Here is a 122,226-nt window from a genome sequence, read left to right on the forward strand (position 1 = left end):
AAAAATCTTCAAAAATGCATCATGCCCAAGTGTTTAAAATCTGACTGATGATGACGTCCAACTGTCTTGTTGCTGCTGTGTAACTCACAAAGGGCTTAGCTACCCAAGGCAAATTGTCTTTGAAGATGTGCTACTTCCTCCTGAGTGCCACAGTTTAATGAAACTTCAAAGCAGTTTCAGTGCTTCCCAGGATAGGCAGCATTGAATAACAGATGGCTGAGTCTGCTGCTCTCAGATTCTCTTTTTGCTAGTTTATTCAGTGGAATAGAATAGTTTCATACCACAGTTGTCTTGTTACTTCACAGCTGTTTCATGTTATCTAAAGAAAGACTCTTGTTACTTTCATAGCAGGAGTGAACACCTTTTTAATGTTTGTTTTGAGGGAATCTTTGCTTTTATATTATACACCTTTGTTTTGGTTTCTCTTCCTCTTCTGACTTCTCCACTCCATTTACCTTTTGACATGGAAGCTGGCTAGGCCTGGTTCTGGTTTTGGCTGGTCTGGAGCCAATAGTGCTGTTGACCTAACCACAAGGTTTCTGGGATGGCTGGAACACATGAGCAGATGACAAAAATAACATTCTCATCCCTCTTTCCCCCAGGACCATCTATAATGTTGAGTATGCTGGGATTATGTTTCCTAGATTACCATCAGGTGTCTTGTATGCTATGTATTGGAAGGAGCAGCAGAAAGTCAACAGACCTGGCCCAGCCCATCAAGGGAAAGTAGGAGTGAAAGTGAGATATGCATTTCATCTCTTGTGACCTTCCTTTCATCTCCTTGAACCTTGCAAACCAGTCTAGGTGCCAGAATAAATAATAGAAATGAATAGTAATATTAATAAAGTTGATGGGTTTCCAGCTTGTTTTTATTGGAGACATTAAAATATAATGGGAGTTGGCCTTTTTTCATTCATGCATAATTTTGTGTGCACTGCTACTTCATAGGGGTATGGGACATCTGGTTTATTATTCTGCTGCATGGTGAAAACGGAAATGTGTGTGCATAGCAATATGGTGGTGTTTCACTTGGTATTGCAACACGTCTGCAATGTTTGGGACAAGATTTTAAAAATTAATTTTAACATTAGAATATACCAGAGCAAATACACCACAACTTGGCAGCTCTTATCCATGACAAATATTAAATATTTTAATATTTAAGCTTTATATAGAATTTCCTGAGAAACAATGCATATGCATGTTCAACCCATTTTGACTGAATAAGTCAAAATGAGTTGAAAAATGCCCTGACAAAATAAAAACACAAAGAAAAAAGACATGAAGCATTCAGGGGGAAGGGTTATTAACTGGGTTTTTTTGCATGCACATAAGTGTGAAGAATTGCAAATTTTAAAATAATTTTGCTACAGACTAAGCATTCCTCCTTTGTAAACCTAAATTACATGCATAATAGTTTTGAAATGGCACTGCTTGATGAATTGTACTCTTCTGGAGACACATCAGAAGACTTCTTGTTCTTTAATATGGTTTCTACCTCTGACTAAAACAAGTATGTCTACATTGAGTTGGAGATTTCATATCTTCATTCCTTAGAAAATATTAAGTGCTTTTTAAGAAAAAAAGTGAATTAAAAATATTTTGAAATAGCTAACTGCATACACTTAGACCATAAGAATTGTCTCCATTCTAACCAAAGAACATGGATTCACATAGGACTTTTTTCCTCATGGGATTTTTTCCACATGGGATTTTTTTCCTCATAGGGAAACCAGGAATCCCCTGCATTTAAAGGGAATGTCATGTTCATTATGAATATGAGCTATGACATTTCCCCTTTATGACTTGTGACATTACTATTTTCAAAATGATGTAAGGTAGTTTGCTCCTATGCACAAGAACCCATTTACTTTTTTTAAGGCTTAAAAAAAATTTAAAGGCTTTAAAAAATTTTTCCTACTATGTCACTTTGTACCATGTGGATCAGCTGAGAAAGGAAAAATGAGGAAAAGGGGAAATTTTTTTGAGCAGCAAGGGGATCTGTCACGATTTGGCCCTGTTTCAGCTCAATCCTGTCATGTCTGGCCATAATGTGGGATTCTCTATGGTTTGTTATCTCTTGCCTGCTTCTTAGTTTTGCTTTTAGGCATGGGCTAGTCAGCTAGTTCTGTGGCTACTGACTTCTACACTTCAAAGAGTTGGGGGGTATGGGTTGTTTTGCTTTACCTCTGCCTTCACATGAGAATGGAGGGGTGCTGCTGCCCCTTGGAAACTGGCACCAAAGGGTAGTGTCAAGTGACATGAAGGGAGGGGTGGACTGAGCGTATAAAGGAAGCAGTTTTGGCACTTAATCCTTAGTTCTGTCAGTGGAAGTCTAAATGCTTAATCCTGATGCTGTTTTCAATAAAGGAAACTGTTTGAACATGAAGTCGAGGTTGTTAAGAGGATCATGAACATCTAGAGAAACACATTTTGGGCTAACAGATACTGTTGCAGTGAGTCAACTAAATTTTTTTAAAGGCTGGGCTTCCTTCTAACTTGAGCTTTGAGGGTTAACTTCCATCCACCATCAACTTCAAGATGCATTTAAACACACAGTGGTAATATTTTGTTTTTTGTAGAGTTTAACCAATTTCCTTTCAGAAACCTGAAGGTGGTTCAAATCCCTAAAACTAATGGAAAGAAGCCTGAATATGTCTGGGGATTTGCTTTGTTCAGCTCTGCAGCAGTTTCCACTGCTGAACAGACAAGCCAATTGTTTCTCTGCACAGTGGTTGTCTGTTTGGCAGTGAGAACTACTCCAAAGGAAAATGAAAGCAAATCTTCTGGCTGAGAACCCATTTCCCTGTTGCAATGCACAGGCCTATTCTGTGGATCCTGTCTTTCCATGCAATAGAAAATACAAGGCAAAGTTTCATGGATTAGAAAGCCAAATTTATGCATATATATCTTACTATTACATTTTGTGAACACTGTCTATTACATTTTCACATTTTCTGAACACTGACCTTTCAAAATCTCATAGTCCCTATATATTTTTTTACTCATCTTATGCTGAGTTTTGACTGGCTGGGATCACCCTGGAACTGCAGTTTGCATATGTAGAAATCTGTGAAAGATTGGGATGTGCCCCTTATATCAGCTGAATGTACAACTCATGCAGATTTCTGCAGATGGTGGCTACAGGGGTGCTCCGCCCACAGGGACATGTGGTCTCACATGTTCCCGAACACATGCTATCTGATCACATGGGGGGCACCAGCCTGGTCCTTGTGCCCAGCCTCTCCTGCGGCCTGGCAGCTTCCTCCATGCCGGGGCTGAAAAGGGCTGCTGGTTTTCCTCAGAGAGAAATGGGGGGACGCGACAGGAATAGGAGGGCAGCGGGCCCAGAGCTCACAAAACTGGTAGCAGTGGCATTCCTCTCAGCTGTGAGGCAAGGCTGAGGCCACCACTTCTCGGCTGCTGAAGGCCTTTCTTGAGCAGTCCCACCTCCCAAGGCTGCCAGCCAGGCGGGGGTGCACCAAGCTGGGCCCTTGCATGGTGGGATCAGGAAGGCGGCAACCCCCTCCCCTGTCTCCCTCTACTCAGGCCTGGGGTGCAGGAGGGTGCAGCCTTTTGTGCGCACTGAGCAGGTGGCTGCCAGCTCTGCCTGCAGGACACGGGAGAGCCACATGCCACCTCTGCCCTCCTCAACTACTTCTGGGTCTTCCAGGCGGTCCCCCTCCCCCTGCACAACATTGCAGTCCTGCTGCCCTTTCCCTCACTGCTTCGGGCAGGCTGGCAGTTTCCCACCTGCTGCTTTGTTGCTAGGAGCCCCAACGCCAAACCCTCTTTCACCTATGCTTGGGTCCAATGTGCCTCCTGGGCCTCAGGCACACAGGCTACTTGAAGTAAGTTGGTGAGTGCAGGTGTGGTGCCTAGGCTCTGTCTGCTGCTCCCAAAGTTTTACCTTGTTTCTGCACTTGGGGCAGAGCCAGGACACGCACCTTGCTCTCCCTGCGCTGCAACCGGGCTGGGAATGCGAAGCCTCCACCGACTCTCCACCCCAGCTCTCTCCTGCCTTAGGGGCAACCACGAGTTTAGCCAAGTACTCGAAAGCACCCACAGGCTTTACATTGTGGATTACTTCAAGTAACCCCCAGCTATCATTTCAGATGATACACTCAAGCCTCAGTGCCTCCCCCTCCCCAAATTCAGTTCTTAATATGGGGAAATCTGTTTCTTTTTTTGAGCATACCAGCACCACCATGACCATGAGCATGAGACAGCTGATAACTACCAAGATGTAATCAAATGTACAATAATGTAGATGTGTAACAAGAAAGAAAGGATTTCTTATTTTATCTCCATGGTACGCTCCCTTTATCATTAGTTATCTCATATATAAAAGCAATTGAGAATATGTCTCTTCTGTTCTATTATGCTAACCCACACACACACACACACACAAACACATTTCCAACAAATCAAAGCCAGCTCTCCAGATTAAAGTTCACCACTCTCAACCACTAAACCACTTCTCTTAACCGCTAAAGTCCACCATTCTTAACCACTAAAGGAATCAGTGTAAGTTAGGAGTAAGTTGGCTACTCTTTTCATCTTGGAAAATTGTAAATGATTCAACCAGAATAGCAGCCCAATTGGCCATGTACTAAAAAGCAATTCCACTAATCAGCCCGGATTGTGGTGCTAGAAACCCAACTTGCTTTTTCTAAGATTAAATGAAGCCAAATGAAGCCTGATATATGGCATAATAATATATATAATCATTTTATGCCTTTTTCAATCAATCATAATTTTCAAAAGATATTTCTTCCAATTCAAGAGGCATATACCAACTTGCCAGTCTACTGATGAAAATAACAGAATTAGGAGAGCAGTTCATTGTTAAAATGGACCAATTCTGAACTATTTTCAGTAACAAAGTGACTACAGTAATTTCTACGTCATAGTTTTTTTAGACCAATGACTCCACCACATGAAAATTAGTTAGCAAAATTTCATGCAAAACCTCGAAACATTAAATTATAATAGAAGAAGAAGAAGAAGAAGAAGAAGAAGAGGAAGAAGAGGAAGAAGAGGAAGAAGAGGAAGAAGAAGAGGAGGAGGAGTTTGGATTTATATCCCCCCTTTCTCTCCTGTAGGAGATTCAAAGGGGCTTACAATCTCCTTGCCCTTCCCCCCTCACAACAAACACCCTGTGAGGTAGGTGGGGCTGAGAGAGCTCCGAAAAGCTGTGACTAGCCCAAGGTCACCCAGCTAGCGTGTGTGGGAGTGTACAGGCTAATCTGAATTCCTCAGATAAGCCTCCACAACTCAAGCGGCAGAGCTGGGAATCAAACCCGGTTCCTCCAGATCAGAGTGCACCTGCTCTTAGCCACTGCTCTTAGCCACTACGCCACTGCTGACAAATGCTGACAATTGTATCTGTTGATCTTGATCATTTTACTGAGCTAGACTTGCAGCCCAAATGAAATGGGTTATCACTGCATTCATCACATAAATAACAATATGTTAGTCTAAATGTACTCATTACACACAAAATTTGATAAAGATCTCAATTGGCACAACCATTCAAGGGAACCACTTATGAGGGTGCATAAGGAGAAAGGTGAGTAACGGTTGTCTCAATGTAGGCAACTAAGCAACTAAGCAAGGCAGGTCAAAAGACTGAACCTGCCATAGAAAAAGGAGCTGTCATCCAAATGAAGATAAAAGCAGCTCAAATAAGTATAGTGGCCATGTGTGGATTGCTCAAAGCTTGCACTGGCATGTCTATACACAAGAAAGACACTGAGTACACTGAGCTTTTGTTTCTTTGTTTCTTCCATGACAAAAGAAACAAGTGACTTTACATCAGGAAAATTACAAGGAGAGTGACAATCATTATACTTTAGCATGTTAAAACAGAATAATGCTGTTTAGCAGTAAGACACAACCTTATGAATGAATAATTGAGTAACTATTAAAGTTCTCTTTAAAATCTGTAAATTTGATATAAATTATCAATGGAATAATAACCACTAATGTAAAAATGAATATACATATCCACTATTCAGTAGGTATTGCAACACAAAAGGAAAGAGAAAATTAGTAAATATTGAGAATTAACAGGGAGATCTTCTGCCTTGGGTGTAGATCCAAAGTTCAACTGGTACCCTTTGGAATTTTTGCAATTCAGTGAAACTATTGATTTAACGAAACTTTTGGTGGACCTTTTTTTCTATTTCTTCTTTTTTCTTCTTTTTCCTTTTTTTTGTTAGCCATCTTATGGCTTGGCAATTGTAGGTTTTCCAGGCTGTGTAGCTGTGTTCTGGTAGTGTTTGCTCCTAACATTTCACCTGCGTCCTTAGCCCATATCCCCAGAGGCATGTCATAGCAAGAAGCGTCCCTTTCTGTGGTACTGTGCAGAGCAACTGCGTGGTAGGGTGCATGGATTGTCCATTTCACAGGTAGGAAGGAGGTGCATTTACATGAGTCCAGGTGGAGTTCAGTTGCAGTTGCATATCATGGCTGGTTTGTTTCTAAAATTGCCTGTCCTGACAGGTTGCTTTTTTTTGCCCTGCTAGCTTTGGATTTTTAAGTTGTGCTTGTTTTAAAGAACTTTTTTGTATAAATTATTAGCGCTATGGGTTTGGATTTTATTGAGTATTTTTTCTATATTGTTTAAAAATACTGCTCTGCAGCCTTATTGCTTTGTAATCTCATGTTCATACCTCCCCCCTCCCTCCATTGAGATGCCGGCAAAGGAACCTGTCTTTGAAATATTGGTGAGCTTAAGTGTTTCCATGTGCATAGGCAAGATATGAAATACATGTTTTACATAATGAACAGTGCATATTTAGAAGTAAAAAATCTGGAGTTTGCCTTTTTCTTTTAAGAAAATCCGTGGGGTGGGGGCAAACCAACACTACTGGCTCCGCTTCTTTTGCACATGGTCCTTTAAGAACCCAGGGAGCTGGCCTCGATCTGAACGCATCACCACCCTGCCTCTGCTGCCTGTCTGGGATAGCCTCCTTGCCCCAGTTCTGCCTTACCCAAGCCAGGACTGTGCGTGTCAACCAGCCTCATGGACAGTGGGATTCGCACTCTGTACAGTTCCGTTGTGGAATGGAAAGGGTTACATTATACTAAAAAAACAAGACATCACCATGTAACAATGTGAATTGAAAAGGGAAAGAGGGATTCCATTTGACCACCTCAAAAGGCTATGCTGTGGATCATTGGACCTGCATGGAAATCTGTGTGGGTTGCGGACTGTGATGAGAAGGACAATTGCCACAGCAACGCGTACATACATATATATAAAGTTGGAAAGGCACATATATATCAACTGCCCACATGACCATTATTTCCCAAACTCTCCAGAATGTTTTTGCATTGTTAGACTTTAAGAAGACTTCATTCTGTAGGATAAAAGTACTTAATGTGATTAATGACAATCACTTTTCCCAGCCTCTCAGCTGTACAAACAACTTGAGTACACATTCACTATATTTTTACGTACTTCCCTTGCGGTCCATGAACAAACACCAGAAGCTTGACCTTGATTAAGTTGTGAATTTAAATTCCACATCTCATAGAGTTGTAGTGATCTAATTCATGAATGGGATATATTGAATCAACTCCCTGTTAAAAGTCCCCATGACAAAGCACACAAATGCTAATGTGGATGGACACTGTCCATAAGGATTCCTTAATACAAGCATCATTGAAATGAATGCAAACTGCACTAGAACAAGCCCATTCATTACTGCGTGGGTTATACAGGACAGCTTGGTTCATAACCTATTTATTTTGGTCCATTTTTCATCTGGATAATATTATTGTTAAGAATCCAAATCTTTCCACTTCACAGTCACAATGAAGTCTTTAAAAATAATTATTGCAAGATCATTATATTTGTATGTCTACAATTTGCACCTTTCATCTTAAAACTTCACATCAAAAAGTGCAATAGAGATATTTTAAATGAAAGCTGGGAACTAATACAGTGTTGCAATAAGTCATTCCAGTGTTATAATGTTATAAAAATATAATATTATTATGCTATATTCATCTAGTTATATCTTTTTTTAAGTCCTTCGGCATATAAGGAGAAATGATAGCAATGTGTCTAAATATGCCATGTTGTCAAAATGAGGAGGAGGGTATTGTGCAACCAATATTCAAGTGAAGTATATATTTGCACAATTATGGCTAGCAGTCAGAATAAACTGAATATTTTCACAATTTATACAAAGAGTAATCTATCAACTAGTTTCCACATAATTGTGCAAATTTATATTTCACAAATCTTTCATGTGGCAGCACTGTAACCACATGTTGACTGAGTAGCTGAAACAGCAGTGGAAATCCACAGGAATATTATTTTGTGTGGAAAACCCTTAATGCAATTACTCTTCAGGAACCTGTAGTACTAAATTATATTAATTTAATATTGATTTACAGTGGAACCTCGGTTTTTGTTGGTAATCAGTCCGAAAAGAATCGATGAAAACCGAAACCGATGAAAACCGAGGCAAACTTTTCCATAGGAATCAATGTAAATCCAATTGATCCGTTCTAGACACTCCAAAAAAATACCAAAATTTTGGTGAATAGACATAGTGTTTAATGCTGAAAACAGTAACAAACAATAACACTAGGACCAGCTTCAGAGCCAGTGGACCAATGTCGCTCCAGAAAGCTGTCCAAAGAGGTCTGTTTCTGATGTCTCTTTAAGATTTGTCTGAAATGGGGCAAGACATAGTCATTAAACAAGTTGCAGACACGGCCTGCAACAGCTTTTTCCAGGTGATTTTTCTCCACAAACACTTGCACCTTACTGCAAATCGATGAAAACCGAGGCAAATCGATGAAAACCGAGACAAATTTTTCACTGAAAAAATCGATGAAACCGATGAAAACTGAAGGCAATGAAAACCGAGGTTCCACTGTATCTATTTAAAACAGTTGTTAGTTGCCTTTTTTACAGAGCTCAAGGTTGTTTACAGCATAAATAACATTCATAAAACAAGAGTTCATAAAATTACATAAAACAACATTTAAAAATCACAGAATAGGATCAAATGCAGCTGCCTCTCAAAGATTGAAAGTGGGGAAGATGCATTCTTGAGGTGCGCCTTACATTTTATATTTTGACTACCATAGTGTCTCCTGTTGAAACCCTGAGAATATCAGGGGTTTTTTCCACAGAAAAAAAAATCTAGTCTTGATTGGCATGGACTTAAATTTGAAACAACAAGGATGTTGGCAGAGATCCTTGCATACAGTAGCCTATAAATCTATGATGCCATGACAACTATTTTCCACAGAAACTTGATGGAGCAGGTACTGCTTGAGTTCTGTGAGGCATTCATTTGCCCATGCCATTGATCTTCAGAGTTTTAATTAAATTCCCAAGAGTTCTTAATGACAGTTTGGATACATGGAACATGGAGGAATAATGAATGCAAAATAAAAAATAAAATCTGAACAAGAAGAAAACAAAGTTGCCAGTTGTACTATGAATGAAAGTCCCAGTAGAAAGCTGAAACCCAGCAGAGAGGTTACCATAATATTAAATAACGATTTGAACTGGCTACCTTTCTTCACCAGCACCGCCTGTTTCTCTGATCATCAGAAAAGAAAGCAATAAATAATTCATGATGTTTCTGCAGAGCAAACATTTTGGGGAAGTTTAAAAGGTGAGGCACCTTAAATCAACATCATAAAGGGATGCTGGTGTTTATTTTGCATTTAAGAGATTCCTGTTTTTTTCTTTCCCCCCTCTTTCTTATGTTAAGCTTTCTCCCTCCCTCTCCCTCTCTCCTAATTTTTCATCTTCTTTCAGACATGAAAATAATTTATGCTGTACTGTTGTGCATTACGACAGCCCTTTTATTCTGGACGAAATTGTTTAGGGGGACATTATACTATGATGTTGATTCTATGGACTAGTCTAGAGCAAGGGAATCAGCTGTTCCCCAGTATATAAATTACTTACTCACTGGAATAAATTTTAGATTAGCAAGAGGTGTTAAAATAGTGTAAGATGAATGTGCTAAGTTTTCATCATATGAATTCACATCTTCAATGCACTAAAACAGTGGAAAATACATCCCTTAACTAACCTCTAAATTCTCTCACCAAAACCTCAGCTCACTGTTGGCACTTTATATTCAATTTGTTTTTACATTCTATGGAACAGGGCAGGTTATCTCTGTGGAGCATCTGTTCTCTCATCACTTTAACATCTGTTCTCTCATCATCTCTATTCCAGAGCCTCCAATGCAGACTCCTCACACTTGGACAACACAGCAAATGGGGATAAGAATGCTAAATGGATCATTCTATCTATGGAATATTCAAGTGGACCTGGAATGCCACCCTAGTGCTGGTTTCCCTTGAGAGATTTGAGAATGGGTGACATGTGGAGAGGGGGAACATGACTGACATAGCAAGCCAGAAATAGTGTCGATTCCTCCCCCCCACACACACACACACAGAGAGAGTCCTAGAAGTCCCTAAACTCTATGGTAAAGTCCATAGATATTGAGTTGATAAATGTAGCACCCATAAGTAATGTTCCCATATCCCTGATGTCATCCCTGTTTTCTCCCACTGAGAGGATGGGCACACCTGGCAGAGAAGGAGGTTACCTTCCTTTGTAGTCAGCCTGGTGAGCCAGGATGGGTCACCTGATTTAGGCAATAATTGGCTGAACTGCAGTGTGCTTGGGAACTGTGCCTGCCTGCTCACAGAATAGCAGGTAAGAGAGAGTTTAGAAGCTCGACAGACCCACAAAGTAGGTGCCCCTAAGTACATTTCACTGTTTCCCATGTTGACAGTCAGCACCCAAACACAAAAAAAACCCCACACATCTTTTTTCACAATGCCCCCAAATCCCAGATTCGGGTTTACTGTTTGAGAAATCATGAAAACTATCAGGAAGTGATTTTCATTTATATTTTTGGTTTGAGAATTTGAGGATGCACATTCCTAAAGCTTGTACCCTTTACTCGTAACAAAGTGCACATACTAATTGAAAGTCCTGAAATGTATTCGCTCAGAGTCAGGCATAGAAAAAGGTAAAAAAGATAAACTGCTGGCAATCAGTTCCACATGTACTAGATAGAATTATGACAAGTGAGCACTCATACAATACAATTGTTCATAACTTTTGTTGTGTGAATGGTAATGAAAATCACGTTCCATACTATACAACTGGAATAGTAGGCAGATTGAGTATCTTTCCATTAATCTAGTTTTCAAATTGACAACAACCATGCTAGGAGATATGATAGGCTTAACAAGCCAAGGAGATGACAAGTAAAATCTCTGCCCTAGTCTTCCTCACCGCTACTCATTAAGGCATTTGAGCTAGGGTGAGTTTATAGCACTTTTCAATTCAATGGGGCTGGGGGATTTCTCTCACAGTGCCACCCTAAGCAGAGATACACCAGTGGCTTAGCCAATGGGGGAGCACAGAGAGTGGCTGCTTCCCTTGAGCACATTTTTGTGAAGTGGTGCCCAAGCCCCAAGCCCCTGGGGTCAGGTTCTTCTTCTCCAGGCTCTGGTTGGCCTGTGCTGCTTAGTTTCCAAGTCTGATGAGATTCAGACTTGTCTGGGTTGTTAGGGTTGCAGGGCTGGCTTTAGGTTGATTTCACCTGATCAGGCCCCATGCTTAGAGGGGCCCCACCACTAGCCAGCAGTTTGTTTTTTTCCCCTCAGCAATAAGTCCTGCCCCACATGACTCTGGAAACTTCCCAGCTCCCTCACCCAACTGCAAAGACCAGAGAATATGCCAGCAGTGCAGGAAAAGGGACGGGTCTGTGGGGACTGGGGAATGGAAAAGTCAGTCAGCTGTCCCCACAAGAAGTCAACCAGGACAGCACCAACTTCACACCACCCCTTGCAGGATAGATGGAGAGGTCCTGGCAAAAACAGGGTGAACAGCTGTAGCTTGTGAATAATCTTGCCTTAAATGTAGAGGGTTACTTTGCCATGAGCTCCTATTGCATCACACGGAACGCCATGCCTTAGCTTCTCCTCCTAGACATATGCACATGTGTAGGAGCACACAGGCAGAGGCCAGGCTTTGTCATGGACATTTTAAAATGGGATGAGGGGAAAATATAAAATGTGCTTTGGACCACATGCACAGTGTTTCTACTCTCGCCACTGAACAGATGTCATTCTTAGAGGCGAGCTTCTGTCTATTACGTTTTAATGGCTTCTTGCTTCGGACAAAGTCCCTGAGGAGGGCCTCAGGAAGCAACTTTTCCTTTTCACTGGGTGTCACTCTGCAAGAGCTGCAAGAGAAGGGTGTGTGTGATATGCAGCATTCCTGCAAGATGCGAAGACAGCACACACATGCCTTGGCAATTTGCTTCTCCCCTTCTTGGCACACAACTGATTCCATTGACCAGGTGGAACTGTTGAGTTGAAAGCACTTCACTCATCAGAAGAGGGCACGGGGTAGTTCCCTCAGTGACAAGGTGTGAAGGTAACATCATTACTTCCCCCCCAGCACCCATTTCCTCTATTCTCTCCTCCTTCCCCCAGCTGTTTGGTTGTTTTGTCTCGCTTTCTGTCTGCGTGTCTGTCCTGGACGGGTTGAGTTATTCAGGAACAGTTGATAGTGAAATTTCCAAGCAGCTCTCCATCCCAGGTAGGAACAATACAATAATGTGCATCATTTCACTTACACCAAGACTGTGGTGTTATCCACTCAAAGATAGACTTGTGTAGTATACCCTACTCATTGCTACTGCAGCTGCTGATACAGCACAACAGCCATGGAGTTTCCACATGGCAGATTTCCCTGCAGTTCCCTCATGCGACTCTTCATGTAGTGGCTCTCCCCTTCCAAAATCACTAGGGCTTTTCTAGTTTTGTTTTTATTGTCAGCAAATGAACATCATTACAACAATCTGTATATTATGTTCTCTGAATCCTCAATGTTCATTTGTAAAAGTAAGTCTGTAACCCCTTCTGTTGAGGGACCTTTCTCTTTATATCTCCTTAATGAAAAGAACCACAGACTAACTTTTTAAAATGAAAGCTATGAATTCAGTGAACATAATACACAGATTGTTATGCTATTACAAAATAATGTTCACTTGCAGATTGTGGGGGGATGGCCACCATGGGAACAAGGCAGGGAAAATGGACATTGTGTTGATAGGACCAGGAAAATCATAAAAATTCACAGCAAAGTAGATTTGGGAAAGATCAGATAAATGGTAGGGAAAACCTGACGTGTATTATTATTATTATTATTATTATTATTATTATTATTATTATTATTATTATTATTATTATTATTATTATTATTATCATTATCATTATCATTATCATTATCATTATCATTATCATTATCATTATCATTATTATTATTATTATTATTATTATTATTATTATTATTATTATTATTATTATTATTATTATTATTATTATTATTATTTATTGGGTTTTAGACCACCCTCCCCCGAAGGGCTCAGGGCGGTGTACAGTATATAGATAGAGCACAATCAAATTAAAATACAATAAATATGAATTAAGATGGCTCTAATAAAAATAAACCCTATCCATTAACATGCAGCTTATAAAATTAATATTAATGTTAACTTAAGATGGCGCCTGCTGTCAATTCCCTCTAAAAACATACATCAGAAGAGAAGGGCGGTAGGGGCCACATGATGTTATAACAGCAAGAAAAGGGAGGGTGGGAGGCGCCCCTATCAACGGCTGGTCTCCCCAAAGGCCCGGTGGAACAATTCGGTCTTGCAGGCCCTGCGGAATTCAACAAGGTCCCGCAGGGCCCGGACAGTTGGTGGAAGAGCGTTCCACCAGGCAGGGACCAGAGCTGTAAAGGCTCTGGCCCGGGTGGAGGCCAGCCGTATCATGGAGGGGCCAGGGATCACCAGTAAATTGGCCTCTGCCGAGCGCAGAGACCGATTCGGGACATATGGGGTAAGACGGTCCCGCAGGTACGGAGGTCCCAGGCCGCGCAAGCCCTTAAAGGTTAACACCAACACCTTGAAAATGATTCGGTATTCAATGGGTAGCCAGTACACAAATCTAACAATAATGATATGGGGAAGGAGGGGTGATGGCTTCCCAGTAGCATCAAACCTGTATGAAAAAGGTCTATGAAATCAGAGTGAACTTTTCAAAACCACAACAGCTTTTATTTTGAACACGTACTAGAGAAAGCTGATTATACTTTGCTTTTATTCAGAACTTCTTCCCACAATGTAATGTAATGACTAACTGTGCTAATAATGGGTAAGAAAATTATTTTGAGCCAGGTGGGCAAGCGGCCTCTTGGCATGCCAGTGGCGGCAGGTGGTGGCAGGTGGTAGATGATGGGATGCTTATAGAATCCTTAATAGTGCTGCTGGAAAGATGTTGAACACCTGACTACAACAACTAATTACCATTTATTTTTCTGGCTAATTTTCTATCTTGATAGATAGTGGAGATCCTGGCATGGAGTACCATCCTAAGAACACTTTTCTGGGAGTACGTCCCATTGAATAGAATATAATTCTGCATGGACCTATCTAAGATTCTTCTCATATGTGTGGGCATGTGTGCAGTCAAATTACAGCTGGCTTATGGTGACCTTGAAGAGACATTCCAAGGTGGTTTGAGATTGTTCACCTCTGCATGGGCCGAGAGACTTCTGAGAGAACTGTGACTGGCCCAAGGTCACCCAGCAGGCTTCATATGTAGGATGAGGAATTGAACCTGGCCGGTCTTAACCTCTGCACCATACTGATTCTGTATTCATCTCATAGTCCCTTAAAAAAGCTTTCTTGATTCAAACACCTAATTGTTACTTCCAAAACACATGCACACTTTCTATTGAGATTCATCTACCAAAGATGAACTGTCCCACACAGTCTTGAACATTTTATGTACAGTTTATGTCCATTTGAAATTGAGAGGGCTTACTTCTATGTAATGAATTTCAACACAGGGGTGCCTGGAACAGTTTTGCTTTTGGTTGATTAACTTGATGTTACCATGCAAATTAATATGCATGGACAAGTTTGAGTAGAAACTGAGGTGCTGTGAATAAAAAAAGGGGGGAAAAATCAATGACAGATGATAGTTTGTCTGCTGCCCATACCCATTTATTTGTAACAACAAACTGTGTGCAGCAAACATCACACATGAATGAGAGATTCTTTCCACTTTTGTAAACTGAAAAGTTCTGCTCAGGAAATTGTGACAGATTGGCAGAAGGAGCTTAGACTGCCTCTACCTTCCTTGTACTGAAGAAAGATGTAAAGGTCACTAAACAATCTGAGCCACCAAGTCCAGTTTATGAAGAGCTGCTGACAGAAATAGGAGGACAGTTAATTTTTAAATGTCCATTTTACGACTGCTTATTTGATGAAAATGCCAGCACTTCACCAGATTGTTAGGACAAGAACACATCTGTAAAAAAGAAAAACACACATTTAGTCAATATATAGATGTAAGCCAAGAGATCATATTAGGTCAACAGTCAAAGAACGAAATTGAAAAAATGTTACTTTCAGTATGGAAAGAGAAGGTCTGCAACTTTGGGTATTGCTTGAACCTGTGTTTTTTAGAGTGTTTTATTGTGAATAGCAACATTTGGGAAGTTTTAAAATGTGAAGGATAGTTATGGAGGCGACATTTTATTTGGAACTGATATTTCATGGGGCATTAGCCATTTGATGTAATTGGTGCTATAAAAAGGCAATACAAATAAAGGATGTAATATGTAAATGCATAATCTTTGAAGAATAGACTCCCCATAACCAAAATAGAAGTGCTATGTTAAATTGTGCTAGCACTTTAATCCTAAACAGAATTACTCCAGTTTAACCCCATTGATTTTAATGGGCTTGGACTAGAGTAAGCACTGAAAGTTACTTAAAACCATCCATCTCAAACTTCATCCTCCAATCTGAAAATAATAGATGGCTCAAACATAAGAGCCTTGCCCAATATCAACATTTTCAGATGCAACCAAGATTGTACCTGTTCCTTCTTAACTTTTCACACAAAACTAGGAATACTGCAATGGAAAAATAGTTGTTCCAAACAGAAATCACTGAGAATACACCTCTTTTTAAACATCATTTTAAAAAATGATATTGATGTCCAGAATGCAATTGGGATTCAGTCATTCGTGTCCTACAACTTTTAAGTTGCTCAGTGGCAAATTTAAATAAGCTTCATATTCAGTTATCTCAGGAGTCTGAAACTGCTAGTTAAGTTTGAAGTCCTCTCAAATTATGCCCAAGAAACTCTTGGAAGGATTTCACTTTCAAATATGATTTGACTAGAAAGGTTCCTTGAAGGAATTGTAAAAACTATAATCTGCTTTCCTGGTTTTCAATGTACTCCTGGGTCAACTGCACATTGGCTGAATCCCCACTGAAAATTAAATACAGATAAAATACAGATTCAAAAGAATCAGAACCTTTTCATCCTGGTTTCATCAATGTTTCTCCCTCCCCATTTATTATCTGCATCCAATTTAGGGCTTCTGGACTAGAGTTGAAATATGAGGGAGGGGTATTTGCCTACAGGGCCCCCACAGACACAAACCCAAACACATATGGAAGGCTGGCTGCTCGGGAACACCGTTTTAGGGTTTTACTGGCACAGACTGAAAGTGGGCTTCTCTCGTAGCATCAAGTCCTGAAGGGATATTTTTCAGCACCCTGTATTTAGGGAAGGCAGATTCAGCAAATAAAATGCCTTGAAATCAGACCTCCTCCACGAGAAATGTGCGTGGGATGGAGGAGTGATAAGAGGACAACTCAAGAGGGCAGAATAACCCCCAAATGGTAAGCCACAAAGGGCTGGAAACTTTGGAAGCTGCCCGTGCGGTGCTCTGGGCAAGAGAGGGATAGCACCATGGCGAGATGCGATTTCAGGGCAAATAAGATGTGGGATTGAGCCAGACACAACCAATCCCAGGAGCGTTGCATGCTGGCACTGCAGATCAACTAGCAGGGGGAAAGGAAAGGAAGGAGGGAAAGGAGGAGAGAGGAGAGGCAGATGGGAGGGCAGCGGCAGCAGCTGACACGCTTGAGCTTTCTGCTCCGGGTAGGAAAAAAGATTGCTTCTTTGGGTGGGTAAGGAAGGACAAATAAGGCAGAGACGTTTCGAGTTAAACATTTTAAAGTGGACCTCACCCGCTGCGCTGTGATTGGATGGGAGGCTCTGCGTCACTCCCTGCGGTGGGAAAAACAAACAGTTTCAAATCCCCTCGGGGCGTTTTCCAAAAAGATGCACTTACAAGCAGGTTCTGGAAAAGCATGTGATTGGGGGGGGGGAGCACACATCAAAACCAGGATGAAGACGTGTTTGGAACCTTTGCGGTGGGACTGCCGTGAGTATCACGTTTTATATTGTCGGTGGGGAGACTGCCATTATTCTAAATGTAATCTATTTTCCTCTGATGTTTCACATTTATCATAGCAGATCCTACAAGATTGTCCAGAAACCCTACAGGTACACAAATACTGAGGAACATAAATCTGTATCATTAAGCATAATCTAGTGCATCTCAATTTCATGCTTTTCCTGTACAGAATATTTAACACATTTTGCAAACATTTAGAAAAGAACCGGGGGGGGGGGGGGTTGTCCACATAGCACAGAAAAATGAGGCATTTCAGGCAAAATGCTTTTTTAAAAAACAAATTACATCGTCTCTTCAAAGCTACAGAGGCTCAAGATCCAAAGCCTTGCTGATTTGGATGTCTTGTCTACGTAGCATCAAATATACCCCACCAAGATAAGTCTGCTTGGAGGATCAACTTCCCATATAATTGGCAAAATAGGTACAATATTAAATCCATATGGATTCAATCACTCCTATGTATCCAAAAGGCACAGTGTAAGGGTCATGCAGAGATGTGCTACAATTTTTTTTAAATCACAAATAGGGAAGCATTTGTGCAAATACTCATACCACATTAATATAAGAGACAGTGGGTCAATCTCTTAGTAAACTGCAGTGATTGATTGTTTGGCTGCCTGATACCATTCTATCTCTCATGAATTCATGAACTGGGATTTATATGCACCTAGCATTTGTGTGTGTATTTTATATATTAGTAATACTAACATTAAACTAGTTTGCATTATGTTATGTTTTCAGCCTACCTAAAATGTTAATAGTTTGATAGTCTTAATTCATTTTATGTACAAGCCTGTAAGACTGCAAGACCTTCTTATGGTGTTCAAATTTATAGAGTAACATCCATATAAAATGCACTTTGATACAAATGCAAACATTGAGAACATAAATGTAATACCCCATGTACTGCACCATAAACTATACAGCCTTACCATTTTAGTTTATATACTTCTCATCCCTCACAGCAGAATTTTCAATCTAACTGTAATAAACCATCTTTCCAGCCCTCCTGTTCAGTTTCACCACTTCCCAAAGCTCTTAGTCTATAAATGATCATGCTCAAGTAATCTGAAGCAAAATGAAGTAGAAGACTCTACTAAAGAGAAAAACTCTTTACCTAGTGGTCCCTTTTGCCAGTACATTTGTTCATCTGACAACAATTTCATGTGGCCTACATCCCAAAGGTACTGCCTTTTAAAACATTTTATAGATTATTTTAGTTAGTGGAAGAGCCAGTGTGGTGTAGTGGTTAAGAGAACGTGGATTGTAATCTGGAGAACTGAATTTGATTCCCCACTCCTCCACCTGAGTGACTGAAGCTTATCTGGTGAATCAGATGTGTTTCTGCACTCCTACATTCCTGCTAGTCACAGTTCTTCAGAACTCTCTCAGCCCCACCTACCTCACAAAGTGTCTGTTGTGGGGAGAGGAAGGAAAAGGAGATTGTAAGCCATCTTGAGTCTCCTTACAGGAGAGAAAGATGGGATATAAATCCAAACTCCCCCCGCTCCTCCTCTTCCTCCTCCTCCTCCTCCTCCTCTTCTTCCTATAAAAGAATCTGAATACACAAAATCCCAAACTATGCCCTTTTCTGCATCCACAGTTTATCGTAGATTTTCCCAGTGGTCAGACCATGAGTCTTGGAAACCTTTTCTGTGAAATCATTCCACACACCTACATTCTCCACAACATTTTCTCCCTTGTCTCTTCAGTTGAATTTATTCCACATGTTATTGATGAAAAACATATTATTCCCAATGGTTGTCAGATGTCATCCATGATGCAGAAGAACAACCCTCCCTTCAGTCATTTTCTCCTCCCTCTCCTCCTCCATTTTCTAAAGGATTTTTTCCCTCTATCATCTTAGCAATGTAATGCAAGGGCACTGATACAAGCCAGGTCAATTGTATCAGTTCTGTCAGTTTCATCCCAAATGGACAATATCACATTACATTACATCGCTTATATATTAGAGATTTAAGAAAACTTTTGAAAATAGGGAAGGAGAAAATGGCTGAAGGGGAGATTGGGTTACTACACAAGGATGTGGATAAGAGCCAGGTATTTGATGGATAAATAAAAGGCAAAGGGGAGGAGGGTTAGGGTTCCAGGGCTGTTTTGGTCTTTGAGCAAAGATGTATTTGAGCGACACCTGGCAGCAACCACCGTGTGAGTTGATACCATGCGATTTGCATGACTGACTTAGGCCTCACTGTTTGGTATTACTCAACAGCAGTTACCCTATTAAAGCCAGTGTGTTGTGCTGCTTCGATCTTTGGACTAAATTCTAAGAGAAAAGGGTCAAATCCTCATCTTGATGTGGAAAATCACTAGGTGATTTGGGACCAGTCATGTACATTTTGCCTAATTACCTTACAGGGTTCTTGTAAGGACAAAAAGGAGCAGAGGAGAATAATGTAAGCTGCTTTAGTCCCCTCCATGGAGAAAAGCAGAGTATAAATGAAGGATTTCAATCAGTAGCTGTAGGAACCCTGTATTGACTTAAAGGGGCTTACAAACTCCTTTCCCTTCCCTCCTCACAACAAACACCCTGTGAGGTAGGTGGGGCTGAGAGAGCTCCGTAGAGCTGTGACTAGCCCAAGGTCACCCAGCTGGTGTGTGTTGGAGTGCACAAGCTAATCTGAATTCCCCAGATAAGCCTCCATAGCTCAAGGGGCAGAGCAGGGAATAAAACCCAGCTGTTATCCACATCCTTGTGTGATGTGGATATAAAAGGGGCATATAAATTCAACTCTTCTTCTAGTCTCTGGAGAAGCAGAAAACAAACTTTCTCCCTCTTCAACATGACATCCATTCAAATATTTAAGCATGGCTCCCTAAATCTCTCCTCATATAGTATGGATTCCAAACATTTCATCATTTTGGTCACCCTTCTCAGGACATGCTGTAGCTTGTCAATATCCTTCTTTATTTGAGGTGCCCAGAACTGGACACAATATTCCAGATAAGGTCTGATCAGTGCAGAATAGAGTGGCATGTGGTACTATTATTTCCCTTGATCTAGACACTATACTCCTATTGATGCACCCCAGAATTGCATTGGCTTTCTTAGCTGCCACATCATACTGTTGACTTACGATCAGCTTGTGATCTATTGATTGGATCCCTTTCACATGAACTGTTATCCAGCGTGGTATCAGCCAACATATCTGTGCATTTTATTTTTTTCTGCCTAAGGAAACATTTACATTTCTCCCTGTTGAAATTCATTTTGTTACTGGCCCAGCTTAATCTGTCTAGGTCACTTTGAATGTTTATGTTCTCTGGGGTATTAGCTTCCACTCCTAATTTAGTGTCATATGCAAATCTGATCAAGTAAGTCACTGAGAAAAATATTGAATAGCACTAAGCCCAGGACAGAATGCTATGGCACCCCAGTAGTCACTTCTCTCCAGGATGAAGATGAACCATTCGTAAGTACCCTTTGATACCTTTCTCAAAAAATAATAGTTTTTTTCAATTAAAAAAGTAAATTAACACATGATCCTGTCTCTGACATTTTATGTCCTTAAAATAAATGCTTAAAATAACTTTTTGCCAATATGCTTAAACTGATGACAAAAAGGTTATTGACAGTCATTATGCTATTATTCAAAGGCCTCTAAAGCGTTAACAGTTCAAAATTTTGAACTATTTAAAGAGAGGCCATTTAAGCAGTGCTAGTAATGGTTAACACATACCTAACATTGCAGTGATTTGACAGCCTGCCATAATAGCTTTAATTAGTACACAACATACACTGAGAAGTCTTCACAAAAACATAACCAATTTTAAAAAGAATAGATGTAGCACAAACAAGATGAGGTTGACAGCCATTGTGCACATGCTTGTATAATCCCTCAAGATATCTATTATAACTGGAATGTACGTTTCTTCCCTGAGCCTATAAAAGGTAACATTGGCTTAAACAAAAATAACTCACATTCTATCCAAATACATCACATTGTCTGCTCTGCCTTTCATTGAACTTTTAATCTTAAAAAGGAGGAGGGGAAAACAGCTTTCATTTCTCATTGCCAGCACAACCTACATATTCGCTCAAGATCAGACGGAGAATTCCAGCAAAAGGGAAAATTTCTATTTTTTTTCTATCCACTAAAAAGAAAACAGCTCCATCTTGAGGAAGATGGAAAGGAAACAGGAGCTACAGGATTCTAGAGGAAATAGCCTGAGCAGATTTACAAATTCCTGGGATGAAAACTGCTCTTGGAACATAATTTGAAAGAGAGTACTTCTCCCTTTCCGAGTCCAGTCTTCAATCCACTCTTCTTCCTTCAATGCATATTTGGCAAAGTGTGGGGAAAAGGGATTTGAATCCTTTCCTGACCACCTCCTGCTTCTTTTCTTCAACTGTATAAGTGAAACAGTCAAAGCAAGAGAAGTATTGCATGGCAATTTAGGATGGATACATTGTGGTGGGAAACTGATTGTAATGTATGATTAGCCCTGAGCAAAAGCTGTTTAAATTACACTACGCAAATTCAGATTCCCCGTTACACCACTATGGTTGTCAACAATCGGGTGGGGCCAGGAGACCCCTTGGAATTATAATTGATCTCCAGACTACATGGATCAGTTCCCCTGGAGACAATTGTTAGACAGTTAAAAATAAATGTTTGGTGTCCTCTACTGAATCCACTAGCTCTCACCTAGCACAAGTATTTAGGGTAATTAGTCTCTTCTTATGGACCCTTATGGACCCTCAAAATGTTAGCGATTCAGCAATTAGTTGTCTTTTGTAAGCTATTTTGCAGATAAAGGCTTGTTGCTCTGCCAAGACCCTCCTGTCAGTATTAATACAGTGAGTGAACTGGAGGCCCCTTGGCTGTCTTCACATCCTATATTAGCTACTTTGGACCAAATGCTGACAGAATTCCGGCTGCTGTGAAGCCCACCACTTGTCTCTTAGATTCATGCCCATCAGAGTTTGTTAAAGCCAGTAACGTTGAGATGTGAGACCCTCTAATGGACATTATGAATCTGTCCCTGAGTTCAGGGGTCTTCCACCTGAGATTAAAGGAGGCAGCAGTGAGACCACTCTTTAAAAATTCTGTAGAATTCTTACCCACCCATTTTACACTCACCACTTGCATGTCAAACATCCCAATCTTACATCCAGCATTTCTCAATGTCCTTATTCCCTTTTCCTGCACCTCTTCTCAGTTTGCCCCTCTCTTTTCCTTCAATGACTCTAACCTAGAAAATCTCCCCCTTTTCTTTCTTTTCCCCTTCATCAGATGATTCCTTTTTCTCTTTCTCTCTTCCCTTCATTTTCCCTACCTTTGATCCCAACAGTGGTGAGGTTACCTGGGAGTACCTCCAAGCCTGGAGCATCTTTCAGCAGTGGCCAGGCCTGCTGCCCCAGTTGACATCTGTTACTACCATGCAGGGCCTGGAGCAGCTCCTAACATCTGCTACCACCATGGTTGGGCCCATCCACCACCACATTTTGGACCTGATGGTGATTCCTTGACCAGACTCCTGGACTCTGCTGTAACAGCATCCACTGCCAGGTCCATCAGTGGTATGATGTCTGAGTATACTCAGACAATGCTTTATTTAATTTGGGGCAGGAAATTTAATATTTCATTTTTTTAAACACTTTAGATTTTTATGAAAACCTAGGGGGTTCCCTAAGAAAAATCTGTTTCGGTGGATTTCGATATCTGCAATTAGGGGGCACACTTGATATATATATGGCAATTAAATAAATATAGTACAATAGTAATATGATATAATAATGACGTAACACATTTCAATGTATAATATTCCACTGAGGCATGGTGTATTACATGACAGGTAGTTTTCCATCCAACTAATCAGAAAAGAGAGACAGATGGTTCAGATATTTTTGCACTGCATGTTTCCACAGGGAAGAGAGTAAATGGTCTTACTACTTTTTTATGTAGCATTTCTATTTACAATAAACAGCTATATACATTAATTGGTGTGTGTCTAGAAGTCGTATCATAGGCACTACCCAGATTGATTATTTGACCTTGATGATGGAGTGAGTTATTCAACAAAATGACAGATTTATTACTATAAAATTGCTTTTGTTCCTATTACATGATGATAATATGAACATTCACAGTGGAACTTTGTTCCTGGTTTGTTTGTTTTTAATGGTTTCATTAACTGTCCACTAAACTTGTTTTCCCAATAGCTTTTAGGCAAACATAGAGTCACAGAGTTGGAAGAGATCTCCGGGCTCATCTAGTCCATACCCACTCCACAAAGCATGAAATTCACAACTATCTCCCCTTCCCATTCACCCTTAGTGACCCCACACTATGGCCAGAAGATGACAAAAAAACCCTTCCATGTTATCTGGCTAGTTTTATCTATTTATTTAACATTTATTAGCCAACTTTATACCTTACAGGAAGTCCAACAGGTTTAAAAGAGACTGTAAATTATTTTTTTTAATTAAGGGAAGTTCAATGTTATGATGGATTAGGAAGAATCAGTGTTTCAATTTAAGAACAAGCATTTATTTTAATTTGAACTCAAGCAGCAGCTATAATTTGCCATGCAATCTCTTTTATGGTTTATTAAAATAAGTGTTAGTAAAGAATAATTTTAATTCTATACAGATGAGCTGTTTCATATAAATTTATGAGAGCAACAGATGTTTCTACTGGCTCATTTAGGATGCTTAATCTTACATTTCATCAGCTGATGCCCATCCGTATAACAAGGAATTCCTTCTACATCACAACAGGGCAGATAGCTAAAACCACTATCTACATTCAGAAATGCTGGGATTGTGTTGAGTCCCTCTGTATAAAACTTGAGGTTGTTTTTCAAAATGCAATGATTGATATATATTTTTAACAATAAGGCTGAATTAAATTGATTTCTGCACATACTGGTCATTTTCTGTATAATACATGAGCTCTCAGTTAAGCCTCATGGGAAACTATAAGTGGTTTAATAACAGAGTATAGAATCCAAGAGATGAGCAATTTTGCACATTGTGCTTTCTGTTTATTTAAACATTTCAGTCAGGAGTCCATGGAAGTGTTAGGAATGCATGGAAGTGAATATAAATAAGTGTACAGAATCAAGCAAGGCATAAACAGTTTATAATTTCTCTGCTACTGCTTCTGGTAAGAGTACACTCCTCAGGATGAGGCTTGACCCTTTTCTTCTCCCAGTGTTTTGGATTTCAAAAACTAGATTCTCCTCCTCTAAGCTTTCCCATAGGGTTAATTTGCAGCCACCAGAAAAGTTCATGGCTTTTCCTCCCACAGAGAAGGACCACTTTCAGGAGGATGTACACTTAGTCATCAATGATCCTTCTCTATCTCTGGGTACGAAGTTACCAGCATATCCATTCAAGTATCAAAGAGACTTAACACCTCTTTATCTACAGCAAGGTTAATGGTATTGCGTTTGTTCAGTAACACACAGTTATGGGATAAAAGTATATGTCTGTTTATGGACTAGTAACTGCAGAGAATTGGAATAAATAGTGGACATCGATTTATAGGGTCGTCATGAGTCTGAAGCGACTTGATGGCACTTAACACACACAGAGATCTAATGCCAGTCAATGGACTTGGCAACTCTCCCTCCCCTCACCCCCTTTGGTGGCCTGGGGCACTTTATAACCAAATGGTTTACTGGCCCCTTATTTTTAAATTCCTAGAAAAAGAGGATGTTCTGGTGGGTCAAATTACACAGTTGGGGACATAACTTCAAACTTTGGGTCATGAGTGGGTTAGGCCTAATACAGAAGAATTTTAGATTTATTTTAGCTGGAGATAGAAACAGCAGTTTTAATGGAGTTTTATTATTTGTTCATGTTTACTACAAAGAACACAACTATAGGCGCAGAAGGCCTGAGAGGGATATATTTTATTATATGCAAAGGTTTTCTTCCTGCCCCCCATTGCTTTCTTTCTGTAATGGGGAGTTGGCAACCATAATGCAGCTGTGCAAAGAAAAGATGCAGGCCTGAAAGTCTATTCTCCTTCTGTTACTAGGCAAGCTTGATAGTTTAGCAGAATGCCCTTTGTCCAGAGTTATACAGAATGTGCAGATTCAGCTGTTTTAAGGCCTTACAGTTCCTAATCAGATACCTTGAATTTGCCCTTCTCCTAGAGACAGAAGAGAGAAACATAAAGATGTTTAGGCTCTCTTTCTGAGAAGAAGAACAACACAAGGCAAAATAGATAGGAAAGAAACAGGTCCTAGTTCATCTTGCGTCAAAAGATCAGGTGTTCCCACCTTCCAATAAGGGTCTTAGAAAGTTCAATTGTTTTGGGGAAAGGGGAAATCTCCACCTTTCTGTATGATTAATTGATGATGATGAACTTTGGGGTGTATCCTTTTTACTGCTATTCTGATGTAACCTATAAAAGTAAGAACATACTGTTTTTTTATAGAGGCTCCCTGGTACTCTATTGCCCATGGTTGGCTGAACAAAATTCAAAAAGATTTTATTCTGTATCGGCTTGAGCTTTCTTGAGCTTCTTTTATTTACTGGTTAACCTGCGTTAACACAACTGCAAGGGACTGTTACAGTTAAAACTGATTTGGCCAACCAAAACAGAACTGAATAGTCCTGGTTTTACTTTCATTTCATTCAAATGAAAAACAAAAGATTTTATTAGTATTATTATGAGCACACATTATTGTAGATATGCTTGAAATACAAACAGGTCAGATCCTAAATATTACCTTAAAGACTAACAAGATTTTGTTGAAGCATAAGACCTCTTGGACAAGAGCCCATCAGATTAACTGAAAAAAATGGCTCTATCCACAAAATCTTATGCTGAAATAAAAATGTTTGATCTTTAATATGCCACTAGATTCCTATTTATTTTTGTTGTCACAGACTAACATGCTACTCCTCTGGAATAAGTATCTTCTGAATGCTTTCTGCACCTGTTATCAGCAAAATATTGTCTTGCAATTTCACCATGCAATTATTGGCCAGATTAAATCCCTTAATTACCTTCTTTAGGTTTCAAGTACATCTTTTTTTGCTGCTGCTGCACTCTGCATTTAATAATCAAGTCACTTTTCTGGAGAAACAAAAAGTAAAGTTGGGCACCTGTGAATGTGTGACAATATTATATAAGTATGCATAGCTTTCACAGTTGGCAAAACACCTGTGGGTGATTAATTTGCACCCCAGCGCTATGATGAACAAAATCTGTAATGTGTTGCTGCTGGCCAATAGTTTCTTGTGAATTGGATAGTTTGGCACATCCAAGAGCTGTTGCTTTATAATAAGATATAAATGTGTCATGTACATTTGTTTCCTGAATATCTATAAGCTGCCTAGCAGCTATGACATTTTCACAACCAAGAAAATTGTAATGTAAATTTAAATGCTTGATATTATAATTGGATGTATTTGCCTGACCATGACGTTCTTTTACTAACCATTTGTTCTGGAATTGTAAAATCTAGTTTTTAAAAAGAAACAGCTCCAGGTAATTGACCCCTTGTGTCCTTGAAAGTTTTGCACATTTTTAACACAATCTATTCTTTTATTACAAAAAAAGATTATTAGTAGGTGTGCATATTTTTATATATTGTTCAACTCCCACCTAGTTATTTAATTGCAGTGGGACAGTTTTCATTGGCAAATTCAAATAAGTATGAGCATTAAAGGAGCACATGTTTAAATGCTGTGGCTAATTGGTTTTGGTATAGCACTGAAATAAGGAAGTAGAAGTAGACTTTATTTACAGTCAATGACCATATATATTACAAATCTCCAATTGAAATAAGGGAAAGGAAAGTAGTAAGATGGTCTTTTCACAACGATTTTGTTAGTAACTTGTAGGTTTTCTCACTCTGCCATTGATCTGCCTTTTTTTAGCTTTAAAAAGGGCTTGGACAGATTTATGGAGGAGAAGTCAATCTATGGCTACCAATCTTGATCCTCCTTGATCTGAGAAATGCCTTAACAGACCAGGTGCTCAGGAGCAACAGCTGCAGAAGATCATTGCTTTCACATCCTGCATGTGAGATCCCAAAGGCACCTGGTGGGCCACTGCGAGTAGCAGAGAGCTGGACTAGATGGACTCTGGTCTGATCCAACAGGCTAGTTCTTATGTTCTTATGTTCTTATGATCAGGGCTGTCTTAACTTATGGGCATGCTGGGCAGTTGCCCGGAGACCCCACAAGCATAGGGGGCCTAAACTGTATATGTTGTGATTTCCTGTCAGTTAATAAATAAATACTACACTATACCAAAGTATAAATATTTGTTATTGGAAAATGCATATTTAGCATGTGTTTTACTAAAGATAATGTCCAGGGCCAGGTCAGGCCAACACCTGGCACCTGGCCACAAATGAAAGCCAGATTTAGGAACGGATTTAGTATCATAATCATCTCTGCAACCACACGTGCATATATGTGTACATATCTCACACACTGCTTTGCTTGGGGAACTATAATGCTGTTAATATAGGCCTTCCATTGATATCTCAAAAATGGACAATTATTGGATTTTCATAATAAGTTTTATTTAAGTGCAGTCAATTAAATGATCTGCTAAAAGTCAGATGACTAATCAAATAAAAATTCCTTATGTGGTTATTGGCCCTAGTTCAGACAATTCTGAGTAGTTAGTTAAGTACTTATATCTGTAACCCATGTCCTTTCCCCAGTTGCAGTTCTTAATTTTGATACTCAGTATCCTCTTAGTTGTTGTAAAGGGCACCCCCATGAAAGCTAAGTGCAGTGGGGGTTGCTGGGATAGGTTTTCAAAGAGGATATCTGGTCTGCCATGTTCACAGCACATTCTCCCATGGAGGCAGCATGCATAAAGCATTTACATACCTCCCAGCTTCCCCAGCTAATACGATCTTAACCCCTAATTCAAGGAATGCTTTATCAGAATGGGTCATCTCAGGTGATGAGGAAAGTTGCTTTTTATATATGAGTTTACTAACTATAAAAAGGAAGCTTACATAAAATAAGAAATCCTTTCTTTCCTGATACACACCTATATTACTGTATGTTTAGTTACATCTTGGTACCTATCTGCTGTCTCGTGCTCAGGGTGATGGTGGTGGTGGTGTCATGTCTGCTCAAACAAACTTAGGCCCCTTCCGCACACGCAAAATAATGCGTTTTCAAACCACTTTCACAACTGTTTGCAAGTGGATTTTGCCATTCTGCACAGCTTCAAAGAGCACTGAAAGCAGTTTGAAAGTGCATTATTCTGCATGTGCGGAATGAGCCAGAGTTAACTTTATAACTTCAGGTGCATGTGCTCACTAACATGTAAGCAATGGCTATCTGACTGACCAATAGCTAATCAATAGATCAGGTCATAACTCCAGCAACTTGTTTACATGCAAACAGTTAACCCTTTTATAACTGAGTTGTGACAGATACTTGCAATTTACTTTTGTGAAAGAATGTGTGCCTCTGAGCATCTGCAGAATGTCTACTCAGCAATGCATTACTGTCAAGATGCTGTCCTCATTTCCCCCAAAATCTAGGATTAGGGCAGAAAAACTAAAGAGGCTTAAATCAACTATCTCTTTCTACATAAAAAGAACTTCCTTGCAAAACAGCAGGAAAACATACTACCCAGGTAAAGGCAAGGCCCATCACCCCACAGGAGTGGGGAGTGTATTTGAGAGGCTCTAGATATATCTGAGCCAGGAATGATCTCTGTTCCAGGTGTCAGGACTTCAGCAGAGGAACCCACTGGTGCAGTTCTTTTTCACCCATCCCATGTGTGTAAATGTGTGAGTCTACTCAGTCAGGCTTGTTTCCAGGAAAGTGTACTTAGGACTGTACTATTCGATATAAATTGTTTAACCCCAAGGCTCATGAAATTATCCAAATGGTGACTAATAGTGGGAATCCCCGCTCATGAAAGCATATAACAGAGACTAGGCACTTGTTCCAAATAAACAGCTGCAGAAGGGAAAGGCAATTGTGGGAACAGCCTCGAAGGCATGCAAAGAACTGAGATGGAGCCCTGAATGGCATGCCAGCTGGCTTCTTACCTAAACTGTTCACAGAGACAAAGCTCTCCCATTCAGTTGTTTCTGTACTTTTTATATGCAATTAAAATTCATAAAAACTGCTCACAGTTTGGCTTAAAATGAACATTTGTTTTATCTGTATTAATATGGAAGGATCAAAGCAGACCCATGAAAACAAACAATCCCTGTTTTTATTCCTCTTCGTTGTGTCTCCAGTGTTTACATGGAATAAGAAGTCTCCATTTTCACTTATAACTGAGTATCTCGCAATCATTTAAGAATCTTTTAATATATTCAGAACATAATTTTTATAATAAAGTGATTTTCACATTCTACAAGGTCTGCCTGAGGAAAATTAATGTTCTGCACTTAGAAGCCCTATTCTATGGGCTGACGCAGAACTGTAAGTGTTTGCCAGAAGTGTGTGGAATGCATTTAACACTTAGGGTGTTTCTGCACGGCCAAAGGCAGCGGTTTCCCACCGGCTTTGATGAAGCCAGTGGTGCGTCAGGACCATTTGCATGGTCCCATGTGGGCAGTCCCAACGCCGACGCTGCCCGCAGGGGCGGTTCTACACGGAGCCGCCCAGGCTGTCTGCGAGGGACTTACCTTGCATTCCTCTACAGCTCCGGGTGGCTGGGAAGACACACCCATGCTGCCCTCCGACTCTCAGGGTCACAGGGCAGTGTGGGTGTGTTATTCCAGCCACCCGGAGCTGCAGAGGAATGCAAGGTAAGTCCCTCACAAACACTGGAGAGGCCAAAAGTGGCACCCTCATACCGCACAGGCGGGAAGACGCCGCTTTTCAAAAACCTCGCTCAACGAGCGCTGCTTGGGGGGGGCGTCTCTAGGGTGCACCCTAGAGACAGCATTTTTTCCGTCCTTAGGGCGCTGTTATTTGGCCGTGCGGAAACAGCCCAAGCTGGTAATACATTCTTTTACAAAATATTTAATTTTATGAATAATAACCAGTCTGTATAATCTCAAGAAAAAATCCACGTCTTACACAATCCATTTCTATATTAATTAGCTGATACAGTAATGAACCGCCATCAGAACAAAGTCATTTGATACAAAACACAATGTGCTTTTTTGAAGTTGAAAGCTTTATTTACATCATTTTCTCCCCAATGGAGACTTGAAAACATTTTAAATATATGAAATAAGAAATTATAATGTACAAAAATACAATATATTGTATGTTGGAAGCTATGCTGAGTCTGTAAGGGAAAGGGAAAGATACAAATTGAAATGGTGGTGGTGGTAGTAGTAGTAGTAGTAGTAGTAGTAGTAGTAGTAGTAGTAGTAGTAGTAATGAAATGTATTGTTTTTAGCATGTGATATCTGTATTCCCTTTACAAGACTTTCAGCCCAATTGGATGGGGGGAAATAATCCCCTTCTGTAGGAGGTGAGGTCCTACACCAGTGGAAATGCTCTCCCCAAAGCATTTATCCTGGCAGAGAGGAGGAAGAAGAAGAGGAGGAGGAGGAGTTTGGATTTATACCCCACCTTTCTCTCCTGAATAGAGACTCAAGGTGGCTTACATGCTCCTTTCCAGTACAATATGAATGGGTTGTTTATAGACTGCTTTTCTCACTGCATTTAGATGAAATATATATTGTTTATAATCTGCATGACTCAGTTAGATTCAGATTTTGTTAATGTATGTTTACTATGTATTCCAATCTTTATTGTACTCCATGCAAAAACTAAGATTTAATTTAAAATATTTAAAAAATACTATGGGGGACACTCAATATTGTAAGCAGAGTAATTTTAACTTTCAAATGTCTTATTTGTCAAATTTTAGTCATTATCATATAGAATCAATATTAACAATTTATCTACATTATCTAGCTTTATCTACATTACCTAGCAGCAGTGGCATAGGAGGTTAAGAGCTCGTGTATCTATTCTGGAGGAACCGGGTTTGATTCCCAGCTCTGCCGCCTGAGCTGTGGAGGCTTATCTGGGGAATTCAGATTAGCGTGTACACTCCCACACACGCCAGCCGGGTGACCTTGGGCTAGTCACAGCTTCTCGGAGCTCTCTCAGCCCCACATACCTCACAGGGTGTTTGTTGTGAGTGGGGAAGGGCAAGGAGATTGTAAGTCCCTTTGAGTCTCCTGCAGGAGAGAAAGGGGGGATATAAATCCAAACTCTTCTTCTTCTTTTTTGTGGTTGAATTGCCCTGAACATACAAGAAGAACAAGGACTTGCAAGGAGAAGTCTTGTAGGGCCACATGCTCCTTCAGAGACCCTGGCATGTTGACTTAGATTCTCATTATTAACATATTCCAGGATGACTTCTTAATTGATTGTCTGTATTCTCAAGGTGTGTAGGTAATGCTATCATCCTTGAGTTTCCTCAGTCTGGAAGAGCCTTCATTTAGTTTTAATGAAGGCCCTCATTACAGAAAGTAAATGCATATGTTCTCACTTATCTTATGTCTGTTATTGGCTTATTATCTTTCATTACCTCTTTAAGCCATTCATTTAAGCATAAAAATCAGACTGGTTATTTCCATTCAAAATTATGAGTAATAAATTACACTTACTTTTCCTCAAGGAGGTGGGGGAATAGTCTATAATTTACAGGAAAGAGTGTGGATATCACGGAAAACCTTGAAGAAAATATTACAGCTTATTTTAATTTAGAGCTTATTACATATACATCATAATCCTTAAACCATTTCAGAATAATTCCATATGGAAAAAATAGATGTTACCCATAATTGCATGAGGATTTTAGACGGTGACATTGTAAAACTACTGACTGAAAGAACAGCTCAGAATCCTATGGTATTTTAAAGTCTAGAAGATTTATTCTTGTTTAAGACAGAATGGCAGCAACTTTCTGTTTCTATTTATAGCCCACATTTCTCCCCCAAGGCAACACATGGTGGTTTAAAACATCATTCTCCCCTGCTCCATTTTAATATTACAGCATCTCTGTAAGGTAGTTTAGGCTTAGAGAGTGTGTCTCAAGATCCCCCAGTCAGCTTCCATGACAGATTGAAGATTCAAAGCTGAGTCCCCTACATCCTAATCCCACACTGTTACCACTGCATCCTGCTGGTTCCATTAGCCAGTTCATGAAACTTGACTTACGATGATCTCGTAGGGTTTTCAAGGGAATTTGTTAAGCAGAGGTGGTGGTTTGCCATTGCCTGCCTCTGCAAGTCTTTCCCAGATAAGCCTCCACAGCTCAGGTGGCAGAGCGGAGAATCAAACCCAGTTACTCCTGCTCTGCTGCCTTGACCAGTGGAGAACAGGAAAGATAACATTAAATTCTCCTGAATTATTTGGAAAGGCCAGTTAAGCATTTGTGGTATAGGAATGAAATAGTCTTTCCTTGAAAAAACCTAGTGCATGAGACTGAAAACGCTTCTCTTGGGACTATTTATTCATCCTTCACTGCCCTGCATGTTATTGTTCAGCACCTACACGAGGTTACTGACAGAGATCATATAGAAGAATGATATTGTTTGTAAGCTACTGACACCATGTTTTCCTGTGCCAAAGCCAATCTGTAGAAGAATCATTCACATGTGAAGAATCAGTCTCTCTAAGTTTCCTCATCTATGACTAGAAGTGGCCAGTTCTAGGTACGGCTTCTCACTGGCTTGGTTGTGAGCAATCTTAAGCAGATCTACTCTGAAGTAATACCTATTTCACTCACTGAACTAGTTGCAGCTTTGGATGAGAATCTTAAATTGTGAAAAAATCAACTTCTTACTAATTTGCTTTATAAACACTGTGGATGATCCTAATCAATGACCTTTTGTGTCATGTCTGCTTTGTTTTGTCCACTATTAATGTAACATTTCAGTTGAGAATAGCTCAGGATATTAAAGGAAAAACACATTTGTCATTGAAAAATTGAAGGGGGGCTTTAAAAAATGTTTCCATGACACTTAATTATAAGGCACAAAGCATTTCATTTTCTGTTTTGAAAAAAGTATTTATATGATACCTACCACTTCCTGTGCAACTTTAATTAACCAGTATTTGTTTATACCATAAGCAGAAGAATGAGAGAAAAGAAATTGCCTCTCCCAATCTGATTCCCTAGCTTATCTCTTGGCTGCAGTTCTCATTCTTTATAGAACAAGATAGTTGTTGGTTTCTCATCACTGATTGTGACAGGATTGGGAAGAGAGAGTGACTCCCATTTTTTCTTGAGCACAGAAAGCAAAATATTTTGGCATTGTCATGAATAGCACAAGAGCTCTGAGACTTCAGTTTTGCAGGAGGTCAGGAAATGTAAAGGCATGCCAAAATAAGTTTGTCATAAGAGACAAATAGACTCCATGGATGGTTCTAGAGGTTTATCCCTGTTGGAAGTATTGGGTGTTTTTAAACAGAGAGTAGGATATGTGGGAAAGCTCTGCCTATTCCCTACCTTCCTTCCTTGTGATTTATTATTTGAATTTTTTTTTCCTCCAACCTGATTTGCTTCTGGTATGGGACCAAGGCTGAAAGAAAGTGCCCTTAGTTAAGATCTTTTCTTTCTACACTTGCATACTCTGTTTTCTGTACAACACCACTATTTTATTGTCTTATTGTTTTATTATATTTACAGTCAAATCAGACTAGGCGGGTGGGTAGGTGGCGATGGTGCTGCTCTGCCCTCTCCAGAGGGTCTCCCCATGGCACAGGAATCCCAAAACCAAAAAGAAAACAAGCAGATGGCACCAGAAGTCCCCCATAGGGGATAATGGAAATTTCTGAGGCCAGCTCTGTTGGGATGTGGGTGCTGGGTGGGCAGCAGTGGTGGGATTCAGCCGGTTCGCACCACTTCAGCAGAAACGGCTGTTAAAATGGTGCTTGTAAACAACCAGTTGTTAAATTATTTGAATCCCACCACTGGTGGGCAGTTGAATCTAACTAAGGTTGGCTCTACCCCCTGGTCTGCCCCTGGAATGCCAGTGCAGCTTTCTGTGTTGGCAGGCCTAGACAAGGAGGATGGCTTCCAGGTCAGGTGCCTGTCCACCCACATAAATCACACACACGCTAGCACATTTGCCCCTTGCACTGGCTCCAGAGGTGGGTCCACCGCCCCCGCCCCCAGATTGGGCTGGCCATGTTGTAAATCTCTCTGAGAGCAACTGAGGAATTTAATAAGTATAAACATAATATAAAGATATTGGGTAAAAGGAACTTGAGGAGCACATTATGTGAGTTTAAGCTCCACTGAGAATGATTTAATGGACAAAGCCAAACTGAATTGCCTGTAAGAGTCCTATAGGTTTGCCATCCTCCAGATGGGGCCTGGGGTTTTTCCAGAATGACAACTAATCTCCAAACTACTGAGATCTGTTCTTCTGGATGAGGTACCAGCTTTGGAAGACGGGCTCTATAGATTCTCACCCCCACTGAACTCCCCAAACTCTGCTATGAGCTTTGCGAAAAACTCCAGGAATTTTTAAACCCAAAGTCCAGCAGTACCAGTAAGGAAATCAAATTTACTTACATTTATTTATTTAGGAAATCTTTATGCTGCCTCTCCAGGCTCCTGTTTGAATCCAAAAAACTACCTGTATCTATGGTAGTCCCATTTGTTTAAAATCTGTTTTTTACTTTAAAGAAAAGAAAAAGACATATTCTGCTAGTGAACAATTGTGCCTTTGAAAAGGACCCTGTGGGATCCAGTTCTTTTCAGGGATACACTCAGAAGTTTTAGTCATCAACACATGAACCTTCAATTATATCTTATTTCATTCCCTACCGACTGCTTTTTCATATTACTTACAAGAGTGTCTTTAACGATAGAAGACTAGCACTGAATTCACCAAACAGAAAGGAAGTGTGTTATGGGCTGACTAGACTGCTGTTACCATGGCCTTCATCCCCTGCCTCAGGAAATATTGGATTTCATATAATTTCTCATATGGTGTGCTGCAAAATGCCAGGTTCCATGTTTGTATGGGTGGATAGCAGATTGTCCAGACTGAGAACAAGCCTAAGGCAAAACAATCTGTTTGAGATTAGATTTGTGAGTTACTCCAGTGATACCACTTGGACGCCTCTCACAGAGACATGAATCATTGATTATCTAACCCTATCAGAGTACTCCATTGACATGATGGAATCTGCACATCTCCTGAACATCACACCTTGCTAAGCTGTTTTTGGAATTCCCTGATACTGTGCTTTTGAGAAAACCTTTGTCCAAATAATTGCTTCGTCCCTGCATTTCCTCCACTTTTCAGATATGATCTCCCTAACAACAAGTTCCCATCCTAAATCACTCAAGCCTCAGCCAAATATGAATCCTTAAACCAAAGACTTAAGGAAGTACCTCTGCATAAACCATTCATGGTATCACTGATATAATCTAGGTAACACTGTTGTAAAGTCGTTGTAACGCTGTTATGAGGATTAGGGTTATGGTTAGGGTTATGGCAAGGGGAGCGGCTCAGGCTTGCCTTAGAGTTACGTTGAGTTCTAGGGCGGAGTCCAATATTAGCGTGATGGTCAGTTTTACGTTTCAGGTTCTTTCCTTTTTGGGAACATTTTTTGTCTGAATAAATTAAATAAAAATAATAAATTAGGATTAGGATAAGGCAAGGGGAGCGGGTCAGTATTGCCTTAGTGTTACATATAGATCTAGGACACAGTCCGAGAATTGGCCATGGACAGTTTTTGGTTTCAGGTTTTTGTTACACTTTTGTGAACAATTTATGACTGAATAAATTAAATAAAAATAATAAGTTAGGGTTGAGATTAAGGCAAGGGCTGGGACTAAGTCTTGCCTTAGTGTTACTTTGAGTTCTAGGGCGCAGTCCAAGAACAGGGCTATGCTCAGTTTCACGTTTGGGTTTTTTGTTACAATTAAGTAGGGTTAAGGCAATGACAGGGGCTCGGGCTTGCCTTAGTAATACTTTGATTCTAGGGCAAAGTCTGAGAATACGGCTATAGTCAGTTCAAGGTTTTGGGTTTTTGTTACAATTTTGGGCACAATATATGACTGAATAAATTAAATAAAAATAATAAGTTAGGGTTAGGGTTAAGGAAAGGGCAGCGGTTCTTGATTGCCTTAGTGTTATGTTGAGCTCTAGGGCACAGTCAGAGAATAGGGCTATGGTCACTTTTATATTTCAGGTTTTTGTAACGCCATTGTAACGCCGTTACAATGCCATTACAACGCTGTTGTAACACTGATGTAGCACCATTGTAACGCCGTTGTAATGCCGTTGTAATGCCGTTATAGCACCGTTAGGAGTTATGTTGAGTTATAGGGTGCAGTCCGAGAATAGGACTATGGTCAGTTTCAGGTTTCGGGGTTTTGTTACCATTTTGGGAATAATTTATGACTGAATAAATTAAATAAAAATGATAAGTTAGGGTTACGGTTAAGGCAAACGGCAGGGGCTCAGGCTTGCCTTAGTGTTACTTTGAGTTCTAGGGAACTGTCCGAGAATAGGGATATGGTCAGTTTTATATTTCAGGTTTTTGTAACGCTGTTGTAACGCCATTGTAACGCCGTTGTAACGCCATTATAACACCGTTAGGAGTGTTGGGATTAAGGCAAGGGGAGCAGCTAAGGCTTGCCTTTGAGTTACGTTGAGTTATAGAGTACAGTCCGAGAATAGGACTATGGTCAGTTTCAGGTTTCGGGGTTTTGTTACCATTTTGGGAATAATTTATGAATGAATAAATTAAATAAAAATGATTAGTTAGGGTTATGGTTAAGGCAAACGGCAGTGGCTCAGGCTTGCCTTAGTGTTATTTTGAGTTCTAAGGAACAGTCCGAGAATAGGGATATGGTCAGTTTTATATTTCAGGTTTTTGTAACACCGTTGTAATGCCGTTGTAACGCCATTATAACACCCTTATAAGTGTTGGGGTTAAGGCAAGGGAAGCGGGTAAGGCTTGCCTTAGTGTTACTTTGAGTTCTAGGGAAAAGTCCGTGAATAGGGATATGGTCAGTTTTATAATTCAGGTTTTTGTAACGCTGTTATAACGGCGTTGTAACGGTGTTATAACGCCATTGTAACGCCGTTGTAATGCCGTTGTATCACCGTTGTAACTCCGTTAGGAGTGTTGGGGTGAAGGCAAGGGGAGCGGATATGGCTTATCTTAGTGTTACTTTGAGTTCTAGGGAACTGTCCGAGAATAGGGATATGGTCAGTTTTATATTTTAGGTTTTTCTAACGCTGTTGTAACACCATTGTAACGCCATTGTAACGCCGTTGTAACGCCATTATAACACCGTTATGAGTGTTGTGGTTAAGGCAAGGGGAGCGGCTAAGGCTTGCCTTAGAGTTACGTTGAGTTATAGGGTACAGTCCGAGAATAGGACTATGGTCAGTTTCGAGTTTTGGGGTTTTGTTACAATTTTGGGAATAATTTATGACTGAATAAATTAAATAAAAATGATCAGTTAGGGTTACGGTTAAGGCAAAGGGCAGTGGCTCAGGCTTGCCTTAGTGTTACTTTGAGTTCTAGGGAAAAGTTCAAGAATAGGGATAAGGTCAGTTTTATAATTCAGGTTTTTGTAACGCTGTTGTAACGCAGTTGTAACGCCGTTGTAATGCCGTTATAACACCATTAGGAGTGTTGGGGTTAAGGCAAGGGGAGCGGTTATGGCTTGTCTTAGTGTTATTTTGAGTTCTAGGGAAAAGTCAGAGAATAGGGATATGGTCAGTTTTATATTTCAGGTTTTTGTAACGCCGTTGTAACACCGCTGTTATGCCGTTGTAACGCCGCTGTAATGCCATTGTAACGCCGTTGTAACGCCGTTATAACATTGTTGTAACGCCGTTGTAACCACTGTTATAACACCCTTATGAGTGTATTTTCCCCATCGCTACTTTAAAGATATTTGTGTGCTGTTACACTCCTAGCAGCTGGTGGAGATTCCCTAAAAATAAGTTCATAACTGTCAAGCTGGGTAACACGGCTGAGCCTTCACATAATAACATGAAGTATTGTCTCTCTCCCTTCCTCTTTCACTAAGGATGTAATATCCACTTATTTAAAGTCTGCTATAGAGGAAGAAGTGGCAGTATGGGAAATTAAAAGGGTCTCCTTCAGGTCCATGATGAAATACAATGGCTACTGTTGAGAATGTTTGATGTGGCAAAATTAAAAATGTATACCCAAAATTATGACTTGCTTTCTGTAATTGAATATGACATTTTAGTAAATTTAAGTTAGGAAGGAACAGCCCCATGGCCAGAAGAGAAGGAAGCATATTTGTCTAGATGAAATATTATTCTTGGATGCCTCTGTTTCCTTAAGTTCACACAATTTATACTGGCTCAATATTTTATTTGAGAAATGAAAGTTCTAACATGAAGAAATCAAAATAAAAAAATAGAATTGGCATGCAAACTACCATCTTTCATCCTTATGGCTTACTCTTTCACTCTAGTCTCCTTGATGCTGAAAGTAATAAGGTCACATTATCCTTTAATTTCGGCAGACAGCATAGTAAGATCAGAGCCTGAAGCACTGTTAATAAAGAATAACACATTACTGGTTTTTTTTCAGTCTCACAGAGACAGCCCTCAAGAAATAGTTCTGCAACTTGGAAATGAAAGGGGGGAAATGATCCTAAGGCATAGCATGTCTGTCCTGGCAACCCAGTGTGGAAGTGACCAGTCATGCCTGGTCCCTGGTCCCTGTTGCTGCTGGGTCCAGGCCATCCCCCAGGGGTAACATGGCTGTGAAGCTCTCTTTGAACTCCCACACCTCATGTAGTGTGAGCGAATTGCAATCCAGTCTGACCCACTTGAGGTGCAATTAGTAACTACCTCCAACATGGGCATCCCACTCAGCCAGCACATGCAATCCTTGCCTCCTCAGGTTGGGCTCCTCCATGCCAAAATGTAGCCCTCCCAGTGCCTCGTCTTGCACTGCCATCTCATCTCTCATCAGGGCTGCCACCACTCATCCAGCCATGGCACTTCAATGGGCTGCCCGCCTGTCACACCATTCTCTCTGTCACACTTCAGTGGCTCCAGATTTTCAGTCTGCATTTTTGTCTTAACCCAGTCTGAGACACAGCACTAGTTGTCAGCCCTAATGGTCTGCATAGCCAGTACTCTAGATTGTGAGTAGTTTCAGCAATATGTCTGTCAACCTCCCTGCAATAACCAGACTTTTGGGTGCTGAAATCGGTTTATGGAACAGGGATCGCAGCATACGGACAACAGCGGCTCTTTCCTGGAGATGGATGAGATGTTTCAATGCAGCATTTCTGGGTTAAAAACCCTTTCCCTCTAGCCCCCTCCCTCAAGATCCCAACAGGATGAAGTAACTGGCTAGAGAAAAAATTATTTCACACCAAGAATTAAAAAAAAAAGTCAGAGGTTCTCCCCGCCACCTTCTCCCAAGATTCATGGTAAGGGCCAGGGAAGAGCTGAAATGTCAACAGATTTTCGTAGGATCTCAACATGGAGAAACATTTGCGTTGCCAAGGAGGCTACATAAATGGGAGACACAATTTTAAATGTATATATAGGTATGAAAATCCAAAGCTGCTTCTGTTTGCTGAAATATGATAAAGGAGTTTATGCAAGCCAGAGTGGTTGAACGATCAAACCAAGCCAATTTGCAGATTATGCAAAGCAGCTAGAAAGTGAGAACTGTCTTCTTACTCCTCTCCAAATGCAAATATATCCAAATACCACATTCACTTCAGAGTGTGCAGAAAGAGATCAAAAATATACCCAGTTTTAGAATATTAATCAGTCTGGCAGCAGAAGCAAGTGTGGTCCATTTCAATTATATGCTGGGAGAAAGGAACCCCTTCTGTGCTGTACGAATGTGCTGCAAATTGGTGCATTTATGATCAGTAGCATTTTATTGATGTGCTGTTCTTCTCATCCACATCCATCTCATCCTTCTCTTTTTCTGAGTAAAATTACCAGCTGTCAACATCTAGGTTCAGATTGTGGAAACAGCAAATGTTAACAAGAGAGAGCCCTCACTGCAGACCCTACATCTAGGGCTGCCAACCCCAGGAAAGGAAATTCCTGGAGCTTAGGGGATAGGGTCTGGAAAGTGGAGAGAGCTCAGTGAAGTATAAAGCTATACAGTCTAGCCTCCAAAGCTGCCATTTTCCCAAGAGAACTGACATCTGTAGTCTGGACATCAGTAGTAATTCTGGGAGATCTCCAAGCCCCACCTAGCACCTGACAGCCTTACTTACTGCCACGTGTTTCAACTATACATCCCATGGCTCTCCTCCTTTCTGCAGACTGCCTACCCTTATTCAGAGAGTCAGCTGGCTGTGGTGGTTACAGAGCTGAGTCCCCATGTAAATGGGTTTTTCCTTCCAGATAAACAGCAGCCTAGGGAAAGGGTTAAGGATGCAAGCTTCCAGGTGGGGACCTGGAGATCCCCTGGAATAACACCTAATTTCAGCACGACAGAGATCAATCCCCCCTCCCCCCGAAGAAAATAGATGCTTTGGAGAGTAAGCTCTATGGCATTATAACCCACAAAGGTTCCTGCTTATTTTAAACCTCCGTTCAATGTATGTGCATCAAGATATTTCAGAATAAGAATCTAATCTTGGCAGTTGTTGTGTCAACTCACAGGCATTCTTCTCCATTTGCCCATCAGTAGATCTCTATCTGGTTTGTGGGGAACTGAAGGCTGTGAAGCAACAGGGAAGGCAGAACATAAATGATAGGAATCAGTTGCATCACAAAGTCCATATGCATGTCCGTAGGATGGTTCTCTGCTACTATGATATCCGTAGAGTGGTGGCACATGACAACATTAATAATACTGACAATGAGACAGGGCTTTTTGAATGGCGGTGCCTTGCCTGTTGAATACCTTTGCTCTATAGGCTTACCTGGCACCTACCCTATTCTGTTTTATTCACCAGGTTAAAACATTTCATTTTAACAATGTTTTTAATTAAGAGATTGATCTTTTAAAACGTTATTGTTTGCTTCTAGGCTGGAATTGTTTTATGAGGCTCATTTTGAGCTGTTAAATTCTTTATGTTGTTCTTATGCTCCAAATTTCTACATTTTAAAAAATTAACCATTTTGGACAGTTTTATATTATTTTGTAAGGTGCTTGAAAAAGGTTCTCTGGAGAGACAGCATAGGTATCTTTAAATGAATGAATGAAAAAATGCAAATGGCCTTAAAAAACCTGAAATATGCTATAAATTCAGGAGGCATCTATTCTACAGGGCAAAATGAACTCACAGTACAACAAAAGAACAGAGCCATGAAATCCATTAAATTATTTTGCATTACTTCTCCTGAAACAGGTCTTTTTTTTAAAAAAATGTATTCTGTTCTGAAGCCACATAGAAAACTCCCATTACCAAAATGGTAAAAGGTCTGATATCCATGCCCTACAAGGAGAGGCTTAGGAAGCTGGGTATGTTTAGTTTGGTGAAGAGAAGATTAAGAGGTGACATAATAGCCATGTTTAGATATTTGAAGGATTGTCATGTTGGTGTGGGAGCAAGCTTGTTTTCTGCTGTTTCAGAGACAAGGACCAGGAGTTATGGGTTCAAGGTAAAAGAAAAGAGATTCCACCTAAACATCAGGAACAACTTTCTGACAGTAAGGACTGTTCAACAGTGGAATGCACTACCTTGGAGTGTGGTGGAGTCTCCTTCTTTGGAGGTTTTTAAAGAGAGGCTGGATCTGTCAGGAGTACTTTGATTGTGTGTTCCTGCATTGCAGGGGGTTGGACTTGATGGCCCTTGGGGTCTCTTCCAACTCTATGAGTCTATTATTCTATTTTGACCTACCTTAGAAAACAGAACTGAACATAGACTCAGCATGCAATGTGAGTACAAAGTTATTAATATAAATTTGAAATGAAATTAATAAAATGTTGATTTAACTAATAGCTTTAACTATTACAAGGGATGTCTCTCCTAAGAAAACCTCAGTTATTGGATGATAAATAGAATGGAAAGATTAAATTTCTTCATAACAAACAGCTGCATGTCTCTTTAGGATCTGATAATATCATCCATATACCAGACTGGCATTTATCATATTTAAACAAAATGAAACAGATCATAGTAGAGTGCCTTTAATTAGCAGCTAAACTATTATTAATGATGTAGCTGTCTATCTGGTGAGAGAAAAGTCTCATTTGGGGGAACAAGTTTGCCCTACTTAATGACACTATATAAAAGACAAATAAATTGAAGCACTGTGTTTGTAAACCTAAAATCTGCACAAAACATTAAGGGGAAAGGTTGCTGGTCATCTATCAGGAATGACAAAACACCATCAAAGGTAATGTTGTGTAGGGAATAATAGAACTGGAAAAAAAGTTAATTCTGTTCAAAACTGCAAGTATTTTAGCTACCTAGCTTGTAATGAAGTACAAATACTGGAGAAAAGTGGGAGACATTGGGAATTTATATCTACTGAATTCCCTATAATGATCAGAAATAAATAGTACAATTACTGCCCAACCCAGAGGCCTGGGCAGGTGGGGACAGCACTGCTGCTGTGTGTGCCACCACCTCCAGAGGGCTTTCTGGTGGCATGGGGAGGGAAAAAGGCCTCTGCTGTTGGAAAGCCCTCCATAGGGATCCATGGACCTCTGTTCCACAGGTTGGAGCCTTGGGCTGTGGCACAGCTAGAGGGAAAGCCCTTGGGCTGTGGCACAGCTAGAGGGGGCGGAAGCTGGCAACTCTGAATACAATCCAAAACACTGTCACACCCTTCTAATTCCTTGAAGTAAAATTGGTGTTTTCAGCTCATATCCTTATTTTCCTTACAGGTTATTGATGTGTGTGAGTGCACCTGAAAATTGATTTAAACACTGTAAAAAAAATCCCATTTCTTTAAACAAAATCTTTGTCGGATTGATAGATTGTCTTTCTTTTATGTGATGTTTTATTTTATATTCATATATAAGCTTGGCACCACGTGAAAAAAAAATAGGATGCAGTTTTAAATTGCATTGAACTGCACCTGCCTGGCACTCCAAACACAGACCAGAAATAAAAATGGAAGTATATAAGATAATGTATCAGTGCCACATAATAAACATGTGGTATAGAATCACCCAAAATCCAAGGAGAAATTTGGATGGGCAGAGCAGAAGCATGGAACAAGATAACATCATTGTTGGTGAGTTAAGAATCTGCTGTGACAGAAACATGAGGTGAAACCAGCAAACACTAGGAACTATCCGACAGTGCTGTTAAAAAAAGAAAAAAGAAAGTGAAAGCCGGTGATCATTTCTTTTCTCTTTTCTTGCACTATTTGTGAAGTGTTTCTAATACTTTTAGAGAATAATAGAACCAATTATTAATGCAGTGTATGCAGTGGTGGGATTCAGCAGGTTCGCAGCCCTTCGGCAGAACCGGTTGTTAAAATGGTGCTTGTAAACAACCAGCTGTTAAATTAGTTGAATTCCACCACTGAGTGTTTGTACTCCAACATAGGTTGCCGAAACGAGGTGGGCAAATTCCTGGAGATTTGGGGATGGAACCTGGGAGAGCAGGGTTTGGGGAGGGGACGGATCTCAGCAATACATAATTCTGTAGAGTCTACCTTCCAAAAACAGCTATTTTCTCAGGAGAATTCATTTCTCTGCTCTGTAATTCAGGGAGATATCCAGGCTCCATCTAGAAGTTAGCAATCCTATCTCCAGCACAGTCACATTTGAAATGAATAGGATTCCCAAATAATGCCAGCATGACATCTGTAAATTATTTCCTATACCCATAAGATCACCTCCTATTTTTTCTCCTAATAAATTAACCTGGGGAAAATACTAACTAAAGGGAGAGTCTCTTGGATACTAAAAAAGGCTGCAGGTGGGATCATGGAACTTGCAAGGGTAAAAAGCCAGGTGGGGTGGGCTATAATAAGGAGAGGGATTGGGTGAGATGGTGCAAACCCCCCCCCCCCCACAAATGGCTGAATTCAGCCTTATGAGTCATGTTTAAGAAAAGTAGCTGCTAACATGTGCTGCATGAGATTAATGAGGCTAATTAGTTAATGCATGAAAAGAGGGTGATTGGTTCATTAAATGTGCACATGAAAATAGTAGGCAAACTCAACAATCCATTACTCAGTATTTTTTTTATTACTGAATTCACATAATTAAATCACTCCCGGCTAGGAATAATTGGAAATAATTTAAAGTCAGCTTTAACCCATGCCCAATGAAAAGGTCAGGTTCATTGAAAAATAAGTCCACCTTCACCATAAACAGAAATATCCACCTGTTTTTAATATAGTTAACTAGTGTCACTATGTAAATGTAAAGGTCATTTCTGTGTCATTTCTGACCTATGGTGTCATCACATCACAACATTTACTAGGCAGTCTACTCACCAAAATATAACTGTGATTACATAATCTCATTTTATATGGATTAAATTACAGCCTTTTACTTTGATCTGTACACATTAGATATTATTGAAGTAAAAAAGCAAGAAATGACAAAAATAAGGAATTATTCTAGTGTATTGAAGCTGGGAGATTTGAAAAAAGATAAATCAGATGCTGGTTAGGGATTACAATGGAGAGGCAGATTGTTAGAGATAATCTCTTGTGTTTAGAAAATAAACATAAATGGGAATTATTTGGGGTGTTTTGTATTCATTCAAACAATGCTCAGGGAATAAGAAAAATAGTAACCTTTTCTCAAGAAATGTCTCCTTCTGTGATAACCATCATAACATTTATTTATTTATTTATTTATTTATTTATTTAGTGCATTTTTACCCTTCCTCTAAGGAGCAGAAGACATCATTCATGCTTCTCTCTGCTTATTCACTGTATCCTCACAACTATCCCGGAAGTAGGTTAGGCAGACAGTGTGAATGAGTAACCCAAGGTAACCCAGTGAGTTTCATGGTGAGTGGATATTTGAACCTAGGTTTCCCAAGTTTTGCTCCAGTATTCTAACCACTACTGTACATTGTGTCTGAATGATTCGGATATAGGCGTGCACTAAAGAAGCTCTAGGCATTAAGTAAGGTTTCCTACATCAGATCATTTCACTTCTGGCTACAAATACACCTCAGTAACATCTGAGATTCATTATGGGTCTGGCACACAAGAGACTGTCTACTCCCATATTAAACATGTATTAAAACACAGCTATTTAGTATTCTTAACACTGGCTAACTCCACAGAAAATTATACCATCAATCACTATTACATAGATATTTAAAGGAAAGCAATTACTTGAGTCCATAAAAATATCTTACCCCAAAAATAAGCAAGTAGCGAGAAAGGAGCCCCTTCTGAGAAGAAGCTCTTGATCAATTCAGTTTCTCATATGTGTAGGTTTTTGACATCATCTTCTAACCAAAGCTAATTGTCCCATAACATAATGGTGCACAGACTTGCTAACACATTATTTTATAACTTTTATATCTTCTTCAAATATATGTGTCTCAAGCCAACAGTGGCTCGGGACAGTTTCCATCTGCCCCCAGCCTTTGTGACCTGCCACCTGCACTAATCATGGGTCTGCAGGGAGGCCGGGGGGGTGGGGGAGGGAGGCATCAGGGTGGCAGATGTTGATGACAAGCAGCACAGGGCTGGGAGAAGGAGCTCATGGCTGTAGCTTTTTTCCCAGCCAGAAGGCAAGGAACAGGGTAAGTCAGCTTGAGGCATGGCTGCCTCAAAGGGGAGAGGAAGGATTGTATGGTGGTCAGGAAGGCTCACCCAGGGAGGAGACTTGTCTGGCAACAGCTTCAGTCCCCTGGGGGTAGTCAAATTTGCAGGTTGTCTGCAATGCCTCAGCATCTAAGTGCAGCACCAAGGCAGAACCAGGTGGGGTGTAGGAGGAGGAGACAGATCATAAGGGACAGGGGAACAGCCACAATCCCTGAGGGAAGGGCTAGGAGGTGGTCCAGGGAACCTGTTGCATCAGGCAGGGGAAAGTGGTGGAATGACACCTTTAAAGGAAGGTGAAAGGGGCAAGGCCATAAAAGAAAAAGAGATTGCGAAGGCTCCTATCAGGGCTGGGGAACCTTCCAACCCAGGATGTAGAGGCTCAGATACATCCTCCTCTACCTCCCTTTCTGAGGCTGAGACCTTTCACCTGGACCTGGAACCCCTGAGGGCCATTAGGGGAAGAGCAGAGGAAGGCACCGTCCACAAGAGGCCACTCACAATATAAAAACTGTTTTTGCTACTTTTTTATCTTAACAAAGACTTTAAAAATTGGGATTACAAGTTTTTTGGCCCTCAACCAATGCAGCTCATTTTTTAACCATGGCCCCTTCCGCACATGCAAAATAATGCATTTTCAAACCACTTTCACAACTGTTTGCAAGTGGATTTTGCCATTCCGCACAGCTTCAAAGAGCACTGAAAGCAGTTTGAAAGTGCATTATTCTGCATGTGCGGAATGAGCCCATATCTTTACTTCTGTAAAGCTGGTTCTTGACATTCCCAAATGCTTCTGTACCCAGACCTCAACAAGTAATATCTATTAATATAGGTTAGGCAGCCTCAAATCAACACAAGATCATATAATTGTGTTTCCATTTTGTTTATTGTCCCTTGTCCAAGACAATCAGTTCTGGGTCTTTTAAGTCCCCTTTTGGCATATTTAGCTGAGAGATCAGGCTAGCTGTTTCTGTGTACAGCAATATATCCTATGATCTTTTGGGGCAAGTTTAGCAACTATTCCTATATTCCTAGCTATATCCATAACAACTGGCTCTATTTCTATTGTTCTTGTTTTCTGAAATAAAGCTGAAAGGCATTTCACTTTTCGAAAGGATGTAAGTGTTAGACCTTCAGAGGGAGAGAAAATTGGTCTTAGAGCTCTGTGAATAGAACAAGGTTTCAAAGGAAGACCATTTTACAGGTCATGCAGAGAGAAAAGACAGTAAACAGATAAAGTCATATAGGAAGCTAACAAAAGATATTCTGAAATGGGAACAATCAGAAAAAGAAAAGTAGAGAGGTGAAAGGTACATTCAGTACACTATTCCTAGTCACCAGCATGACAGAAACCTAGTGTTCCATTCTATCAGAAACTGAGCAAAATGACCATAAATAGAACAGCAGGAAGAAAATGAGAAGAAGTTTTTATCTGCTTTATAGACGACTGAAATGGAGTCTCATTTAGGAAAGCGAACCTACTTTCCTTGAAACAATTTTCTATTCAGGACAGATACAGACTAAATTTGTCAACCAACTCTCTTGTCTCTTGGCCCCCTCCTGTCAAAGCAACACATACTAGCACTGGATTAAACTAAGGTTTATTTTTAAAAATCGAGCAGCTGAGCTGCAACTTATTAAATCTTTCACCACCCCTTTTAGCATGGGTTCCCTATGAGCTTACCCAGCTGCTTTGCCATTGTCTAGGCATCCTACCCTGACTCCAAGCTCAGGACGATAAACTATCATCTTTTCATTCATCTGCACACCATATGGTGCAGAAAGATGTCACCCAAGTCCAGCTGGGAATAATTCCAGAGCATTTCACCCTCTTTTTTTTTAACCAAGAACTTCATAAAATGGCCACAAACACCTTGACTGGGGCTCTTCTCCATGACATCATTAAACAAAGACAGAAACATCAGTAGAAATGAAACAATATCTGCCAACCATCAAAGCCAATGCCAACAGTAGTAGGACATGATGTGAACCTCACAATGCTCTCATAAGCCTTGAACCTCCTTCAGCCCTTTGAATCTCCTGAACAGAGAAATCACAAGTCTGCTGTTGTGGACACTGCCCCAATCTGGAAGCACAAAACTTCAGAAGCGACAGTGCCACCTGTAATTAATCACTGTCCAAAACTGGTAATGCATGAGTGTAGAAATAAGGATTTAGAATCCCATCCTTGACCCCATGAAGTCTCTTTATGACCGGGATGGTAAATATCAGAAATCTCCAGTGCTATGCAAAAGCACTACCTACTTCCTCCCCTTCTGATCTATCTTTGAAAAAGGAAGATTTAACAGAATTGTAGTTACCTCTAACCTAAGACTACTAAATTAGTTAAACACTCCCATTCTTGTCCCATTTGTACCGAGGAAATATCTTGCTTATTATAAACATACCAAAACTACAACCAGCAGTGTCACTTTTAACAAGAGGATCTCAAAAGCAAATCAAAATGCCTTATTAAACACAGTCAATATGTGATGGGTAGGAAGGAACAACTAGTGCACCTGTAGCCTTTTATTCGCTAAAGACCATGGTTGCATTTGTTGAGCCATTCTTCTTAGAATAAAAAACCAGCTCCACTAAAAAAAAACTTTTATAGTCTTAGGAAATAACCCCTATTTTTTTAAAAAAACACAATAACATTTCATGGCTTGTTCTACTGACACAGGTCACAATTCCCACCCCTTTCATATAAATTGCCTGAAAACATTGATATTCCTAACATAATAGATTCACAGACATGAAACTAATGATCCATGAATAATCCTGTGTGTATCCCCATTTTAAGACTCCATAGCCTCATGGACATTTCCACTGTCTTCATGTCTTCAAAAGGAGACAGCTCCCTAAAGTGTGGTTTCTAAAAGTGAGGAAGTAGAATCACTATGCAATTATCCAAATGGGTTACGGTATATGACTGACCTGTTAATAAGACATTAAATTGATATGAAAAATTAACTCTCAGACTCTGGGTGCTCTTGATGTATAGGAATTAACCCCACACACAGCAGCCACAGATTATTTCATCAAAACTTAACTGTGGAATCCCACAAACTATCACCCCAGAGGTATATCCATTGATTGAAAAAAACATTCCAAGAACTTCAGGTTCCTAATCACATCAAATTTAGTCCACAGCCTAGGCCAGTTTTGGACATTTTGGCTAGTATTCAGATACATCTCCAGCTGATTTAGACTGTACCTGAAAACCAGCCTCCAACATCTTATCTCACCTTCAAAAGAACACATGCACTAGATAACCTCCTCAAGATTGCTTCCAATTAAGTAAGTACAGCTTGATACCCTAACTCTGAGTGAGGGACTGGCAACCCTTTAACATTATATATTAGAACCACAATGAGGCAGCTGTACTGTGAGGCGTTGACTACAGCTGTCCCTAAAAATGAAATAAATCGTTCACTCTGCCATGATAATAATGCCCTCAGGCAACTTTCCTGCCAAAACTTTAACTGTCACTGTCAGTGCTCACTGAGCAGTTTCCCACTGTTGTTAACACTAAGGTAGCGTAGTTTGATTTTCCCACCTTTGTTTAAAATAAAAACTAATAACAACTAAAAGAATAATAAACTGCTATATAATGAATGTTTTCTGTATATCAAAGACCAATATCCCTTTTCCTATCAGACTCCTGAAATTAGGGCAGAAGAGGCATTGTACTTTACAAAAAATAAACAACAGTTTTCTTTACATCTTAATCAGGTAAGTTCAGCAGATATTTTCAACTTCAGTATAGACTGCTGCGTGAGGCTGTGGTAGATATTTACTTTCTTTGCTGGAGTTAAGCCTCTCTCAAAAGATACATTCACAGGCTTCCTAGTAAGGACGGTTCAATAAATAAATAAATATGTTTCAAAATAATATAAACACTTGTGCTTCTTTTTCTTAGAAGACTTTCACTAGACTTCCCAGTTTGTTTTTCTTTCGCACGCACTTATAAGAACAATCTTATCCTGACCTCAGGTTGAATATATTGAGATGGATTGGCTTCCAAATTCTGTCTCCCTGACTATAACTAAAATCTACTCCTGTTCTCTTATATTTGGAGCACCACTTTCATAAGTAATTTATGACCCTAGAGTGGGTTGTTCCCTGAGAACTTCAAATTATCATTTCGTGTCAGCTTTTAAATGTGTTGATGTTAAACCAGAAGGCTTTATCTGCCTTTTCCAGTCTTTTCTTCCTAGAGCTTCCTGGATCTTAAACAAAGGATGCCAGGGTAAAGGCTGGTCATTGGCAAGCAGCTATTCCTCCAAGGACGCCCCTGGCCATGAACCATCCCTGTGGTATCCAGGAGAAGGAAAGTGGAAGGCACAGAGACTAGGCCTCAGAATTGGAAAGAAAACTGGGGAACCCTGACCCTTTCCAGTGGGAAATTCCTACAACGGTCAGGTGGAGGCAGCAGTTACCCTAGAGAGTAAGAAAGCCCTTTCTGGAGAAGGTGGAAACCCCTGGGAGGGGGAATAGGGCCTGCAAGTCAAACCAGTCCTGTTCTGCCACAGCATCTAACAATTGCCACAGAACTATCAAATGAGGCACAGCATACCTACCATCAAGCTGCCATCATTTACTGACTGGACTTTGAGCTCTGAAAGATCCTAAACGCAGCTGATGTCTTCTTTAGCACTACTACTAAAGGGGATATCTGCAGTGCAGGAATAGTGTCAGGTTGGCTTGAATACTGGGGGATAGGAAATCTGGTCTATGTGAATCTGCTGTGTGAAAGTATTGCTCTGCTGCTTCCTGGCTTCTTATCTCTCCTCCACTAGCTAGTGAAGGTCACATACTTTGGTCTGTAGTACAGCTTGGAATTGTACAGTGGATGGGGGGGATGGGTACACTGGTTGCTTTAAAATATCAAAGTCTCGGCTGGGGCAGCAGAGACATCTTGGTACTGTACAGGACTTATCTTACCTACAATAAAGAAATCTTTGTTCATCAACAACTGTTTCAATTGTCTGGTTAAAGGAGGTTCTGACAAATAGTTCAAAGGTCCACTATTCTTCCTTCCTTGATTACTATAGTTATTTCTGTATTTGCATACAATTTCTCTTTAATTACTCTTCAAATGTGACGTCCCCTTGTACATTCACAAGGAATTCGAAAACCAGATTGGATCCTTTCAGCTAAATATTTATCATCTTCCTTAGTAGGCTGACATGTCCAAATTGAATGGGAAAGCCAAAAAGAAGGGTTTATGGGGATATACAATTTGAATTTTAAAAATTGGCAGAATGATATTAGCATCATCATCAAAGTGCCAAGTTGCCAAGAGAGCTCCAAACAGTTTGCATTTGGCCCAAACATCCCAGCTCCCCCAACCTTCCACCCCAGCAGACTACCTGATACCTTCAGATCTCCTTTCCTTCCCTTGGGCCGTTTCTGCATGGCCCCCCAGGCGCCTCCACGCCGGCAAGAATTCTGCCGGCGTGGAGGCGGAGGCCATTCACATGCAAGCATGCGGACGGACTCTGGAGAGGCCGGCAGACGGCAGGCGGCTCCACATGGAGCCGCCTCGTCCCCCTTCCCCGTTCGACTCACCTTGTCCCCATCGTCGGCCTGCTGGCCGTCGAAGCCCCGCCCACGCTGCCCTCCGACCTCCAGGGGTCGGAGGACAGCGTGGGCGGGGCTTCGACGGCCAGCAGGCCGACGACGGGGACACGGTGAGTCGAACGGGAAAGGGAAACAGCGTGTTCCCGGCGGTGCTATTCGCACCGCGCCGCCGGGAACAAGCTGTTGAGGGAAAAACAACCCTTTAAAGGGTTGTTTTTCAGGGCGGCTTGACGCCGCCCTGGGGGAGGGGGAGCGACGCCAGGTCGGCGCTGCTGCTTAGCAGCAGCGCCGCCTGTGCGAATGGCTCCCTGGGAAAGGTTTTTTTACCGTTCCCAGGGCGCCATAAAAAGGCCGTGCGGAAACGGCCTTAATGACCTGAAGGCCATAAATGCACATGGAAAGACCCACCCCACAAAACTCTCTCCATGCAACTCTGCCAGTATTTATCAGCTAACAGCAAGAAAAGCTGTAATGCACCTCCTTGCCAATCTCTGTTATGGGCTCTTGCTTCTACATCCACCACAAAGCCTGACTCCAAATGAAGTATTTTGATCTTCCACAGTTTTGTTAACAAAAAACCTGCCATAGTCGAATGGAGAGGCTTGCCATAGCCTTCTCTTTGCACCCATCCAATTGGCCAGGCTGCATATGGCAATGTTAGCTGACCAATTGTCTCTTGCTCTTCTTTCAAAAAGGGGCAGGATAAAGCACTGGTTTCCTTCCATAAAGTAGGAACTGACCTTTTCATGTGAAAATGAATGTGATCTCCACTAGAATCCATTACTGTCAAGAACAAATGGGCAAAATTTAATTATGTGACACATGAAACTAATTGCCAGTGTGGCTGAAGATGAAAAGCCTTTGCAGTATCGCAATAGATTTTCTTATCTCTCTATTCCTCTGTACAATTTGCCAGGAGTTAAATATCAGTATCTATCACTTTTGGAATAGATATTCTGTTGCTCTCATATAATGACATATAGACCTGTTCCTGAAAAGTAATAAAATAGTTTCCATAATAAATTAGTTAATTGTGTGCTTCTATTCATTTTGTTTCTTTATACACTTCTTGAACAGAGGACACAAATAGCATCTATATTCCATTGTTGAAATGGAAAGGAACATAGAATGTCATTCCCAGGGAAACAGTATAATCTATAAAAGCTAAATGCATTTTCTTTCAATTTGGCTATTTCCTTCTCCTGTTGAAAAATTGTAATAAAGCTAACTTGAAAATGAAAACATCAATAGTGGCCAATTATGCACAAGGTGTTTGCTGCGTGGTGGGGGCATCCCATCTCCTCAGTCAGGACCAGAGGACGGTCACGCACGATGGATAATCAGGGAACTGTTCCCCCAACCTTTCCCCCTTTTTTCCTTGTTCATAACTGGAAGCTGCCTGGCAATACCATCCCAAAACCCTGGCAGTGTTGCAGTCAGGAGCCCTAGCCTCCTATCATGGCCCAAGACATCAGGGGGGTTGTTGCATGGAGACTGGGCTGGAACAGCTTCCAGGGCAGGGAAACCCAGCTTTCGACGCTCCTTTTGACGGATGGCTCATCAGTCAGTTGCTGGGCTCCCCCTTGGACGGGGCACCATGCTGAGTGGAGTGGCTAACCAGGCTGTTCTTGAACTTATTCACTTGCAGCAACAGAGTCCTGTGGAGCAGCAGCCAAGATGGGCCCATCATTTGCTGTTGATTTGGACATGTTTGCCAGACAGGTGTGGATGGTGAAAGCTTTGGGTGGAGGGCAGTTGTGGCAGAGATCCACCCAGTGGTGGGCTTCAGCAGGTTCGCACCACTTCCTTGGAGTGTAGTGGAGTCCCCTTCTTTGGAGGTTTTTAAACAGAGGGTGGATGGCCATCTGTCAGGGGTGCTTTGATTGTCTGTTCCTGCATGGCAGGGGGTGTTGGACTTGATGGCCGTTGTGGTCTCTTCCAACTCTATGATTCTACACACCAAGGGAGTGTTGCAGATGCAAATGTCTCTGTTTTGTCATTTCACAGGTGCAGATTCAACAGAACTGCTGCGATCTGCCCATGGGGTGGGTGGTACTCATCTTACAAGTAACCATCTTACATATGTTTGCTCAGACCAAGGGGGGCGTTGCCCCCTCCCTCCCATCCCCCTCTGCTAGGGTGGGTGGGTCATGTCCAGATGCCGAGCCCCTCCCCTCTCCCTCCCAGCCTTGCATGCCACCCCTTGCTCCCTCCCCTTCCCTTGCATGCCACCCCTTTCCCTCCCTCCCTTGCATGTCCCCAGCCAGTAGCACCCGCAATGCATGGAGGGGCTGCAGGGTGCAGAGAAACATTAACTGGGGCTGGGGCTGCATTGCACAGAACTCAGCTCAGAACAAGATTTTGCAGAAGGGCATTTGGAAAGGGCTTAAAGGGCCTACAGAATATAGTTGGACCCTGTCTGCCCTGTTCTGTTCCTTGGGAGTGGAGTAAGTGGCATGGTTCACAAGGAATGCCTTGCCATTAATATTTTCATTGGTGATCAGTTTTTCAGTGGTGAAAATCAATGTATGTATTTTATATAATTTCTACAACTTAGTGTATTTTCTTCCCTTTACTGCTTGTCTCTATTACTTAAATGTATTTACATGTGAGAATCAGTAAAATACTGCATAAAAAGAATCATGATGCAATCCAACTAGCTTTTGTTCAGTGTTTTAATGTACACAATATTCACATATCAGTAACACAGAAAGGGAAAAACAATGTTCATCAGCTGAAGGAACAGAAAGCTTTGATGAACTGCATGATTAAATTGCAGAATTAATTTTTGTAGTAGTTAAGTCAGAATTTAGGAAGAATGAAACACAAAAATTCTGTAACTATAACATTTCAGTCTTACTTCAGTCTTAAGTCTCTAATGCAAGGGTAGGGAACCTGCGGCTCGAGAGCCGCATGCGGCTCTTCTGCCCTTGCACTGCAGCTCCATGAGCCGAGCCACCGGCTTCATCCTTGCCCGCCCTGCAGGCAGCAGGGTGGGCGCACCAATTGCCCGCAGCCGGCTGGGCTGCGCCATGGGCTTCCCCTCTCGCCCGCCCCGTTGGAGGGGGGCGGGCCCTTTCCCGGCAGCCGGCAAGGCCGAGCAGCTGGCCCCATCCTTGCCCGCCCAGTCCTGCCTTGGACTATCTTTTCAAGTTATGGGGAGCATTTCAACAACATACCGATGAGCCTTTGCTAAATATGCAAATACATAATATTCTTAGCAGAGGACATCTCAGGATTGTATTAGATGACTGGCGATGGCTACTTCAGCATCGTGAAGACATGTGGTTACTGAGTGGTACTGTATATGGACCTGGGGTTAATTTCTTGCAAATGAAAATTGTTCCGTCAGTGGCATGGCTGTTGTTTGGTGAAACTTGTGCTGGCCTAAGGTCTTTCAGAAGAAGCTGCTTGATAGGAGTCTTAGCACCTGGACCTGCATGCTTGTCCAATTGCTGACATATAGTTTATGCCCCCTGTGGATTTTTAAAAAGGACATATTACACATTTTATGTTCCATGAAGCAAACAGCTGTGTAACATGGAAAGCTAACATGATATTTTATAATAGACAGGTACATTGGTCTGCAAGAAATGGCTCATCATTACTTCATTTTCCTGCAGGATGAAATCTTCTAACCAAGTTGATTTATAGAGTTTAAGATGTCTGTTTTCATCCCTGGCTACATATCTGGTCTTTCCTGAGAGGGAAATCTGTCACTGAGTTGGCAGCCCTAGATTGTAAAAGGGTGTGTTTGTCCAACAAGTGGGTACCAACAAATGAGTCAGGAGCTGCTACCTACTCAGCCACCACAACTGCTTCACAACATCCTCTAGTAAAGTCACTGGGCTCCCTTCTGCAGGCAGTGACACTCAAAAGTAAAAGCGAGTCATCTGCCAGTAAACTGGCATCACTGTTTACTACTAATTTCATATAGTTATTTCAGCCTCTGGCACACATAAATTTTCAGTGAATGTTTGTGCTGCAGTGACCTGAGCTAGTCATGGGCATGCCAAGCTCATTTTGACACCTAGCTGTAATGAGCTGAAAAGTTATGATCATGCGCCAAAACCTAATTTGCACCAAGTCTAACACAGGTGGCATCATTGCTTGATGTTAACATGGGCCAGCTGAAACCACAGCTGCTCCAGGCCATAAGCAATCATGTACAAATTGGCTGTGTGCCTGGCAAAAATGCATATCTGTTGTGTTACATAATCACACGTATTTATAATAAGGTTTAAAATAATTGTAATGGATTAAAATGCAATGCTTTAACATTTTAGGCAGAATCATAGGAAAACTGCATTAGACCTAAATAATTATACGTGATAGTTTTATAGATTGTCTCTGGATTTGTATTAAGAATGTGGTGATAGAAATATTGCCTAATACAATCCAAAAGACTGTGCATTAGATTGTCACTGATAACCTTACCCAAAAGATATATGCTTGGAAGCACCATAAACTTTAACAGAGATGGGTTCCAAGCATGTTACAGCACTGGAGCCATAGGCTATGCTCAGGCTACCCCACTGAAATCAATGGGACAAAGTAGACATGTTCAGAACTGAACAGCTACTTTCAAAATAGTTTTTTTCAGTCCATCCTAACTAAAAATCTGGGCATGTTCTTTGTGAACCAGACAAGTTAAAAATTACCAAATGTGGTTCTGTTTTGCTTCTTCCTTGCACATCTCTAGAATGTCAAAATTAAAGCAACATCAGAATCTCTAGTGTAACTTCAGAAAAATCTCAACAGTTGGAATGGGACTGCTAGTTCTAAGGCAAAGGAGACAATGGAATCTCAAAGAAGCCAGAGTGAGGCAAGAGAAAGTTCCGTGTGGGGAATTCTTAATCCTGTTCTGTTTTCTTTACAAGCATCAGCAAGGACAAAGATTTCAAAAGTGGAAAGAGAAATATGGGTCAATCATCTAAAATCTACAATGGATCAGTGACCATCTAGCTTCTATCAGGTACCCATCAGCATCAGGTAAGAAGATTTTATCTGTTCGTCTGTCAAATAAATTTGAAATTACAAAAACTGTTGAAGAGGAATATCCTTCTTCTTAGAAACCATCCTTCCCAGATTCCAGGAAAGCTCTTTTAATGCAGAATGCTTTACTTCCAGTGCTCACTGCTGATCTTGACAACCCCCATTTTCTTTCTGAAAGAACCACAACTGATATTAATTTAAATCTGTAAATATTTTAAAACTTTTAAATGGAAAAAAAGCAAATCACAGCACAAATCTCGAAGAGGAATTTTTTATGCTGCTTCATACATAGCTAAGTACCCTCGGCATTCTGCCAGGTAGACAAATAGGCAAAATGACCATTGAGCTGTCTTCATGTCCTCATTTCTATGGTTCAGTCACTGTTCTTTCAACTGAATCCTATCTTCATTTGCAACCATTAATTATTCAATCATGTAAATTGAACATTACTATTTAGGAGGCAAGTTAATAAAATTTCATCACCTACAGAGAGCTCAAACTATCATGGTGCAATAAAAAATCTGGAGTCCAAATAAAATGCAAAAAATCAGAGTCTCTCAAGTCTTGGATATTTCCTCTGGGAGCCTGAGTACAATAATTTAAAGAATAAGAACTTGAAAATACACTGAACTTGCTAAGTAGCAAGAAATCAAAACAATAGTTCAATAGGTTAAAAATGTACAAGATGTATCTTTAAGGTTAGAACTGGGTCAAGGATCTGTTGAAGCTAAAGCAGGGCTCTAAGCTTTCAAACACAGGCTAAAGGTATTTTTTTTCAATACAAAGGAATCGCCTCCTCTATGAACTAAATAAAGAACAGTTCTATTCCCACTGGATGCAAGAAATAGACAAGAAATTGCTCAACCTTGGCCTAACAAAGGACAAGGTACTAAAGCTTGGAAGAACGAATCGCAATTATTAAGAAATGTATAAAAGAACTAGATTATTTTAACTCAATTAAATGAGCTCAAAGAGTATGCTCCACCTGGTTTCTGCCACCTTTAAATATCCCAGTTTACACTAGAAACCTATCAGTACCTTGGCATTATAGAGCTTTCATGGTTACACATTTGAACCTTCAGCGTCTTATCTGGGAGATACCATAATCTGTCCTATTCAGCTAGGCTCTGTCAATCTGACTTGAAAAAGACTGACGCTCTATATCCCTTATGATTTTGAAACACACTCATAATTCTCACTGTGATTTATGGATTGCCCCTAATTTAACTAAGCTACCTTCTATCATGATAAAAAATAATGTCATCCCCTATTTCTTGGCAAATAGAGTCCCAAGAATCAAACTGGCAATAACTAATTATTGTTCCACCATATTTTCCTTAAAGAAATAAAAGTTCCTTGTTTGCTGGCCAAGATCTTTAGATCGAGGAGCTTGAAAGAAAGAAAGAAAGAAAGAAAGAAAGAAAGAAAGAAAGAAAGAAAGAAAGAAAGAAAGAAAGAAAGAAAGAAAGAAAGAAAGAAAGGAAAGAAAGAATGTACATTCCAACACTGTAATTCTAAACAGACTTACATCCTTCCAAGTCCATTGAAGTTAGTGAGGTAAGAAATTAGAATGGCATTGCTAATCAGTTTATTTATTTGTGTTTTTGGGTATGCTTATATTCTAAATAATTCCTTGTTAATTTTTATGATTTAGATCAGCCATTCTCAACCAGGGTACCGTGGTACCCTGGGGTGCCGTGAGCATGTCCCAGGGGTACCGTGGCAACACTACCACCACCCCTCATTTTTGTGGTGTCTCCCACCGGCGCCAGCAAGGACATGGAGCTGGCCCATGGGGCAGGGCCTGCCACAAGGTCAGCAGCCACCCCCCCAGTGCTTCCCTTCACCCTGGGAGGGGAAGGTGGGGGGTGTAGCAAGCAGGGGCAATGGGAGGGGAAGCTGGAGGGTGGCGGCAGGGGTACCGTGAGATATGAAGAGTGAGGTCCAGGGTACCCTGACCTCGAAAAGGTTGGGAAACACTGATTTAGATATATTTACTTGTATAGCAACAGGAACAGGAACTTGGGTTCAGGGGCCCACCCCCAAGCCCCGCCCTCACATCCATGCCGGCAAGTGAGAGCTTTTGAAAACAGAATGATGACGATGGGGGGGGGGGTGCCCGGAGTTGTCTCCGTGCGCCATTTCCTACCCATATAACTCTGTTAGCAACTCATCTTTCAGTTTCTGTACGGCAACACAAGGCTATTTGGATCAGTGGACACAGCATCATTTTTTTTTTTGCAGGGGCAAAGGCACAGATAGGGGGACACATTGGGACTCGGCGATTGACTTCAGATGATCTGGATGGGGCAGAGAATGCATGGGGCCACTTTTCTGTCCACCATCTCATTCATGCCAAGTCTACCACCTGGGTGCCCCTTTGCTGATGACATCCAACCTAGCGAATGTTATCTTCCAGGACATAAAGGTTTGGTCTTGCCAACTCCATGGCTGTAGACTTTCAGGCTCTCATTTCTAGACTCCCAAATACAAAGCTGCTATGATTGGATCTGCTAGAAAAGCATGAGTGGCACAGGGCCATCTCACAGGACAGAGTGGAAAGTCAGAAGTGCAAACCTGAGGGCAGCCTCCTGATATGGTACCCATGTACTTAATTTCAAGCAAACTTCTCTCTTCAAAGCAAATGACATCCATCTACCTGAGTGGGGCACGGACATTTGGCTTCACAGAGACAGGGCTGCTTTGTTGGCTGCAATCATAGGAGGTTTGATGGGAGCCAGGATGTTGGCCTGCTTTTATGGTGGTTTGTGCATTGGGATTCCGCCCATTCGGGGGGAAGCTGCACCTGCATGCCCATCTCCCTTGTTTTGAGGACTTTCTTGTGGGATCTTTGGGGCGGAATCATTCAGCAACCTACTCAACTCAGGGGCTGCTATCTGGCTGTCACCACCAAGTGGAAAGAGAAACACATAGTAGTTGCACCCATTTGAGATCTCAAAGTTTGCCACACCATAGGCTTTGCCTGCCCTCCGCCCCCAAACAGGTGGGTTGGTGTGATGAGGTATATCAGGCAACAGGTGAGTTGCCCTATTCAGGATCCATAAACATGCTGTGTCAATGATCCTATGGCTGAATTCAATAAAAGCTGTGGCCTATTTTCTCCCAATCTGGTCTATATTATGGCTTGTTCCCTCCTCACTCTCACCCCCTTCTTTATCCCTGGGGAACACAAGATCTGCCATTCAGTTTCTATTATGATTTAGCCAAGAATACATGTATTTCTCTGCTGCAGTTTGGGACGGAAAGCCTTCCCCACTTGCCTGTGTAAAAGTGCATTGCTGCCCCCAGGTGTCTAGTAGTAATATTTCTTTCAGATTGTACTGCATTATTTTCTTTACGTAATTTACATGCATTCCTCCTTCAAGAGGGCCATAGACATCAACTCTGTTAGCAGATGAACAAACAATAAGAAAGAACATCAGTATAAATTGAAGCCTGACTACCTTAAAAAGATGTTGCATGGATCTAGATTTTGGCTGAAATCTATAATTTCATGACATTGTACGAACAAAGATTGAACATACTTTTTTATGGAATCAGGGATTAATCCTAAATATTTATAATGTTCAGAAATAATAAGATAAAGATGAGCAATTTTTGTCTTCAGAGGGGGCCACCATCCCTACAAGTGGATTGAGTGGCTCCTCTATGGTACAATAATGTTCCAAATGTTCTACTATATTGAAAGTGCATTATTCTGCATGTGCGGAAAGGGCCTTAGATGACAATGTAAAGAGGCAATGCACATTTAATATACACATGTAAATAGACAGACATGTAGTGTGAACCCAAAGTTCATGGGGAAGGAAATATCCCTTTAGCACCTATAGTCCAAATTGAGCATCCAAACATAGAATATCCAAATAGTCCAAAAGGATGAACTCCCTGGTTCTGTGCCCGTTTCACAGAAATATTAAATCCACTCCCTCAGCGCTGATTATTGGGTCTTCCCTGAAATTTTCCTGGGATCACATTGTTTATAGTAGAAACATTCTTACAAAGTGTGTCCCATTAGTGAGTGGCTAAGAATCAAACTGCATGCTGTTCTATTGGTTCTTGAGATTTAGGGGAAAGACCCTGAAGAGGACAGGACCTTCAGTTGAATACAATACCAATAGAGTCCATCCTCCAAAACCTCAATTTTTTTTCCAGTAGCACTGATCTCCAACACCAGGTTTAGATGGAGAGGCCCTGGGCCATTCCAGTTGTGAGGCCCTTCCCAATCCCCCACCCTCATGACTAGAGGAAGATGGGGTCCACAAAATGGGGTGCTCTTCAATGAAATTCTGGAAAGACAAAATCAATACAGAAATCAATGCTAGTGTTGGGTTATTGGCTTTGGACAGTATTATACTGAAATGGAGTGCAAGGAAAATTACTGAAAAATTATTTGGAAACTATAGTGTGTTATGACAGCAGGTGTAAGAAAGGCCTATGAGTCTACGACAGTATAAAAAATACTACACACCTTGACTGAAGGCTCCCTATATTCTGAGAGCCTGGGCTTCAGCCTGCCAAGTTTATAGGTAAATCCAGCACTGCTGATCTCTGTAGTCTGGGAATGAATTGTAATTCCAGGGGAATCTCGAGGTCCCACCTGGAATCTGGTTATTTGGGGGGTGGGAGGCGGGAATCCACCCTGAAACAGCATCACTTTCAATGTTGTTTAAACTAGGGAGCCCAGAGTCTCCATTTAAGGTGGATTTAAAAGGACAATATGGGCTCTCTAGTCTAAACAACATTAAAAGTGATGTTGTTTCAGGGTGGATTCCCCCACCCCACCCTAAAACAGCATCACTTTCAATGCTGTTTAAACTAGGGAGCCCAGAGTCTCCCTGTAAGGTGGATTTAAAAGGAGAATCTGGGCTCTCTAGTTTAAACAATATTGAAAGTGATGCTGTTTTGGGGTGGATCCCCCTCCCCAAAATGGTATCATTTTCAATGTTGTCTAAACTAGAGAGCCCAGATTCTCCTTTTAAATCCACCTTACAGGGAGACAGCCATGTATGTTTTGCTGGGGGTGGGAGGTGTTTTGTCAGCTGGTGCAAAAAATCATTGTTTGGTCATGGTGGGGGAGAGTGGGGGGGGCAAACTCAGGTTTTGACCTTGGGTTCCAGTTTGCCTAGATACAACTCTGCTGAAAGCATTAATGGCAGGATTTGAGATTTAAACGAAAACAGTTAATTGGACTAAACAGTTTTAGAAGAAGGGCTAAAAGTGAAGAAAATGATGATACCAACCCTAAGCACAAAGTTAGATCTGCATTGGGATCCACAATGAGGTAGCTGGAAGTCACCAAGTATGTATGCAGGGATGTCTTTGAAATGCATGGTTTTTTAAAATATATATATTCTAGTTGGGGAGGGGAGATTAGATTTGGGTTTTTTCCTTTTCTTCTGTATGTGATATTTATATGTGCAAAATAAATATTTCTTTAAAAAAAACCCCTAGAAGCATCAGTCTTCCCTTGTTAGTTTCAAGTGACTGTTTTTGATGGGCACACTGCTTCCAGCACTGGAGGTTCCATTTAGCATCTAAGACTGATAACACTTGATACACTCGTCCTCCATGTATTTGTACCCCTTTAATTCAGTGGCGACGCTTTGCGTCTGCATTGTGGAAGAAGGTTTTTCGTTGATAAGTTCCCCACTTCAGCCCACTTTCAAGAGTGACCTTTCGAGCGTCTGTGCGAATGACTGATGCAAGAGGCACCTAGCGATCCTCCGACTCCCTCCGGCCTCTCTTCTCCGCTGCTTGCAGGCGACAATGGAGGAGGGGCCAGCAAAGCGAAAGGGAAATGGTTGGCCAAGCACGTTTCAGAGACCGCGGCCCGGAGTAGCCGCCTCTGCCGGGAGCCCATGCAGCTGTGGCGTTTGCTTTTTTTCTGCCTGCTCCCCTCCTTCGGGAATGGCGCCAAGCCCGAGGCCACCGAAGCCTGCGAAGGCCGCTGCCGCCGCCACAGAAGCAGCAGCAGTCTCAAACGCAGCCCTTCCTGGGCCGGCGAGTGGAAGAAGGAAGCTGCCCTGCGGGTGAGGACCAGAGAGACAGGGAGGCTGCAGAAGTCCATTTTGTCGCCCAGGCTGGTTTCCTTAAAAGGGGGGGGGGGGATGGAGGGGTCGAGGCAGGGCTTTGTTTGAGCCTCTTGGCGCCGACTCCACTTTTGGCCATTCACTGCTGCTTAGCCAGACCCCTTCACCAATAGCTCGTCTTACAGGGATTATTAATATTTGTAGGCTCAATACAGCACTTCCTATAAGGAAAATTCTACATAATTCCATATACGTCTACATATATTTCCGAAACGCACGCCAGCGTGTTCAAGCAAAGGATTTGTTCACAGACCTAAAAAGAAATCTAAAAGTTTTTGTGCTTGTTCTTTGTCGCTGGGCTTCAGCCTTGAATTGGTAACAGCCTTGAACACACGCACGCACACACTCACACACTCGGTTGTTGTCCTCTGAGGAGCCTACATGCATATTTATTTATGTAAATATATTTTAAATATTTATTAGCTTGTATTTTCCTCAGATGAAAACTAAAAACGAGTTCAGAAAGGAACGGGAGAGAAATGGAGACATTCTTTAAAAAATTATCTGTATAGGGAAGAAAGGAGATGGGAAATACATTGCCTGCGTGGTGGGTGGCCAGTGATTTGGTCTGGTCTGTGTCGCTTCACTAATACAGAGGAATCATTGAGTCTGTCATCTGCACCTCTATAACTGTGTGGTTTGGTTCTGCAACCCAACAAGATCGACACAGACTTCAGAGAATAATCAGAACTGCAGAAAAAACAATTGCTGCTAACCTGCCTTCCATTGAGGACCTGTATACTGCACGGGTCAAAAAAAGGGCTGTGAAAATATTTACTGATCCCTCGCATCCTGGACATAAACTGTTTCAACTCTTACCCTCTAAACGTCACTACAGAGCACTGCACACCAAGACAACTAGACATAAGAACAGTTTTTTCCCGAATGCCATCACTCTGTTAAACAAATAATTCCCTCGATAATGTTAAACTATTTATTATATACTTATTATATAATTACTGCACTACTTTTTTCATCATTCCTATTACCCATCTCCTCCCACTTATGACTGTATGACTATAGCCTGTGCTGGCATTTTATTTTACATTTTATTTTATTTTATTTTATTTTATTTTATTTTATGATTTTACATTTTATGTTTTCATTACTACTGATTGTTTCCTGATTGCTTACTAGACCTATATGACAACCATTAAGTGCTGTACCTTATGATTCTTGACAAATGTATTTTTCTTTTATGTACACTGAGAGCATATGCACCGGAGACAAATTCCTTGTGTGTCCAATCACACTTGGCCAATAAAGATTCTATTCTATTCTAATATCTGTAGAGGGGTCACCATGTGCATTAGCCAACACACGATTCTATTCCAGATTATCAATTGAAGATGAAACACTGTGAGAAGAATCACATAGTTGGATGAGTTCCAGGGATGTTGCTGATCAGTGTCAGACTGTGCTGTGGAAACTGATACTCCCACACCATCCTGGTAATAGAAAAATTGGCCCATGGATTCAGCCAGAAATCCTCAAGGAAGTGCCTGTGAATGTCATGGCATCAGCCACTGTGCTTCCGTGCGCCCACTTCTTTCTTTCCCAGAAGGTTGCCAACTCCTGTTTGGGAAATACCTGGAGATTTAAGTACAGCAGGGGATAATTCCACGAAGTTAAAAAGAGCCATTTTTTCTAGGGGAACTGATTTCTGTTGTCATTGTGGGAGACCTCAGGCTCCACCTGGAACTTGGCAGCCCTCAAAGTGTTGACCTGATCCTAGTTCTCTTTCATCTCATTGTAGCAGACGCTGCTTCAGAAGAACAGAGGAGGTATAACCCTGTGTCTATAGGGAGCACATGTTTGGAGGCAGCTGTCTCCATCATAGAAGAATGCTTGACTTGAAGTTTTTGAATATTTCATGATAGCCCCAGCCCTATTGCAACAGTGTCCTCTCAATTTTCTAAAACTTCCAACAGTGACCACAGGTACAAGAAGGCGGTATATTAATAAGAATTTTGTAGATGCAATTCTTTTCTCTTTTTTCAGGAAAGTGTTAAAAGAATTAAGAATTTGAATTCATTCTCACCAAGGAACAACATCACGGCTTTCTATGGAATAAATCAGTTCTCCCACTTATTGCCTGAAGAATTTAGAGGTACATAGTTTCATAATGATGAATAACAAGGTTTTTTTTACACAGCAATACCAGCTTTTATTAGTGTCCAAGAATCAGAGTCCTGTCAATATTTGAGAAGACTATCTTCAGAACCTAGTAATATTTCTGCAGTTTTCAATAGTAGCTGGGAAGGTGAGAAGGGGAAACTGTATATGAATTTCCAAGATTAACGTGTAATGAATGAACAAAATAAGCTGGTTATGAGCAGGTGGACTCTAAGGCCCCTTCCGCCCGGGCGGAATACAGCGGCCTGGGGACGGCAAAAACGCCATCCCCAGGGAGCCATTCGCACAGGGGGCGCGGCTGCCCGAGCGGCGCGGCTGCCCGAGCGGCGCGAGGCCACCTTTTCCCAACCTCGCTGGCCCAGCGAGGTTTTTGGGAAACGGCCTAATCTGAAGAACCAGGTTTGATTCCCCACTCCTCCACATGAGCGGTGGACTCTTATCTGGTGAACTGAATTTGTTTCCCTGCTCCTACACATGAAGCTTGCTGGGTGACTTTGGACTAGTCACAGTTCTCTTCGAACTCTCTCAGACTCATCTAGCTTACAAGGTGTCTGTTGAAGGGAGAGGAACAAAGGAGTTCATAAGCCACTTTGAGACTCCTTTGAGACCACTTTGAAAGAAAGGTGAGGTATCAATCCAAATTCCTCCTCCTTCTCTGTCACTTTAATGACAACAATAAGTAAAACTGAAGATTACCCCTTTGGAAACAAAGTTCTCTTTATATATTGCAATCTGATTTGTATAGCAATTCATAATACTGCTAATGATAATAGCAACAACTAGTGAAGTGTAGCGTTGTGACTAAGCTATGGTCCTCCTAATCTTTCTTCTTGCTCACCTTATAATATAGAGATAATATTTTACAGGTTGTTGGAGGGATTACTCTGATAACGTATATGAAGTCCTTTGAACATTGAAAGGATTTTACAAATATTATTAGTAATAATGTCATCACTTTTTACTGTTTTTATTGATATTTACTAGCATACCTGGGATGGACATCATAATTATTTCATATAGAGCATGGATGGTCCTAGCCAACATATCTTAATAGTTTAGATCCTATAGCAGAACAATGCAGCTTGTAGTCACTCTGTGTTGGAGTGCTCAGCACACAAAGAGTGTAATCACTTGCTATGCCAAAGAGACAATGAATCTGTTTGTTAAAAGAAAGACAGGTATCTCAAGCAAGAAAACTTCCTGTTAATGTGTTATCTCTTGGGTCACCAGGCAATGGTCCTATGTTATAGTTCTAGTTATATTTAGAGTAGGAATGCAAAGCGCTATGGCCAGCCTGCCGCTGTGATTAAAATTCTCAGCACTTTAATAACTTAATAGAAATGGATCTGTGTTAAGTAAATTGAACGAACATCTAACTCTGAAATGACTTGCTTTTAGAAACAAAATATCTGAATAGGCTATAGTTGCCTTGAAACTCTGACAGATATAGTATTTGGTTTATTTTCCAGCTGTTTACTTACAAAGTAGACCTTTTCCAGTTCCCAAATACATTCCAGAACCAAAGGGAACACAAGTATCCTTACCAGCAAGGTTTGACTGGAGAGATAAAAATACTGTTACACCAGTGAGAAATCAAGAAACTGTAAGTTCTGTGTTTCATTTTAGCCTAACATCTTTGTGCAAACATTTATGGTTTCATTATACTTCTTCTAAAAAGCAAAATATATGGTTCTCCCCTCCTTAAGTTTGTCCTCACAGCTTGAATTTTGTCCAGCTGTTGCACCACAGTGACTTTCCAGTGTTTCAATGGCAACTTGAAATCATGACATTTGTTTGTGTGTGTATGTGGGGAGTCCTTTTCCTTTCTAAACATACGATAGTGGTATTAGTTGATAGTGTGTAAGCCAGATCATGTATTTGTAGCATTATTTCTGAGTTGCAAAGGAGAAACTTTTCTACAATTAGTAGCTCACAGGAAAACTGCAAGGAAGGTTCAATAGATGCCAGATTTTAAAAGTCACAGAAGTCTTTCCACTTGCACTAAATTAGACTTTCTGGAAGGTACCCCAGAGATGTGCAATAGCCAGCAATATGATGTGCAAACCCAGTCAGAATATGTCATAGAATACAGCTTTAAAATCCTACACAGAAATGCTTTAAAAATAAAAAGGAAATTATTTCTGATTTTCTTATGTTTTTCCCTTCTAGTGTGGAGGCTGTTGGGCTTTCAGTGTTGTTGGCAGCATAGAGTCTGCCTATGCAATGAAAGGGAATATTCTGGAAGAACTCAGTGTACAACAGGTTATTGATTGTTCATACAACAACAATGGGTGCAATGGCGGCTCTACCATCAATGCTCTGAATTGGCTAAATCAGGTAGTATTTTCTCACAACTCCATAGTCCCTGTTAAAGTGACAGTTTTTAGTAAAGAGGAAATGAATCTGAGAGTTCTCAAAAATAATGATCTACTGAATTATCCAAAAGTCAGTCTTCTAGTCCCAGATTTTTTCCAGCCATGGTTGAGCATTTGCCTCATGGAACTCACAAGCAAAGCATGATCAAAACAGGAATGTGCTGTTTGTTCCAGCATCTGAACATCAGGTGGCCTGTGCTGACAAGGCACCTGATGACCAGACACTTCTTTCCCCTCAACCCCAGCCTTTGCATGAGGTGAGGTGAAGAGTATTCTCTAGCTTACGAATGCCTGCTCTGTCTTTTTCCTCTGCTATGTTGAAAGTATAAATTCCATGACCACGTGATACCAAGCCCTGCCATTTCAAAGGCATCTTTTTCCAACATCAGTATAATACCATTTAATCACAAGTATTTCATTTTAACTGTCTTCTTTCAGACCCATGTGAAACTAGTGAGAGATTCCGAGTATTCTTTTAAAGCTCAAACAGGTTTATGTCATTATTTCAGTCGATCGGATTTTGGAGTCTCAATCACAGGGTACGCTGCATTTGACTTCAGGTAATACTCTCTTTCTTCTCTTTTTCAGATTCACTTATTGGTTCTAGCAACAATGACTAACAATACCTTTTGTTAGAAGCACTTCAGTTAGTCTGCATATCACAAATTGGTTTGCTTAAAAATGTTAACATTGCTGTTGTTATGAGATATAAAAGACAGGTACTCAAAACAGATGTTTTTCAGAAAAGACATATTTCTTCACAATATATTCAAGAACTGGGCTTCGGGCCTTGCTTGAGGCCTGCCCCCCTTCCATTCCTGTTAGTGACATCTGAAATTACATCAGTAGTGTCTTGTCTTGTCTTCCAGGTACTTGTGTAGTAAATTCTATCTGTTATTTTCTGTTCCATATACAAAACAGCAGAACATAGTTGCTAACTATGCAGGACAGGTTTTAAAATAACTTCCTGGAACAATGTCCTCCCAGATACTCATTACCTAGTTGCCCATAAAAAGGAAGAGTCAGTATTGTTTCATTTCTTTTGCAGTATGTATGTGGTTGTTCTCAGGCAGTTTGAACAAACAGTGACATTGAGTACAGTTTTTAAAAGTTAACACACTGTGTTCTCACTTAAGGTTGTTTAACTAGGCATTGCAGCAAAAATATTTGCATAGTTACAACAGAAAAAAATCCACGCTTAACCATGCATGTCTATAATGAATGAAAAGAATAATTGTATAAAAACAATAGTGAGAGGGATTATTTTCATTTTTTGTAACTCTTACTTGTCAGATTGATGCACTTAAAAAATTTTTTTACAGTTCAAGAAGGATTACTGGGACAACCAGAGTTGTCCTGACAGGGAAATCATGTATTGAAGCTTAGGTGCTGGGTGGCAGGATAAACACTCGACTGTCTATATGATAGCAGCCCTCTGTAACACCTGACGATCAAAACCATGGTTGTGCTTCCAATTTTAAACAAGTGATCAGTACTCTTTTGGGGAATCTGACTGGGGTGTCACATGCACAACTAGGTGGAAAGTTTGTAGTGGTCTTTGTACGAGTACCCAGCTGTCAGTATTCCCTGGTTTATTTCAGTAGCTTAGATGTAACAATTTCTGTAGTTACAGTTAATTTTACCTGGTTTTATTTTTACATTGTGAAGTGATCCCCTGCTCTTTAACATTCACAGGCAATATTTTTGACAGTTCAGTACTTCTGCTAGTTTGTTACAGCAAGCAAAACCTTGTCCAATTGAATATTATAGGGCTGAATCTTCCCCAGCTATGCTGTCTTGAGTTGTTTTGGTCTGATATTAGATTACTTTCTGATTACTAGATGGTGTTTCTTTATCTTGCAGTGTGCAGGAAGAAGAAATGAAAAAGAAACTTGTTAAATGGGGTCCTTTGGTGGCAATTGTAGATGCAGTTAGCTGGCAAGATTACCTGGGTGGCATCATACAGCATCACTGTTCTAGTGGAGAAGCAAATCATGCTGTTCTCATAACTGGCTTTGATACAACAGGTAACTTTTCTTCTGCTATACTTTAATGATTATTATTCATCAGGTCCATGTAATTTTACTCATAAGTATGTCGTCCTGATGTCCGTGCTAGTTGCTTCCATCCAAATTCATACGCTCACAACTTTGGTAACAGTTAAAACATTTTTTAATAATTGTGTACATCACCAAGCCAGAATGTTCTTCAAGACACAAGATTTCCAGTGTGCTTTTGTGGAAAGAACTGTGTATACATGGTGAGCTGTCTGGGTGGGCTATCTGCTTTAGTTCTGAACTTAGCCTCCTGTTCTCTCAAGAAATTCAGAATAGAGATTCTGGAGATGTGTTGTCTCATTAGGTGGGTCTGTAGCATGCACAAGTCGTATACACAATTACTACCAGTATTGTACATGAGATTATATTGTGTGATCCTTTCTCTGTTGAATTTCCATCAATCCAGCATTTGTATTGTGATATGTACTTTGGCATTTTGTACTTTGTGCATTAAGTGCAAACTTGAGATGCATTTTTTGGCACATCCCTGTAGTACAAGAATGAGGTTCTAGTGTAGATGTAATTATGTTTTTTGGGGGCTGACATAAATGCTTATTGAGGTTATTTTACAGGTAGCATCCCCTATTGGATTGTACGGAACTCTTGGGGACGTTCATGGGGAATAGACGGCTATGCTCATGTTAAAATAGGTTCCAATGTCTGTGGTAAGTTGAGCAGAAGATATTGTGATTAGTTAAACCAGACACTAGAATAGGGACAAGTACATATGTATTACCTGGAAGGTGCTGCTGTAAGTGCTTTTGCAGATCTCAAGGCATTCTTATTTCTCCCCACAACTTAGACAGTAGAAAGAGTATGACTCATCTGTTTGAAAATACTGTAACATCATAATCTTCCTGCACTGGGAATCAAAGATGTCAAATACTATAAAGTTACACTGTGGCTGTCTTGTATGCCTGCCTGACCATTTGCTCACATGCTAAATTATATCCTATTTATGCTGATAGTTCTGAAGTTAGCCAATTAAGGATTGCTGCCTTTGAATCAGAAGTTAGAAAAAATTGAGCTGAGGTGTTTAGAAAGATAATAGCATTCTTATTCTTCTAAAGCTACTTGTCATCTTCCAGTGCAATAATTAGACGTACTCAAAATGGCAGATTTTTTGTGGGGCCACTGTACAGGAAAAAACCTGAAGATCCCTAACTGGTCATTTTGAGATGTTAAAAATAGGAATAAAATACTAATGCAATACAAAGGCTGGGCAAAAACTCCTCCATTGTATTAAGGGCACAAATTCTGTGTTACAATGTAAAGGTAATTTTGATTTTTTTTGGCCTTCTAGGTATTGCTGATGATGTTTCTGCTGTGTTTGTGTGAGGTGGTGAGCCTAAATGAAGGATAAGTGGCAATAATTTTTATCATTACTTGGTTTGAAGGCATTTCATTCTTAAGAAGGGGCATTCTGATGAGCTTCATAACTGACATGGACTGAGCGTCGTCTTCTATCCTGTTCTTCACAAATATTCATACTTGGAAATTAACACTTCTATTCTAATCAGCTTTACACAGTGATCTTAGAAAGGCGTGACTCTGGCACTGTCAATAGCATTCACTGGACAGTGCTGTTTATTGTTATCACTTGTAGGCAAAAGTTGGCACTCGTGTCTCACTTCCACTTGTCCAAATGCTTCAGATGAGGGCTTTGAGCCAATGTTGCCCATTAAGTAGAGAACTAGACCTTGACCAGACTTCATCAGATATACTGCATTTATTAGTGTCCCCATTGGACAGTCACTCTATTCTGCCTTAACTCCCTATCAATAAAATGGTTGCAACAGTGACCCATCTCAGACGGTTGTGAAGAAAGGCTGCAGTCTGAATGGATTCCAAAATGAAGCCAGCTACATAAATAGACCTCGTCATGCAAAAGAAGATCAGAAAGTCCTTTGCACATCAAAGTAGAAATAATAAATGTTTCCCCAGGTAGAATATAAATATTTTGATCAATAAATAATGTTGTAAATATTTATAGTAACACAAGTATCAACATTTTGAAATTTAGATACTAACATTTGATGAAGGAATTTCAATACAAATCATGGTTTAACAGTCTGTTTTGATGAAAACATTTCTATTTTTAGCTGAGATGTAAAAACTATTTTTGTATACACAAGTTAATATTTGCTAATTTTTATAATAAAGGTTACATGGGAAATATTTCTTATATGCTAGCATCTATTTTTACCTCATTGGCATTTTGACTTGATTACTAAATGTCAGAGAAGGCAGCAGTGGAAACCCAGTAACAATTGTGTCTTGTGTATACTTACAATACCATCCTAATTTTTATTTATTTGTTTATTTGTTTATTTAAACTTGATAAACTGCCCACCCCCGAAGGGCTCTGAGCGGTGTACAGCACATGTTAAAACTATATAACAAAAACAATTTACAAAATACAAATTACAGTTTAAAACCCAATATTACAGAATAACATATAAATATAAGAAATCAGATGGCAAGAATGGTATTTCATAACATGTCACGAGGGTGGTCAGGATGGTAATCAGTAGAAGCAAAGTGGATGGCATCTTTCCGCAGCTATTTTCCCCCACCAAAAGCCCGATGGAACAACACTATTTTACAGGCCCTGCATAACTGCTAAAGGTTCCACAGGGCCTGGACAGACAATGGTAGAGAATTCCACCAGACGGAGGCCAGCGCACTAAAGGCCCTGGCCCGGGTGGAGGACAGCCAGATTGTAGAGTGGCCCAGGACCACCAGTAAGTTGTCCCCTGTGGAACGCATAGGCCGGATGGAGATGTAAGGGGACAGATGGTCCCTAAGGTATGAGGGCCACAGGCAGTGAATTTCCTTAAAGTTCAATACCAACACCTTGAAAATATACTACAATTTTCAGGGCATATCCCTATTTTCTTTTATGGGAGAGTTCCAGTTCTTCTTTTTTTAAAAAAAACATTTTGGGCTTCCCACACTGTGGGAAAGCCTTTGGAAAAGGCAGGGCAGCATCTGAGCAGTGCTGTCCTTGCCCACCGGCTCATTCAGGATTGGGCTGTAAGGCTCTGATGGATGTTATCTCTTTAGGGTAGCACTGTGAGTGCCTCAGTATCCTCACAGTCAGAAAACTCTGGTCCTGAAAAGGGGTTTTTGAGTCATTCTACACCACTAAAACTGCCCCCCAACAGTAACACACCAGGGATTTGAAGCTTGCACAGGAGAACAAAGCAGCATGTGTAGATGGAATGACCTTTGCAGGAAAAATATGTTTCTTTGAACAAAGCATCCTTCAAATTACCTCAGCACACTGCTACCTCATAGTGAAGAAGCCTGAGTTGTTTATGCGAGTGATTATTTTATTTCATTGTGTTTCTGAAATACAATTATGCTTTAAAAGCTGTATAATATTTCGTATAAATATATAAACATACTTAATTACATAATACATGCATAAGGTATTTGATTAAAACACCAACATTCTTTCAGTTACAAGCCAGTTTTTTGCAAGGATATCCAAGAATGGTTTTCAGTCTGAATCATCACTGCTGAAATAGGAACTGTCGCAGTATTCTGCAGTGAACAGGAATTTATGGACAGTTGGGTTCAACTTTGGTATCCAGTGTCTTGGCACCAAATATGTTGAAAGATTGAACAAATCAACAAACACTTTGTACCTGTCACTTAAAAAAGAAGAAGAAATGTATTCATTTGTTTGAATGAATGTATATACCCTAATGTTTTAAGAACATAAGAACAAGCCAGCTGGATCAGACCAGAGTCCATCTAGTCCAGCTCTCTTCTACTCGCAGTGGCCCACCAGGTGCCTTTGGGAGCTCACATGCAGGAGGTGAAAGCAATGGCCTTCTGCAGCTGTTGCTCCCGAGCACCTAGTCTGTTAAAGCATTTGCAATCTCAGATCAAAGAGGATCAAGATTGGTAGCCATAAATCGACTTCTCCTCCATAAATCTGTCCAAGCCCCCTTTAAAGCTATCTAGTTTCTAGTTTCATAAGTGCCCAATGATATCATCTGTAACTCAAGTCACCCAGACTATGTTTTTGAATTTTTTTTGTTACAAAAATTTCATGATGTTTTTGTGATTTACCAGTTCTCATTATAATGTTTGATCAAGTCCTGTCCATACGTTGTAAAGTCTACATGTTGGACTGATGACTGTGACAAGAACTTTGGATCAGACAAGCACTGGGTGTTCTATGCTGGGGGCTGACTTTTCTGATATGGGATACAAGGCATGAACCTTCCCCCACAGTGAAATCTTCCTATTTTAGAGGGCCCCATAAAGCTGTTATTTGAATGTTGGGAAAACCTGGCATTCAGAGGGCTACACATAAGTTTCATTGGGAAGCAGTGGCTACAGAGTAATGTAAGGACAAGTGTGAGGCACGGAGAAAGGAAGGTATAAGTCCTTTCTTCCTGCATGGACATCCAAATAGTTCCCAAGTATACCTAGGAACTGAGTTCCCAGCATAAGACTCAATGACTATATATCTTGATAGTTCATGTACCTACCACATAGACTTCACAACATGGAATTGACTCTTAGAAGGGTGATGGCGAACCTTTGATAACAGGTTTTCACCACATTTATTCAACTGTGATAGGTGTGTTTTTGTTTTCAGGACAAAAATTGGCTCCCAAAGTAGATCAGCACTTTATATCTGAGGGCGATCTTGACCACAGCGGTGCAGTCCAAGCAAATTGGCTTCTTAACTCCCGGCAATTAACTTGATAGGCTAATTATGCATTCCATCCTATGTTACAACCTTGCCACCGCTAGATAATTTACTAGAAGGCCTCACTTTAAATGTTTTGCTCTGTGTAGACATTCAGAAATCTTTAGTGTGTCATTCCTCAGCCATAATTTGTACCTAAAAGAGCAGTGTGCTAAACCGCTTACACGTCCTCACTGTCAAAAGACCAGCGAATGATTAAGTCAAGGGACATGTGTGTTCATATCTATCAAAGATGACAAAGTCCAACTAAGGCTTTTGTAGACTTACCTCACAGTAGAGCGTAAATAGTGATACCCAGATGATCCTCCTGTGCCAGCCTTGCTGCCAATCATTCTGTGTACCATACACACATGGTTATCTAAACACGGGACAATGTTTGATGACATCGTTTCGCAAGGTGAACAAATGGTTATCAGCTCTCAAAAACAGCTGAAATATCCTGTGCTTTGCTTATTGTTGCTACGGACATGGATACATTTTCCAAGAGATATATTAAAAGCCCTTTTAATGAAATAAATTCCCAGTTATAAACTAGCCAGGCAGAAAATTGCTTCCCAGGGCAACCAAAGCCCTGCCTGCATTCACTGTTTACTGGAACAGCTGCAACACATATTTGACCTGCGTGATTATCACTGACTACAAGTAGGAATCAGCAGGCCCAATGCTATCCTGAACACTGCTAGTCAGTACTAAATTTAAACTGCAGAAGTCATGCATATGCAATAGCAGAGTGCAGATGCTTTTGTGATTGCTATGATGTACAAGGTATGAAGTGCATAAATGCTATCATAAAACAGTCCGTTGCCTACTGTTTTTCATTGCCCACTCCTTTAATTGTTCTTCTGTTTAATTTCCTGGGCAACGAATCCTTGTTTACAGCTATAGTAGCACAATGGGATATAAGCAGTGATGGGATTCAGCAGGTCTGCACCACTTTGGCAGAACCGGTTGTTAAAATTGTGCTCGTAAACAACCGGTTGTTAAATTATTTGAATCCCACTACTGGATATAAGGTTATTTTAATTGTATTATGCCTGCAATATAAGGTTATTTTAAATCGCAAAAAACTCATTGCGGAATATGAGAATTATTGATCCATATTGGGAGCTCGGTGTAGGGGGAAGGGAGTTAATGCCTGGACTCATCCCCCCCAAAAAAGTTGCAAACACATATTGAGCTTCAATTAGTCTCAGTCCCACCCCCTACTACACTAGTGCCAGCTGGTGGGGAGGAGCTTATTTCTATCAGAACAAATGATACAAAATGTTAACTTCCTTAGTCCCAGGACATTAATCCTGATCTAAATCTCAAACGAATATAGACATATCCTGCTTTCTCCAGTTAAAAAAAAATAGGACGAGAGATCTGATAAAAAAATCTCTCCACGGAACATGTTAACATTAGATGTATCACAGGACAAACACAGGAGCAAAAACTTACATCTCCATTTGGTCATCAGCACATCAATATCCATCAGAGAAGTAAGCAGCTGAAAAGGAATCTGAAAGCGGGGCTCTTCTCTTTTTGGTGGGGAGAATAAGCAGAAGTCAGTATTTTGCTTAATTTGATTTCATCTGTATAGGTCAATTATTTGCATATTTATTATAAATACTTAGAAACTGAATGAAAGTTCTCAAAGGCGACTCACAACTGTAACAATAAGACCATAGTAACAATCAAAACTGATAAGTCTCAAATGTACAAAATATCAACAAAGTAGCTAAAAAGCAGTTAGAATAAAAGCAAAGGTGAAAATGATAGAGCCAGAGCATAATGGCAAAAGCTCCTGAGGAGGCCCTGATGCATTTCTTTGCTTGCTAGGAAATCCATTGGGTCATAGCCCAACCAATTTCACAGATTTGTTGTGAGAATAAAACTGGCAGACAGCCATGTCTGCTCCTTGTAGGATATAAATGTGACAGCAACAAAACCATCAGATAATTATTTCCAAATGCCTGCAAAATTAAGACATTTTCACCTGGTGCCTACAGCAGAAAAGACTGGTGCCGGGTAAATACATGCAGAATAACCACACAAAGGTGCTGCTTCATTTTGTCTGCAAAGATGGGGGCCCAGAGATCATCTCTTCAGTGGGTTTATATGGTGATAGCTGTGCAAAACTTAATTGTTCAAGGTGTTTGTGTGCAGGCAAATAGGATAACACTATACAAGATGTTTCACAAAGTTACTTGGATAAATTATTAGTGAGTATAGTTTGCGGTAAGTTGGATCCTATTGTGTAGTTTTGCTTTATTTAATATGTCATATCAACACTTATGCTTTGTTTGTTCTGTTGTTTAAATTTCTAGTTGGTCATACAACCCAAATCCCATTTCACTGTTTATTTAATGTCCCATCTTGTTGGTTGTATTATGAGGCAGAAAGGCAGGGTGTAAATTTCATCAATAAAAATGAATATTTTAATGTTATAGGCAGTGGTGGGATTCAAATAATTTAACAACCAGTTCGGGTGGTGGGATTCAAATAATTTAACAACTGGTTGTTTACAAGCACCATTTTAACAACTGGTTTTGCGGAAGTGGTGCGAACCTGCTGAATCCCGCCGCTGGTTATAGGTCTGATGTCATTGTCATTTTGCTGCAATCTTATTATTTATATTGAACCTCTCTGTAAAATTTACATACAATGCAGCTTACAGTATCAATGTATCAAATCAAAATAGGATAAGATCTTAAATATCTTTTTTTTAAAAAAGTATTTAGCCTGTAAAACCCCAAGCTTAAATGAAGCAATAAAACTACCTTCAGTGGGTTTAAAAGGGCTGACAGAATTTTTTTTTTAAAAAAAAAATAGACTTAGAGGGTGGAGTTTTACAGGATAAGTGCCCTACTGACAAGACCCCATCTCTGGTGCTCACCAACCTAGCTTTAGAATGTGAAAGTAATCATAACTGAACGGTGCTTTATTTCATGTCAGGGACATGCATACATTGTTACTCACCTTGGACATTTGGTTGGGAAGGCAAGATAAAAATATTTCAAATAAATGCATGAATCAGTGAGTGAGAAAAGTTCATGCTGAAATGCACAATTGCCAGTTGACTTAGGAGCCATCTGATAGCACTTACACAAAGCTAACAAAGCAAAGAACCATGTAAGCAGTTTTTATAGTTGGGCATTATGTTACAGGTCACAAAAATAGGTGAGGAAGGACTAGCTGGGCTTGATAGGAGGTGAGGTATAGACTGGCACCAAGGAGGCACAAAGGAAACAGTGCATCAAGTGTGACAGAATGAATGGCAAAAGCTCTCAAGCTAAACAGAAAATAGCTGTCAAATATGGGTCTTCTCCCTTTGACTCATTTCCCAGAAGACCCTGAGAAGAATATTCACATCAGATCTCAGAACCGGGTGACTCTAGGAGTAAACCCCAGAGAACCCAGTGAGAGTTTACGTAAACATGTATGAGATCCGGCTGTATGTATGACACATTTAATTTACAGTCCACTCCCCACCTGCTGCTTGCTCTACATTCAGCTAAATAGGATTAAGTTTACAGTGTCACACCTTTAGTGCAGATTACAAAAATGTGAAATGCCAGATTATTTTTAATTCTAAAAGGCATGCAGACATCAAACAGTGAAGATAATTTCTGAAGATAAATACTTGAGGCAGGTGGAGTTTTGTTTAAATAAATACCAATATGAGAGGATTAGGAAGGGTTCCAACCATTGCAATGGAAATCTATCAGAAATTATTGTTTTTAATTACTAACAAAATAAATATTGGAATGCTTGATCCCTATTAAACTGCATTAAGTTTTATTTTCTAAACGCTGGGGATATTTTTGTCTGAAAAATTCCAAACATCCTTGCGAGAGACAACAATGTTTATGAAAACATCTCTCAGAGGGAAGAGAACATTTTTGATAGGAAAAAGGTTCATGCAGGCCTTTTCCACATATGCCATTTACAACTTTTTCAGGCTGAAAAGAAACTGTTTCCTCCATGGTGTTCTGTATTGTTTTTGGAAAAATGTCCAAAACACTTTTTCTCTGTTGTATCTGAAAACACTTTTACAGCGTTTATTTTTGCGGAAATGTTTTCAAGCCAGCTTCCTTCATAGGCCCGTTTCGCATAGGCCTTAGGAACAGCAGTGCATTGGCATACTTGATGCCAGTGCACCCCCCAGGGCCATTTGCACGCTGTCATGCAAACAGCTCCAGTGCCCCTGCGGCCCACAGGGCCACCTTCACACAGGGCCCACCACTTTAGTTCCCCGCTTACCTCATCTCAGCTGCTGCCGTTCGCTCAGCACTGGGTGGATGCCACCATTTTTCAAAAGGCTTGCTCGTTGAGCAAGTCAGAAAAACGCTGTTGTGGCTTCGCTCCAGCTGCAGCAGCTATGTCCTCACCCACAATGGCATTTTTCAGGTCTTTATGGCCCATGCAGAATGGGCCATAGTGTGATCATACTGAAACGTTTTATTTTTCCTGCCCAAAAGCACAGGCTGTTTTCCATGTCCTCTGTGTGGTCACCAAATGTCAATTTTGGTGTTTGCCCTGCCATTTTTTGGTCCCTCATCTCACAACTTCATCCCTCTTCTCTTAAAATGTATTGTTTCTCCTGTTTTTCTTTCCCCTCGGTTTTTGCTATCAACAGATCAGTGACACTATGAAGCATCACTACAGCTCATGCATGAAAAAAAACTGATTGCCAGAAAACAATGTTTTGAGAAGGAGAATGTGGACAAACTTCATTGTAAACATTGGGATTGAAAACATCTTTGAAATAGCATAAGTACTGTATGAAGAAAAGGCCACAAATGAGTAATTCTTTATAAAGTACCTGTAAAAGTAGATCATTAAAGCTCCTTTCATTGCTTTATAGGACAACCTTCTTTCACCTGCAAAAAAATATATAATAATTTTCTTGTAGTTCCTTCTGCTTTGTAAGACCAAAAATCCCAACGTACATAAACAGGCCTAACACAGTGGTGTACTGCAAGTCCTCAAGGTAGGGTATAGCATATACAGCTTGGCCAGCATGGTAAGGAGTAGCCAGTCAGTCCAATTTCCCATATTCATGCCCTGTCCTGCTCCACCCTGTTTCCATAATTCACACTTGTAATTCCTCTTCCAGTAGTAGTATGCAAATACAAGCCCTCTCTCCACGAGAGATCTATTCCATGAGAGTTGGCATCAGTAACTACACAGCTTACATGAGACATCCTGGGGACACTAAAAGAGTAGTCCTAGGAAGACACTCTGCACAGCTTCCTTCCCAAGATGTCCTCAGGATGCCTTATTTTAGCTCAAGGCATCTATAAGCCAATTGCAAGACATCTCCTGCCTGGATGTGCAGAATGCAGAGCTCAGGAGATGTCTTATTTTTTCTGCCTTACAGTTTTGCTCTCTGGTCAGTTTCACCATCAGTTTGCGCCCAACATTTTGTGTACAGCAAGGCATATCGCCCCGAGGGATGGGGGGGTCAAATGACTCCGGCACAATGGGGGGTGCAAAATTGCCCCCATACCCTTCCTTTCCCGCACGACCTGGCTTGGAAGAGCCGGGTCAGCTCGGGGGATGCACCTAAAGAAGCCACCCAAGGCCATTTTAGTTGCTTAAAGGCGCCCGAAGCCACTGGCACCCATGGGGCGTGCAAAATCAACCCCACACACCCTTCCTCCCCTGTGCCAATGACAGCCATGCCCCATCCCCAAGCTGCGGGGGGGGGGGGTTGCAATTCTCCAGCTTGCCCTGGGCACCATTTCAGCTCCATACACTTCTGACAGCTGAAGGGATTTTCCCTGCTGCCATTTGCTGGAGATTGCTCCAGGACATTTGCTTTGCAGACTCCGATCCTGCAGACACGCATGTGAGAATCTTAACTACTCGGAGGACAGCCACTGAAAAGCATTGGGACCACAGCAGACAGGTCTACCAATGGACAAGAAACAGCCTCTTTTCTCCTCTGATGCCTTTGCTATCTGGAAAGCACACCTGAAGCTGCCTCTTTTTAAGACATCTCCTGGACGTCTTATTTTGGGTGTGCAAAGTGAAAAGAGGCAGTTGCCTCTTTTTGAGATGTCCCACAGACATCTTTTTTGTGCTGTGCGGAATGGACCCATAAGTATGGTGCTGGAGAAGAGAAGAGATTCCCCTCCCAATCCTTAATAACAGATATGCAGTCTACTACTTCACTCAAGCACTTCTCCATCTCAGCCTAAAATCTATTCATGCATTACTTAAAGTATTACATTCTCAAAGTTTTAAAAAAATAATGTTTTAGCTTGTTTGCAAGGTATGATCACACCTACCTTTACCAAGAAGATGTTCATGAAGTTTTTCATCAAACAATGAAATAAGCACCTCCTTTTGTTTCTTAAGTTCTGACATTTGATCTTCTTTTTCCTCTGAGTCTTCTTTGGCCTTACAAACATAGTGTTTTTTTAAGAATAGCAAAAGCTTACTTTTTTTTGTCTATTTAAATAGACTGGGGTTTTTTCCCCCCCTGTAACCTTTCCTATTGCCCTAGAGGTGAAAATGTATACTGGTCAACCCATCTTAGATAAGTCATCCAGGCAGAAAAACAACCTCAACAAATAGGAACTACTACTGGTTTTCCATCCCTGCTCCACTGTAGGCCTATTATTGAAGTCTTTCCTGGAGTTAAAAAACTATACTCAGTAGCTTGATTATTCTGACTCAGGCTGCATTGCAAGACTCTAAAAGCAAGCTTCCATTTTCACAGCATTCTTGTAGTTCAGTTCACTTTCTCACTGACTGTATATGTCTGAGATGTGCTTTATATTAGTTATGAAGCAGCACACTCTGACTTCCATTCCTTTCAACTTACTAGGTTTGTTGAAACATACATCCTGGTTCACCTAGATATGCCCTGTTGGAGGTCTTTTTGCAATAATTTCATAGTCCTAAATCCTTAACAGAATTCTCATATTGCATTTTCACATATAGACTCCTGTAAATGTTTCTAGAACGTTACATGGGATTGGTCACATGAATATATATTTCACTCCTAATACACATTACAAAAATGAACTAATGACTTACTAAGACATAATGACCCTGCCACCCACCAAACCACTTAATTTGTACACAACCGGATTCACAATGTGCCAAACATGACAATGCATCTCCAGATACAAATATACCAAATGTTGACCTGAAATTCTTCCCTCAGAGTCTCAGTTCACGAAGTGAACAGCCTCACTGTTCCTTACAGTGGGAATGGAAGCTTGATTAAGGAGCTAAAGATTTCCCCATCATCAAAGAACTGCTATATATTTGGCATGCAGATACAATTTACAATCAAGAATTAATCCTGAAACTCTTATCTATTAAAGACTAAAAACCTGATTGATATCTCTAGCTTCAAAAGCAGGAATGTTTCACCCATGTCAACATATACAAGGAATTTTGCTGGCTTGCATAAATCCCTCCGACCCACCACAATGGATGGGGACTAGTCACAAAAATGCATTATCCTATGAAGCCAGTACAGGTAGCATATTTCATATGGCCACAGTTATGAACGGCTACATTTATTAAGCAGTCATAAAATACTTCATGACGTACTACTATAGGTTTAATTGAATGACTTCTTTGTTTAACAAAGAAAAAAAATGATCACTACCTGCACCATTGCAAATTCTTCTTCCAGTCCTGTAAGTACATTAATTTCGAATTTCTCCCAGAAATTAAATCCCTCTGGCTCAAGTCCTGGCGTTCTTTCCAGCCATGCCTTAAAGAACAGAATACATTTTTTAAAAAAATTGTGATACAAATTATGTATTGGGTTGCATCCAGGCAGCTTTCTCACTCATTCTCACCCAGTTCCCCTCTTGACTAGCCTTTGTCTCACATGAACTGTGTCCATGGAGGTCCTATAATCCCCAACATAACTTTTTGGGTGGTCAAGCGGGATTGCCTCCTCCCTATTTCAACAATTCATTGTTTAGTAACTAGCTTTGATAGTCTGTAAATTGATAGAGGCACTTTGGCAACATTTTACAGAAGCGTGGTTTGCTTCCAATGACAAAATTAATATGTTGGGAATGTGGATCAATACCCACACAGTGTCTGTTTGACATACAAATGATACATTACACCAGCTGTATAAGTATCCTTCTGCTTATGGTCAGAAAATGTAATGTCAACTCGGCAGCATTTCCAAAAATATATAGGGCTGTTAATGTTTGCCTGTAATTTACAAAGCCAGCCAGTGAAGCTTTTTCATAATGTTAAGGCATTTTAATTAACTTACTGCAAATAATGCTTGTTAGAATTTACCCAAGCGTGCACATAGCCCATGTATTTTAGACAAGAGGGATTGAGATTTGTTCAAATATGTTAAGTTGTGCTCAACTGAGGTAAATCCCTCTGGGCTAAAATAAATGGGATCTTTGTAAATATGTAAATTATTTCTAGAACTGCCCTGTAGCTGTCACCAATTAGTAGGAATCCTTACTTCCACCAACTGCAGCAGGGTTAGCTCTTGCTCAGATTTCAGCAGCAACTCGTTGTCTTTTCCTTTGAAATTATCCCGGTAGTGTCTTCTGTTGTACGGCACTCTCAGACTCTGTGGGACACCAATCTTGTTCTCCAGTAATCGAAATTGTAAGCTCTGAAATCCTGATGCTGGACTCAAATAATCTCTTTAAAGGGAGGGGAAAAACAGTTTTGCAATGGGAAAAATGAAGTATGATTTAATATAAGCCTTTGGGGAAACTAGTTCAGTAAGCAAAACATAATACTACCATATCTAATAGCTTCTTCATAGAAAGCAAAGGCTGGCTCAGCATCTGAGGGGATGGCGGGGAAGTTCCTTGGGGGGAGCCAAAGCAATGGAATACTGCACTGAGAAACACTCCAGAAATTACTACAAAGAGTATGCCATTTTAAAAAGAATAGATACTAGATGAATCTGCAGGGGAAAAAAACTTTCTAAATTCAGTCACCACCATTTTCTTTACTCAGAATAAATCAAAAATATTTGCAAAACATTTATTTTGCTTGTCTTGATATAAAGCATCTATAAAATTTGAGTAATTACAAAATCAGACAGCCTGACATTTTTATACATACCCGGAAGTGAGTTCTGCTGAATTAAATGGGGCTTATTTCCACACAAGAAAACTTATAAAACAGGCTTATGATAACAGCACAATCCTAAATAGAGTTAAACCATTATAAATCTATTCAAAGTTAGCATGGCGTAGTGGGCAGAGTAGCAGAGTTGGATCCTTGGAGACCCTACTTCAAATTCCCACTTCATTCATAGAAGCTCACTAGGTGACCTTAGGTCCGTTACAAACTTGGGCAGCCCAATCCAGATGAGGGGGCTGAATGGCCATAGGAGGCAGTGTGGGCCCCACAGGCATAAGTGGTACTTATGCCAGCCACAACAGCAAAGAGGGAGGCGCCCAACCCACCACTAGTGGCTGCTCCCAGAGTTGCATCAGGTTAACTTGAAGGCTGGCACAACTGGAGGCTTCCCAAGGGCAATACTGGAGGTGAGCCAACACTAGTTAGTTCCCACCAGCGTTGACCTTGAAAACTCCATCAGTGGGAAGGAAGGGTGGCATAAGTCCATTTTTCCCTGTGGAGGACTTTTGGATGGTCTGGGAAACTTTCTGTTTCTTTTGCCTCTCCACACTGCCTGAAAGCCTTCTGGAAGTAGTAGGTGGCGCAGCAGTGTTGTCATCCTAGATGCTTCTGGGACCTGGATTGTGCTCTTAGCCTACTTCACACGATTGTTGTTGTGAGAGAATGTGGAGGGGGAAATTATTTTCAAAGCCACTTTGAGTCCCAACTGGTGAGAAAAGGGGATATCAATAAATAAAAGCATCAATAAAAGCATGAATTATCGGTAGATTTAGATGGGTGTGGCTCTGCTTAGGATTCCATTATAAATCACATGTGATCCAGTTAGATCAGTGTTGTCTGCTTGGACACACCTCTTCAGGGCATCAGGCAGAAAAAAGTATTCTAGGATTGATGGACTCGTGCCTGTTTGGAGTGCTAAATATTTTTCATTTTTTGGTTCATTTTAATTTTTAAAAATAATATTTGAATTAATCTTTTATTATTTGATTTTAATTATTTCTCCTCTCATCCTCTTTCTCCTCCCCACTTAGCATGGGTCACTTGGGCCCTTTCCACATGGGCACTGAACGGGGCAGCATCAGCAGAAACAATGCCAATGTTGCCCCACGAGACCGTTTGCACGGACGGTCCCGGCAGGGGCACAGGTGACAGCACAGCCTTCGCACAGGCTGTGCCGTCCCCGAATGCCTTCCCTTCTTCTCCTGGCTGCTGGCGCGTCGCAGAGGCCTGGGGTCACACACCCTGGCCTGAGCAATGGCTCTGGAGTCGCAGGGCAGGGGTGTGTGTCCCCTGGCCTCTCTAATGCGCCGGAAGTCAGGAGAAGAAGGTATGGCATTTGGGGAAGGCAGGGAGGGGAATGGTGCCTTCCACCCATTGCTGTTCACACAGCAGTGGGTGGAAGATGCCACTGTTGAAAAACAGTTCAACAGTGGCATCTTTGCGCCACTTGAGCGTTCCCAGCACGGCACTGCTGCATTGCAGCAGCACCTGCTGTGCAAATGCCAGCCCAGGGACGGCATTTTTAGCGTCCCTGGGGCGCTGTTACCCGCCCGTGCGGAAACAGCCCTTGTTTTGAAGTAACTAAATCAGGGATAGTAATAATGAGATTTTAAGCTCATTATATAATTTGTTAAGACACTTCTCATCTTTTTTGTTCTGTAAAGTCAGTAAACTGGGTTGGAGAGTCACACAACAAATTTTTGAAAATGATCCTGACAGAATTGCTGAGCATGTACCTTTGGTATGCCCAGCTTTCCTTTTCTAAAACATAACATTAATCTTGTTCATTTGAACAGTCTCAACCTGATCTGAGTGATGAAGCTGAATGCTGACGAAGGTTTCTATGATATGGGTATGGCCATTTCTGAATGAATCAAAGGAAAGGTTTACCTGAAATTAAAGAAGTCCAGGGCTGTCATAGTTTCTAGAACTGAAAACTGTTCCACAAGCAGTTTGAGGATCATTGAAATTCTATGCATTCGGGCAACAACCTTCAACATATTCCGTTCATCTCTCACCTAAGGGGTGGGGGAAGAGAAACAGATCTCATGAGGCAAGGAATAGTGGCTTTGTTTTAATCTTTATGTCTCATGTAATTAAGACAGCATTCAATGTAGATCTTGCTATTTAGGCTTTATAAACCACTGAAGGGTTACTTATATGATTTATGCCTGTGTCTTTTAAAGAGGAATGTATACAAAGTAATTGATCAGATCTGGCACAAACTCCAAAGCAAGTTAGGCATCTGTAAATACTATTTAGGCTACACTGACAGCCTAATTCTCTGTATGTTTACTTGGAAATCAGTCCCACAGGGTTTTCTCGGACTTACTACTAACTATGTTTTGCAGACATGCTTCACAATGATAACTAGGTTTATTTAGATCAATGTAGTGTATTTCTGAGTATTTAAGATTGCAGCCTTATAGCACAAGACAACAAATGCTTACTCAAATGTTAGTGACATGTAGGGTTTACTCTCAATACATGGACATAGGCTAGTAGTCTTCTTCAGTTAGCTATGCTCTTAAGTCGTATTTATTTCAATGGGATTTCAGGGTACCCAACAGGGAAATTTTTGCTGTTCTAAATTTACTCAATACGCAGAACCTTCAGTAAAGAGCTGAATTTCAAATATTCAGTGTGTGTTTCATGAAAAACAACCAATTAGGGAAATATTTTAAAAATTCATTTTCATACAACTTACGTGACCATTTTGAAATATCACTCGGACAGAATCCAGTTCCCACAGGATCTGCTTGAACCATAGTTCATAAGCTACAATGAAAAGGCATACACTTGTCAGCTTCCCTTCTTAGCAAACAGAGATAATGAATTCATGTGAAACATCAGAAGGTTACACTTGTCCTTATTTATTATGAAATAATCCCAGAAAATGTTTCCATAAGAACTGAATATTAAATAAAACACATGTAAGATTTGGCTTGAATTTGTCTGTACTATGTCAAGGATGAGGGACAGATTAGACTAAAACAAAACACACCACTTCTTCTGACTAACCCTCAACTCAAAGTCCAAGGGGTCAAGTCTCTACCCCTTCTGGGTTTAAATCAAGGTCAGCCTTGGATGATTTCCAGTTGGTAAAGCTATCAGACAATGACTTGTTTTATCTCCCTGTAAGCAGAACATAGTGGTGAAAATTGGTAGAAAGAAGAAGAGCTGGAGCCCACTGCCCCTGCTGCTCCTGGATGGTGGCAGAACCTGCAAGGCTGGTGGTCTTTTATCTGGTCTGGCCACAGGAGGGCTGCCACGGCCTCTGGAACTTCTACTGGGTCTCCCAATGGCAAGGTTTCAACTTTGGGCTCTTGGCATATGGTCTTAGATATTTGGGACTCAAGATCTTGACTACAGGCTTTTGGGGCATGACTTCAGCATAGTTTCTGGGTCTGTTGGAAACTGAGCCTCCAGATCTGCCTCAAACAGCAAGCCTGTCTTTTTCTGGAGCTCACCTGAGTTCTCCTTTGATTATTCTGAGGGGAATGAACTTCTCGCTAAAAATTGAACTGTACCCCATTATGGCCTCTATCTGAATTTTCATTTCCAACATTTTTCTAATAAACTGATAATACATGTACAAAAATGTCAATGGACTCTAACTGGAACCACTTATGTTTCACGTACTAATTTTAAAAACCTGATATAATGATCAAATAATAAACATGTGCTGCCACATATTTTGCTGTTGCTCCAGAAGATTACCTTGGTGGGTCACAATAAAAAGATGCTCATCGTGGATTTTGTTCCCTTTCTTCTCACTCTGAAGTTCCTGAGCGTTCAGTATTTTGTCTAGCTTTAAAATAAAGAATATAAGCCTTGGTCTGATGGCAGGACAATTAACTCCAACAAAACCTCTTTCCATGAACCTGCACCAGCATGAACATGTACAACTTTAAGTTCAGAGTCATGTTAATTTGAGAAAATCACATCACAACATTTAGTAGGCAGATTTTTTTATGAGGAGGTTTGCCATTGTCTTCCAAAGTTATTTACACTTTACCCTCAACACCCCAGGTACTAATTTTACCAACCTCAGAAGGATGGAAGGCTGAGTCAGCCTTGAGTGCAGGGGCATAACGAGGCAGCTGTGGGCAAACTGTAGCCCTGGGCAAAACCTGAGTTGGATGCCACCCCCCCATGGGCGGCCACTCCATCATCTCCAGATGATACCCTGAAATTTTGGTGCCGATACATCCAAAAATGCACCCCCTGCGGGAACATCCTAGAAATTTGCCCAAGAATCTTTGTTCTGCATTGAGTTTTCTGCATTGCTGTCAATGGGGGTTGCAGGCTGTGGGGGGCACATTTCTGAAGGCACAGTCTCAAAACTTTCAGGGTCTCATCAGGAGACTGCCCTAATGATACCTCCCAAGTTTGGTGCAGTTTGGTTCGGGGGGGGGGCAAAATTATGGCCCCTCAAAACTGTAGCCCCCATCTCCTATTGGCTCCCATTGGAAACAATGGGGGATAGGGGCACCCCCTTTGGGAGTCCATAACCTTGGACTCCCTGAACCAAACCTCACCAATTTTGGGGGGTAGCATAAGGACAGTCTCCTGATGATATGCTGAAATTTTGGTGCCGCTAGCCTAAAAACTGCACCCCCTGCAGGCCAACAATGGAAAACCATTAAAATACCCAAAAACGAACCCAGCATTTTGATGCCCCCCACAAGGTGATGCCCTGGGCAGCTGCCCACCTTGCCCAATGGGCATTATGCCAGTGCTTGAGTGGCTACCTTAAACTGACTTCCAGAGGGATAGAACTCAGGTTGTCAGCAGATCTTGGACTGCAGTACAATGTACAAAGCTTATTACTGGGACATGGGGCTTTTGTAAAGGGGGTAGAAAGGAATTAATATGATCCCTACATCTGCCACATTCTGTACTAGTATATGGCTCAGGTTTGCTAGGCTTCTAGGATGCCATTTCAAGCACATCTGTGCATAGAGTTCTAGCATAGAGATCTAGGCTGATTTTTGGTCTTTTTAAACATGCAAGCTCTTGCAATAAGCTTTTTATGTGGTCTGGTACAAGATGGTTGTGAATTGTTTAATGGGTCTGGTTTAAAATGTTGTGAATTGTTTATTATGAGTTGGGAAATTTTTGTAGATCAAGGCACTGAAGAAGATTCTTTGAAACAGAAATGACAACTGGGATTCTGTTTGCCTATATGATTAACGTGCCTGAACAAATTGTACTACAATGGCCTTAAAAGCAATAAGAACATAAGAACATAAGAACAAGCCAGCTGGATCAGACCAGAGTCCATCTAGTCCAGCTTTCTGCTACTCGCAGTGGCCCACCAGGTGCCTTTGGGAGCTCACATGCAGGATGTGAACACAATGGCCTTCTGCGGCTGTTGCTCCCAAGCACCTGGACTGTTAAGGCATTTGCAATCTCAGATCAAGAGGATCAAGATTGGTAGCCATAAATCGACTTCTCCTCCATAAATCTGTCCAAGCCCCTTTTAAAGCTATCCAGGTTAGTGGCCATCACCACCTCCTGTGGCAGCATATTCCAAACACCAATCACACGTTGTATGAAGAAGTGTTTCCTTTTATTAGTCCTAATTCTTCCCCCCAGCATTTTCAATGAATGCCCCCTGGTTCTAGTATTGTGAGAAAGAGAGAAAAATTTATCTCTGTCAACATTTTCTACCCCATGCATAATTTTATAGACTTCAATCATATCCCCCCTCAGACGTCTCCTCTCCAAGCTAAAGAGTCCCAAACGCTGCAGCCTCTCCTCATAAGGAAGGTGCTCCAGTCCCTCAATCATCCTCGTTGCCCTTCTCTGCACTTTTTCTATCTCTTCAATATCCTTTTTGAGATGTGGCGACCAGAACTGAACACAGTACTCCAAGTGCGGTCGCACCACGGCTTTATATAAGGGCATGACAATCTTTGCAGTTTTATTCTCAATTCCTTTCCTAATTATCCCCAACATAGAGTTTGCCTTTTTCACAGCTGCCATGCATTGAGTTGACATTCCCATGGAACTATCAACTAAGTCTCTGGAACCAGCAGAGGAGAAGCAGTGGTGGAGAAGACTGGGCCAGAAGAGGAACAGAAAAATTCTCTGTATACAGCTATTGCTATAATAGGTCTAAAATATTGCATATTGTTCATAAACAAGAAGGTTTTGTACCATAGGCTTAAAGTATTGTATCTTGTTAATGAACAAAAAGATTTTGATACTTTGGCAGTTATCGTGAACCTATTTTCGAAGTTGTCTCATTGTATTTGGGACTGTAGAAGCTGCTTTGATCTTGGTCTGATTTTATCACATATATACTTATGATCATTGATATTTATTGACTAATTTTGAAAAATGTATAAAATATATAACTTTAGCTGTACAATAAAATGGTATAATTAAAATGCACATTTGATTATTGAGGAAGTATTTCCCATTTGATTTTCTAGCCTCAACACATTTTTGTTTTTGATATTTCTAGTCATTTTGTACCACTAGCAGTTTTCAAGTTGTTTTCAAGGACAGTCCCACTTTTATGCCTACTGATACCCTACTGTTGAAGACACAAAGCAGAAGGTTCTTTATTTGTGGCATTTTTGAAGGAGCATAGAGGAGACTTCCAAGCTGCCTTGAAGGTAACATGGCTAATGATGATTCATTGGTGCACAAATAACATAGAAAATACATAACTCGGGGAAATTCAATGTCAAGAAACTGGCAATGGCATAAAAATGTGTCATGGGTTGAGTCTGCAATACTAAAAAGATATTTAAATTAAACCACAAACCTATGAGATTCATCAGCATCCCCAATCTAACATACCTCATAGGGTTCTGAGGATAAAACTGGAGTATAAATCATATACGCCTCATTGACATTTTCAGATGGATGATAGGATAAAAGTCAAATAGATTCAATCACCAAAATCTTTGCAGAAAACAAAATCTTAACAGTCTATTCTGAGAAAGAGGAGATATTGTGCATGATCAACTATTGTATTCTGGGTATACTCTATGAAGTATATTTCCTCTTGTACAGCTTGAGGAAAACCTCAAAGGCCCCTCATAGCATAATTATTTGTATTGCATAGTTGCCAACTAAAGGGTGACTATAACCAGATTCCAATGGTAGCAGTTACTGTGCCTTATCTGAGTGGTTCTCTTTGACTAGAAACTGATGACATTTTTAAAAAGAGTTAAAGGTACTATTTTTTTTCTGCTCCAAGTCTAATCCCTTTTCAAACATAATTTGCTTCCAAAAAACCCCCTTAAAACCATAGTTTCCAGACAAAGACATAGCTGAGTCACATAGAAGAATAAGTGTGGTTCAAGTCTTAAAAATTATTGACCGTATATAGACAACAAACTAGTGGACTAGTAGAGTGGCTAAATAAAAGCCATTATGATGGTATAATTTTTCACATATTCTCAGGTCTTTAGTGTTTTACTAGCATTTGTTAAGGTAGCGTATTCCTTCAGGGCCAGTTACAGGTTTGGGGGAGCCCTGGGCTGACAGTGTCCAGCTCCCACCCCCTTAAGCCCACTACCAGGCCACTCTTCTTGCTCATTCACTCATGTGCCCCCACTTGCTTGCACATATTTATCCTGCCCACTCACAAGCTCTCCCACCATCAGCAGTGTTAGTTGCTCACACTGGTAGCATGCCCTTTCCCTGATGGTTCTGATAGGTGGCTGCAGCTAGGAGTACTGCTGCCTTGGCCACAAGGAATGCCCAGGGCTGGATATACATTTTTGAAGGGGGGCAAAAGTACAAAATTATGCCCCCATATCTATATCTATAGTTATATCTATACCATATCTTATATATGTATGTATATAAATTGTATTCATACCTTCATTCTGCTGAAGCTATGAAGGCAGGTAGAAAAAAGTCTTCCACAAATCTGGCCTGAACAATCAGCCCCTTTCTCATTCTCACACAAGAATGCCCAAAATTTTCAGTTTGTTACCATGACTCAGAATTTTTTTTGAAAAGAACCCAAATAGCTTTCTGAATGTACTATGTTGAGAGATTTAAGGATGAGTGTAGGTTAAAATAAGATATTTTCTGTTTGCTTTCCAAGGTGTTACTATGTAGTTTGACCATCTAGTCAAGGCTCACTACCTTGACTAAAAACTAGTGTCACATATCATAAGAATGAGTGGCATTCTTAAATTTGCATAGTGCCCGTTCATTTTCTTGGTGTTGACTACATTAGTTCTACACAAGGTATTTGATTTAAATTTGCAGAGAAATGCAGCCTTTGGGGAATATGTTTGAGAATATTTAAGTCGCCATAGTTCTGTTGTTTTGTTTTTGTCAATATAAACATTTTTCTCAAACCAAGTCTTATGTCTGTATACAAATGGACCCCAAGCTGACCTATATGGATTCTCACATTGTCTAATTGTATAATGTGCCTTGAGTCACAATGAGAAAGGTAGAAATAAAATAAAGCAGACATACTGTAGATCTCATAGAAATAGAAACTTAGTTTTATTGATGTGATACTTGAGTGAGCGTCTTTGCTTATTTGAGCTCAGTTAGTTCCAAATGTTCCATATATATTCAGAAATACACAGGTACAGAGTTGGCAAATTTATATTGTGAGGTTGCATCAATTTCAAACCATTTCAGTGTGAGAATCTCTTTGCTCTTATAAGCAAGACTTGTCTATCACACGCCCTTTCTGCACGGGCGTTTTATGGCGACGTGGGGACGGCAAAAACGCCGTCCCCAGGGAGCCATTTGCACAGGGGGTGCAGCTGCTGTGCAGCCGCGCCGCCGTCGCTCCTCCCGACCGGCGCGAAGCCGCCGTTTTCCGACCTCACTCGGGGAGCTAGGTTTTCAGAAAATGGCGGCTTGGAGCCACTGCCATGCGAACGGCAGCGGCTCCAAGGCACCCTCCCCCCCACTCCCACCCTTCACTTACCTTGTCTCCGGCCCTCCGGCGCATCGCTGAGGCCTGGGGACATGCCCCCCCTGCCCTGCGACACTGAAGCAGGTGCGCAGGGCTGGGGGGTGTGTCTCCAGGCCTCGGCGACGTGCTGGAGGGCCAGGGATACGCCAGGTCAGCCGGGTGACGGCGCTCTGCGGCGCCGTTTGCCCAGCTGTTTCTGGGACCGTTCGTGCGAAAGGTCCCAGGGGGGTTGGGTCAGCGCGGAATGCGCTGACCCAACCCCCATCGACGCTGTACAGAAACAGCCACAATTAGTGAAAAACAAATATGAAACTGAGAGTAGATATTTCGGTACAGCCCTGTTTCCTAGCTTTTTATGTTGGATTGAGTGACGCAATGGGGATTTTCATTTCTGCTAACAAGATGCAAACTCAAGTCTCTCCTGGCAATAAAGTCCTTGACAGATCTTAACTCTTCCATGCCTTCCTTAATCTGATCAACACCAAAAGTTCACAGCCATTTAATTCAGCAGCCTTTGCTTCCCAGTAACTTTCAGCACCAGAGCATTTGGCTCTCATGCTGCTGCAAAGGGAGAAAATTCTAATTAATATCCCATAACATAATAGTGTCTATTCGTCTCAGTGGGATGAAAAAATACAGATACTTGTATGAAGCCAATTTACTTTCCATATCAAGAGCTAATAGCAGCTTTAGATCTGGGAAATGGTACACTGGTGTTATACTGGTTATATCCTTCTGATGTGGCTGGGAGGCTCAAGGCAGATATCAATATGCATGAATAAACCACACCTAACATTACCCTATCCCTTTCCTTTTTCACTCAGACTCCACAGCAAATCTGTGATAAAACTCTAGTAAGTGTTCTCTTCATACAAGTTTACTTCTGAAATAGCTCTCACTGGAAAAGAAAATAACACTAGGAAAAGTGGAAGGCAGCAAGAAAAGAGAAAGACCCAACATTGGATGGACTGATTTTACAAGGGAAGCCACAGGCTCCAGCAGCACTAGGCAGACTAAGCGGGGAATCAGCAGCAGTGGGCCCTGCCAGCAGTTTTGGGTCATAGCAGCTGCTCTACTTCAGAGTGTGATGCCACCAGCCCCATATTCATTTGTTGCAACAATATAGTTATTTCTGCTTTATAAAAGACATACTGATTTCTTCACCAACTACAAATTTGGGAGCTTCTGTTCTGCTCTTTGTCAGCTCAAAAGCAAGCTGAATTAAAATAATCAAACTCTCTTGCTAAGTGTCATCCACGATCTTCTATAAAAGATGAGGGAAATCGTTTTGCATAACGTAAATGTTCACAAAAATGCATGTCTACTGAGGCTCTAATCTCTCTCACACCAAGTAGTATGTTTGCAAATGACCATTTTCTGGAAGAGAAAAGTATGTGTCCCATCATAATTTTATATTTACCTGTAAATAGTCTCCATAAATAAGGCCCCCTTTGATAGCTTTATTTTGCCCTTCTTGTGATTTATCTTCCCCGTCTGACAAAGACAGCTTGTTAAAATTAAATCTAGGAATAAAACAAAAGACAATTAGGCAAAGGGATCAGCCTACCCACCCTTGTTCCAGCCTTTTGATGGGCTGAAGAATAATTTTTAAAAAACCTGATTCCATAATTCCATTTTAATCATATAGTACTATAGAGCATATAGTTGTTGTTGTTGTCAAAAAGGAGCTTGTTATTCTTTAAAAAGTCATTTTAGTAGTTAATAATCTACCCAAGTATGCAATATTTCATCCTTTGTTAATGTCCTCTTAAGGTTGGTGATCAAAATAGTGCCCATTATAATTGTTGCCATTGTTTATTAAAAACAGAAATGTACTCACTGATATTTGTTTTCCCAAAATGGACACCCACTCATGACTCCAAAATCCAGTAATGCACTGAGGTACCCTTAAGCTGAGTGTAGACTCCTTTTTATGTAAGATGATCCTAGGATTTAGACCAATCCCCTGCTTCTTTATCGGCCCATCCCTGTCATTGTGTTATAACTGCAGAAGTTACTCTGAAACACACTCCCTGAAGTATTTGTTTTGTCAACTGATCAATCCCTTTGGTCAATTCAACAGGAACTGAAGAAATACTCACAAAGGTCAAAAGTTCCTCTGTAGTTCCTGTAACAACTTTCAGTCATGCAAAAGGGTAGAGATCAAAATAGAAGGAAATAAAACACAAAATGGAGACTGTTTTTGTGCACCTTTAATTGATAAAGACAGTCTTAAATTAAAAATAGAAAAATAACTGGGAAATTAATATGTTTATATCATGAAGATAATGGCTAGGGCTTTCTAGAATCAAGGCTGTAATAACAGCAATCAACTGCCTGTATTTCCATGTTAAAATTGATTTTTTGAGCATATGTTAGCTAAGTTGAAACAATATTTTAACTAAAAAAGAATTTTGAACTCTCACTACTTTCTCCCAAACAGTTGTGCTTGTTGAACTTTGTTACTCAACTGTTCTTAATCATTAACTAAGCACTTGCTGAACTAAATGACACAGGCTGTCAATTTACCAATTACATCTTTGGGATACTACTCAATGAAATCATACCATTTTTTCAAATCATCTCAGAGGTAAGATTTCCAGTTCAGGCTTATACCCCCAGGAGCTGTTAGCAAGAAACCACATTTACCCAAAGCAGGATGGATTTCTGCCAATAGTCCACAGGATTTAAAGTGGATAATCCTATATCAACCAATTACATTTGTGATCCACCAATCACATGTTGTGATGTTAGGCATATTGTGATGTTTCACAATATGCCTAACAACCTTTCCTAGAATACTATCAGTTGGACTGGGCTAACCTCATGCATAATGTTCTCAAAATCAAACATAAAAAACTCCAGCTAGCACTTATAACATCACCCAAATATATATTTCAGTGGCTGCATCTAGAGATGATTCAATGTTCATAAAGCAGACATTCAAACATTAAAAAGGGTCACCCTGGTTAGGTAATGGATTTTTTAAAAACAGCTAAGAGTGGGAGGGAAGGCAGCATGGTACGGTCTGACCTTGTCGATCTCAGAAGCTAAGAAAGATCAGTACTCAGAAAAGAGACCTCCAAGGAAGACTCCGCAGAGGAAGGCAATGGCAAACCAATAACTTGTTTGAAAAAAACCTTGTTTGGGTTGGTCTAAGTTGGTTGCAACTCAATGGCACTTAATATGCACATGTGTTAAGTGTATGTTTGTGATCTAGCTTCAAATGTTCAAAATAAGTGATTTTTTTTTCAAACATTCCAGCCTCCTCCCAAGTGTTTCACAATTTGCAATTGCATTGCATTCTGAGCACAGGTGATAACACATCACTGGGGCCTCCCCTTTTCTAGCTTTTCATATTTGATCCTGATATTATAATAAACCTCTTTTCAAGAAGAGTCATCTGGCAATCCTACAAGATGTTACAAGCGCTATTTACTCACATAGCCTTTGTCCCCACAGCTACTGTCCCCACAACTACTGGAAACTGCCAACTGCTCTCCCTATTGTTTTACTACTTCTGAATTCCAGTTTAACTAAAAAAATATTTTTCACTGCTTGGAGGAAAAAATGCCTTCCACTTTAATAGAGACTTAATAGAATGCTATTTGGTAGGTGATATTATTTACCTGACCTGGATAGCCAGGTTAGCATGATCTTGTCAGATTATTGACACTAAGCAGGGTCAGCCCTGGTCAGTATTTGGATGGGAGACCCCCAGAGAAGTCCAGAGTTGCTGTACAGAGGCAAACAAAACCAAATCACCTCCCTTTTCAGTTTCTTGCGCAGATGCCAGTCACAACAGCAGATTTTTTCCCTGGGCTCTATTTTCCCTAGCTACGCCTCTGCGCACAGGTAAGTGTCACACCTTGAGCAAGGATGGGTGTGGGCTGCTACAGCCCCACTAAAGCCCATTGCTGGCATGGTCTTTCCTCTTTACACTTTTCTAGGTCCCATTGCATCTCCCCAGCTATGGGTTTTGCTGCTAGTTGATTGTTTGGTTATGGTGGAGGAAGGCAGCCACCCCTACGGGGTGTGTGTGTGGGGGGGATCTCCAGTGAGGCTTGAAGATTTCCCCAAATTACAACTGATCACCAGACTATAGACACAGTAGTGGGATTCAAAAATTTTAGTAACAGGTTCCAATGGTGGTGGGATGTTCAAACAGTAGCGCCAATGGGGCTGGGCGGGGCACGATGAGGGCATGGCCTGGCATTTGGGGACGGGGCATTCCTGGGCGTGCACCTTGCCCCTGGGTGGGGCTGTGGCAAGGACACAGGGCGCGAGCGCCCCAGGTGCAGTTCCCCTTCGCCCCGCCTCTAGATTCAAATAATGACTGTTTAAAGTATTTAAAAAGCAATATACTGAAAGGTAGTGTATTATTTCTTTTTTATATAATTATATTGGCCCTTTCCCCACTTACCGTTTGCTGCGTGCTACTGTCCCCAAATAGCGCGTGGTCCAGCGGTGCTCCCCACGAGTCCGGGCGGCGACAACGCAGCCGTCCCGACTCTGCGCTCTCACATCCCTTCAGCGTGCGTCATTTCTGATGCTGAAGAAATGGCACCTTCTGACTCTGCGCGGGGCAGTGGGGAACACAACCCCACGGTGGAAATCGCTTGCGCTGGGAGCAGCGCGCCGCAAATCGTAAGTGGGGAAAGGCCCATTGATTGATTTTAAATAATAACATAAGTAAGGAGAGAAAACAAAAACTGTTTACAATTGTTAACATATTACAAACATATCTAATTGTCTATCTCTCAACCCCCCAACTAAAATATCCCATATTGCCTCCTTCCTTCCCATATTTCCCTCCCTACTTTCTACTTCCCCTTCAGATTCCTATAACTACTTTATCAATTCCACTTGAAAGAAAACTAACAGTGGGAGAGATGCAAAATCCTTAACCTAAAAGAGTAGTTTAAACTCCTCTCTTTCCAATATAAATGTCAAGGGAAAAAAAAGAAAATGAAAAATCTTTACCTATAATACTTTCCCAACCTTTATACCAATGAACAAAAAAATAGAATTACTATATATTGTATTGTTTCATACAGTTCATACTAACGTGGGGAGTGCCATGGGGGGCAGGGGGCCGCAGGGGCCCTGGGGGCGATTTTGCATCCCCCACTTGACAAAATTTGTTGTACCCAGGGACAGAGATTACCCCCTTGCCCCTAGTGGAGTTAATCATTAATAACTGGTTCTCCGAACTGAGAAAATTTTAGTAACCGGTTCTACCAAATAGGTGCGAATAGGCTGCATCCCACTTCTGTACAGACATCTTCTGGAAAAAACAGCTGAAAAGAAGACTGCATGGAATTACACCCAGGCCGTTTCCTCATGGCCACGATGGGGGTTGGGTCGGCATACATGACGCCGACCCAACCCCCCTGGGACCATTTGCACGAACGGTCCCAGAAACCACTGGGAAGACAGTGCCGCTGAGCACCATCGCCCGGTCGACCTACTGTCTCTGCGGCCGTCCAGTGCATCGCCGAGGCCTGGGGACATGCCCCCCTGCCCTGCGGTACCGCTCCGGCATCGGAGGGGCAGGGGGGTGTCCCCAGGCCTCGGCGACGTGCTGGACAGCCGCAGAGACGGTAGGTCGACCGGTCACAGGGGGGAGGGATGGTGCCTTCGAGCCGCTGCCGTGCGAACGGCAGCATCTCGAAGCTGCCGTTTTCTGTAAACCTCACTGGGGAAGCGAGGTCGGAAAACGGTGGCTTTGCGCCACTCGGGAGGCGCGAGGGCGACGCGACTGCACAGCAGCTGCACTCCCTGTACGAACAGCTCCCTGGGGACGGCGTTTATGGACCATGCGGAAAGGGCCCCAGTTTGAAGTTCTTACCCTTCCCAAACCTGCCTCCAGGCTACCCCCTCCCCAATTCTCCAGCAATTTCCCTACCAAGATTGGCAGCCATATCTCTAAGCTAGATAATTTCAGGCATCAGGTCTAGCAGAGATTCAGCCTGAAACCTTGAAGAACTACTGCCAGTCAGACAAACTGACGTAAAGGAGCTTTGTCTATACTCTATATAAACATACAAGCAAGAAATCTGTGAGCACTAATTTCCTTCTGTGAACAAGGAAATGGGTTGCTTCTTTAACTGCTGCAGTTACAAGCAGTGGTTGTAACAGCAAGATAGAAGATAGAAGATTCCAACTCTTTCCCTGTGAGCCTTGATCTTGTGCTCAGGAGGCCGGCTCCTGGCAGTGGTAATGACTGATTGATCTGAGTATGTCACAATTGCTGATGACATCAAGAGGATTTCAAGCCAAAATTCAATTTTCTTTTCTGGTCCGCTAACTAGGCCAGTAAGTGAAAGGTGGCAAATGACCTTCCCTTCTGTTGAATTAATTAGTCTTCTATTGACTGATGTAACTGTTCTTGCTTTGTCAAGAATCTATGATATACAGGCAAGGTATAAAGCAGGGGTAGGGAACCTTTAACACTCAAAGAGCCATTTGGACGGGTTTTCCATGGGAAAAGAAAACACTTGGAGCCGCAAATAATTTTTGACATTTAAAATAAAGATAACACTATATATATTGGGGTTTTTTTTACCTTTTACTCTGCTCATTCTGAGAAGTGCATGGATGTGTCCGCCCTGCTGCCTGCAGGGCGGGCAAGGATGGGGCCAGCGGCTCGGCCTTGCCGGCCTCCGGGAAAGCACTCGCCCTGCTCGAACGGGGCGGGTGGGAGGGGAAGCCCGCGGCGCTGCCCAGCCAGCCACGGGTCATTGGTGTGCCCGGCCTGCTGCCTGCAGGGTGGGCAAGGATGAAGCCGGTGGCTCAGCCTCGCCGGCCGCCGGGAAAACACCCACCCGCTCCAATGGGGCAGGCGAGAGGGGAAGCCCGCGGCACGGCCCTGCCGACCACGGGCAGTTTGTGTGCCCGCCCTGCTGCCTGCAGGGCGGGCAAGGATGGGGCCAGCGGCTCGGCTCGTGGAGCCGCGGTGCAAGGGGCAAGGTGTCTGAGCCAACTGAGAAAGACTGGCTGAAAATCTGCCCTTAGGTCTTTCCATGTACTTAAAAAAAAACTAGATTTCACCAGCTGTGGAATCTTAGCTGATGGCTCTGTTCACCTTAGAGCAGTGATGGCGAATCTGACACGCATGTCAGCATTGACACGTGTAGCCATTTTGGGTGACACTCGGCCGCATGCGGCTGCATTCAGAGAAGTATGGGGCTGCATGCCGAGAAGGACGTTTCATCCTGTCTGGGGGCAGCTCAGAGGCCCCACCCCAGACTTGATGAGGCGGAGGCCCCCTCCTCAGGTCCTAGCTCGGCCGGCCCAACCGCCCCATTGCAGGCCCTGGTGGCAGCAGCAGCACAGCTGCAAGCTCGGGCGGAAGCGGCAGCGCCCGTCATGATCCCAGCCACTGCAGAGGCCAGTTGGATGTTGTGTGGGTGGGGCGGGGCATGGAGCGAGCCAAGTTAATGGTGGCAGCGCTCGTTTCGGCCCCGGCCACTTTGGTAGGAGGCCAGGCCGAGATGAGGGAAGTGGGAGAAAACACGCCGCAGCTGGCTGGCTGTAGCGTGGAAGCGAAGCTGGAGGGCGGCGTGGAAGCGAGGCTGGAGGGTGGCAAGAGGGATGCCCCAGAAGGCTGTGGGGGAGGATTTAAAGAGGGGCTTGTTGGGCAAGTGAAGAGGGGGCCAGAGGGAAGGAGCTGGGAATGGTGGCGGGTGGAAAGAGCAAGGGTGGGAGAGGACATGGGAGAGCCAGCAGGGAGTGAGTGAGCATTCATTGAAAATGCTGGGGGGAAGAATTAGGACTAATAAAAGGAAACACTTCACGCAACGTGTGATGGGTGTTTGGAATATGCTGCCACAGGAGGTGATAATGGCCACTAACCTGGATAGCTTTAAAAAGGGCTTGGACAGATTTATGGAGGAGAAGTCGATCTCTGGCTACCAATCTTGATCCTCCTTGATCTCAGATTGCAAATGCCTTAGCAGACCAGGTGCTCAGGAGCAACAGCAGCAGAAGGCCATTGCTTTCACATCCTGCATGTGAGCTCCCAAAGGCACCTGGTGGGCCACTGCGAGTAGCAGAGAGCTGGACTAGATGGACTCTGGTCTGATCCAGCAGGCTCTTTCTTATGTTCTTATGTTCAGTGAGACCTTATTCTCAGCGTTAAATAATATCAAAACCAACAAAAGAAACAGATTGACAGATGAAGTTAGTAGCGCTTGCTTGGGCTTGAAGTGTACAAAATACCAACCTTCAATTGAAGATTTAGCCAATGGAATACAGCAACAAAAAAGTCAGTAATAGGCAGGTTAGTTAAAGAATTCCCCCTCCCCCTCACTTATCTTAGTTCATGGCACCCCACACAAGTTAAATAATATCAAGACCAACAAAAGAAACCAACTGACGGATGAACAAAGAAGTCATTAAGCAGGTAAATTTAATAATTAGTTTTTGGTTTATTAAGTACAGTTATATATTACAATTATACATTTTTGTTATTTAAACTATAAATATCGCGAAATTATGGTTTTTTTCTCGAAGTGACACACCGAGTTATGCTCGGTTTTTTGGCGAATTTTGACACACCAAGCTCAAAAGGTTGCCCATCACTGCCTTAGAAACTCTGAAGATCTTTTCAGGATTTGGATTGGTGCTTTTGGTCAGCAGCTATATAGAAGAGTTGCGCAAGGACGTAGGTAAGGGTTTTTTTCCCCCTCGGGTTGAACCCCCGCATTGCATGTCCGAAGCTCTGCCTCCCCCTTTGTGGATTTTTGTATTTTTAAAGGTTTTTTTTCCTGTTTTTGGCCTGCAGGGGGTGCGGTTTTTAGGCTAGTGGCACCAAAATTTCAGGATATTGTCAGGTGACATTCCTGATGATACCAGCCAAGTTTGATGAATTTTGGTTCAGGGGGTCCAAAGTTATTTCCAATGGGAGCTAATAGTAGATGGGGCTACCTTTTTGAGGGTCCATATCTTTGGACCCCTTGAATCAAACTTCACTAAACCTAGGTGATATAATCAGGATAGTCTGATGCTGATACCACCTAGGTTTGGTGAAGGCTGATCCAGGGGGTCCAAAGTTATAGACTCCCAGAGGAGGTGGCCTCCATCCCCCATTGTTTCCAATGGGAACTAATAGGAGATGGGGGCTACACATCTGAGAGCCCATAACTTTGGACCCCCTGAACCAAACTTCACCGAACCTGGGTGATATCATCAGGAGAGTCTTCTAAAGATACCCTGAAAGTTTGGTGCTGCTAGCTTAACAATTGTACCCCTGAGAGCAGGCACCCCCAAAATTTCACCAGATTCTTTTTTTAAATCCACCCTCTTCAACATGGATTTAAAGGGAGAATCTGAGGTCCCCAGTTTAAACATTGAACATGATGCTGTTTCAGGGTGGGGGATAATTCACCCCAAAACAGCATTACTTTCAATGCTGTTTTAACTGGGGACCCCAGATTCTTCCTTTAAAATGGATTCAAAAGGAGAATCTGGGCTCCCTAGTTTAAACACCATTGAAAGTTTTTTCTAAACAAACCTTATGAGACCTTTCTCTACAACTGCAAAGTCCTTGAGTCCAATATTTATTTCATTGTGTCCATTAACAGGGAAGTGAAGATAACTTTATACAATTTGCATAATTCAAATCCAACCTTTGTGGACTTCTGTGAGTCTTAAAATGTTTTTGTTTACTCTGAAAAGAAATTAATATCCTTAACTTCAGTCATCCCTCAGGATCTGTTCTAATCACAGAGGCTGCTTAGATGTATTTATTGCCTCTGAATGGGAAGGAAGAATGTTTTGAATGACCATTTATGTCATAAAAAATCAATAACTATATTTTCTCTACAGTTAAGCGCCAATGGTTCCCTTGTTCCCTGAGTATTTTGTAATTTCCACAGACACGGTAACCTTTGCATTGAACCTCCACATCCAATTAATAGTCTGTTTTCAGCAAATGGAGATTCAATAACTCAAGGTTAGGCAAATACGGATAACAGTTGATGCAATATTAATAACCCAATCAGATACTCATTTTCAGGGGGAGGATTAAAGTTCAAAGATCTGCAAACTACCAGCTGGTTTGCTAAATAAAAAAAAGTAAAGACAGGACCAGGACACTTTGAAAAAAAAGCAACTTGTGGCTTAAAAAGAAATATTTGCTCATTTTGAACACTTGTCCAAACCACCATTTATAGTGAAGAAACAAAAACCTCTCAGTCAAGGTTCAAATGAAAATGTACAAATGAGAACTTATGTCAAAATCCTACAACAAACCATGGTTTTCAATCTTGGTTTGAAGGGAAAGCTTTAATCATAGCTTCCTATTTTCACTATCAAATTAAATCATTTGTGTATTTAAAAATGTATAACTTGCCCTAAGGTGGCTGAGAAAAATTGAGGAATGGAATAAAAAGTCAAATAGCCATTGTAGGTTGCACTGCCTGCTCATAAACTCATGTACGTTAAATCTGAGAAATCCCTGCCTCCCAAATGACTGTTTTGTAGATTCTATGGAAGGCTACCACTGAAGATTCTCACTTGCATGTCTTCTGGCAGCCCACCCCACAGGTTCAGTACAAGAATTAAAATGACATGAAATCTTGATGAGAAAATGATTATCTGGCGGGGTGGGTGGGGTGGGATGGACACTGCACAAACAGTTAGTGGAAAAGTGGCTCACAGGTTGATACAGGAAGCAATTTTGAGGGGAACGGCTTTTGGCATGCCAAACTTGCCACCAGCTCCTAAGTTGGCTCTGCAGCCTGTTTTGGCCCCAGGGAACAGGAGCATACTTTCTCTTCCTCCCTCCAGCTGTAACAGCAGATTTAAAATCCAAGAATACAAACATTTAATTAAAACTGACCAAATTCTATTTAACAGTGTGCAAGCTTTTGAGTTCAGTAGAACTCATCTTCAGGCTGGATGTTTTTATTTCTTACTTTATGTATTAAAGGAAACTATCTGATTTCAGGTTGATGACTTTGGCTAATATTGACAGAAAGCTTGGGGTTTGACAGAAACCATGGCCCTTTGCACAACACAAATAAAACATCTTGAGGCTGGAACATACGTTTCTTGAAGGAATTCCACACTGCTTCAAGGCCAGAATGTTTTGGAAACATTTCGGCCCCAAACGTTTTTATTTGGAAATGCTGAATTAGCAACATTTTTCCCTGAAATAGTTTCAAAATGTTTCCTGCTTACTGTATGGAGATCAGGAAACATTTTATTTTTCCCATCCGATTTTTAAAGGTCTCAGTTTCATTTCTCCACCACTTGCCACCTGCCAATTTCTGCCACTTCAGTTTGATACCCTGTGCCATCTGCCATTTGGTGAAGTGTTCAAGAGACATTTTGTGTCCTACATCTAGCATCACAGCTGCCTTCCATTTCCATCATTGCTATGCACTAATCAACTCAATATTGCCTGCTGATTACATGAACGTGTCATTTTTCCGGTTTTTAAAAATTTCATGTGAAGTACCTTTGACATCATTGAGGCACAATATGAGAAGCAGCAAGGCTTCAGATATCAAGTCTCCATAACTTCAAAGATATGACAGCATTGTTTTAAAGGAAAAAAACCATTTTCACTGAAAATGCTTCATTTTTCCATGCTATGTGGACAAAAGAAACCCAAAATGGTTATTTTCAAAATGTTTGTAAATGTTTTAAATGTTTGTGTGGAAAAAAACCGATCTCTTTCAAATTAGATCCATACTGATTATTAAAATTATGCTGGAAAATACTTCTTTGGGAAGATTATTAATATGTCCCTTCTTCAACGGGGGTTTCCTTCACAGGTGAAGGAAGCTATGATTAAATTTCTTTTTAAGAAATCATCTTTGAACAAGACAGATGTAAGCCATTGGCTATCTGTCCAATCTCTCATTTCTGAGCAAAGCAACTGAATTTGTGTGGTGGAGTAACTGCAGGGATCAAACATCTGCCCTTGAACCATTTCAGTTTGATTTCTGGATGAGTTTCAGTAATTAAATAGCCCAGTTGTCCTTGGTGGGTGCTTTCAGGTTACAGTTGGATAACGGTAACCCATTGCTGCTATTTCTAGACCTATTAGCAGCATTTGATATGATGGACAATGATAGTTTTGGTGGATCAACTGCAATCAGCGTTTAGTGTAAAAGGGACAATTCTTTAATCTTTAATGTGGCTGAGATCATCAGGACCTTCTGAGTAAGTTTCCACAAATATGCAGATGACCCCCAGTTTTATATGTCTCAGCTTCCATAAGCAACTGTAAATGTTCTCGGCCAGTATCTTGAGGCTGTAGTCCAGTGGCTGACAGTGAACAAACTGATGCTTAATCTAGGCAAAAGAAAAATGGTGCTGATTGGAAATGCAGAGTGCTTAAAGGGGTGGGGGGTGTTCTACCAGCCTATAAATAGTGTGAATGAATGGATGGGGGGGGTGGACTGGATTGGATTGGATTGGATAAAATTTCTCCCATACCTCTGGCAAGGCAAGTAAAGTTTGCTCCTAGAAGTCAATATTTATTGTTTTTTATCCTCCTGTCTGACCTATCCAGCCTGATTGATTGATTGATTCAATTAGTATCCCACTCTCCCCCGAAGGGCTCAGGGCGGTGTACAACAATAGTATTAATGACAATATCAATACCAACAAAACATCAATAAGCATCCAAATAAAATATCAGACATCAATAAACATGGACAATAAAATCAGCAAGATAGCAAAAATCACATCACACATTTACAAAATCATAAGTATACCATCACAAAATGGGGAAAAAAGTATCAGTAACATAACACATTAGCATATAATGTAACAATATCAACAAGATAACAACAATCATAACAATATACATAGCAAAATATCAATAAATATCAATAAATGTTGCACAACAACATAATAGTACCATAATTTAACAAAAACATCAATAATTCTAGCCCAATAAACAGTTCAAAAATACAGACACAGATGGCGACTTCCTCTTCTATAACCTCACTGCTAAGCAAACAGCCATGTCAAAAGCAGTTAGTACTTGTTTTAGTTTTCCATAAAATGAATTTAACATCTTCATCTTACACAGGCTTACTCAGAAGTGCTAACTTGTATAAAACTGTGACCCTTAAAATATTTTTTCCATATTTTGAAGTAACTAGAGCAATTATGCCAATGCAGAACATAACAGACTTTTTTGTTTTTGATTTTCACATTTGATAAAATGGCTGTGCTCCCTGTTCTGTAACAAACGGCTTAAGTATTGTAAGTACTCTACAGGATTGGATCCCAAACAGGATCCCAAACTACATGATGTGGCTTGGTGGTAGAGTATCAGATTCAGTCCTCAGAATCAGGGTAAAAAGATCAGGCTGTTGGAGAGCTGCTGCCAGTCATAGTAGACAATACACCAGTGGTCTGATTCAGAATAAGGAAGTTCCATGTGTGAGTCTCCATTTCTATTTGCCTTATTTTATGTACACCCATTAATTGGCCCATTTGTTTTTTTTTTTAATGTGAACATGCTATTTAGCAAGAAGAGTGTAGCAACAAGGGATTGTAAATTGCCCTTGGATGTGGTATTCATTATAATCTCCGCCCCTTCCTTCTTAATATAAGTAATTTGCTGGCAGTGAAATACCATTGTTTGATAGTTGCATCTCTTGTGTCAAATAATATGTGTCCAATGGAGAAGCTCAGCAAATTAAGTGGATTTCGTGGTCGAGGTGAGTAGCAAGAAGTATTCCTCTGAGATGACAAGTGTTTTTAGTTTGGATTGAATGTACCCTGTTTGGTAGTAGGGTGGATTAAGTTTTAGATATTTTCTGCAAACACTAGCAAAAACAAGGTATGTATAGATATAAGACGACTACATCTAGAAATAAGGATATTATTTGATATGATTTAAAAGCTTTAACATAAATTTAAAGACATTAAAATGTTTATCAATTGACAAACAATCCAATTCCAAAGCCTTTATTGGCATTATGATATTATTTAAATAAGGAACTATATCTAAAAAAAACTGTAATAAGTGAATCTCAATTAATGTTACTTCATTTGGCTGACAAATGCTATCATTTATTGATCCTATTTTAACGTGTAGAATCAAAATACTGAACTGTCCTTAGATAAATATCTGTAATGATCTTCCCACATTTTTTTTTGCACACTTGATGAATATTTGATGTTAATTGAATGTATCTAGATATTTGCTTTCCAGTTTGTGTTTTAGATACACATACATGATTTGGAGACATGTACAATATTATAACATTTTGGCAGCAGTGCTTTGAGAGCTAGAGAACTAAAAGGATAGTACCCTACATGATATCAAATGCACCTTGGTTTTATAGTAAACTTTTGTGTCAATAATATTTTCTTTTATCAAATGTCAAGGCTTGCTGGGAAAAGCCAAGTTGTATTTGACCAGAAAACAATTGCCATCTCTAGAAGAAAGGAAAAAGTATGATTATGAATTTGCAACTTCAACCTCATTCCATGGGGTGCACAATATTGTTCGAACCCACAGCAAGACTCGTAAGATGCTGTGGATGTTAATAGTCTTGGGCTCAATTGTCCTTGTTGCCTGGCAAATCAGCAGTCGTTTCATCAACTATTTCAGCTGGCCCACCACAACATCAGTAGTTGTTCAATATGTGGAAAATATTGAATTTCCTGCTGTAACTTTTTGTAACATGAACAGGTAAGTCACCCTTCACTTCTTCTGGCCTAGTTGTTTCTTAATGTGTATTGATATTTACACCATAGTTGACATATATAATGTTAGGGCAGATGGTTGTCCCAGATTCCTTATTCCATTGTTTGAAAGAGTTTTAAGAGCTGCCTCAGAACTAAACTGGAGAATTCAAATCTCATGCAGCATTTTGTTTTATGGCCACAGGTACCAAACCCAGGCTGTAGCTAACCTGAGCATCATTTTCTTCTTGTGGAGTATAGTTTCTGGTGTCCTCCATTTTCTTGATGCAGAGGATAAGTTTGGCCAGGAGCTCTCAGATTTTCTTCAGAGGAATCAAAACTTCAGCATCAAAGAATTTACCAGAAATAATGGTTTCTATCTCAACAACAGCACATTGTTAGAATGTGAATTTTTTGGCAAGACTTGTTACCCACAGGTAATATTTATGTGTTTTATCATATTATAAAAGGAAATGTGGACATTGCAGTAAGATTGATGAAAAGCATGTAGGAAACAAAACTGGTGATTTTGGAGCAACACAAAGAGTGCTAGTGAGGCTCAGGACCCTTCCGCACATGCAGAATAATACACTCTCAATCCACTTTCACAATTGTCTGCAAGTGGATTTTGCTATTCCGCACAGTAAAATCCAGCAGCAAAATGCATTGAAAGTAGATTGAAAGTTCATCATTCTGCATGTGTGGAAGGGGCTTTAAAGTGGGAAGATCCACTTTAAGGATTCAAAGCTATTAACAGTCCAATCTTGGGGAAAAGAAGTCCTGGTAATGGTACAGGCCTATGCCAATCTGCTCACCAACCCTGCCGGTGAAAGACAAACCGGAAAGCATGGTGTATGCCTGTCTGGTCTATAGGGCTGTTTGGGCAGCAGTAGCATTTTTGGATTTCCCTCCTTCCTCTGTCACCCAAAATCCCTTCTGAGGTGGGGCAGTGCCACTTTCACCGTGTTTTCCTCATCTGCCAGGGAGCCTCTCCTGGTCTGGATTCGGCTGTTAGGCATTTTGTTCTCTAGGCCAGTAACTATTTCCTCAGTTTATCTCAAAGGGTTGTGATGAGGAGATAATTACCAGCCAGAAGGCATTAGGAAAAATAAAAAATGTAAGGAATAAATATACCAGTTGTCTCACATAAGGAAGAGAATGGACAATATTTGAAAGGTAGGAATGGGGTTACCTGTCCTGGATCACAAGCTTGCTCTGACATTCATTCACATGGCAATGATGCTACCTTCCTTATATTGGATGTTCTACAAGTCTTGCTGAGTTATGGGGAACTCCTTTTTATTTTTAAATTTTGATTTTTCAATAATAACACACATACACATACACACAAATAAAATCAATAAGAACAGTAGAAAAGAATATGGATCTTGTCTTGAATATAGGTCTGAGCTCTATGAAAGCTATCAAAGTTGTGCAAATAATATTCTATGAAATAATGAGATAATTAACAGATTTTACAGTATGGGGAGCTCCTTTTGTACAGCTCCGATAACATCCTCTGTATATAAGGGTAATTTGATTAGTAGCACAAACATACAGAGCAATAGTTTGAGATCCATGAATGTTACTCATTTCTTTTCTCCCTCCCTCCCTGTCTCTCTCTGCACTCAATTACATTTTCATCAGTAGCCTCAATTTTGTACATTTGTCTGTACTAAATATACATTTTGTATTATTTTAGTCACAATTTACAGGTATAGTAAACATTATTTATAAACATAATGCCCTATTATGAATTCATATATGTATTTATTTGTTTGCTTATGTGTTTGTTATATGACTTTTTAATGCCTTTCTTCCCACGGGAACCAAAAGTGACTTACATTGGTCTCATCTCCTCCATTTTATTCTTACAATAATCCTGCCAGGTAGGTTAGGCTGTAAATGTGTGATTGGGCCAAAGTCACCCAGAAAGCTTCCATGTCAGAGTAGATATTCAAACCTGAGTCTCCCATATCCTAGTTCAATACTCTAACCATTCTAAACCAGACTAGATCTCAATCATGCTGGAGAAAATGTTCATTTATGAAACTTTGCAGCAAAACAAACATGTTAAAATATTTCTTGAAGGTAGGCCTGCCAGGTCTCCCACAGCAGCCCTTGTTGACCTCTCCTGCACTAGGTGGTAGCACGAGGGGGAAAATATGTAAAACTCATTGGCATCTTCCAGCACAAACCCAGAAATGACATTGGGTAGCTCTAGAAATCACTAGAAACATTATGATTTTATCATAAAGTTCCAGGTGATTCCTAGCCATACTTGATGTCACCTCTGGGTTCTCCAGGAAGTGGCACCCTGGCACACATGATGCCATGCTCTCCATCCCTACTTCCTAAGCTCCACCCAATTGCCAGGCCCGAGTACAAGAAAGCTGTAAAACTGAAATCGAATATTTGGACTGGAACAACAAAAATGAAAACTTTTTAAAACAGTCCTTGTGGAAGCATTCTACAGCAGGTACTTGAGCATCCTAATATATACCTGGTATTTGTGCCATTCCTGAGTGACCCTTTCCCTCATTCTCTTCTCACTGCAACATAATTCCCAAGCAAGGGTCAAGACTGCTCCATCTATAATACTGTTGCAGTATACCAGTTGCACTAGAAAATATAGCAGCAGTTGCCCCCTTAAAAGACCAGTTCTTAACATGGAAAAAATTAAATTTGTCATTGACTTTTCTGGTGACATACGTGAACCATGGAAATAAAAGGATTGTCAGTAGCAATTATTGTTCTGAGGGATTAGACAAGCCAGTTTGAACAAGAAAACTATAGCTTAGGCTAAGAACCATGGAAAGTGTGTGCCATTGATGGAGAAGGGGTGCAGAGGGATGATCAAGGTTGATTTTTCCCATACTGGTCACAAGTAAATCTAAATCTATGACTACAGTTCTACAGAAAAACACTAACAGGACTAGAAGAGCTAATGAAGTTTTCCCTTTTCTTTTCTTTGTTGAAGGATTTTCAGCATGTTTTCACTGAATATGGGAACTGCTTCACTTTTAATCATTTTAACCTTCCAACAAGAAGAAGTGTGAGCGTCTCTGGAAGGGGCCTGAGTTTGCTTTTTGACATCAAACAGGTCAATTCGATACACACTTAACCATTTGTTGAAAATATTCTGGAAATGCATTACTGAATCTTGATGGCTAAAAGCACACATTTTGGGTAACCTGAATGAAACATGGTTATTCAGTCCAGTTATTTGCAGTAAATAGGTCCATTCCACACAACACAAACAAAATGTTTTCAGGCAGGAGATAAACATTTCCTCCATGGATGTCCACAACATTTTTAGCCCAAAATGTTTTATTGCCAGCCTGAAAACATTTTATTTGCATGGTGTTCAGCCCATTCCACATAAGTCATTTAAAAAGTTTTGAAAATGTTTGCAAAACATTCTCCCCCTCCCCCAATTCGTTTGCACTCACGCCCTCGAAACAATTCCTGGCTGCCATTTTGTGCTTGTTTTTTTTTTTTAACCTCAGCGGATCCAAAGCTATCAGGTTTCCGAGCCTCATGCTGATTCTCTAGAGGTTGTAGATTCAAAGATATGACACCCCCCCCCCCCAAAAAAAAACCCCAGACAGAAATACAGCACAAGGGCCTGTGCAAGCTCAGAAAATGATGCCAATGAGGAAGTCCAGGAGGTGTGGGAAACATCTTAAAGAGATCATACATCAAGTGAAACATTTCAAAACACTTTCAGAAAAAGAATTGTCAGGGAAAAGCATGCAAACAAACTATTTTGAGGCTGTAAATAAAACATTTTGAGCTAAAAACGTTGAGGAACTTCAGAGAGGAAACATTTTATTTCTTGCCTCAAATGTTTTATTTGGATTGTATAGAATGGACTTTCCGCAGTGATTCTTCGGTGGTAATGTTTTGAAAACAATATTTTCTTGTTGTGCAATCTCTTTAAGATGTTTCCCAGGCCTACTGGACTTCCTCACCAGTGCTATTTTCTGAGCTTCCACCAGCCATCTGGTGCTGTATTTTCATCAGTTTTTGAAAAAAATTGGGGGAGGGAGTGTGTCTTTGTAGCTACAAAGACACAACCCAAAGATAACTGCAGTGTGAGGCTTTGAAGCTTTGTAGTATTGGATCCACAGAGGGTTTTTTTTTAATGGAACGATCACAAAATGGTTGCCAGAAATTGTTTTGAGGGGGTGAGCACAAACAAATGGGGCATTTTGAAAATGTTTGCAAAATATTTTTAAGGGCTTGTACAGAATGGACCTTTGAATCTGTCTCCAGCTTCGCTAACTACAAACATTAGTAATTTTAGCCCAAGGCAATTAGTCAGCTTGCTTAGATTCTGACATTCACATATAATGTATTAAGGAATAAGATTAAAAAGCATTGTCCTGTTTAGTTAAATATTACTATATTTTAAGAAAAAAATGTGGCTTAACCCCCTTAGGCATTAATGTAATTAAAATGGGGACATCTACAGGCCAAACAGGGTTTATACATAGTTAAGAAGATGTCCCAAGTATGCCAAAGAATGAGTTTATAAATTAATATTTAAAAGTAAAGCAACCTATAAAAATGGCCTGATAACAATTGGTTACACAGAAATCAACAGCGGTAGAATCTCAATTAAAGGGGAAAGTGGTGGCAGGAGCAGGAAGGGAACAGCTTCTCAAAATCCTGGTAACTATCTTCAAAGATACACAGGAGCTATCTTCAAAGATACACATACATGCATAAGAGAATCAGCCACTTGGATGACTCCCATTGAAAAGCACTGAGACTGTGCAAGACAGGTCTACCACCACTGAGAAACATTGGGAAAAATCACTTTTTGTTAGTGAATTCCACTGGGCTGTGTTCCAAATGAGTGGAAAATAGCAAATGTCACACCAATTTTTTAAGAAAGGATCCAGAGTGGTTTCAGGAAATTACAGGCCAGTTAACATTAACACCACCCAGAGCCCTTCGGGGATGGGGCGGTATAAAAGCCTAATAAAATAAATAAATAAATAAATAAATAACATCTGTTCCAGGTAAATTAGTGGGAACTGTTGGTAAATAGGCTCAAGACAGAAAAAAGAAAATGGTCTTTACTGAACAAGTAAATAAAGTCTGGAATTTACTGTCAGTGGAGTTAGTGATGGTCACAAGCATAGGCTCCTTCCGCATATGCAGAATAATGCACTTTCAAACTGCTTTCAGTGCTCTTTGAAGCTGTGCGGAATAGCAAAATCCACTTACAAACAGTTGTGAAAGTGGTTTGAAAACGCATTATTTTGCGTGTGCGGAAGGGGCCATAGATAGATTTAAAAGTACATTAGGCAGATTCATGCAGGATAAGTCCATCGATGGCTACTAGCCATAGTGACTGCAGAGAGCCTCCACAAACAGAGGCAGCAAACCTCTGAATAACAAGCTGGAAGGCAGCAGGAGGAAAGGACCTTGACTGAGTAAAATACAGATGAGCCCTTGTGATGGATCCAAAAGGAAGCTCTTTAATGATAATGACAAGGTAACCTTGATGATTTTCCTATGAATAAAGGGAATGGTATAGATAGGTTGTACCCCGTAGGAAAGATTTCTCCATTAAGAGTATGAAACTGGATTCAAATTTTGAATTCCATAAAAGTTTGCAGCTTCTTCATCAATACTGAGGATTTATCTGCGTTGGAGTGGAAATTAATCTGGGGAAAACGATTGAATAAACTGAATTTTGTTGCAAAAAGTGTGTAAATTACATATGGGTGATATATTGATGTTTAGCTTGCTGCTGATATAAAGAATGGTGACTTATGTGATAAAAAATATGTGTTAAAATGGTACATAAATACCTAAGAGCTGTCAAGATGCAATCAACTTATTCAGACCCACAAGGAGCTTTTCAAGGCAGATGTGGTTTGCCATTGCTTTCCTTTGCAGTCTTCCTTGGTGTTCTCTGACCCAAGTACTGACCCAGTTTAGCTTTTGAGTTCTGATGAGATTGGGCTACATCATGTCCTAAAGCTCTATAATTCTGTCCTTTACATAATGTTAGTTGTAATTGTAGGTTGTTTTTCAATGGGGCAATTCCCAGGTCCACAGGAATACATGAATGGCATTCATTTAGAATAACATTGATTTGGAAGCTATTTACTTTAAACATGGGGCATGCTTTTTCTTTAGGAACAGTTCACTGATGACCCTTCTCTTGGTTTTGTTGATGCTGGCATAACCTTTGCTATCCATTCACCTCAAGAACCTCCTCAGTTTGATGGTTTGGGCATATCTACACCAGTTGGGATGCATGCTCATGCTGCAATCCGCCAGTTTAAGGTATGGATTTGTGTAGGATGTGAAGAAGTAATGCGTTTTCAGTGTAATGTGGTAAAAAAAGAGTGTTAAACTAGTAACTCAGAAATCTGGATTCAAGTTGCTGCTGAGCCCAGAAACTCACTCTTAGGCCAGTCACTTACTCTCTCAGCATAATGTAACTAATATGGTTGTTGTGAATATAAAGTAGAGACATAGAAAACTATAGTCCTTTCTGCACAAACCTTTTTAAATGTTTTGAGAAGGAAACAAAATGTTTGTTCCATAAAGTTCTGCATTGTTTTTTACTCCAAAAGTTTTTATTTCCAGCCTCAAAATGTTTTAAATGAATCCTCCTTTAAAACAATTATCTGGCTGAAACATTTTGAAAAATGTCTTCGGTTGCTGTGTGATTATTTACTACATTTCCCAAGTTTCGCAGCTTCCCTGAACTTCCATTTTCTGAATTCACTCAGGCCCCTTCCACACATGCAGAATAATGCATTTTCAATCCACTTTCACAATTGTTTGCAAGTGGATTTTGCTGTTCCACACAGTAAAATCCAGCTGCAAAGTGCATTGATAGTGGATTGAAAGTGCATTATTCTGCATGTGCAGAAGGGGCCCATGTTTCGTCTCACCTATTTATTTTCAGCATTTCTGTTTGTTTTTTTTATTGGGGGGGGGCAAATCTTTGAAGCATCAAGTATATGAGGAATTTACAATGCAGCCCAAGGCTGTGAAGCTTGAAGCCTCAATTAAACACAGAACTCAAAAAGGGGGGATCACATAATGGCAACCAGGAATCATTTCAAAGTGGGGAGTGCAGACATACAACATTGTAAAGGAGAGGGAAAATTGAAAACATTTCAGAAACGTTTTAGGGGATTTGTGCAGAAGAAGCCTTTGTATCCTGGCCTGTTTCTTTGATGAAGGGTGGTAAAAGGAGATAATTGATAGACTTCTAGATACTTAAGAGTGAACTAGAGCACACTGATAAATACTTCACTCTATCTATTGATCAGTGGACTATTTTAAAAGATTCAGTCGGTTTACAACATTAAAACAAACTGATCTCTGAACATGGAAAGGTAAAAGAAGGAAACAAGGGGGAACCAGCTCTGTGAGACAGTGATTCCGATCCAGCTATTGGTTCCATGCACAAAATCCCAATCAACGTGCTGACCTTCCTACACAAAAAGGTTTCCCTAGTGATTTTAGCAAAGGAGACCAGTGGACTTATGCATTCAGTTGCATATCTGAGTATTCAGAAAGCTTGAGTCTGGACAGTTGTAGTCAATTTTCCAAAGAAGAGTGCTGAGTTGGTTGAGCTGTCCTTTAGATCTGTTCTTAAGAACATCAAGCAAGTGTATTGAAAGTTTTGTATTTTGTTTGGATTTTTACCAAAACAGTTAATTTGACCACTGTCATTTTGAACATACATTTACCAGAACTTAACAACAGAAATAGATGTAATGTACACTTCCATGTTTTTCTTTCATTTTAAAGACAGTTATCCAAGAATATCCTTGGGGAGAATGCAACCCAAATATCAAACTTCAGCACCACAAGATCTATAGCACCTATGGGTGTCTACAAGAATGCAAGGCACGACTCATACAACAGAAATGTGAATGCTTACCATTCATGTTACCAGGTATTTTTTTTTGTCAGAGGCTATACATGTTTTATGAGTGATATCCAAAGAAATCCTATGACTGCATAAAAACCACAGTTCTGGAATAGCTAGGCAGTCCTATACACATTAACTCCAAAGGATTTAAAAGGGCATGCACTGCAAGAGAAAAAAAATTGATACTCAAAATCAAATATATTGAATGACAATCTCTAGGACATAATGATTGTTAGATATTATATATTAGCTATGATCATTACATATTAATTATAGATTCTACACATTAGCTTCAAATGTAGGTTTCCAGTGTCTTAAGAATAACCACCATAAGCATAAAGGTATTTGCTGTGGAGTAACAGTTTCTAAATGCCATATGCCCCTCAGACACAAATTTTTAAAAACATGCCACCTTCATACAGAGTGAGCATAATTAAAATATTATGGTGCACTGACTTAAATTTAGAACTGAGTAACTGTTCATATTATTGTACTGTTTGTTTATTAAAAAATGGATGTCAAATGTGTGTTGTGAAACTTTTGTTTTTCCCTTATTTTCTTCCCCCCAATCACTTCCATGAACTGGTATAAAAAGGAAATGGAACAGAGTGTGACCTGGAAAGATTTTACAAGTGTGTTTCTCCTACAGTGTGTGAGTAATACTTTATGCAAAGGATACGTTTATAAATACATTTATTTATTATGATAAACCACATAAAGTTTTTGTTGACTTCAGTACCATTCTTTACAGACAAAAGTTAAATGATGTTTTCCTCTCAGGATGGGCAGAGTTATGTTTGAATTTTCTTGCCATTCTAGATAACATAGAACTAATGGGACTGTGTTCAGTTGGAACACATAATTCCTCTTGTCCAGTACCTTGTGAGGAAACAGATTACCCTGTCACTATCTCCTATTCAACTTTTGCAAGTGAAAAGGCCGTGAAATTCCTTTCTACAAAACTGAACAAAAGTCCAGCATACATAAGGTAATCTTATTTTTACGTAAGATGGAACAAGCACTGTATTTTCACATATGCATGAATGACCTTCATAAACTAGAAGCCAGTTCAGTTCCGTTTGGTTAATTTATAGCCATTTGACCAGCAGATTAAAGAGAGAGAGAACTAAAAGGTAATCAATGGCCATGCTGGCAGGGGCTGCTGGGAATTGTAGTCCATAAACATCTGGAGAGCCGCAGGTTGCAGACCCCTGCTCTATGCAGAGCCACGGGAAAGGCATTAAAATGCACTCTTGAAGAGGCCCACACTTAACTGATGTCTTTGTGAGATTCAGTTTAGGAATAATACTCATTTATCAGACATTGATATGAGACTGCTCTAACCCTTACACCAATCTCAAAAAAAGACAAGATGTATGGCTCCATTCAAATCAAGATCACGGTGCTAGGGAAAAGATTATTTCACTCTCACAGGCCAGCCTGGCCCCACAACTGACCCTCATCTGAATGCTGTTGTTACCCAGGAAAGGAAAGTGAGCTGCTTTGTCTTTTTCAGTTGATTTCAATGAGCAAAATTGTGAAGGAGCTGACTTAAATCCCTGACTGGATCAAAATCTTCTTTAAAAATGCTGGGAAGATCCACTTACAGATCTATCTGACTTATGAATCTTTGGAGCCAGTGATCTAGTCACAGTCATTTTCTTTTGAAGTAATATATAAATGTTAAGAATGTTAGTTTTATTTAAATCACCACTTCTATAATTAATTAACTAGGCAAAAATGTAAAATTTATGCAGCAGAAAATTGATTAGGATCACAAATATTTAAGAATGCATGAAAAGCTCTATGTGTGCATGTATTAGCACACAGGCTATTGCTTGAATCTCTATTAATGTCAAACCAACAAGTAAATGCAAAATAAATGTCTGACTGATTTATTTATACCATTAGTGAATTTAGCTTGGCATTGCCTGAAAATTGACAGACAGTGGCCCTATAGCATGTGTGGCAAGCTGTTCATAGTCACCTGAGATCCTTTCAAGTGAGCAGGAGATCCTGAGATCCTTTCAGCTGAGCAGGCAAAGCAAGCATTCTGTATGGACCCACAGCTACAGCAGCACACCTCTCAACTCCCTGAAGAAATATTTCCCATTTGGGGCTGACAAACTTTAGACTATAATCCCTTGAGCTTCAGAGTCTTCAGAAATTTGCAATTTGATATCTAATTGGTTATTATGACTTCAGTTGTCCCTGTAGAAAATACTTTTACAGTTGCTTTTATTACATATAAGCAAAAATAGTGTAATTTCAGTTATGATGATGCTCTACTGAGCTTTTGAGAACTTCATGACATCATTTTTATTTAGCTCAGTTTGACAACTGTTTTATTAAACACAAACAGTGCTATCTAGCAATTACTCATTGAGGCATGGCAAATTACTGGGAAATGTTTCTGTTCCCAAGTGTTTAAGCTACAGGAATCATGCAAATATATTAATGAGCATATATCATAAATTATTTAATAGCATCATCAATAGTTTTTTCAAAAATATAAAATTAGAAACCCAGCTATTTACAGCTGTATGCCAAGATGGTTACTAGTAGTTTCTCATTTATGTCCGGAAGACTAAATAATGGAGTCCATTAGCAGGTTATTATATTATTGAAATACAAAGTATTCTGCTTGGAGTTATGGAAGAATATCCTTAAAGAAGGGCACGGCCTAGTCAATTAATACTTAATTAAAATAATCTAAAACTTGTGCAACCTTATATAACCTTTTTTTAAAAAAAATGAATACCTTAATGCCCCTGAACTTTCAAGAAAAAGTTTGGACATTGGTTTGGAACGTAGAATTTTGTAGTTGCTCTGAAGACTTTTTGTCCTGCGCCCGGGGCGGGGTCCCCTCCGGGACCCCCTCTGCCAACCCACCTTCCCCTGCCCGGCTGCTGGAACCGCCGGCCTCACTCCCGTTCTCCGGGGAGTGGACTAACTGAGACAGCCGTCTCAGCCACAGGATGCCCCGGCTACCCAAGGGTGTCCCAAGATCTGCAGAACTCTAGGCAGGGTAAGCAGGGACGCCTCCCTGCCAGCCCTTGCCTTGGTAGCCTTTCCCTGGACTGTGCCCTCTCGCCTCCGTCCCTCCTCCACCTCCAGGGGCTTCTCCCCCAGAACACTTCCCTGCCTTTCTCCAACCCTTCCCAGCTCTCCTCCCATGCACGCCGTTCCCCCACCTTCCCTCCTTCCCGTCCTCAACCACCACCCCCTGCCTACCGGACTTCCTCCCTTTTATCCCCTCGCTCGTTGGGGCAGGGGTTGAAGACGCCGCCTCACCGCAGCTGCGCTCCCGGCCACCTCCCCTAATTAGCCCAAGAGGGCTCAGCTGGTTCCCCCCGCCCGGCGCGGCTTTGACCTGGCAGACGTGGCGGCGGGGCTCTTCGTTGCCCGGCTTGCCTGCCGGACGACCAACGGCGCGTTCTTCGCCGGCGGAGCCTCCGCACGCTCCGCACGGCCAGAAGAGGTGCGGGACGATCCCCCGATCTGTCATCGCGGCGGCGGGGCTGTTCGTGCCCGGCCGCCTCCCGCGCTGCCGGGGAGCTGTCTTCTGGGCCCGCGGCCGGGGAGGGGAGCGGGCCCGAGGCCGGGGAGGGGGTCGGGGCTACCCCCGCACCCGGACACTTTTGAATTAGAACATCCTGGCCTATAATTATATCCCATCAATCGCCAATGCTCTTTTACCAGTATGTATATTTCCATGTAGATTGACACTGGAGCCATTTAAGTCTTGCCATCATTTTTTCCCCCGAACAAGAAGTTTAGGCCATCTAGCTATCTGCCTAGTTCACTAATTCCCAACCATAAGAAAGCTTTGACTTTGTCTTGATTTTATGGTCTTCCCTCTGCACTTTGGGAAAAAAACCCTCCAATATTGTGGTATACTATACCATAAATATTTACTATACCCTTCAAATATTTAAACATGGCTATCACGTCACCCCTTAATTTTCTCTTCTCCAGATTAAACATACCCAGCACCCTAAGCCACTCGTCATAGTGCATGGGTATGTTTAGTGCAAACTTTTTACCATTTTGGTCCATTACCATTTTACTGTTGCCAAGTTTTGTGCAACTGCCAGATTCTATCGTAGTTCTGTATTTAATTAATTATATTTGCTACTTTAATATAATCTATTATATAAACATTTCTGGCATTGTTTAGATTTTTGTGCTGGTCCTTGACTGTAATAAATAATTAAATTTAATAGAAGTAGGATTACCAAGATCTTTATGAGAATAGCCCATTGGACATGATACAGTTAGGATATAATGAAGAAAAATAGTACTGCATCAATAGAAAATGGTAAGACGGCAACAGGGTATTATGGGCAGAAACTTGATTACATGCTATATGTGGTGTTATAATACACAGACCCTTTCTCTTTATAAAGCACCTTCATGAATTATTCTGTTCTTGTATAACCCTATTACCTTTATAGAAAGTTAACTGGGAAGGTAGACACCTTGATTATCCCAGGATGAGGTTCATCCATTGTATTCTGGCTGTGTAAACCCCTGTGATTTCTCCAAACAACAGAAAAGCTCTCCCAAAGTTTTCCATTTTAGATATTTGTGGAATTACAGGAGCAGCCATTCCAGATGAAAAGGGCCACAACAGAGAAAGCACATGTGTTGGCATTTGTTGATCCAGCCCATTTACATTACAGAAGGCACTGAAAGGATGAGTGAAGCTGTAATGGTAGAGCACAGGGGGAGATGTGGTCTTGCATCTATGAGGGTCTAAGGCCATCCAGGGTTTTGTATGTTGAACCAAACCATGTTGTGAGAATAAAATGGGGAGAGTTGAACCAGGTATACTATTCTCAGGTCCATGGACCAAAATGTGATGTGAGATCATAATGTAAAGCAATGGTGAAAGTGACATCAGTATCTAATCATTATCTAATATTAATATTGAAATAATGATAATGGCAGTATTAATCATAATGTATTATTTCTAGGCATAACCTTGTCTATATTGACATTAAATATCATGATCTGAATTACCAAATGACACAGCAGCAGAAAGCACTAAGCGTTTCTGAGTTGCTTGGTAAGTAGTCCCCAACTAAAAAGCATTGCCTGTCTATGTTGTGACACATATAGGTAAAAATTATGATGTATTACTTTACAAACATGCTTACTTGCTGTATGTCATTAGTCTTTCCTGTTTCCAAGTAAGATAAAGTTGAATTATTATGTATCATTATATATCACCATATTTGTTACTATTTTGATGCAATAAACTTTAATTTGGGTGCTGTGTGGTTTCCGGGCTGTATGGCCGTGTTCTAGCAGCATTCTCTCCTGACGTTTCGCCTGCATCTGTGGCTGGCATCTTCAGAGGATCCTCTGAAGATGCCAGCCCCAGATGCAGGCGAAACGTCAGGAGAGAATGCTGCTAAAACACGGCCATACAGCCCGGAAACCACACAGCACCCAAGTGATTCCGGCCATGAAAGCCTTCGCCAAAACTTTAATTTGCTTAAAGAAACATTAATATATTATATTATATTTATTATATTATATTTAGACATAAAAACAACTAAAAATGGTAAGAAAAAATAACTTGTCCATGTATGTTTTCCTTTAGATATTTATTGTACTGAAACCTATGGAATATATAGTGCTGGCAATTCTAAGATTCCTTATTCGTGTTTCAGCTCTATACATGCTTTCTTTGAGTTATATCACACTGGTGGAGATTGAACTTATTTTAACCTGAGTTTGTGTGGAATTTTGATCATAAATGGAAAAACTTCCAAATTACCAGGGTTTTTTTTTCATTGCAGCTGATGTAGGTGGTCAACTTGGATTATTTTGTGGAGCCAGTATGATCACAGTCATAGAGGTTGTTGAATATATTTTCACCAACTTTTGCTGGATGTGTGTCTTTCTTCTCCTGAAAGCACCAGAACTACCCAACTGGAATACTTCAGATCAGATTCAACAATCACAAAAGAAGAGAATACAAGAATGCTAAGGGCTTAAAGAAAAGAAATGAAAAGACCTATAAATGACATTTGTTTTGCTTATAATGAAGGGCATGGCTGTGACTCAGTAGCACGTATCTTCTTTGCATGCAAAAGTTCCCAGGTTAATCCTCAGCATCTCTACAGTAGATTTTATAGAGCTTGCTAGACCAGTGGTTTTGTTCAAGATAAGGTTCAAGTAAAACAGCTGAGACACTGGAATTCTAAAGAATTTATAATAAATCCATAATTTGATTTTCCAAAACAAGCTTTAAAAAGGAAGTCTCAATCTTGCACAATTTTTCTCCTCACTACAGCCTACTGGCTCCTGGCTAGCTGCTTTGGGTAGGCAAAGAACTCTAGCTGCTTTGGGTGCACAAAGAATTCCTTTGCCCAACTTTTTGGGTGGGCAAAGAACACCCCCATACCAAATGAAAGCATTCTACAATACATTGAACTCCTTTTTTACCAGCTAAAAAGCTGGTTGCATCTTACCTATTATTTGAAGAGTTGGGGAATGAACTCACTCCTGCATCGTGCAATGATGGCCAGTGAAAACCGCAATCTGCCCCTGCAAATATATGGGAATTACCTGGGGACTTTGAGCACAAACTTGAACATATCAGCTTTGGACTGGAAAAAAAATGGCATGTGTTTTTCCTTGCATGACACTTGTAGCACTCTTAGCAGATCAGTTCAGTAGTATACTATTTTAAAAGACCCAGAAAATCTCTGCTTTTTTTTTCTGCCTCTAGACACTTGAAAATACAAAATATAAAAAATATACAATTATATATGCAAAAAAATGTACAGAAGTATTTGTATATAAAAATAATATAATAAAATATGATGCACAATTTGAACTATTTTGCTAGTAAGAAACAGAGAATTCACTTGAGATTATAGATATTTATTTACCAGTTTGCTTTTATTCCAATTTGGTGGGATTATGAGTATGTGATTCCTGTCAAACCCCGTGAAAGCTCTTGTCATATTGTTAATGCAATGCAACTAGCTTGAATTCCAATATTAAAGAATCCAACTCAAAATGACAATATTGGACTCCAGTTATTTTTATATAATCCAATTTTTTCCACTATACACTGAAAAAACTGGATACTCACTAATATCCAAGCATCTTGTCCAGTTATGGGGATCAAAAATAAATGTGTGAAATTCTACATGTGTTTTTGTTTACATCAGCACATTTATTTGTTTGTTTGTTTGTTTGTTTGTTTATACATACCGCCCACCCCCATACCAGACTTTTCAAAGTCTCAAGTATTGAACTGTGAAATTTAATGGAATTTTTCCATGGGATTCAAGCATACCAAATTTTTACTGGATTGCATTCAACCAACTTTTAGGGATAAACAATTTCTCATCTCTCCTCATAATTAGCTTGGTTCGCCACACTTTCTTGGAGAACTCATGAACAAAAAATTGTTTCCCCTTTCTAGGTCACACCCCCCCCCCAAGTTATTTTAAACCCAGAAAGAATCTACAGAGCTTTATTTCTTTGCTTGCTGTCTCCCATCTTTAGGCGGCTTCCATGCGGCCGGAAAGCGTGGCTGGTCGGCTTTTAAGCTTCGACGAACGGGACCGTCGCGGGCGGGCGGCAGGAATGGAAAGGCGGGCCCGGACTTCAGGCGGGGCAGGGACGCCTGCGGCGCGGACGGTGTTCCGGTGGCGACTTCGAACTGTTGC

At 40.7% G+C, this 122,226-nt stretch overlaps 3 protein-coding genes across 3 annotated transcripts; 2 read left to right on the forward strand and 1 right to left on the reverse strand.

Annotated features, from left to right (window-relative positions):
• The first annotated feature begins 62,340 nt into the window (after positions 1-62,340).
• Positions 62,341-71,392, forward strand: CTSO (cathepsin O). Its single transcript, XM_048510097.1, has 8 exons — positions 62,341-62,586; positions 64,648-64,756; positions 66,252-66,385; positions 66,952-67,119; positions 67,596-67,717; positions 69,021-69,184; positions 69,787-69,879; positions 70,518-71,392. Exons 1-8 carry the CDS (start codon positions 62,416-62,418, stop codon positions 70,550-70,552), a joined length of 996 nt encoding a protein of 331 aa, XP_048366054.1. The 5' UTR covers positions 62,341-62,415; the 3' UTR covers positions 70,553-71,392.
• A 190-nt stretch (positions 71,393-71,582) lies between these two features.
• TDO2 (tryptophan 2,3-dioxygenase) lies at positions 71,583-93,822 on the reverse strand. The gene is made up of 12 exons (XM_048510096.1): positions 93,788-93,822; positions 93,368-93,470; positions 86,754-86,844; positions 85,741-85,811; positions 84,924-85,051; positions 82,396-82,582; positions 81,562-81,669; positions 80,225-80,336; positions 78,754-78,811; positions 75,387-75,466; positions 74,214-74,304; positions 71,583-72,873 (listed from the first exon to the last, which is right to left on the reverse strand). Exons 1-12 carry the CDS (start codon positions 93,820-93,822, stop codon positions 72,720-72,722), a joined length of 1,218 nt encoding a protein of 405 aa, XP_048366053.1. The 3' UTR covers positions 71,583-72,719.
• Positions 93,823-105,598: 11,776 nt separating this feature from the next.
• Positions 105,599-120,530, forward strand: ASIC5 (acid sensing ion channel subunit family member 5). Its single transcript, XM_048508735.1, has 10 exons — positions 105,599-105,638; positions 106,312-106,618; positions 106,817-107,048; positions 109,592-109,714; positions 112,771-112,920; positions 114,406-114,553; positions 115,125-115,181; positions 115,349-115,517; positions 119,509-119,600; positions 120,340-120,530. The coding sequence occupies exons 1-10, from the start codon at positions 105,599-105,601 to the stop codon at positions 120,528-120,530; spliced, it is 1,509 nt and encodes a 502-aa protein (XP_048364692.1).
• Positions 120,531-122,226: the final 1,696 nt, after the last annotated feature.

The sequence above is a fragment of the Sphaerodactylus townsendi genome, linkage group LG10 (assembly GCF_021028975.2).
Source record: "Sphaerodactylus townsendi isolate TG3544 linkage group LG10, MPM_Stown_v2.3, whole genome shotgun sequence".
Classification (NCBI taxonomy): domain Eukaryota; kingdom Metazoa; phylum Chordata; class Lepidosauria; order Squamata; family Sphaerodactylidae; genus Sphaerodactylus; species Sphaerodactylus townsendi.

Excerpts from the sequence above, each read along its gene's own strand:
- CTSO (XM_048510097.1), top strand. The coding sequence starts at position 62,416 with ATGCAGCTGTGGCGTTTGCTTTTTTTCTGCCTGCTCCCCTCCTTCGGG. Across the intron at positions 66,386-66,951 it reads CAGTGAGAAATCAAGAAACT|TGTGGAGGCTGTTGGGCTTT; the intron begins GTAAGTTCTGTG and ends TTTCCCTTCTAG. Across the intron at positions 69,185-69,786 it reads AACTGGCTTTGATACAACAG|GTAGCATCCCCTATTGGATT; the intron begins GTAACTTTTCTT and ends GTTATTTTACAG.
- TDO2 (XM_048510096.1), bottom strand. The coding sequence starts at position 93,822 with ATGAGTGGGTGTCCATTTTGGGAAAACAAATATCA. Across the intron at positions 80,337-81,561 it reads AAGAATTTGCAATGGTGCAG|GCCAAAGAAGACTCAGAGGA; the intron begins GTAGTGATCATT and ends TATGTTTGTAAG. Across the intron at positions 75,467-78,753 it reads TTAATGATCTACTTTTACAG|AGAAGAGCCCCGCTTTCAGA; the intron begins GTACTTTATAAA and ends CCCACCAAAAAG.
- ASIC5 (XM_048508735.1), top strand. The coding sequence starts at position 105,599 with ATGGAGAAGCTCAGCAAATTAAGTGGATTTCGTGGTCGAG. Across the intron at positions 112,921-114,405 it reads CTGCAATCCGCCAGTTTAAG|ACAGTTATCCAAGAATATCC; the intron begins GTATGGATTTGT and ends TTCATTTTAAAG. Across the intron at positions 119,601-120,339 it reads AAGCGTTTCTGAGTTGCTTG|CTGATGTAGGTGGTCAACTT; the intron begins GTAAGTAGTCCC and ends TTTTCATTGCAG.